The following is a 144,179-nucleotide window of genomic DNA, read 5'->3' as shown; positions in this document are numbered from 1 at the left end:
TCCAAAGGTATTTCTTCTGCCTTCCAATTGCTACAGGCAATAGTTTTATCAAGCATTTTCTTTTAGCACCAGGGATTTCTGGTCTCAGGCAGCTCTATTTTCTCACCACCTGACAACCAAATACTAAGCCATTACCATATATTTTAGACTTTGATTATGACATTACACCACTTCAGTTAGTGGTAAGATAATAAGCTACATGGCTGTGACAAATACTTCTAAAAATAAGTGATTCAAACACTATAGAGTTTTATTTCTCATTTATATACCAGTCTGGGGTCAATGTCCCTATTTTATGGTTGGGTCTCTGCCACAGTGATCATTTGAGGACCCAGGTTCTTCATATTATTTTAATCTCACAGATCCACTATACCTTAAAGCTTTGCTATCATCTTCATTCACTCAATAGACTGGAAAAAAAGAGAGCATGACAGCAAAGGAAACCATAAACAAGACAAAAAGACAACCCTCAGAATGGGAGAAAATATTTGCAAATGCAGCAACTGACAAAGTATTAATCTCCAAAATATACAAGCAGCCCATGCAACTCAATATCTAAAAAACAAACAACCCAATCCAAAAATGGGCAGATGACTTAAATAGACATTTCTCCAAAGAAGATATAGACTACCAACAAACACATGAAAGGATGCTCAACATCACTAATCATTAGAGAAATGCAAATCAAAACTACAATGAGGTATCACCTCACACTGGTCAGAATGGCCATCATCAAAAATTCTACAAACAATAAATACTGGAGAGGGTGTGGAGAAAAGGGAACCCTCTTGCACTGTTGGTGGGAATGTAAATTGATACAGCCACTATGGAGAACAGTATGGAAGTTCCTTAAAAAACTACAAATAGAACTACCATACGACCCAGCAATCCCACTACTGGGCATATACCCTGAGAAAACCATAATTCAAAAAGCGACATGTACCACAGTGCTCATTGCAGCACTATTATAATAGCCAGGACACAGAAGGAACCTAAGTGTCCATCAACAGATGAATGGATAAAGAAGATGTGGCACATATATACAATGGAATATTACTCAGCCGTAAAAAGAAATGAAACTGAGTTATTTGTAGTAAGGTGGATGGACCTAGAGTCTCTCATACAGAGTGAAGTAAGTCGGAAAGAGAAAAACAAATACCATATGCTAACACATATATATGGAATCTAAAAAAACTTGGTTCTGATGAACCTAGGGGCAGGACAGGAATAAAGATGCAGATGTAGAGAATGGACTTGAGGACACAGGGAGGGGGAGGGGTAAGCTGGGGCGAAGTGAGAGAGTGGCATGGACATATATACACTACCAAATGTAAAATAGATAGCTAGTGGGAAGCAGGTGCATAGCACAGGGAGATCAGCTCACTGCTTTGTGCCCACCTAGAGGGGTGGGATAGGGAGGGTGGGAGGGAGATGCAAGAGGGAAGACATATGGGGTTATATGTATATGTATAGCTGATTCACTTTGTTATACAGCAGAAACTAACATAACATTGTAAAGCAATTATACTCCAATAAAGATGTTTAAAAAAAACCCACAACTATATTATTTTATAGTTCTGGAGATCAGAGGCCCTAAAGTCATGGTTGATTGGCAGGGCTGAGCTCCTTCTGGAGGATATAGTGGAGAATCCATCTCCTCGCCTTGTCCAGCTTCTAGAGGCCACCTGGATTCCTTGCTCATGGCCCCATACTGTATTCAAAGACAACACCATAGCATCTTCCAATCTTTCTCTCTGCTTCCCTTTTCACTTTGCTTTTTTCTCTCCAATTCTCCTATTTCCTCTTTGTGATTACATTGGCTCCACCCCAATAAACAACCTACCTCCAGGTCCTTAACTTAATCTGTTTTGGAAAGTCCCTTTTTCCATGCAAGGCAACATATTCACAGGTTATAAAGATTAGGATGTGGACATCTTGGGGGTGGAAGGTGGTTGGCATTATTCAGCCTGCCACACATGTATTATCTCAATCTCACAACAACACTATGGAGTTGAAGTTAATTGTTTTTCCTTTTATAATCAAGGAAACAGACTAAAAATGATTGAATAAACTAATGAAGTTTTAGTACATGGCAAATAAGCCATCACACTCAGATCTATTTAAAAAAAAGAGAGAGAGCATGGAAGGACCTACCCACTTAAAGCTTTGCCTCAAAAATGGCATATGTCACTTCCACTCACATTCTATTGACTAGAATTTAGTCACTAGGACTCACTTAACAGCAAGAGACTGGGAAATGTAGCCTAGCTGTTAGGCCAAGAAGAAAAGGAAACAAATTTTTGGTAAACAGCTAGGAGACTCTGTTGTACTAAGTAAAGAAAAAGTGTGTCTAAAGGGAGAAAGTGTTTTTAACTGCCGGCTGAAGCTTCGGGACCAAAGAAGTTGAGAGGTGATATATTACTAAATGACTTGGATTGTTGATTTTAATGAGAGTTTCTACAGAACTAACCAGATACAAGGTGGATTGCCAGAGGTTGAGAAATGAGTGGGAGGTGAAGCAATGGAGGCAGCACATGTAGTTGATCCTTTCTAAACCCTTGGGTGTGAAGGCATTTCCTATAACAAAGGGTTAAATCAAAAGAGCAGAGACTATGTAGACCAGGAAATAGAGTATATCTAGTATAGGGGCATGTTATGAATTAAACTGTGCCCCCACAGAAAAGATATGTTGGAGTCCTAACTCCCAGTACCTCAGAATGTGACCATTGGAGATAGGGTTGTAAGAGAGGTAATCAAGATAAAATGAAGTCATTAGAGTGCGCCCTAATCCAATATGGTGTTCTTATATTGCCTTGCTATATGCAAGGTGCAGAGCTAATCATTATCTCATGGACCCTTCCAATAACTCCACAAGGAGGATATTATTAACTCTCATTTTTACAGATTAGGGAACTTAGGCTTAAATGAGTTAGATATAGGATCTAGTCTTCAATCAGTACAGGAAACAGAATCCTCTCTATGTATTCAAGCAGAAAGAGATTTCATACAAGGATCTGGTTACTTAGTAAACCATTGTGAGAGTTGGAGAACAGAACCTTTTAGGCTGGGCCTCTATGAGTGACTCCCAGAAAACTGGTGCCAAAGAAGTGGCTACCTTTGCCACATCTTCTGGAATTGTGGATTCGGTGAGGTTGTGATGAAGCAAGAGGCTACCCCTGCCACCACCACCTAACATCCAGCAGTTAAAATGGATATTGGGATGTTGCATCAGGGAAAAAAATGGTCCCTAGGACTTTGCTTGCCAACAACAAAAGCTAGAATAGAACACTAGTCTTGCCTCGCTTTCACTTTCCAAATCTCACATTAGTGCATCTAACTGATGAAATTTACTTTGTATCCAAAAAAAGAGCTTCAAGGGAATCTGATAAATATAGTGTTTAGCTTTCTAACCTCTATAGTATCAGGTAGTGTGTAGCATGGATTTGAAATGGTTGCTGCGGACCAATTCACCACAAACACCAGAGATGGTTATTAATAACCTAGGATTAAAACAAAATGCTTCTACTACTTTCATGCTGTCCCTAGATAAGTCCATGGGAGAATTTCCCAATCTGAAGTTGTACAACATTGTTTTGCAGGATGTTAGTAGTTATCTTATAAAAACGCACTTGGGAAGCCCTAGTTTATACCAAGTAAAACATGTTTCTTTACTGCAGGACTTCTTGGAACCTTTCATATGTATGCAGGTTATCTATTACCACAATAATGCAAAGTAACTCATCTCATAACTTGATAGCTTAAAAGCCAGTTATTATTGCTCATAAGTCTATCAGTTGGCTGGATGGCACTACAGATCTTGACTGGGCCTGCTCACGTGTCTGGGAAATGGCTGGCTGTTGACTGCTCTATCATGGCCTCCACCATGACGACAACATCAACTTGGTTCTTCTCTGCCTGTTGCATCTTCTATGAGACTAGCTGGAAGAGAAAGGCAAGGAGTAAGAGAGGGAGCAGAAAAGCACAGTACATCAAGGTCTGCTAATATCCTATTATCCAAAGTGAGTCACATAGCCAAATAAAGGATGGATCAAGGCGCTAAGGAATATACTAGACCTTTTGATGGAAGGACTTGCAAAGTTCCATTGTAAAAGACATGGATGTAGGGAGAGCTGAATAATTTGGGACATTAATGCTATCACTCTACCACAATACGCTAAAATGCAGGATAATTCTTCAAGAGAAGGATAACATATAAAACATTTTCCCAACTTATTTGACTAGGGAATATTCTTTTATTGAGAAGGTTCTGGGGACACCAATTTTAGAAAAACAAAGTTATTGCAAAGTTAACTTGTACACATTTATTTATATGTCATACCCTTTCCCTAAAGACACATCTTCATTTTAAGAGAAACAAGAAAAACTGTTCCCCTTAAACAATTTACATCATATTCTTTGGGCTTGGAAGGTGTAGTGCTGGGAAGTCACCCTATCTGCTATCAACAGGTAACAGACTTTCTAGGTGAAAGGCATTTCCTATAACAAAGGGTTAAATCAAAAGAGCAGAGACTATGTAGACTAGGAAATAAAGTATGTCTAGTATAGGGGCATGTTATGAATTAAACTGTGCCCCCACAGAAAAGATATGTTGGAGTCCTCACTCCCAGTACCTCAGAATGTGACCATTGGAGATAGGGTTGTAAGAGAGGTAATCAAGATAAAATGAAGTCATTAGAGTGTGCCCTAATCCAATATGGTGTTCTTATAAGAAGAGGAAATCTAGACACAGATACATAAGGAGAATGCCAGGTGAACATGAAGACAGCCATCTACAAACCAAGGAGAGAGACCTGGAACAGCTTCTCCTCTCACAGCTCTCAGAAGGAACCAACCCTGCTGACATCTTGATTTCAGGCTTCTAGTCTCCAGAACTGAGACAATACACTTCCGACATTTAAGCCACCCAGTTTGTGGTACTTTGTTATGACAGCCCTAGCAAGTGAATACAAGACCTCTGTTGTTTTTTGCCGGCCTATCATCCATTCTTCCTATGGTTCTTTTGGGGACCTTCTCCTCCCCTCCTCTTAGTTCCTGTGGTTCTTCTGGATCTGATTCAATCTGTAGCTCCAGGAGCTAGCAATGACCCAGGCTTAATCAATCAGTGTATCCCATCCCCTGACCACAGTGATTGGTCAGTGAAAACAGGCCAGGTTTTTTGATGAAATTTTTTTCAGGAGTTGCCATGCTGATAGAATGTAGGCCTGGAGCTAGTGGTGGCCACCTTGCTAGCATGAGGGAATTACCTTCCTGAGAGTGGACCCAATGCAGAGAAAATCCAATCTGAGAGATGGGGAGTACAAGAGTTCTGTAATATGTAATTTGAGCTCTTGGATACAACTGTTCCTGAAACTGCATACTCCTCTACTTTTCCACATAAATCCAATAACTTTTCTTTTATTTGGATTTGATTTGAGTTTCTTTCCCAGCAACTGAAAGAATTCTGGTTAAATGATACTGCTAGTTATTCCTATCTGCTTCCAACTGCCTCTTGACTTTCTCCAGTCACATTTTCCTAACCCCATCCTGGATTCTCCATCCAAGAGGCCCTCCCACTGGGCTTCCCTGGTGGCGCAGTGGTTGAGAGTCCGCCTGCCGATGCAGGGAACGCGGGTTTGTGCCCCGGTCCGGGAAGATCCCACATGTCGCGGAGCGGCTGGGCCCGTGAGCCATGGCCGCTGAGCCTGCGCGTCCGGAGCCTGTGCTCCGCTATGGGAGAGGCCACAGCAGTGAGAGGCCCGCGTACCGCAAAAAAAAAAAAAAGAGTCCCTCCCCTTTATACTCATGGAGAAACTCCAGTACGGAAGTGAGTTTAAGTAGCATTTATACACCTTTCATCTTCCTTGCTCTACATGAAACTTGAAAGAAAAGGTAATCCTAATCTAATCTTTTGCAGACTCCCTTCCTCCCTATGTCTCCTTTTTAAGCACACATTCAACCTCAGTTAGAGAACATTTTGCTTTAAAGTATCAAGGACATTTTGAAGGAAGAATGTGAGAAAAATATAGGTTTTGGTAAATTGTATCACTCATTGCTAAGTAACATCAAGTGAGTAATTAAAATTGAGAATGGAATACCCAAAATGATTAAAAGTGGGCAAAATTAACTAAATACCTAGGATTCCCAAACAAGTCTTCTTCTTTTAGAGTAAAAATATAAATTTGAAAATAAATATTGTATAAGTAGAATGCATGTGTAATTTTACTTTTGACCATGAAATGAAATATTTGGACAGGAGGTGAAAATAAACTGAGCTGTCTGTGGTCCTGAAAATACAATTATTAAGAACATGGATACTTTTTATTATTTACTTTTATTACAAGAAATGATGAAACGTTTTCCCATAAAGACAGAATGACTCTTAAAGAAGTCTGAATACAGATAATTTAATCTCATTTTCTTTGACTTTAAGTACTCCTAAGCAGATAAATTAATGAAGCAGATTACTTTTCTCATTCTGACAGAGAGCTTTAAGTTACAGTAATGTACAGCTACAGAGTAATAGTAAATACAAACAGGAAAAAATACTAAACAGGAACTAGAATGTCTAACCTTCTTGGTCTCAATTATAATTTTCTTACGAGAAAAAACATCCAACTCTCTTATCAAAACTTAAATATTGTCACATAATTTTCTTTGTTAGATTTCTCTTTCTAATATTTATAAACAAGAGCCTTTTCACAATTATGTTATTTCTTTTATTATGGTATTTATTTTATTTATTTATTTATTTTTGTGGTACGTGGGCCTCTCACTGCTGTGGCCTCTCCCGTTGCGGAGCACAGGCTCCGGACGCGCAGGCTCAGCGGCCATGGCTCACGGGCCCAGCCGCTCCGCGGCATGTGGGATCCTCCCAGACCGGGGCACGAACCCGTGTCCCCTGCATCAGCAGGCAGACTCTCAACCACTGCGCCACCAGGGAAGCCCTATTATGATATTTAAATAAATGTAGTTCTATATTGCTGATGCTTTTTTGATGCTTTTTCTATTTTCAGCAGGTTTTAGAGCTTGGTTTGTTGTGTTTTGGGTTTTTTTTTTTCTGTTAAAGTTAGAGAGAAAAGAAACATTTCCGCAATATGGGTGTCCACCTTGGTCACTGAGCTTTCTGTAATATAGCTTTCCACAGGGTGGAAGACAGAAGTATGCCCGTGGATAAGGTATTACACATTCATATTATCAATGAGGAAAACTGAGTTTCACAGCACTTAACATTGTTCAATAAACAAGTTACAGGATTCAAACTTGACTGTCTAACTTTATGTCTAGTATTAGCCTCTCTCAAGAGGATGTTTAATCTCCATAGCCAGGTAGTAAGCTCCTAAAGACTTCAATTCATGTTATATCTTTTTTGATAAAGAAAAGCCACTTGACCTACGGTCAGAGCATTGAGCTTTGTAGTCGGACAGGCCTGGTTTCAAAGTTTGGACTCCTAGCCTGCTCTGAGCCTCCATTTCCTCATTTGTAAAACAAAGTTGACAATATCTACTTTGTATATATGTGTGTAAAGAGTTCAGCAAAGTATCAGATACAATACATCATAATGTTCAATAAATGTTAGCTTTTATATATGCTACATATGTGTGAGATATACAGATAGATGGCTGCAGTGATCGATACGTAGCACACAGCAGCTTGAATTCTGAGTAAGCAAAAAGAAAGTGATTTGGTGGGCTTTGTGGAAGGTACATTATGTGATAGCTCAGGTTCTCAAGTAACATCGAATGCCAATAAAAGAAAGTATACTGTGAGTCCCCCTAGCTCTCGGGAGGGACTCAATATGTTTCTGTCAAACTTGACTTATAGGTTGGTTTGCCTCCACACGCTTCTCTTTGCCTCATTCTGTACCGTCGTCTCTCTTGGCAACTTCTCTTATACCTGTGCTTCCCTAATTATCTCTAGACTCATTTATAAATCCAGCCAGGTGATTTTTTTTAGCGCTCTGGGTCTGCATCTCTTACTGCCTAATAGACTTTTCTGTGCCCTGGAGGTCCGTATGTCCTAAAATGAGCTCACGTTTATGCTCCGCGGCCCCTAGCACTTCATCCTCATTCCTTATCTCAGCAAATGAGACTCCAGTTGACTAACCGGAAACCCAGATTCTTCCTTACCCTCACATCCAATCAGCCCCCAACTATTAATTCTATCTTCAGAATATCTCTCCCTCCACATCCCTTCTCTTTCTCCACTCAGATCCTCCACTACCACTGCTTTCCTAGTTAAGATCTCCACCACCTCCTGTCTTTCTACGTGGATTAACAAATGGCAATATCATGTAGACTACACGCATCCTGTCTCCACTGTGTACAAACAACTCTTATGCCATGTATGAAGAGCCCAGTTCAAGATTGTCGGGCCTTTCATCTTAGCTATCTTTTCTCTAATACAGAATCATATTACAAATTTAAAATTAAGCATCATAGTTTATAATTTTAAATATTTTCATTAGAGTAAAACATGAAACAATATATTGATGTCTTTTGAAATTAAATTGCCCCAAAATATGAAAACATCAGCCTAGAAAATATAATCATTAAATTAAAAATTTTTAGTTCAGTTTCAAAAAAAAATCTTCATCATCTCTTTCCTACTAAATCTCCTTACCCTCTCCAATCCATCCTCTGTCCAACTGCCAAAGTGACACTTTTAACATAAAAACCTTATCATGCCATTTGTTCCCATGCTCACTCTCCTCCAATGGCCCCCTTCCTAACCACCTTAGTTTGCCTTGACATTTCAAGGATTTAAATAATAGTACTCACTTGAGAGGAGCCAGAGACAAACAGAACTCAAAAGGTCAGCTTTATTAATGAAAATACAGTCAAAACCAGGCTTAGTTTAGGGAAACAATAGCTTCCTAATCTTACACCCCAGAATTAGATTGCCTAACAGCTGGACACCCACAGACAGGTCTCTCCCTATAAGGACAGACTTCTTTTACAAGTGTCCAAGAATACATCAGAAAGGCTGCTCTATACGGGATAGACGAGAAATGGAGCCGAACTCCCTGCTCGCGGACAGGAGTGAGTGAAAAGGCAGAAAAGCTGGGAGAGTAATGCTAACAGAGGACCCCTTGCAGGGAAACATGGAGCCAGCAGAAATGAGACTGATCATCCCAACCTCGAGAGTAGACACATGAGCAAAGCCCTTTATGTTGTCACCAATTAACTCTCCAGCACCTCCCCTGCCAGCCCTGTTGACTGCCTCCCTTCTCTGACTTCCATAGCCTGAAGCCATTAGAAGCTGCAGGACTTGCAGTGTCCTGAACACACCAGCTCTTCTCTTGTTTCTATGCCCACGTATGTGCTCTTCCCTCAGCTGGGAATGCTCCCCGCTAGCTTTCTGCCCCGTAAAATTCTCTTTGTTACTCATCCTTCAAGTCCCCTCCGTCTCACTCTGGCGGGGTCCTTCTCTGGTTCCCCCAAGGTATATGGCACGTTCAGCTGCCCGGTTATCTTTCCCTTGCAAGGTCGGAAGCTTTGATCTTGGAATTCCCAGGACCTAGAACAGTGCTTGGCACACAGAATAACCTCTATATGCGATAGTTGAATGAATGCGTCCTGGACCTCCATTATTTTGTCACTTCAGCACTCCATGCTCCCTTCTTATAGAAACAACGGCTTGATTTTCCCTGGAGAGCCAACACCCTCCTCCCCTGCCCCATACAGGAGCCAACAAGACGCAATCTGAACCTTGAGCAGAGGGTCACAAAACTCAAGAAGGGCAGTATTTATTAATTTTGATAAGGGTGCCTCAGTGTACCTAGCTGATAATGAATGATGAATGTTTATTGAAATAAAGAAGAGAGAGAAAGGGAGGGAAGGAGGGAGGGAGGGAGGGAGAGAGGGAAGAAGCAGCTTAGGATAGCACTCTGGTCAGAACCCCAGGGGATCTGGAGGAAGAATCAGCCTGGCTGAGCTGCAGACTGGGAGCTGTAAACCCTGGGGTGTGGATGCCTCATACCTTCCCGACTAAACAGCCCTGTATTTAAACGGCTGCTTTCTCGCCCGGACTATTTTGGTACATCTATTATTGGCTCCCATTTAGTGTCTGTTTATTTAAATCTGCTTTCAACTGGAACATAATTCTCTTGATTACCGGTTGATGCTGCGACACAGTAGGAATACAGATAATTGTCACTGTGCACATTCCGCTGGAAATATAAAATTATTATCTTTAGAGAGGCTGAGTAGGGCGTTTGAGCACGGATGTTATGCAGCGCGGGCACGTGGGATTTGTAGAGCGCTAATTTGTTGGCTGCTTTGCCTTTCTCCGCGGGCTGTCATAGGAGCCTCCCGCAGGAGCTCAGGCAGACACCCAGCTCTCCAGCATCCTGCCATTACTCAGCTGCGAAGAGAACGCAGTCGCCACTCTCTCAGAGGCTTGAGGATTCCTTCATGGTCATCACAGACCAAGGGGCTGGAGGCCGGTCACCGTCTCAGGCTCCACTGCCTTTTGGGGGCTGTCTGAACCAGGGGACCGAATCTGAGCCCCACTGCCCCAGTAGAGAGCAGCTTGAAGGCGTGGGATTAGAGCAGGGACTGGCTGGGGCGGAGGGACGTGCACTCTCCCCCCCTCCACTCCTCACTGGCCTCCCCTTACCCTCACCCACCCCTGGCCTCACCCCTTCCCCTCACCTGCTCCCATCACCCCCCACCTCTCACCCGCCGTGCGCACCTACCTCCGGGCCCTCAGCTCCCCACCCCAAGCGAGCTGCCTCTTCATCTACCAGAAGCGTCACTAATTGCTTTTTAGGGTCCCTTTTCTGCTCTCTGTTCAAAATTCACGGGGCGTTCCCTAGCCCCTTTATGCTACTTTTCTGAACCTTTTCAGCCTCTTTTACAAACTTAGCACTTTCTGTGCCTCTTTTAGTCTTTGCGAGAAGAAAGAGACTTGAGAGGGTTTTTTTTTTTTTTTTTTTTTTTGGCAGTAAAGCTCCTTCTCCTGGACCCCCTCCCCCCTCCTTCCCCCCAAGTCTCACCACCACCCCCTCCAAAAGCACACGCATTGACCCTCCTCCCGCTGAATGGGGCTTTGTGCAGGGAATTTCCGGAACATAGCCCAGTGCCCAGGCCTCTGTGTGAGGAGAGGAGGGGCCCAGCCAGGCAAGGAGACCCTTAAGCCCGCCCCATTACCACGGTCACTGTTTGCCCTGGATTCTCTAAAAGGCCTATTGTTGCCGGTTGCCAGGTATTCCATAGCAACACTTAAGCCAAGCTGCCTACCCTATTTAGGCCCAAAACTTTTCAATGGCCTCCAAAACCCGTGCTTGTCAGCGCTGCAGAGGCTCCTCAAACAGCCTCAGAGGGGAGGGAGCCCAGCCGTCTCTGCTTTTCAAATATCCGTGTTTGAGGCTGCTTGAGGGCTCCTTGTCATTTCCCTAGGATCAGCAGGCCAAACAATCGCAATTAAAATTTCTCTCTCCCCGACCCTGGCATCTCCCCCTCTCTCCGCCCCCCGGCCCGCTTGCAGACCTCTCTCTAACTTAATATTCAGCTGGGACTGGGTTTCATCATTTTCTGCAAAGGCCTCCCGACTTTCCTTCTCAACCATTTCAAAGGAAATTGCCTTATTATTTTAGGAGGGTTTGGGTGCACTTGCATGCACGGTTTATGTGAGTCCCCGCCTCTGGTGGAAAGGAAAATAATAGAATCAGAGAGTCTGTTCTAGAAGGAATCCTAATCATGGTCCCCAGATGAGGGTCTGGAGGCCCAGATCCGGGAATGGACTTGCTCATGTCACAGAGTTATCTAAGAACAGATGGGGCTCCGGAGCTCAAGGCCCCTGACCCACAGTCCTGTGCTTTTCCTCACTCTGCAGCTCCAAAGTAACACGAGAAGCAGATTGGCAGAGTGAGAGAAACACAGTGTGTGCACCTCAAAAATTGAAAATGGAAGGAGGGCAGGTTCTGCTTTCAGAGGAATGCGGCATCCCAGCCCTAAGTTTCTTCCCACTCCCTCCTTTCTAGGTGAAACGTGAGTTTGCCCCAGCCCAGCCAGGAGCATCCTTGGAGGTGTCTAAGTTTTATTTGCTGCCTTACTTTCCTCCCTGTAGAGATTTGGGGGCATCTCTCCCAGGTCCTAGGTTAGATGAGGCTCAACTTAGCATTCTAGAACACACAGCCATTCAGCTGCCCCACCCCGACACCCCACACTCACCATTTGACAGAAATCGAACGACTTGCCCAAAGTCACAGAGCACTTAGAATAAGATCAAGCTCTTTCCCACAGCCTGTGTGGCCCTGCATGATCCGGCCTGGCCCATCTCCTGCCTCACCTTCTACCCCTGTCCTCCCAACTCAGCTCATTCCAGCTACATCTTTCCATTCTCTGTACAGGGCAAGCTCACCCCTGCCTCGGGACTTTCATCTTTGCTCTTCTCTCTGCCTGGAAACTCTGCCCCAGATCCTCATGGGGCTGGACCCTCTCACCACTCAAGACTCAGCTCATACGTCGCTGTCTCAGGAAGACCATCCCTGTTCACATTCTACCAGCTTAACTTTCTGTTGTTCTTTTAAAAATTCTTTATAGAGGGCTTCCCTGGTGGCGCAGTGGTTGAGAGTCCGCCTGCCGATGCGGGGGACACGGGTTCGTTCCCCGGTCGGGGAAGATCCCACATGCCGCGGAGCGGCTGGGCCCGTGAGCCATGGCCGCTGAGCCTGCGCGTCCGGAGCCTGTGCTCCGCAAAGGGAGAGGCCACAACAGTGAGAGGCCTGCATACCGCAAAAAAAAAAAAAAAAATTCTTTATAGCATGTATTATAATTCTTTATAATTAATTATAATTTACCACAGACATCTATTACGTTTATCATCATCATCATTATTTATAGATATTTGGATCTTATTTATTACCTGCTCCTTTCCCAAGCATAAACTCTACATCTTGTTTATCATTGTACCTCCAGAGTCTAGTGCAGTGTTTGGGACATAGAAGGTACTCAATGAATTTCTGATGAATAAATAAATGAAGGCGTTTGCTCATTGGTGGTAGATATGAAAGTTAGAACTCGTCTCCTAACTCCCGATGCGATATCCTTTTCTTGAGGGCATTGTGGGATGAGAAAAGGAACCGCGTTCATGTGTTTTTAAATACTTCCTTATAACCCAGTGTTTCCCAACCCTTAAAAAAGTATTATTATTGCTCCACTAAAGGAGCCTTTTAAGATTGTTTTTGCCTCATTGGCCCCAATGAAATTATCAAAGATATGCTGTATATCTATTGATGTACTGTGGTCCTTTGAAGGGCTGCAAATCATTGTAACGTCTAAGATTTCCCCACCCTAGGGAAATTTTTCCCCAATTTTTGCCTCTTTAAGAGTGATGCCGCCTCCCTTGAGAATGCATGTTATAACTAACACAGTCACTCAGAGTAAAAGCTTACAGATTCCTGATGGCGCCGTAAAACCAGGGAATTAATTCTGCCCCAGAAGAAAATGGAGGAGGATTGTCTCAGAGCTTAGGTGTAGAAGAATTCTAACCATTGAGAGTGACAAGAATGGGCAGAAAGGGTGGTGGATGTGTTAACTTTGGGCTTCAAGCCCAGCCCTCATATTACATACTTCACAAAGGTTTTTTAAAAAGATCTTTAGAAAAACCCTTTCAGCTTAGGTAAATGTGGTGTTAAACCACTGATCGTTAACCCCTTGCCTCTCCTTATTCAGCTCTTAATCAGATTATACAAAAGCTTTCAGATGTTCTTGGTTACCAACGCCAGTGTGTGAGGATAGAGTTTCTAAAATGCTGGCTCAGAAGTCAGAAATTTTGATATTTACTGCTAGACATAGGTCCACAAAATAAATTCTTCATTTAAAAAACAAATCAGCACTGCCTCCTGAAAGCACCTATAGATTAAGGGCCGACATATCTGTCTGCAGTATGTTCATTTATGCATTCACTCATTCAACAAGTGTTCACTGAGTCCCTCCTATGTGCCAAGCACTGTGCTAGGGGCTACAAAGATATATTATTTTCATAACATTTATACATCAGTACCAGGTACTAGGGAATGAAGTGTACTCTTTGTAGGTTGCGTGATTAAAGGCATAATCGTTACTTGACCTCTCTGATATACAGTATCTATGTGTAGAGGTCTTGACGATGCTACATGAATTCCGTTGTCTCCTTCGTAGAAAAGTTAGTAGCCTATCCCCAGTATAGTGGACATCTGCTTTGTTGCCTGCCCAGCATCCTTCCTTTCCTTCTTGTAGTTATAGTAACCCCCTCTTGTTAGAGGAACTAGCTCCCTATTCCATGTGGTCCTGCAATTATTGCAATTCAGAGTATCCTACTTTTCACCTAGATGGAGGACAGATAACCTAGGCACAGACAAACGCTGGCCAATTCATTGCACCAAAGATGAAGCACATGGCCCCAAAGTAACAGAGAAGAGCCTTCTTCTGGGTGCTTCTACATTTTAAAGATCAAGTGACACCTCTGGAACCCATGCCTCCACTTCTACTCAAGGGGCCTGAGGGAAGGAAGAATTAATTTTAGAAGTTGAACTTCCCTAGGGATCTGGAAGACTGCTGTTACTCTCTGCTACCACATTGAAAAAGAATGAAACCAGAGGGCAAGTCAACCTGAATTCTGAAAGGAAGGTCAAGGGCCACATTCCTGAATATCATGTCTGGATTTAGATCTGAGAGCCAAGTCAGGAGGTTAGAGCTGATTAGGGAAGGCCTGGAGAGCTAATATATCAGGAACTGATAAATAGGTCCTGCATGATTGAATCATCTGCCATTTGGTGTTTTTGTTCCTCTTATAGGTCAGCAACAAGGCAAACCTAGTGATTGGCAGGCTTACGGGGTCTGAGGCAGGGAAGACTGTTAGAGTGTTTTAATTCCTCCTTTTAGAAATTTCTTGATCCATTGACTTTTGAGAAACACTTATTGTCCAGGTATTTCCTATCTCTTTCTGCCATTCACGTGCCCCAGATTTTTGCATTCAGCCCTTCTATTTCCTCATTCTACCACTTTTTTCTCATCTGCCCCTGTGGTAGGCTGAACAATCTCCCCCTCAAAGATGTTCACATCCTAATCCCTGGAACCCTGTGAATATGTTTCCTTCTGTGACAAAAGGGATTTTTCAGATATGCTTAAATTAATATCTTGAGATGAGAGATTTATTGGATAATCTAGATCAGAAGGGGGGTCAGAATCAGAGAAGATGATACGACAACAGAAGCAGAAGTTAGGTGATGCGCTTTGAAGATGAAATAAGAGACCATGGGACTTCCCTGGTGGTGCAATGGTTAAGAATCTGCCTGCCAATGCAGGGGACACCGGTTCGATCCCTGGTCCAGGAAGATCCCACATGTTGCGGAGCAGCTAAGCCCGTGCGCCACCACTACTGAGCCTGCGCTCTAGAGCCCGCGAGCCACATGTACCGAGCCCACTTGCTGCAACTACTGAAGCCTGTGCACCTAGAGCCCATGCTCCACAACAAGAGCAACAAGAGAAACACTGCGATGAGAAGCCCGCGCACCACAACGAAGAGTAACCCCAGCTCGCTGCAACTAGAGAAAGCCCGCGCGCAGCAACGAAGACCCAACACAGCCAAAAAATAAATAAATAAATCTTTAAAAAAAAAAAAAAAAAGAGGCCATGAGCCAAGGAATGAAGGCAAATTCTAGAAGCTGGAAAGGGTAAGGAAACAAAATCTCTCCCTAACGCCTCCAGAAAGAATGCAGCTCTGCTGACATCTCGATTTTAGCCTTGAAAGACTCATATCAGGCTTCTGAAAGATAATAAATTTGTGTTAAGCCCCTAAGTTTTTAGTAATTTATTACAGTATCAGTTGGAAGTTAATACAACCCCTATTTTCCCCCAATCCATTAACCTTCCATTCTGACCTCTGTCCTGAGCTCCAACAGTCATTTGTAACTGATGACTTGGATATCTCCACCTTGGTGCTTTCCAGGTTCTTTAAATTCAACACGTGACTGTCATCCCCGACTCTTGCTCCTCTGCCTGTGTACGCTCTCATGTTAACAGCCTCACCACCTACCTGGAAGAGGCTCATTTAAGAAACTTAAGTAGATTATCCTGACAGCCTCCTAATAGCCTCCCTGCCTCCAGTCTCTCCCAACAAGTCTAGTCAACAATCCCAACAACATTATCTCTGATACCTGAGCATATCAGTCTCTTACTTGAAAACATAAATTAGCTATATCACCTAGGACCAATACAGCTACAGAATAAAGTCCAAACCCGTAACATATTCAAATACCCTTGGCATTTCACTCTACCATTTTTGGTCTCATGCCTTATCACTGCTTCCCATCATATGCACACACGCATGCACACACACACACACACATGCACTATTATCAGAGTAGACTTCACACAATTCCCCCACTCAAAGGATTCTATCTCTTTGTAAATGCTTTCTGTACCTTGCATGCCCTTTACCATCACACTTCTTTACCAGCGAACCTCTTCTAATCTTTCACTGTCAATGCCAGTGTGAAGACTTCCCAAGCCCTTCTACATTTCCAGTTGGAACGATCCACTCTGTGATTCCACACCATTTAGTTTATGCTGTTATGATATTTATCACATCATATCATGGTCTTTCATTTGCATACCTGTGTTTTCCCCACAGGGACTGTGTCTCATTTCATCTCTTTATTCTTAACACCTGAAACCCAATTTGAAGCATTACCTGTGAGAGGCCTAAGGAGCAAAGTAGACCAGCAATGTGCTTGTTCCTTATCTTGGAAGGCGTGAGCAGGTGTATTTAGGAATAACGGGGTAAAACAAAGGAACTCAACTCCTCTGCATAACAATAAGGTTTACTGACTCCATGACAAGATGTTCCTAGCAAGTTGTAAGACCACTGGGTAAACATTTTATTCCTCCTTAGGGGCTTGGGGTTTACTGGCACTGAGAATTAATGTTTGTCCTTCAGAGATATGTTTATGTGCTTAATGAAATAGGTTAATGTTTGCATGCAAAATATTAAAGAGAATAAATAGGTATGACTGTAATTTTCACTGATGGGAATATCTCAAAGGAGACTATACCTGGAAGGTTTCTGCAATTCTCTATAAACTCGGAGCCCCAAATCTACCTTAGTCCAGTGTCTTTGGTGGAATCCCAGATGCGAGGGGTCATCAATATACATTCTGAAAAGCACCCATCACCCTCATACTTCATCTAGTATGAGACTGAGACAGTTTGATACCAAATTAGAGAAAAGGACTGCAGAAGGTGGGGCTATCAGGGAATAGAATTCCACCTGGACAGCAGAGAGGAGAAGTTCACCTTAGGGAGGTTAGAAAAAATAGCTTCTTTGGGAGAGAATAAAAACCGAGAATAGGATAGCCAAATTAAAACCTTGGAATGTGTCCCCTTATTAAATGGATCTAACACCATGCCTAGCGCAGAGCAAATGTCAAATAGCTCTTGAATTTAAAAAGTGAAGGATTTAGTGTTTTATATGCTTTCTCTTGGACTCGGGAGAAGTCACAATGATCATACAGCTTTTAGATTTTTTCCCTTCCAACGTTATAATTTTTCCTAATTACTCTTTAACTCTTTGTTAAGGGAAGCCATAATCACTCCTGCAGCTCTGTGTGGAGTGATGCTGGGAGGTTAAAGGGGAAGGACAGTTAGAGAAGAGAGTGGTCTGCCCTCACCCATTTCTCTGGTGTTCTGCAGAAAATCGAGCTGTGACACAGGGTAGAAGTGGGAGTGATAGAAAAATACAGGACACTGAACAGTAGATTCCAAAGCTCAGTTCCAGAGAAACCTCCGAGGAAAACTCCCACTTTTCCAAATATATATTCAAGGAAGAAAGCCCTAGAAAGGTGGGCTGGGGAAGTGGGAGATAAAGTACAATAGGGTATGGAAGTTGGCTTGTACTGCCTTACAAGAGCCAATTGCTAAATTTTCCTGAATTTGGTGAGCCAGTTTTTAAATATAGCCACTATTAAAAGTTAAATTAACTTACACCAAAATTATATCAAAATAAGTTATATCCAAAATTCATTACTTCCTATTTTACTACATATTATTATCTATGCTATTGAGGTTATTTTCATCTATTGTATCTGTAGCTCTATGATGGAAATATTACATAATGCTGTGTTACTATTCAACTTTTTCCAACTCTGTGTTCAGTGATGTCATGTTGATTGCTTGAAATCAGCTGCAACAAGAGGATTTCCAGATAATGGAAAATACTACAAATCAGACTGTTGTTTCCCCCCCTGCTAAAGAACCAATTGTTCAATATTTTCCAGAACATCCTTAGTGAATCCTGACTCCAGGACTATAGAAAATTTTACTGGACTACTTACAATGCATGAGACAAAAGGGACTCATATTTGTTAAGACCATAGTATGTGAAGGCACTAGGACATACTTTAGATAAACTACAGCATTTAATAATCATCATAATAACCTGATAATATTATCTCCATTTTTATAAACAAAGACATTGAGACTCAAAAAAGTACTTTTTTAAATGTTTCCAAAGTCATTCAGCCATATATTGCTTTTAGTTGCAAGGAGAAACACAAAGAAATTATATTTGGTCCTTGATCTGTAGGAATTTAGACTGTAAGTGAGGAGTCAAGCATAGGAATAGAAAAGGTTTAGTCTAAATTTACTTTTAACCTAAATTGAACTTCGAGACATGAAAATTATAATGCCTCAGGTGAAAAAAAAAGCACTGATTGGATTAGTGGCAGATTAGACAGTGAAGGTTACTGAATGTGAAGACATAACAATAGAAGCTACTAAAATGAAATGAGAGGGAAAAAAAGACTAGAAAAATAAATAGAACATCAATAGTCATGAGAAAAGACATGTGGCCATATACACACATAAATCGAGTCCCAAAATTTCAGGAGTTGGGTGAGGAGAGGATCTAGAAAAAATATTTAAAGAAATAATGGCCAATATTTTTCCAAATTTAAAGAAAGCTATAAACTCAAAGTTTCAAGACTCTAAACAAGTCCTAAGTAAAGAAACATGAAAAAACTATACCAAGGCACATCATTATCAAATTGTTTAAAACCAGTTATGAGAAGAAAATCTTAAAATCAAACAGAGGGGGAAAAGGCACATTACATACAGAGAAACAAACATAAGGATTACATCAGAAAACTCATCAGAAAAGAATATAAATGAGAAGATAATGGACTAACATCCTTATAGTACTAAAAGGGAAAGAAAAAGAAAAAAAATAACCCTGCTAACCCAGAATTCTGAACTTGGTGGAAATCTCTTTCAAAAGCAAATTTATCAATAGATCATGACCAAGTGGAATTTATTCCAGAAATGCAAAGTTAGCTTAATATTTTAAAATCCATCAATGTAATTCACCATATTAATAGACTAATACAGAAAAAACTTATGATAATGTCAACAGATAACGAAAGAAAGTGTTTTGCAAAATTTAACATTCATTCCTGATTTAAAAAAGAAAAACCCTTGGAAAATTAGGACTAGAAGGAAGTTCCTAAACTTGGTAAATGGCATCTATGAAACACTTACAGGTAATGTCATACTTAATGGGAAAAACTAGATGCTTTTCTGCTAAGATCAGAAAAAAAGGGCATTCTATTCAACACTGTACTGGAGGTTCTAGCAAGTGCAATAAGGCAAGAAAAAAAAAGCATCTAAATTGGAAAGGATAATGTAAATCTGCATTTGTAGATGACATAATTGTCAATGTGGAAAATCAGACAGTATCTACAACAAAGCTACAATAAACTAGATCTAATAGATTGTAGAACATAAAATCAAAATACAAAAGTCAGTTGTATTTTGATATATTAGCAATGAACAAACAGAAATTGAAATTTTACAAAACCAGTGCTGTTTATGATCACATCAAAAATTATATCAACAAAATAAAAATAGACTGAAAAAAACCTGAGCAGAGCCTCAGGGACCTGTGAAGCAATAACAAAAGATCCAATATTCATATCAGAAAGACAGGAGAAAAAGAGGGGTTTTAAAGGGGACTTGAAGAAATAATCTCTGAAAATGTCCCAAATTTAGCAAAGGACACAAATCTATGGATCTAAGAAGCTGAGTGAAACCCAAAGAGAACAATCCCAAAGAAATCCATGCCAAGACACAATATAACCTTTTGAAAACTAAACACAAATATAAAATCTTGAACATACACGGTACCTATAGGGAAATACCAATTTGACTGACAATGGACTTATCATCTGTAACAGTGGAGCTCAGAAGGAAGGGACACAACATTTTTGAAGCGCTGAAAGGAGAAACGATCAACCATGACTCTGAATTCTAGGATAGCTAAAATGATCTTGACAAAGAAGAATAAAGTGGGAAGAACCACTCTACCCAATATTAAGTTTTACTATATACATATAATAGTAATCAAGATAGTGCAGTACTGATGGAGAGATCAATACATAGAGTAATGGAACAGAAGAATCTCAAAATAGTCCCACGTAAATATGCCCAACTAATTTTTGACAAAGGTGTAAAAACAACACAATGGAGGAAAGACTGCCTTTTCAACAAACAGTGCTAGAGCAACTGGACATCCATAGTCGTAAAAATGAACCTTAACCTAAACCTCACACTTTGTATAAAAATTAACTCAAAATAGATCATAAATGTAAGCATAAAATGTAAAACTATGAAACTTTCAGAAATAAAAATAAGAGAAAATCTTTGCAACCTAGGACTAGGCAAAGAATTCTTAGACTTGACACCAAAAGTGTGATCCATAGAAGGAAAAGTTAATAAATCAAATGGCAACAAAATTAGAAACTTAGAAATTTCTACTCTATGAAAGCCCATGTGAAAAGGGGAGAAAATATTTGCAAACAATATACCCAACAAAAGACAGCAAGGTATAATATGTAAGAAACTTTCCAAATTTACCAGTAATCAATCAGTCATTAGCCATCAGAAAAATGCACATTAAAACCATAAGGAGATATCACTACAGGTGTATAAGAATGACTAAAATTAAAAATTGTTACAACAAAAAATGACGGTAGGGATGTGAAGACACTAGATAACTCATACGTTGCTAGTGGGAATATAAGATGGTAAAACCCCTGAGGAAAAGAACTGACCAATAAACAAAAGAGAAAATACCATTTCAGAATGGGTAAGATTTGCAAAACTGGAGACGATCAAGGAGTACCACTTCTGTGAAACAGGCTCAGGTAATCTCAGGTGACGGGAGGTTGCAAATGAAAAGATGAAAACTCAGCAATCAGTGTCAGCAGCCACAGAGCCAGCCCTCAGAGGACAAAATGACTATTCCATTGGCCCTGCCATCATCCAGTACCCTGTATTTTAGTTAAAGAAGCCTAATTTCTGTCAAATAAGATTTCCTACAATTCTCCAACCATAGGCAGGTCCAGATGAGGCATTCAGACTATCTCAGTGATTTTTTTTAACTCTTAGGCAGAGTGAAGTTGGAGTTGAACTTGACTTATTGCAGCGTTGAAACTCAGGAGGGTCTTGATTCCTGGCTTTCAGGAGACCTTCTGCCTTGTGCTCTTCACTAAGCCTATGTCTTTAGCGACTCTAGTTCTAAAAGCCTTCCCACATCTTCCCAACACACTTCCGGTTTCTTCAAGTTACCAGAGTTCGTTTGTGTTGCGTGCCACCTAAGAACAAAATAACAGACTCTAGATTACTCTAGATTACTCTTCGGGATGCTTTGAAAAGTTTCTGGCGACCCAAAAGCCACGTGACTTACAGTCTCCTTATATGGTCCTACTCACACCTCCTCTGTATTCAAGGCTCACTCCCCTTCTGCCTACTTCTACTCCACTTCTCTCAGGACAGGACTTCCCTCTGTCTCTTAGCTTCTGCTTCCTAGTGGCTTCTGTTTACTGCTTTCCCTTGGCTGGTGCCACTTCATTGTCCATATTTCTTTTTGGGTGTCTCCAATCTAACCTCCTCAGGAGGTAAGAGTTCTCTGGGTGCTGGGTTCACCATAAGGTATTGAGCTCCCTTGCTGGTCAGAAATCTTAAGCCATGCTACTTCTTAGACTGCCTACAGATAGCTTCCCTTGGGGGCAGCACTTATCCCTGATCTAAATAGCTGTGGTCAAATTTACATGACTAGAAAGCATCAAGATTTCTGTGTAAAGTGACTTCCCTCAGAGAGGACTGTTGGTACAGCAGCATCCCTGAACACTGCACATGGACCAGCCCTTGTCGGAGTGAGAAAGAAGTGAGGATGAGATGGAGAAGGGCTGGAGATGGAAGCTAAAAGGCCAAGTTCACAAATGAGGGATCCCCAGGGGTATCGGCAGAGGGAGCCAGGCAAATGTTTGCAAGGCTGATTAGAGAGCACCCTGGAGAACACGTTGATAGATAATTTGTCTTGCCTTAGCTGCTCATGCTGAAAGAGGTCTAGAGAAGCCAGCCACGTGGTAACTTGGAATAACCCCAGACTGATGGAGGCCGTGCAGGTCACAAAGTGTGCAGACAAGGAGGAACTAATGAGGGACTTGTTAGAGACCCTGAGACCTTGCAGAGCCTATGATGAGCCGACGGCCCTCCCCCTCCCCAGGAGTTGAACATTCAGGACTTTGTGGCAAGAGCTTTCGTCCTCCTATGAGGCCAATCTCCAACCAAGAGAGTAGCTCTGCCTTTAAGGTTGACTCAGAATCGATGGTCAAACCTGGGTGATGTTCAGTTAGGAAAAAACCCAGAGAAATTGCTGTGGCCTCAGAGAGCACATGATCCCATCAAACCCAAAATACAATGCTATTTTAAAAATTGGCATTAATTAGAACTTTGCACTTTAGAAAATGCTTTTAAATACCTAACTATAGGTCATCATTGAGGGCTTACTATGGCCAGATACTGAGCTAAGCATAATATATATATATTATATAATATATATATATGTATATATTTATATATACTGCCTGAAAATAAAACCAGCACAGTGTTTAGTGGGTTAAAACAACAGCTATTTATTTAGCTAATGATTATGTGGTCAGCAATCTGGGCTGGGCTCAGCCGAGCAGTTCTTCTAGTCCTGGCGGACTCATTCATGCGTGTGCAGTCAGCTGCTGAGTCAGCTAGGAAGTAGCTGACTCCCTGCATCACTGGGTCTCTTATCCTCCAGAAGCCTTGCCTGGTTTACTTATCCTCCAGAAGCCTTGGGTCTCTTATCCTCCAGAAGCCTTCCTGGTTTACTTCTGATGCATTATTGGGTCTCTTACCTCCAGAAGCCTTGCCGGGTTTACTTCGGATGCAAACGGACAGAGTTCCAGAGGCACACAGGGCAGAAACACACAAAGCCTTTTAAGATCTAGAGTTGGAATTGGCGAGGCATTTTTGCCATATTCTATTAGCCAAAAAAGTCACAAGACCAGTCCAGATTCAAACCGGGGAAATAAAATCCATCTTTTGATGGGAAGATGGCAAAGTCATGTGGTAAAGGGGCTTGGACACAGGGTGGGGAACAATGGTGGCCCCTTTACCGAGAATCCACCTCAAGAGGTACAGAAAGCCACTGTTACTGCCCAGAAGGGATCTCCAGTAGATTCTGCTCAGCCCCTCTACCTGCCACAAATTTCAGAACAAAATCGGTGCATCTCTTCAAAATGCCATCCATGTCTGAGGTCCTGTCTGTCTGCTGAGAGCCTCAAATCGTGATCCCTGAATCTTCCACCTCTCGTCCTTACAAAGTTATTTCCAACTAGCTTTCATTTCCGCATCCTAAAAAGAAAGCTCTCCACTACTTTCAGAAATATTATCTTTTCCGGCATTAGCAAGTATTTGGCTAATAGGTGTGTGTTTCATTAAGGACCAAATGAGGCTTTTGAGTTAGGTGTAGCAGTGGATAATGGCCGCTCATACTGTGATTTTCTGAACCATCCATTCTGTGGGTTCTCGACTTCTCCCCTCTTTGATTTTCTAATTCACTGGATTATGTGAGAGTAAAATGAGACCACATATATGAAAATGCATTGTAAAAATGTACCTGCAATGGCTCTTTTGATATATGCAGCAAGACTGCTATTGTCCACCAATTCTTGTCTTTCACAATAGTAGAACCACTGATTTTTCCAGCCAAGTGCATGGTTATCAAAAAAAGTTTCCCAGATCCCTTTGCAGATAGACATGGCCATGCGACTAAACTCTGTGCATCAGCAGATCGAATGTGACTTCTGGGTGCACCCTCTTCTTCACCTTGGTTGGAATGTGGTTGTGGCCATGCACTGTCTTGGGCCAGATGAATCAGGACAACACCTTAAGAGAAGTGACTCTTCAGTACCATCCCCGAACTTATTATACTTCGACAGTTATGTGAGAGAATTCATTTTCTAAGCTTATTTTAGCCACTATTATTTTGGGTCTCTGTTCTATATCCTAACATCTTATATCTTAATTAGTGCAACACGGATGTGCCGAGAAGGTGTCATGGTTACTGTGATTTTCAGTCCCTAACTCTTAAGATGCTGGACCACTGCTTAGCTCAGTTGGCCAAAGCACAGTGTTCAGATCAGGAGTACCATCCCTGCCTGGGCTAGATAATTCCACCCTGTTTCCAGCCACCTCTAGCAAACTCCTCTGTGCTGCAAATGAGAACATGGATAGATCTGGATGAATAAATCCCAACTATAGTAGGTGAGAAGATTTCAACGAGTGTGTCACCTATAAACAGTGGCACTGCATGAAAGACACAACTGAGAAATTGTACATGACCCTAACAGCCTGGTGTGAGTTGGTTAGGTTATTTTGGAGGTCAGTTTGGCAGTATATATTAAAGTTAAAAATGCTAATGCCCTATAACACAGCAATTTTACTTTTCAACATCTATCCTAGAGACAAACTCATCAATGTATGACAAGGTTATGTGCTAAGGGGAGTATTTGCATGGATACTCGGGCAACATTGACAGACATCTGTCTTTAGGATGTAGATGCGTACTTTGAAACTTTGTGCAGCTATTTGGTTTTAGTGAAACGATTCATTTACGCCGACCTATAATATATATATATAATTAGCACATCAAACAAAGGATCTTACGGATGTTATCAATTAGGACTATGATAAAGTAAAAATTTAAATTAAAGGCATGAGTCAATTTTACATGGATACGGCAAATGTAATGAAGTCATAATTGAATGAGTTATGTTTGAAAAAAACTGACCTTCAGCATTATACAACAGGCTCTTATTATTCTGTACCAAACTCAACGTCTGAAGAATCGTTTTTACATCTGTCTTCTCCATACTCTGTGAACTCCCCAAAGGCATGGACGATCCCACTCTCCTTTGGATGTCTCCTGTGCATAGAAGATTTTTAATGAGATGTTGCCTGTGCACTGAGTGACAATTGTTCTGACACTGCGAATTGTAAGATGGCTTTCCTCAGTGACAGCCCTGGAAAGGTTATGGTGGAGGTGACCTGCTTGCTCTAGATCCGTGGTTCTTGACCTTGACACCTGGGGAGCTTCATAAACACTTGATGTCCAGGATACACCCCAGACTAATTAACTCAGAATGTCTGGAAGTGGGGCCCAGGCCTCGATATTTTTCTAGTTCCCAAGGTACTCTCAACATGCGGCCAAAGCTGAAAAACACGGAGCTTGGCGATAAAACTGTCACCAGCTAGCTAAGTAACTGAAGGCCAGTCAATCTCAAAGAAAATGACCCAGCATCAGTAGACTCTTAGACTGTTAAGGACTTTGTTCTAGAATGTTCTTTCTGCCAGAATGCTTCGCCCCTTGGATATATGCTTGACTGACTCTCTCGTCTCCTAAAGATCACGGCCAAATTCCACTTCCTTGCCAAGGCCTACCCTGACCACCATGTTTCATAAGCAGTCTACCTCCAATGCCCACCCCATGATGCTCCTGTTCACCCTTTTTCTGTCCTAATTTTTCCTTTTCCATAGTATTCATTATCTTCTACACATACAATTTACTTATTAATTATCTTTATTGTTAATGATTGTCTCACCCCTTTAGAATGTAAGCTTCTTGGGTATAGGGATCTTTGTCTTCTTTCTTTCCTAAACAACTCAAGAGCCTGGAAGAGTGCCAAGTACATGGTGGGCACTCAGTAAATATCTGCTACATGAATAAAAATTAGAGCCAGAAAAAGCCTACTGGCTTGTTTGCTAAACCCAACCTTCTCATTGAACTCATGAGAAAATTGCAGCCCAGAGAGGAGAAGAAATGTATCCAGGGTCACAGTGCAAGGCAGTGGCTGAACGCACGACCAGCCTTATACGTGTTCACTCCCACACACAGGTTTACCGTTTCGACATGTGCAAACACTTCAAAACAGCACGCCCGGAAGAGGAGCCTTTGTTTCCACCTCGAGGTTTCAAAAATCCACTTTTTGCTTTGGGAGGGCATCATCAGCATTAGGCTTTGATGAATCCGATTCAAGATTTGGGAACACTGCTGTCTGCTGTCCATGTAATCACTCAGAACCTAGAGATCAGTTTTTACCAGGCTTTTTTTTTTTTTTTTTTTGGAGCAATTTTTGGTTTTTTGTTTTCCTTAATCTGGGCTGAAAAAAAAAAGGCCCTGAGATCTGCGCTTTGGATTTTGTAAATGAGCCCGCTGCTCATCGCACTTTTCAGTAAGATAAGGCCCAAATGGCATTTGCAGAAATGCTCCACTATCTCTCAAGCAATCCAGCTCCTACGCGGGCCCCTTGGTAACAGCTTGGCAAATCCGCAAAAGGAATGCGACTATATAGTTTGTGTGTGGACCGCGGAGTTATTATGGCTTCCAAATTGCCTAGCAGGTCATTAATCATAGGCCAAGATAGGCCATCGCAGCCACAAGCGCAGTGAAAGCGCCCAGCATAATGCCAGCGAAATCACGTTTAACATGCAGCTCTTGCCGGCATAGATATGGAAGGGGGAAAGGGAAGGAAAAAAATCATTCCCCTTTTAGGAAAGAAAACTTCTACTTATCTTTGATTTGCATTCAGCCCTCTCTCAATAGTCCTTAAGCCTGTTATTTAATTCATTTTGGTGCCAGGGTTCATCACAAAGCAAAAACCCTAAGCGAGACCTATGCAGTCTGTGACCTCCAAACCCCCTGTCTTTTCTTGTCAGTTCTATGTCATTTGTGCAGTTGAACTCCACCAATTTGAAATGCTGACCTCTTCCACAGACAACCTTATTCTCCTCCAGTGAAAGAAAGGCCCGGAGCCGCCAAACCACTCAAGCGGGAGATGGCAAGAAAAAAGTGGTTGACTCGTAAATCAATTTCCACAGCCCACCCAAAACCCACACACACTGAATTTGTATAAATTTAAAAAAATTTTTTTTGCTGAATGGATTTATAAAGAAGAGGGCTCCAAGAACAAAATGAAAAATTATGAATTAGGGATGGAAAGAATGGAAGCCGAAACCCTGCCCCAATGGGCCAGAGCAAAGCAGAGGACTTCTCCACTTCTTTCACACCTGGACTGTTTGAAAAGTTGAAAATAAAATGTGGGAATATATTTCCATGTCACTGACAAAGGCAGCAAAAGAGAAGGGGAGTGTTGAGACTTCCAGATAAACAGGTCTTAAGTTACATATATATGTACATATGTTTATGGCCCATCTGCCTTGTGCTATCTGTGTGTACGTACACTGCTGGGCCCAGGTCCTGCCTGCCCCAAATATAGAACTAGGAAATCCCCTGTGACCTGTGGCTTTACATAGCGAATATTTTTTCATGCCATTTCTATCATTCTTAGAGTTTAGATCTTTTTCCATCAAGACCAGTCACCAGCATTACAATGTTATTTAATTAAAATCTGCATTTACTGAGCACCTACTATGTGTCTGCACTAAGCATTGAGTAGATAAAGCACAGTCTCTTTCCCAAATACCTAACAGTCTAGTGTGAAAACAAAATATAAAAGCCCCTTTTTATAGAAAAAAATATATATATACACATACATACGAGAATAGAAATATGAGTTTCTCCTTTACATGGATCAGTTTTCCTTAAATTTTCCCTCCACATGCTTATTTTCCTGCTAGGATTTTCTTAAGCTGAGAAATAAAAGTCCCAAGTCAGTTTGCATTTTGCTATAGGCTATTCTTTCTGTTCCCTAGACCTTCTGACACCTAAAGAGAAAAAATGAATAGTTCTCTTTTTGTGTTCTGAAAATTGAGGGTTTCTCCCTATTATGAAGCACACGCTAATAATCCCTTTTATTTCAGTTACTTTTAAGACTCATGAAACATTGTTAGACAATTAATGAGAATTCACAAGTTGTTATAGTTGAGTGAGATGAGACATCATGGAATTTCCTGGCTCCTTTTCTTAAAAGCTATTGTTCTCAGAGTTGCAAAATGCTCAGTGAAACTCCTGGTGGTCAATATAAAAATTGTCAACATTTCTCTTCTTGCTACAGCAGAGTCTACTTTAAAAAAAAAAAAAAGTGATTCTGGCAATTTTTCTGGATTTTAAATGCAATAACAATCCTTTTATTTTTCTCATTTCTCCACTCTTAGAAAAAAGGAAGGACTGTAATCAAATAAGTTAGGGAAAATTGTGATAAGGGCAACTAAATAACAACAGAATACGTAAAAGTTCCAGAGAAAAAGTGATTAATCTGTGTAAGGTTAGGTCAAGGAAGGCTTCCTGGGGGAAGTGATGTTTGAGCTGGAACTTAAAGGGCAAATGAATACACCAGACCAACAGAAGAGGATGTGTGCAAAGGTGGTGAGAAGGAAAAGCAGGGCGTTTGCAGGACTACAGGCTGTTTGGTATTGCTAGGATATAAAGGTCAACAGGGATGACGGAGATTTGGGTGGGGCTGCTGCAGAGGTTAGGTCGTCAACCATTCGTTAGAATAGAAGTTCCATGAGAGTATCCACCATGTTTGCTTTATTCAGTATTGTATGGACACTGCCTAGCTTGATACTGGCATGTAGTTGGAAGCTCCATGAATATTTGTAGAGTCAGTAAATTAGCTACTTTCATGAGCAGTGGTGAAACCATAGAAACATTTTAAACAAGAGATATATATGATCACGTGTCGGAAAGATCACTTTTGTGTCTACATATCGTTTCTAAAGGAATCAGTGGCCACAATGTGGAGGATGGGTTGGAGTGACAAGAACAAGGAGATCCTTTAAGAGTCAGAGGTCCAGGGAGAAATGGTAAGGTGCTGATCAGAGGCAGAAACAATGGGGCTGAGAAAGCAGGAGCTGAATCTAACATATAAATAGAGGGTATATTAAAAGTCTGGAAACAGAGAAAAATGTATTTAATCATCAATACATTTGTTACGTTTTCAAATAACATGCTTCGTATGTTTCCTTCAACCTCCAGATACCTTTACAGGCAAAATATCTCTAAATTTAAAGCCTCATGGGTGTAATCATTAATCTGGGGGGAAAGTCCAATAAAAAATTGGAATATTTTCCCTGTTTTTATAGATTTTCAGACATTATAATATAGAATCTTTTGGATTTAGGGTTGCTCAGCAGGTGCCAGTCGGAGAGGATGAGAGGATTAGAAATGATTCTTGAGTTTCTGGTTGAAGATATTGAGTGAGTGGCAATATCAGAAACCAAGATTTAGAAAGCAAACTGGCATGTTCTTCCAAACAACATATTCAGAGCCTACTAAACGCCTAATGAGGGGTGGATTGAGACCCTTAGAAGTGATAGGAATGGGAAAAAATAGGAAAGACTGAGAATATAGTTCAAACATCAATGCCAGTACTACGGGCTTAAATGCAGATTCTAGTAACGAAAGGAACTAGTTAGAAAAGATTCTCCCAGTCTTTTTTTTTTTAATTTATTTTCGGCTGCTTTGGGTCTTTGTTGCTGCACAAGGGCTCTTCTCTAGTTGCGGCGAGCGGGGGCTACTCTTTGTTGCGGTGCAGTGGCTTCTCTTGTTGCGGAGCATGGGCTCTACGCACGGGGGCTTCAGTAGTTGTGGCTCACAGGCTTAGTTGCTCTGTGGCATGTGGAATCTTCCCAGACCAGAGCTTGAACCCGTGTCCCCTGCATTGGCAGGCGGATTCTTAACCACTGCGCCACCAGGGAAGTCCAGATTCTCACAGTCTTGATGGTTTGAAATCCTTGCAATGTGACCGAGAACATCATTTCAAAAGGATATACCTGGCATTCTCTCCATGCATTCTAATCTTGGATGTACCCCTTACTAGCTGTGTGATATTGGGCAAGTCATTTGATAACTCCAGGATGCCGTTTCGTCATCTGTAGCTCAAGAGATTGAGGAGACCTCTTACGTACTTCCACCTTTAAACATGCAATGGCTCCTTAAGTGAAACTGATGACACTGTGTTGAGAAATCTGACCTATTTTCCAACTTCAAAGTACAAACAAATAAAGAAGACTGAAAGGATTTGGAGCGGATGCCAGCTTGTTGGTTGGGTCCACGAACTGGTGCAAAGCAACTCCTGGGGTAAAATCTACTGTAAAGGGACCTTGAATCTCCTTGAGACCCAGTATCCATCCTCCTCTTCTACTTTATGAACAGAATCCCACTTGTGTTTGAAGCAGCAATATCCCTGGCTTTAAAAGCCTATTCCTGGCTTCTTTGGCCCCTTCCATTAGCCCTTGGTTATAGTTCTGACCTAAGAGGTATAATTGGGACTTACTGAGGGGACTTACAGGAAAGCCTTTTAGAGGAGAGCAGCTTTAGCCAGCACAACCTTCTGCTCTTTATTTCTCCCCTTCTTGCCTAGAAAGCAGACACGATCTGGAGCCAGAACAATCGTCCTGGGACCACAAGACACAAAGCCAACGCTCAGTGAGGATGGAAAGCTAGTCAGCACCTGTGGCCTGAGAGCATTGTGGGCCATCATACTAACCTCGATTACTATATCCAGCTTCTTCCTCGGGAGGGAGGAAGGAAGATCCCTCATAGTTCATTTTACCATCACAGGTTGGATTTCCTGCACACACCATCAGACCTATTTCTGGTAAAAGTGATGACTGACCTCCCTCATAGAGTGATGCTTAAGCCCATTTCCCTGCAAAATGTGCTGGGGAGAAACTGATACAAGAAATGAGTGCCCCCAGAAAAAAAAAAAAAGACAAAACAAATTGAATGTCCTCTAGGACAGAGACCATGTTTTCTTCATCTTTATAGCCCCACTGCTCAGTGTAGACATGGCATACTTCAGGGTCACAATTTCTATGACTTAAATTAATGATGAAAAGAGGAAACCATCTTTTCCCACCAAGGAGTTATTTTACCTCTATGATAGCAAACATTCACACCTGATGATTTGCCATTAAGTCCATTGGACTGACTCTCCTCCCTCCCCAGGTCACATAAAACCAATCTATGGGGACATCACATAGAACACATAAGAAGCTACTGATTATTTCACCAGTGTGGCTGACATGTCCTTAAGGAAAAACCAATAGCCAGGCTCCTGGAGTAAACTAAATGCCCTTCTGATACCATCCATACCCAGCAATGATGACACTTGCCCTAAAAGGTGTGACGGTGCAGCAGAGCTTAGGAGAGGAGTACCTGGGAGACCCAGGGGCGCCCTGGGGTGATCGTGCAGGAGGACAGAAGATGAAGGAGGCTCTTTTCCTTCTCCTCTGCCACACTCCTCACCTGGAGGGGGCTCAACTGAACTTCAGATCTGAACTACAATTCTATTTACAAGATATTAACCCCCTACCTAGGAAAGAGTTTTCATTGTGGAACCAGCAGTTACCAGGAGCAAAATAATCAGATGAGAGATGTCTTGCCACAGTGCCATTTAAAGAATTGCGGCTATCACCACCTGAACCCATCTCCAGCCATAACTCAAAGGCAAGTTTCTCAAGTTGCCCTAAGTTGTCACCACTATCAACACCCTAGAGCAAGGATATGAAATCTATGATCTGAAAGCCAAAGCCTGTTTCTGTATAAAAAGAAAAATTATTGGAACACAACCATACTTTTTAATTTACATATTGTTCCTGTTGCTCTTGTACTAAAATAGCAGAAAATATTTACTTGCTACCCTTTATGGAGATAGTTGACCGACCCCTGCTCTAAAAGCTGCTTGTCTGTTTCCTGTTGTTGTTTGTTATTTGGTTTGGTTTGGTTTGCGGCTGCCCAGCATCTGAGCACCTTTCCACTGGAGGTTCTTAAGCATTTTGGTAGAAAGCAGAGTCCGTCTCCTACTATAAAAGTGGGCAAGGTCAGACACCACCTTCCTGGCCTCCCTTGCATCTATAATGTCTCAAGTAATCAGAAGCTCCCTCCCCAGATGTAGACTTGACAGCTAGTGTCATAAAGAAGCAAGGACAGGGGCCTCCCTGGTGGCGCAGTGGTTGAGAGTCCGCCTGCCGATGCAGGGGACGCGGGATCGTGCCCCAGTCTGGGAGGATCCCGCGTGCCGCAGAGCGGCTGGACCCGTGAGCCATGGCCGCTGAGCCTGCGCATCCGGAGTCTGTGCTCCACAACTGGAGAGGCCACAACAGTGAGAGGCCCGCATACTGAAGAAAGAAAAAAAAAAAGAAGCAAGGACAGCAGAGAATCCATCTTTGTCACAATGGCAGCTGGGGGGCTACGGCTACAGCCAGCCAGTTTCTAGGCAGCAGTGGCCCCATCAGTCCCAGCAGGACATCCAGTGTCGAGTCCTGGAGATGGTGTCAGTATAGACAGTGGCGTCCGGAGGCTGGAGGCAGAGTGGCGGCAGCCTCATCCCGCGATTGTGGGGAATGGCTTTATCCATGATTTTGGCTTCCGCTCAGCCTCACCTTTTCTAGCCCACTTTCTGACCCTCGAATAAGCCTTTTCAGTAATTCCAGGAATGACTCAAATGCTCTTGATAAATTTCTTTTCAGTTTCAATCAGCCAGAGTTTATTTCTGTTGCTTGCAACCGTGAGCTCTGATTGATAAAAACATCTACTCTTTTTAATGTTCGTAGAGCAACTAGCAGATTAAAAATCAGCATCACATAACCTGTTTTGTTCTTGTGACAACCCTGTGAAGTGTGGTTTTATGCCCACTTAACAGATGAAGAAGCTGAGGCTAAGTGAGGTTAAGCGATCTCTTTGAGTCAACACTGGAATCCCTTTCTACTGGGCCAAACAGGCAGAACTCCTTTTATATAACATAAGGCACATGCTCATCGGTTTCACTTATCAATTAAACAAATCCCTTCTCTTCTTCAAAGCCCACAGAGGGCTGAAAGCTCTGTTTCTGCTTACCAGCATCTTGTCATTTTTCACCTCCTTTATTCTAAGTCCAGGTGGCTTTATTTTTTCATTTGAAAATGTCATCACCACGTCATTAGCAATGCACTGTTACCTGACAGTAGGAAGAAGCGTCCCCAGGCCATATGGCTGAGTTTAATCTACATGGTCACGGTGTAATCCCGTTGAAATGGCTTCCCTTTGCAATCAAAACCGAATTTCACACTTTACCAAGATGGGGACAGCTCTCTTCTTCCCCAGAGTAATATAGATCTCCCCAGGCAGCCAAGGCCAATGGAAATGGCTTTCTTCTCTAGGCCAGCAGCAGGTGGGGGGCAGGGCTGGGAGGTCAGCATGGATAGGCAGAGAATGGTAGGGAGTCAGAGTCTAGAGTAATCCTCTGTATTCCCCATGCACGGATTACCACTGGGGACATTCGACCCCCGGCACCTGGGAAAAGTAAATTTGGAATAGAAGTCACCTTTATCCAACTGGCGGTTTTATCATTGTTGCTGCTTCTAAAGTTAGTTATCTGACATATCTTCAGAAGGGCTACAATTAAAACCACTGTCCAGAGCATGTAGTTAATCAGGATCTCCAGGAACACGTATTTCAAGCAGACATCCTCCTGCGTTCATTATAAAGCCGTCGTCTCAGACCAGTGTGTGAGAATCACTGATGTAAATAGATATAAAAAAGTATTTGAACGTCACTGGGATGGAGAACAAGCAGCATGAAAGAATGTGACATCACTTACAATTGGTAAAGTTGTTTGTTTGTTTAAAATACAATAATATCTAGTGGGTACTCATCACTGCTGGTGAAATTGTAACTGATTCCACCTGTCTGAAAGCAATTGTAGGCGATATGAATCCAAAAGCCTTCAGAAAGCACGTTTCCTTTAACAAAACAGTTCTCCTTCAGATGTGTCTTGGGGACATAATCTTGTGTAATTGTCTGGTTATAAGGTTTTTCATTTCAGAATTTATTCACAAATAGCAAAAAACATAAAATAAAGAGAACAAAACCTCTCTGTGTAAAACTACAGATTGTTTAAGATGTTATTCTATCAACATTTAAAATTATGTTGTAGAAGACTATCTGAGGATTCAGAAATATGTAACTACCAGATTTTGGAGTGTCTTTCTTACCTCATAAACTGTAAGGGCTGGGATTGTGTTGGTCTTTTCCAGTACTGTATCCTGAGGGCCTAGAATAGGGCCTGGGAAAATATTTGCTGAATTAATGACTAAACTGATTAATGTTCATATTTTTAAAAAATATGTTCATAGTTTAAAAAGTGAATTGTATGATGCCACTTTGTCAAAAAATATATAGATAATTAGACTGAGTGGTTTCCTTTGGTTGGTAGAGTTATAGGTGATGGCTATTCTCTTCTTTTCACTTATAACAAGATACTTATTCTATCGCAGATATATTTCCATGTTATTAAACATAAATCTATGTCACCATTTAAAATTCTGTACCCTATAGCTTCCTATGAGCCTGCCAATATATATTTGAACAAATACTTCCACACTGAAGTTTCAGGTTGTGTTATGTTCTTCAACACTATAAAAAATACCACTACTACAACAACAAACACTCTTTGCTGTGTGTCTTTTGAGCATGTCTGATGGTTTTCCTTAGAAAAAGTACCTAGAATTAGAATTAGCATGTCTGTTTTCATCTGTAGAGGCTCTCTAGCAACAAATCAGCTGTTCTCTGAAATATATACCCTCTTCAGACGCCACAGAATAAATCCCCTTCATTTGTGTGTCCCAGAGAAGCAGGGTAATATTCTTGAGAATGGGGAGATGGGTGTAGATGGGTGTAGGCCTCTTCTTGGTTGGTCCAACAGGAAAAGACTGGGGAAGGAGACTGCCTAGTACAGGTGCGGCTTCTCTCCCAAGTTTAGCTTCCGTGCCCTTGGGAAGTGGAGATATTATGAACTATCTGAATGCTGATGCTGGACCGGTCCAGCCTGGCCCCCTCCTAGGGCTGTGGTGTTTGCTCATTCTGTCTTTTCATGGGAAAGATCCCATCGTTAGTTTATACAAACCACCTTTGGCTCCGTTGCCGTGGTTATACGAACTGTACAGTTTTCACTTCAGCAGTCTTACATTAGATGCTTGGGGAATGGCGTGTTCATAGAGTTGGTCTGCATTTCAAACATGACTGCATTCTAAACATCTTTAGCCAATGGAATATTTTCATAAAATACCTCAAAAGTAGACCTTGTGTTTACACTCCTCCATTATGCATGGCCAGCAGTCTGTGAGGTAATGATGGTATATCAAGGACAGAATCTGTCTTCGGGAAGATGAAGAAGGTTACTCAGAGAAGGAGGAAAACAGGAAAATGTGGGAGACACAAACAAGGCCATGAAGCTCATCCCTACTCTCTGGAAACCAAAGCATTCACACCAGGAATCAGTGGAGAAACAATCACTGGGAAGCTGACCACCTGTTGCAGAATTGGGACACATTCCCTGGATTATAAACTTTTCTTGCTTGCTTTCTTTTTTTTTTTAATTGGTGTCTTGGAACTTGGAAGAGCTGACTGCTGGGTGGCAACAGCAAGCCTGGAGGTTTGGAAGTTGATGCACATCTAAATAATCTAAATAATAGTGACAGATGCAATGGAAGTGGTGGCCATTCCTTGAATTTCTATGAATGGTTTTCTGAAGATTTTCCTTCTAAGACCTGGGAAGAGGCCAGAGCTCTGAAGCACTTCAGAATGCTGAGAGAACAAGGCTCCTGGAGGGGAGCCCAGTGGCCAGTTCTAGCCTCTAGTGCTCACTTTCTTCCAGCAAAGCCATCACCCCTTGGAGGTTCATTTTTGTCTTCCACGAACTGGGCTGAGATTTCCTCCCTGCCTCACCAGGGGTGGTAAGCAACAGCAAAACCAGAGAATGACCGCTCACCTCTCAGAGGCACTGAAACACTTCCACGCCACCAGGCAGTCTCCCTAACACCCACGAACATGGACTCTGCTTTAGCTCACACCATCCTTGTGGCCTGACCACCACAGAACAACAGAAGACAAAATTCCCTGATGTTTTCGCTGTATATGTTTCACGAATGTAATTGCATACGTGACATATAACTTCCTGATACACAAAAATAAAAGACCAAATCCTATTTCATTTTCAACAGAATTTTCTTGAGCACCTACTATGTGCTAGATACTATGCTAGGCACTTCTGCATAGTCTATTTCATTCTATCTTTATAATTAGCCTCACACAGAGGTGTTATTATCTCCACTTATGCAGATGAGGAAACAAAGATTTGTGATGATGCATGGAGAATCCCAGCAAAGTCTCTTGATCCCCAAATCAAGTATCTTCCAGAACAAAATTACGTTCAAAGAAAATCAAAAGGAATCTAAGGAATCCCTCCCTTCCTCCCTCCTTTCATTTCTCCCTTTCTTCCCTCTTCCCTTGCTTTCACATGCTTTCGAGTGTCAGGCATGTGCCAGAACATTCTGAAAGCAGGGAATATTTTTGGCAATCCAGGGATGATGGCAGAGAACATGCTCTCATACTGGTGGGGTTTTCAGAAGCAGACAAGCATCGAGCTGGTCTTCGGATCTCATTGAAGAAACTATGGGCTGGATTATGATGGACAGAACATGGAATTCGGAGTCAGACAAACGTGAGTTCAAATTCTGACCCTGCCACTACCTGGCTTTGTGATCATGGACAAGTCACGTAGCGTCCCCCAGCCCCTCAGTGTTTTTATCCGTAAGGCAAATATATATAATAATCCACCACCTTATAGGATTGCCCTGATTATGAGCAAAATAAGATGCCCGGCGCTTGGAAAATGCTCAGTAACAGGAGATGAGGGTGTAGCCACTTTAACTATATCCTTTGTAAGAAAAGCCCTCGCTCTCCTGCCCTGGGCCGGGAGGTCTGTTCATCTGTCCATCCTCACACCCATCTCCTATGACCTCTCCCAGGCGTCTTGTGCTGATTCTTCCAAAGAAGAAGCTGGGAGTATCCCCTCGCATCTGACACTGCTGAAACCGCACTCAGGTGGCCTCCGGCTTCTTTGGCTTTGAAACCCCTGCTCCTTTGGCTGTCGGGCGCTTCAAGTGGTGGAGGGCCAATTCGCCATGGCGGTTTGTATCTGCAGCCGGGCTGACAGGCTGGGAGAGGAAGGCGTTAATGTTTTCTGACAGGCGACCCCTAATTGTGGGAGCTTTTCTTCTTGGGCTTTCTGTGAAATTCTGACTTAGGCGAGCGGCATAACAAAATGGGAGGGCATTGAGCCCGGCTTGCACTACACTGAGCTGGGGGGAGGAGGGGGGTCCGGGGGCCGATGCTGGCCCAGCATTATTCATGAAGATTTTCAGCTGTTTTTGTCTTTTAACTAAACTTTGAGTTTGATCAGAGGGCTGGCCGGCCTCCCTTTCGCCAAAGGCCCCGCTGGCACCTGGACAATGGACGCAGACTGTTTTTCCTGGTACAAGAGCAGAGCTGGGGGAGGCCGAGGGCTGTGTGTCCTGGGGGTGGGAAGGGAGGGCTGGGCGGCGGGCGGGGGCAGGTTTACTTCTGTCCTGGTCTTGGGCAGAGGGGTGGTTACTGATAGAATTTCCAGCTCCCCCCAACACAGGCAGTCACCCTCTGACTGCTGAACTTCTAGGCTCTACAACTTCATCCGTGAAAGTGCACACAGCTGCTGGTTCTCCCGTTTGCTGTTCAAATGCCACACTCCCTTCCCCTCCAAATAGCTTTCTTCTGCTCTGTCTCCCCACCGCACTCCCTCCTTCCAAAGGGCCCGCTGGCTGGAGAAGGTTCCAGTCTACGAGTGTCCACTGCACTCCCTCCTTCCAGAGGGCCCACTGGCTGGAAAAGGTTCCAGTCTACAAGTGTTTGGGTGGTGCTGCCTTTATTGTTATTATTATTATTGTAAATAACGACGGCAAAGAGCAAATAAGTGAAGAAAGGAGAGGGAGAAGGTGACTCGGATGATAGTTAGAGACCCAAAGAAAGGCAGGCGGAAGTGCTGCGCCCAGGAAAGGATTTAGGAGCCCAGAGGCGGTGGTGCTGGGCAGACCCCAGCGGCGGTGCAGCTTCCCTGCCTGCAGGGGAGCAGGGAGTGGGTTGGGCGCGAGGTGCTCTCCAAGTGCTCTCGCTTTTGGCAGGTGCCAAGCTTTTTGTCCCCTGCATCCACTTCCTGCCCGGACAGCCCGGACCCAGGGCCCAGTCCTCTCCAACGTACTGTGCAGAAAGTGACTCCCTTCAAGGAGTGCGGGTTGGCGCCTTTCCCCCCATCTCGTCCCCAAAATAGCCCTGGTCGCCAGCGCATCAAAGGCGGCTTTGTGAGCGGCCGCCTGCAGGCTGCCTGGAGGGGGGCGCACGTGGGACGTTCTGGGAGCGCGTCCCACTCCCCTCTCCAACCTCTCTCTCTTCTTTCATTCATTCTTCTCTCCTCTCCTGCTTTGTCTCTATCTCCCTCTTGTTTTTCTCCTCGTCTTTATCTCTCCATCCCTCCCTCTCTCCTCCCCTCCCCCACCTTTCCTCGTTTTTTCCCTCCTCCTCCTCTCTCTTCTCCCCCCTCCCTTCTCTCCCTCTCCCTCTCTTCCAATCTCTCTCTCTCGCTCTCCTTTTTCTCTCCATCTCTTCTCCCTCTCTCCCTTCCTCCACCTTTGTCTCTCTTTCTCTCTCTCTCTCTCTTTCTCTCTCACCTCCGTCCTCTTCCTTTTCCCCACCTCTCCCCTCCAAGCGGGGGACCAAGCTTTCTCTCCCCTCCCCCCCCACCTCCCCGATCCCTGCCGTCAGGTAGCCGGGCGAGGCCCAGGCGCGCGCTGCTGACAGCGGACGCATGCCTGCAGCCAATCAATGCCCGGATGCGCTGCTGCTTGAATAAATCATTAAGCCTGACACGCGCTCGGGCCCGCGCTCTGCGCTGCAACTTGCTTCCTGCCATTAACCTACACACCCTCTTTTGTAACAACCTAATCTTGCATACAAAGGAAGTAGGAATATAACTTCAACCTGCGCTGTAGCCCAGCCCTTGGCATTCGCAGTGGGAAAAAGAACGTTAGTGTCCGCGAATCCACTTCCCTCCTTACCTTTGAGTCCGGATAACCGGGAGTTTCTGAGGAAATCCGAAAACAAATCATTTCTTGGTCCAGGAGCGGAGAGAGGGAGAAAAAAGTTCAGAGACTTCTCAGCAATAAGAAAAGGGAAACAGCGTTGAGGGCATTTAGTACATCAGAGAAGCGTCCATAGTGTTTTAAAAAGAGGTCGTCGTGAAACAAGCTCGGAGAGCTCGCTCTGGAAGATACAAAATAAGACAAGTCCTAGAAATGTTGACAGAACTTAACCATGTGTCCCTCGCTTTTTAAATGAGTGCGTAAATGGATGAGGGAATGAATGGGTGAACGAAAGCATGAACGGCTGCCCAACAGCAGCATGGTCTTTGTTTATCTTGGGGGAAAGTTCCCAGCACCACCCCTCTACCTGGTTCAGGAAGCGCGTGAGAAGCGGTATCCCTTGTGCTGATAGAGTCAGAGACAGCTCTGAAGCCCTTTCATTTTCTATTCATCTGGTGATCTATGCAAGGGAAGGCATTTTCCAGAAGAGAAAACTGAAATTGACTTCTTTTACAAACTTTCAAGTAAGTCATTCCCAGCGCCAAAAGGTAAAGTGATCTTCCAGAGTTTGGTTTTGAATAGAGCTAGGTTCACCTCTGCCCTACGAAGTTTCTATGAGTCCCTGAAAATCTTACACAAAACGAGTATATCCCTGAGGTCCTGTGGGAGAATAACCTGGGTATCAGCCAGGGTCAGCAGGAGCCGGTAGCACACTTGAAAGGGCAAATGAAAAGAGTTTAATGGAGAGACGGAGGTGGGTGGAACTAAAGGAATCAAAAGGTTGCAGCACCCAGAGACTAGGAACGAGGGGGAGCCTTACCATCTCTGGCTTGCAGGGGACAGAAGAGGAAGCTATTACCACATCTCAGCAAGAGCTGTTGCTATGGGAGAGAAGCCTCCTGACAAGAGCTGTCCTGAGACCAAGAACCACTGCCAAAGCAACTGAGGAGCTTTGCAGGGAGGAGCGGGGATAAAAGTGTCCTGACCTGCCCCCACTCCTACCTCACAAATTCCTAGTGGTGCCTCCTAGTGGCCAAACCCAGCAGGAAGCCAGAGGACAAGAGAGACCTAGTGAAGAGGTCCACAAAATCAGCTTCCTGAGATGCAGAGCAGGGCTGGAGCTGGAGAGATTCCAGTGAACAAGACAAGTAAGGTCCCTGTCCTCATGAAGTGTACCTTCTGGTAGGGGGCAATTGATAGCAATTGTATAAACAAACAGGTGTTTTTTGTTTGTTTGTTGGGTTTTTTGTTTTGTTTTGTTTGGGTAGTACTAGATGCCAGGAAGGAGAAACAGCATAATGGATAAAGAGTGACTGTAGCTGGGGGAAAGCTGCTTTAGATAGGATGATCAAGGAAGGCTTCTCAGAGGAGGTGATGTTTGAGGTAAGGTGACCTGGACTTCCCCGGGAAGCCTACCTTGACTCCACATCTACTCCCAGACTTCTTTTTATGTGGTTTGTGGGTAAGCCTCAAATCTAGGCTGATTTAGATGCATCCATTAACCAGTCTCCATGAAAATGAGAGACTAGAATAACACCACCAAACGCTCATATTTACAAATAGCTTGTAATCTCCCCTACAAGGCCCTGTGCTAAGTGCTTTACATAGTCTCCTGTTGCCGCTGTGGGTACCATCAGCCCCATGTTATAAACAAGAATACTGAAGCTTAGAAGGAAGGGGAAGTCGATTCCCTGCTCTAACAGCCCAAGCCCTGCAAGAACAGCGAAGTGGAAATGCATGCCCTACTCTCTCTTTCTTACTAGTCTCAGTCCTAGCCCTTTGACGCTCTAGGCAGAGGGCGGGCCGGTGTCTTCCTTCTTCGGTGGGCCCGTCTGATATGAACTTGACATAGATATTTCTCCATGCACACCCCCCTACTCCCAATTTAACAATGTGAAAGGCAGAGTCAGGGAGGCGAGACGTGTGTCCCAGTAGCTCCAGCACAGCCTCTGATAATACTCGCATTCAACAGTTTTGCAGCCAGCGGCGGGTCTATTTTTTTCTCTCTGGCACTCCCCGCTCCTCCTGGTCCATTTCAGGCGGCTCCAGTCTGAATTCGGTGGTCTCCAGGCCATTTTTTTTTGAATAGGTAAGATTTCTCAGTCAATAACGTCAAGGCAGTTTTCTTCCCCAGCACCCTCCTCCCCCCAGAAAAGAAAGCGGGAGTTGGGGCTAAGACGGGGGAGAGGCCGCGACTGCTAGCCGCTGGGGTCTACGTTTTGTACTTCGCTGACAGCCCAGGGCCGCTCCAAAGCCCGCCGCGCAGCCAATGGGCTGCGGTGATTTATGGAGCTGACTAATGCTGGCTGAATGCGGCCTGTCAGAGCGCCCTGAATGGCTTCCCTTCGCCGCACAAGCCCCGGCTTTGTGTTGCTAAGCGATTAGAGCAGATGTAATGAGATTTTGCCCTTTCCTAGCTTCGGCAAAATTGTGTGTGTGTTTGTGAATTTTTAGAGTTTGCCTCCGCATTGTGGCAAACAACGGCTAACTTTGCCCCGAGTTTAACGAGACTGGATATCTCCCATTCAGAAGTGAGTAAAAGAACACCTGTCTTCCCAAGGAGAAGGGGGGAAACATCCCCTTTGTGGGGACTGAAACATTATCCTAATGCTATATTCATAGCCATAAATGACTTGCTACACTTTCTTTGCGTACCTTATCTGGAAACTTGCAAAGGAGCTAAATTAAAAGAATAAGAAACGCATGGCGGGGGTGGGTGGGGGGAGAGGGGGACCCAGCTCTGGTCCTCCAAATGAGAAGATAAAAAATAAAGCAGGCATCACAAAAGCATTACTTCCCTCAAGTAAGCTCTAAATTGGCCGACTGCTGGCAGAAAGTCCGATTATTTATGGCGATGAGGAATTTACTGATTTTTTTTTCGCCTTAATTACGCTCATCTCTTTGAAAGGGACTGAAGCCTCAATGTGCATTCTATAGAGGGTCATTTAGCAAAATGACATCAGACGCTGTGGCGTGCTCCGCGCATCGCGGCTTTAAAAAATGATTATTCTGTGCCACTAAATGGTATAGATGTACCAACACAGACTAGATTTTTAACTCTGGAAGACGTGCTGGCTCCCTGCTCTTTGTTGGGTTTTGTAAGATGCATTTTGCGCTCGGCTTTCCGCTTGGCTGGAGACACGCTAACTGAATCTGCAAGTAATGCAAGCGGCGAGCGCGGAGCCGGCGAGAGGCGGAGTAGGATTCTGATCACGTCCTTGCTAACTGACAAGAAGCAAGCCAGCCAAAAACCCACCAATTTCTTTTTGAATCTTGGTAATTGGGTACTTTTACACGCAGCTCACGCCATTCGGATAGAGTCACAAGCTTAGATAGGCCAGTGTCTCAAAGCGACCACACATTTCTAAGGCTTTTATTTAAATCTAACTCCGGTAAGAAATTTACATCATACGTGCCCTTTACTTAAAACCAATATGGAAAGTGTGTGCTGTGGGGAAGAGGAGTGGAAAATGCATGCCTGGCAGTGAAGGAAGAACACACCTACCACTGGGAGTGTGGACAGGGCTACCTCCCCCAAGCCCAGCCTCAGACACCACCATCCTTTCTCTCACCCCTAGTGTTCGTTATCTCATCCAGCCCTTCCACAGTTTCACGATGAGAAACTCGGAATGGGGGTAAGGGTTAGAAACTGGGCTGAGGACCCTCTCTTTCCAGTTCACTTTTGGAGGTATTTTTTCAGTGTAAAGTCATGTTATCAAAAGGTGATGTAGCCATTAATCACCACCCACTCTCTAGGTGTCTGTGTACATTTGCAACATGAACGTGGAGAAAAACCATATACGTGTGTGTGTGTATATATATATATATATATGTACATTCATCATAGAATCATCTTGGATAGGACTGGTCACAGCACTTATCTTTGTCATTTCTGCCACTTAGCTTGTTTCTTCCCACCTTCTTCTCCCCCGCTCTTTCCCTTTGGCATTTTCATAATAACTTGGGCAGGGGCAGTAGCGTCAAAGAAGACTCAGAGGCAGCTGATTATTTTCATTTGTAAAAAAAGAAAAAGTTTTATTATGAAACTAGTTTGTATAAAACAGGGTTATACATGGTTTTTTTTTTTTGTAAGTTTGTAATAAAACAGTAAGAAACAAAAAAAAGGCAGTGATAGAAATTTCCCAAAAGGCAACCCATCAAAACCAACTGGCTGCCACTTTGCGTTTGGACAGTAGCTGCATAAACTTTGTTCTTCTTGAACGGTATTTAATAACATCATTAATACATTAACAAAGTTTCTATAAAGTAAGACACATTGGTGCTGAAGTACATCTGGTGGCCTTTTGATCTCACCTATGAGGACAGTTCTTTACAAAACCACATAGGGAAAATGGCAGTTGTAAGGTTAACTACACATCTAAAATATGCAGAGGTAATAGCATTACATGTTAAAGTATCAAGATATACACATTTTAAACCATTTGTACAAAACTCTATAAATTTTTTCTCTCTCTCTTATGTACAAAAATATCTTAATATATCCCCAAACTGGTTAGGATAGATACAAATAGATTTTTCTTATAATAAAAAAAATTCACAAAAGATTGGAAGCATTCTATGATGAAAAAAATAGAAAAATGGTGTGAGGGAGTGGAGCTTGGGGAGGGACCCCCCCCCCACTCCTGCAGAGGATTGGGGTTTCAAAGAGCATACTTTCACTGCAGACAAATGTCCACAGCTTATCGGGATGGAGGATACAGAGACGAAAGACACCAACCCATTTCTAGAGGGCTAAGAACTGCGCTTTCGGAGGGGGCGGGGAGGTCAGCTCTGCCTGTTAGTGGTGGGTGGGAGTTTCTACAGGGCGTGTGCTGCTCCCTTCCGCCAGGAGCCCGCTGTTTTTGCACACAAGCTGCATTTTGTGCATTGACTCGGGTCCTAGTCACTCTTTCTATCTCCGTGAATGACTGGAGTGCACAGATACTGTTCTGAGCGCGTTCCTGTTTTGCGAGAGCCTTGCTTCTCAGGCACGCGGCGCTTAGTTGGCGTAGGGGTTGGTTGCCTGGATTTGTTTGTTTTCTTCTTCTTCTCTTCTTCTTTCTTCCTTTTTCTCCCTTTCAACATCGCTGACGAGAAAGCACGAAAGATGCAGGTTGCGCGGTGGCCCTGTAACATAAAAACGGGAGAGGTTAGTGTGCACTTGGAGGCCAGTAGTGGGAGCAAAAGGAGGTTTGGAGAGAGATCTGTCAGGTAGAGCGCCTCTTTTGACAGGTCTTAGTACTCTGTTCCCCGCCTCAGCTCTACTCTCCAGTTTTGGAGACCTGGACAAAGCCACTCTCAGAAGCCAAGGCCGAAACTAACATACCAGGATTTGAAATCGACGGACTTTAACAAATCCTTTAAATCAACCCTCCTCCCTCATCTCCGTGGAGACAGTCCCCCTCCTACAGAAGAAAAAGGATGAATGCAAGAAAATCTCCCCCGTTCCCTCCATAGTGCAACCTACCTGCTTCCGAAGTCCATTCGCACCAGGGCCTGAGCAGGCCGAGCCCCTCAGAACCAGTTGGTGAAGTCGAGCAGTTCTTGCTCCTCGGGGCTGAGAGGGTCGTAGGAGCCCTCGTCCGACGAGTAGGATGAGACCGGCGACCCGGCCATGGAGTTCATGTCGTTGGAGTAGTTGGGGGAGATGGTGGGCGACAGGACGCCCGCCTGGAAGGCGGCGCTCACCGCATCGTGCTCGTCCAGCAGCTGCTGCAGCGCGCGGATGTACTCGACGGCGGAGCGCAGCGTCTCCACCTTGCTCATCTTCTTGTTGGCCGCGCCGTTGGGGACGTGCTCCCGAAGGGTGGCGAAGCCCAGGTTGACCAGCTTGACGCGGTTGCGCTCGCGCTCGTTGCGGCGCGCCACGGCGGCCGGCTGCTGCTGCGGCAGGCTGTAGCCGAAGCCGCTGAAGTTGAGCCGGCGTTTGCAGCGCATCAGTTCGGGCGAGGACGAGCGCTGTCGCTTGACTTGCTTGGGCGCTGACTTGTGACCGCCCCCTGAGGGCTGGCCGTCGGCCGCGGGGCTCAGCTGAGGCGCCTGCGGCTGCGGCGGCGGCTGCTGCTGCGCGCTCTGCGCCGCCGCTGCCGCCGCAGCCGCCGCCGCGGCCGTGGCAAAGAAGCAGGCTGCGGGCGGCAGGAAGGGCTGCGGGCCTGCGCCGCCGCTCTCCATCTTGGCAGAGCTCTCCATGCGCAGCGGCCGGCGAGGAGTCGCGCGATCGGAGCGATCCGGGGACGCGAGGTGCGGGGCGCGCGCTGGGGGGACACAGACAGGACCGGGGGGCCACGAACAGAGAGGGAGAGAAGGGGAGAGATGAAGAGGGAGCCCGGGGAGAAGTTACAAAAATACAAAATCCCCGGGAGACTTCTTAGGGTGGGAGCAAGGAAGGTGCAACTGCTTCTCCTCCTCCCCCCTCCCCTCCTCCCTTCGCAGGTTGGCTTCGGGAGCCTCGCGTGGCGCTCGCGTGTGAGGCTGCCGCTAGCGCCTTCTTGTTTAAAAAAAAAAAAAAAAAACAGCAGAAGAAGCAAAAGTCGGTGGTGAGCGCGCTCTGCTGAGTCTTCTGTTCCTCTCCCCTTAGGGCTGCGCTCTCTTGCGCCGGGTCTCGGTCTCTCCAGCCGCGGCTCGGGCTGTTTGTATTATTTTGTTAACCCCCTTTCTTTCTTATTTCCTTCTTTCACTCGCCCTCCTTGGCCGGCTCCCCGTCGCTGCGCCTTCCACGTTCCCTGGCCAGAAGTGAGAGAGTGCTGGGCGGCTGGAGTGCGGCCGCCTTTTCAATGGGACACCCAGCCCCACGCGCAGCCCTGGCCCCGCCTCGCCCCCCACTCCCCGCTGCTGCAGCGAGCGGCTGCAGCCCCCCCGCCCCCCTCCTCTTACCTCCTCTTCCCACCCCCTCCCTAAACTCCCCCTCCTCCCCTCCCCTCCCCCCGCCCGTCCCCCGAGCCCGTTCCTTGCAAACTCTCCATTCAGCCGGGTTTGTTGTTGCAGTGCGTGCGCCTGGCGCGTGCCGGACTCCCGGCTGAATAAACAGGCGGCGCGCTCAGGGCGGGCGGCAGCCGGGGGTGGTTCTAGAAGGGGGGGTGGGGAGGGGGAGGGCAGCGTCGCCGACGGGCCAATAGCTCTGGAAATTGGGGGTGTATGGGTGGAAAGGTTTGGGGTGAAGTGTCCCGGGATTCTCCTGAGAACTTGGGGAAAATCACAGGGAAGGGTTTGGGCAGAAAATGTGACACGGGGCGGTGTGGAAGTTGGGGGCAGTGAGGCTCCATTTTTTCCTGTTTTCTTCTCCTACCCCACTGTCACTCTCTTGGGGGTTTTCGATGCTCTTGGGAGCGGAAGGAAATTTGCTACTGAAGTTCAGAGAGATGGGGAGGACTCCGTGGGACTGTTAAAGTACTGTTAAGACTTAGGTTCTGGTCCCAGGGCATCCTCTCACTAGCTCCGTGACCCTTAGTAAGTGACATCCACTCTGAGCCTCAGTTTGCTCGTCTGTAACAACAGAAGGTTGGATTAGATGGTCTCTAACGTCCCATCCAGTTGTGAAATCTAGGATATGCCCCCTACAACTGAACAAGTGTGGAGGAGGCCAAGAAGAAGGGAGGTGATCGCTTTGAGGGGCGGTGGTAACCAGAGCTGTAGGGAGACAGGTGTGTATGGCCGGGATACTCTTCCAGGATGACCTAGCTGCCTGTAGCATCACCGCCGCGCCCCATCCCCCCACAAAAAAAAGATTATTTCCGGACCGGCTAAGGGGGTGTATAAAGAGAGGAGCTCTTTGGGGTATTCCCAGGGTGGATCTGAGAAAGGAGATGGGGGGAGGTGATGGAGCTTGGGGGTGGGGGCGGAGCAGCTTCGCTGGTTGTTCGGCGCCGCTGCAGGCATCTCGGCGGCCTTGGCTCAGCCTCCATCCCGCCCCAGGCGTGTGCCCGGCGGGCCGGTGGCAGGCGACTGGGAGCCGAGCCCGGCCGGGCCGCGTGCTGGCGCCGCGAGGGAGGAGGAGGCGCTTGCAGCCGTCGCTCGGCCGCTTGGACGGCGCCCACCCAGGCGCCCTTCCTGGGCCCTCGGCCCTGGCCCTGTCTGGCCAGAGCCTGGTCCAGCTTCGGGGCTCCTTGGGACGCGGCGCTGCGGAGAAAGCGGACGGAGCAAACGGAGCAAACTACCGCTCTGGTGGACGGAGAAGAAGGAGACGGGGGCGCGTCTCAGGTGGCGTCTACACAGCCGGGAAAAGGCAGAGTGTCACCATCCGGTTGATTTGTCCACTAGGAATAGGCAGTTTGGGTTAGAGACCTGGGTACAGGGATGCTCGTTTTGACTTATCCCAATAATTGCTTCCCATTGAACTTCCCTTTGTGGAGATGGGTCTCTCTCTCAAAGATCGTGTGGGTGACCGGGGAACCGCCTCTGGTATGGGCGAGTGCTGTCGGAACAATAGTGGTGGTGAGGGCAGTGGTGTCGGGGTCCCGAGGTGAATCACATCTCAGCCTCAGTTTCTTCTTTTAAAACAGATGTGTTTAGGAAGCATAGGACTGAATGGGGCCAACAGAGATCAGTTCTGTAAACTTCCCACCCACACGGCCCCCTCCCCTACAGTAGCCTATGGCCTGCTGACCCCAAAGGACCGGGGTGAATTCCGTGGGATTTATACCTCTGGCCTCTCCCCCCGCCCCTCCCCCCACCCCAGGAAAGGAGATGAGAGGGCTCCAGGTTACATGTGTCTCCTCTTCCAGGAAGTATAGGAGGCCATGAAGCCTAAACAGAGTCGCATTACCCGCTTTTCAACAGGAGGAAGCCTCAGACCACCTGGCAGGATACCGCTATCAGGCACATTCCGCAACCCGTTTGCCCCAGCTGTGCGCCCCGGGTGCGGGCCGCTAGGAGGCATCCACCCTCCTGAGCAGAATAGGGGCTGGGGTGGGGGGAGCGGGGCGTGCGTGGCGTACGGGGCGGGCCGTCAATATCAACGCATCTAAAGGGCACTATCCTTCACATTAAGCTGTATCCCTTCCAATTCAGACTCTATCCTTCCACACTTTACAAAGGCCCATAATCCTGGCTCTACCACCGTTTCGCGTTGTAACCTTAAACAACCGCTAAGGCCCTCGGTTTCCCCATCTGTGCCAGAGCGGCGTCCGCCAGCTCATTTCGAACCGTATCTGCGAGCGGGGGAAATTTGCTGATGGCCAGAACGTGTTCTCAGTATCCTTCTAGGATGCGGGCTCCACGGGTGCACAGAGATGCTCCTTATCAGGGACTTCAAGGCCAGAGCCTACTCCCAACCACACACACACAGACACACACACACACACACACACACACACACACAGACGCGCGCCATGTAATGGGCGTTCAAAGAGAAGGGCCAACTAGTGAAGCCGCGCATTGTAGCGGCCCTACGCTTTGGCCTCCGCCCAGGAGAAAAGACAGCGGGCGCTGGGATCCTTCCGGCCAAAGCCACGGAACATTTGTCCTTATTCTTCCCGCCCCAGCCCCGAGCCAAAATCCCGTCCTCACCCTCCCCACTCCCACATCCTCAGCCTATTTCCTTACATGCTTTGCAGAACCTCCAGGAACCCAGGCTTTCTCTTCCTCCCACTCAACACAAAGAGTGCTCCCAGCCAGACGCTGTCCTCTCCACCTTCTCCAACCCTAAGGTAGAGCAGTCTAGAATCTTTCCTTAGGGGCTTAGCCTCGGCCCTTGGGGACTGTGCACTATCAAGGGTAGGGTTTTTGGGGGGGGGGTTTTGTTGTTGTTTGTTTGTTTGTTTGTTTTGTGGTACGCGGGCCTCTCACTGTTGTGGCCTCTCCCGTTGCGGAGCACAGGCTCCGGACGCGCAGGCTCAGCGGCCATGGCTCACGGGCCCAGCCGCTCCGCGGCATGTGGGATCCTCCCGGACCGGGGCACGAACCCGCGTCCCCTGCATCGGCAGGTGGACTCTCAACCACTGCGCCACCAGGGAAGCCCTCAGGGGTAGTTTAACATGTTCTTCCACTGAAATTGGCGTTCTGGTTGTTACACCAATTTGGAGCAAAGGACTGAGGCTCAAGGGCCAATTAGAATCCTGCCTCTGATTCTGTGACCTACATTTGACCTCCCCAACACACACTCACACACCTAAGAGAGCTGCCACATACTCTCCCAGGCCCAGGGAACTCCGGACCTTATACTAAGGGATAAAGCAGAGGCTAATTCGCTATCCAGGCTCTGTTACTTCAGAGCTGGGAGTTTGAGCGAAGAGCCGACACTCTGAGTTTCGGCTTCCTCATCCTTACATGCCCATGGTTATAGCACCTACCTCCAATGGTTGTGAGATTTCAAAGAGATGTACGTGGAGCTCTCAGAACTAGGTCAAATGGAAAGGGATTAACAGGAATGGCCTTTTCCAAAACGAGGAGGAAGGCCCTGCTCACACAACCCACCCAGGAAGGGTTTTGTGGGAAGAGGACGCCTGGCTGTCAGCTTCCTGGAACCTCACTGTGCTAATTGCTCCAGCCATTGGAGATCAAATGCCACCCTGTCCCACCGTCCTTTTTGGAATTACTGGGTAATTCCTGTCCTTTTTGAGGAATGGTGGTGATGCTTGCTGGCAAACCGGGGTGATAGAGATAGAAACCAAGTGTTTGTTTGTTTGTTTTAAACACAAACAGTAACAAGTCAGATGGAATACAGACAAGCTTCATGGCTGGCAGAGGGAAAGGGCTTCAGCAGAGCCAGTGGCCCTGCCCTCCAGCTGTCTGTGGCTCCTTTGACACCCAGTGGGCCTGACTCTGAGCAAATTTCCAGGCTTTTCTTGACCAGGACACTCAAGGTCCCATTTATCTAGAAGTGGAGGCAGAAGAAAACAACTCACAAAAGGAGGGTTCCATGCTTTCATTCATACATGGAGTAGTGGCACTCCCTTCGCTTATCTGTCAAGGCCTGCAGGAGAATTAAATCTTTTGTTTTTTGTGAATTCATTTTGCAAATTCTTCCACACGTATCAGGGGTTACCATTCTTGTGATGGGGAGGCAGGACACTCACCCTCTTTGGTGTGTATTACCCATACTATAGATATCCCAGAAAAATGGGGAGGTTCCTCTTTCTCCTCCAGTACAATAAAGGCCTCAGTTTCTGCACCTTCAGACCCCTCTTCTATGTTAGGGGATCCTGACGCTGGACCATACCTTAGATTAAAACTACATTCAACACCAGGATCTGCGTGGGGAGATGACTTTCCTAGTGATGCTTAGCAGTCGGCTGCCCGGGAGACCTGCGGTGCTGAGGCCCCGAATCTCCCGCCACTTTCTTTCCACCCGCAGCTGAAGGCCAGGCCACCTTTGCTCACAGGCTACCCTCAGTCTCCGTAACTGTGCACCTTCTCTCTGCGGAAAGGAGCTAGGCCTCCTTTCTAAAAGTGCCTTTGGTGCTCTTTCTCTGGAGGGAGGGGAGTTCATACTGAAAGTGAAACTAGGTTTCCCATTGAATGAATCATTTAATACAATTATATTTACAGTGGATCCTGAATAAAAGGCAAAGGGAGGACGAAGATGAACGCAGGCCTCAGAGCCTTGATTTGAACAGGAGATTTTTGCTGCAGCCTTCAATGTTGGTGAGTGTTAAGCCCCATAAACCCGGGGTTCTTTGAGAAAAGTGCGCGTGCAAGGAATTCAGAGCAGACACCCACCTCCAGTAGCTGTAACACAGGGCCTCTGTCCTGGGATGTATGCGGCTCTGAGCCTGTGCTTGACACTGTCTTACCCAGGGGAGATGAGAAGTTCATTACTGTGAGGTCTGCTGTCTCCAATACACCCTTCCCAAGGTAAGTTCGGAAGCGGCGCTGCCCAGCCTGGGTTGAGTCTGACCAGCCTGGGATGGGCTGTTGCAGTGGGGGGCAGAAGTACACAGACCAGAGACCTGGCTGAGCTGCTTGGTCACAGCAGCCAGGCCTGCACCTGCATTAAGGAATCCATGCTCCAAACCAATCTATTTGCTTTTTCCATACGCCTTACAAAGGGGGGAAAAAAACTGGAAAAAAAAAAAAACAAAAAAAGCACAAACTATTATTTTCTCGTGGCTTTTTGGTGAAGGAGGGGAGGTCGGGAGGGGGAGGGGGTAATTTGCAGCCAACCTCACAAATCCTTTTGAAGTTCTTCAAATAAGGAGAAATAACGCTGCTAAGTCTTTATTTTTTCTAAAGCCCCATTTACATTATGATTAAATACCTTCCTCGGATAAGCATAAAGAAAGTCGTTAATCTATATAGCTCTCCAAAGAATCAATACATTCGAAACTTTTGTAGGATTTGTTACACCCTATTTTGTTACAGTAGACCAGCTCCTCTCTGTCTAGGCACATGGCTCTCCTTCCCTCCCCCCTGCTTCCCCACCTCCTCCAAGAAAGGAAATAAAGTAAAGGTCTTTCACGGTAAACAAAACCAGCTGATTCTTCACAGAGAACCCATGAATAGCTGGAGAAGAAAAAAAAAAACTTACAATAAATGGTGCATTTTTTCTCTGCTGGGTATAGTATTCAAGGATCAGGGCAGTATTCAAACAGAGGTCCATTTTTTGCTCAGCAAGAGAGTTTAGAAAAGGAGCGTGGGGTCCATTCAGCGCTTTCCCCCCTTCACAATCGCCGGGTTCTATGAAACCTATCTTCCATGCCTTGTCGGAGTGTTTCTGGGGACCAATTAGTGCTTTGTTGCACGGCTTCTTTGCTGAATCTTTGAGCAGCAAGAAAAAGCGCTCTCGACTCTCCCCTTATTTTGACCATTTCAGTCATTACTCAGTGTAATAATTAATATGACAACTGGACGCTCCAGTTTGTATAGAAACACCTCAGCTACAGGAGCGAGTGTGCAGTGGGTGGTAACGAGCCCTCACATCAGCCGGGGAAGCCACACACACAAAAAAAGGAATGAATGGCCAGAGAGAAAGAGAAGGAATAAAGATAAAATAGTTGGCAGAACGCAGAGGAACATAAAACAGATGAGAACGGAGAGACGGAGGGGGAAGGGGGGACAATTAGAAAGGGAGGGGGGAAAAAAACACCCGATGGAGGTTAACTTATTTTGAAACTGTTTTCTGAATAGGACCCTGGACGTGAGTGGGCCGGCTGTCAGCCCAGCGCATTCCCCACCCCCCACCCCCGCCCACCCGCGACTTTCTGAACTCTCTTGGAACTCGGTGGGGAGGAGGGTTGGAAGGAGGACTCCTGCAGCCTTTGGGCTCTCCCCGAGGTCCTTCTAAAGAGTGCACCCAACACACCACCCAGCTCCTAGTTTGCCTTCCAGTTTTGCAAAAATCCTGTTCCCCGTCGCTCCAGCTTCGGGTGGCAATAGAGAAGATTGGGCGCGAGTGTAGACGGGAGTTGAGTGCTGCATCAGCTCCCCGCGGGTGAGTTTTGGGGAGAGGGCACTTCTGATACACCCCAACAACTCTGCAAAGCTGTCTCGTGGAGCAGCGCCCCGCGGGGCCCTGGCGGGGAGGGTCTTTCCCGGTAGCGCACAGCCAGACTGCGCGCTGCGCCCCGGGTCCCCGCAAGTGCGCCCCGGGGTGGCGATGCGCCCCGGGCTGGCGACCCGCTCCGTGACGGCATGATAAATAATTAGAGGGTTTAAGCGCGTTAGCCACAGCTCATGCTAATGAGCCAGATAAAGGCTCAGTCTAACCCGAAGTGACAGTTTGCATATAGCAGGGAAGAAAAAAATCCGTTTATTTTTTCCGTATCTTGATTGCTTCTTCTCAAATGCAGGCGTCCCCAACCCCCTATTCATTCCCCTGATTCCCTCTCCTCACAGCCCCCCACCTCCTGCCACACACACAACACGCACAGTCCACCCCCCTTTTGACCCTTCCTCTGTCACCCAGGCCCTGCCCGGCCGCCTGGTGACATCGCAAAATACCCGGGTGTCCCTATCTGACCAGCCGGGAAAGTTCACTCCCAGCGCGCCCTGGCCAGTCTCAGCCCCCAAGCGGAGATGGTTCGTGTGCCTTTCTTTACAAAATATGGAAGCCACCAAGGCTCGCATGCTGAGGGAAGGACTTTGGGGCTGAGGGTCAGAGGCCTCTGAGAGCTCCGGGGGCCCAGCAGGCCCTTGGGCGCCCTCTGCGCTCACCGGGGCGGGCGAGGGGCGCTGCCTGCTGGGGAGAGGAACGCAGGCGCCGCCCGGGGCCCTAGAGCTGGAGCTCCTGAAACGCTCCTGCCGCCTCCTGAAAACAGGGGCAGTTTGCCGAAGTGACTGAGGTCAGTCGTGTGTCCCCATTGTGTGGCCACGTGTCCTGTGTCCATCATCACCTCCCCAAAGTCCGAGCTCAGCCCGACTCCTTGCGGCGCGGCCGGGGAATGCTCTGGCCTATAAATCAGCCAGCGGCTGCGAGCTGTCTGCACCTCGGTGCAGACCTTGACGCTGGCCCCAGCCGGCCAAGGGGAAAGTTTGCTCGCACCAGGTTAGCAAGAAACAGGCCGCTGCCAGGGCCCAGGGTCTACTTGGGCAACTGTGGGCCCCCAAAGTGGGACAGTTGAACTCTTTCCTCCCCGCTCCCCCTTCCCTAGACCTAGCATTTGCAGAGTCTTTGGGGGTAGGAGGTGGAGGGAGAGGAAGAGGGTAATTTCTGATACATGGTTATTCGTTGTCGTGGAACCTTAAATAAACAGCAACAAAAACAAAATTAAATGAGTTAATATTTGTAAAACGCTGAGAACCGTGCTGGGCACCGAGTGAACACTGTATATGCATTTCTCAGGTAAATATAAGCATACTGAAATACATCACAGGAGGTATGTGCTATTCATCTCAGATGTTAGAAAATATTGCTTTGATCCCAAAATGATCAAGGTTGACATGCTCACTGATTCGTCAAATAACTATTGAATGTAATCAGAGATAAATAAGACAATCTGCCTTCAGTCAGCTTCTAGCTTAGTAGACAGAAAAGGAGGAGTATAAGACGAGAAGGTCCATTAAAACACAGTTTAAAAACAATGGAGAGCCCTCTGCCCTCTCCCCTCATGCTCTGTTAGTGTGTGCTCTCACCCTCCCTCATCCTCCAGGTTACCCCCAAGTAAATACACGATCTAGGTAAAAAGTGGACTTGTTGATGCAAACACGTCCAACCCCTCTTCCCCAACCAGATGGTCACCCCCAGCTTCTCCTGTATGACAATAATTCATGAGCAGACACTAATGAAGTAAACACACCCACGCACACACCCGTTAACACCTGTAGTATCAAGTGCAGTGAAAAGGCAAGCCACTTGAAGTCAGACAGACTCCAGGTTCTGGAACTTTCTATCTCTGTGCCCTTGGGCAAATGGCTTACTCTCTCCTAGACAATTCTCCATCTAAAAAATAAGGGGACTGAGTAAAATGCTTCCCCTTCAGCTCTGACTACACAGACAATACAGGCACGACCACATGACCCTCTATTGGCAACAGCTTCCCTCTTTGAGCAGACAAACATCTTTCGCTGATCTTTACTGCAAGGACCTTCAGAAGGCACATGACCTCATACCGCTTCATGATGGAGACCAATCCTTGCTAGTGCCAGGATCATGGCTCCTAGGGGCCAGAGGCTGCATTATGGGGTCAGCATAACTTCAGCCCTGGGGGCCAGAGTAAGAGATGGGCCATTGGCTCATCAGAATTCACATGCAAAGAGAAGAAACTCACCACTCTGGCTAAAGGCGGCTTTGCTTGGGTCACAGGATTCCCTTTGACTTCCTGAGCAGTTTTTGGTTTGGGATTTGGCGGCCAAGGAAGCTCGAAGTCCTCCTAGGTGGGTTGTATGAGTCTCTCGCCACCTGCCGGTTATTTCTTGAACTGCAGTGAGGACTGCGTGAAAATCTTGTAATTCCATTCATTGCAAGTTGATTTTACTAGTTCTATCCCATACAATTCAGTTCAAGCACAGAGCACCGTGCTGTCTGTATCACGTCCACACAATACCTACATTAGAAATACATGACGTGCTGTTAATGTTCAGATTATGAAGCTTCATCCCAGACCCACCAAGTCATAATCTGGCCAGTTGGCCTTTATAACAAGCTATGGAGTAGTCCTTTTGTACACTGAAGATGGAGAACTAGTACTCTAGAGGCATTTCAGGTGATAAGACACAGTCTCCATTATTCAGAGCTATGAAGAATTAATCTCTTCTGATAAAGAAGTTACACTAGTCTCATGAATATACTTTCTTTGGGTTAAGGGGTGTCCTGCTGACTTCTGAAGGGGGTGGAGAGGATTGGTAAGTTATTAAGGGATGGTCTTTGATGCTGGCCCTGAAGAATTGGCAAAAATTCGCAGTGGGAAGAAAAGGGCCGTTGGAACAACTTACCGAGCACAGAGCCTCTCGTTTCCTCGACTTTTGAGACTCCAACAAACTTAACCTCCACTCCTCTTTGGCTATGCTCCCTCGAGGCTATATCTTGGGTGTTGTCTGCACTCAGAGAAGCTCCACCTTGGAAATCTTAACTTTCCATCGATTCCTTCTCATCCTCATGCTTTATTATCAAGTATATTCCTAACAAGGAAAGAAATTCGGGTCTTTTTTTAAATTGGGGGGTTAGGGGGAGTTGCCCAAGCATATGATATTTCCCCCAGCTTTATTGAGGTATAACTAATTGACAAATTAAAATTGCATACATTTAAGGTGTACAACTTGATGTTTTGCTGTTCATGTCGCCACAATCAAGTTAATTAACATACTTATCACCTCACATAATTACCATTTTCTTTTTCTTCTTTCCTCTGTGTGTGTGTGTGTGTGTGTGCGTGCGCACGCGCATGTGGTGAGCACACATAAGGTCCACCTGCTTAGTAAATTCCACGCATACGATACAGTATCGTTAACTATAGTCACTTTGTTGTGCATTAGATCCCCGGAAAGGAAACTGTTTTGACCAGGGGCTGAAGAAAACTGGACACTTAGACCACACTCTCAAGGCTTCTGACCTCGAACCTTAAGACTCAGTGACCCAGGGCAGTGAACAGTAGGAGTGTCCCTGAAACACTTCTTACAGGCAGACAAGCAGCGAGAGCTATCCATGAAAATGACTGCAGATGACATAAATGCATCCACTAAATGCAAATTATTCAATAAATGTAACTTCTCCTTAGCTTGATCTCAATGATGTCTGGGCCACTCTGCATGAAACGTATGATGAAGAGGACTTCAGAGTGGAAAGAGACGGCAGTCTTACCTGATTGTGGTTTAACTCTCTTTGGAACATTTTAGAGAAATATATGTCTATATATGAACCATTGCTAGAGTCCCTCCAGGAGCCATGAAGGAGTCTATGTACGTGCAGGACCCTAATGCTTTAGCTTCATAAGCTCCATAATAAATCTGCCTCCAGTGCCTGTGCGTAAATGGGAGACATATATTGAATGAATGAATGAATGATTGAATGGCTGAAGTTAAGGAACAAGAGCATGGAATTTGGACTCAAGATAGCCTGTGTGACTGGACAAATCACTTAATTTTTTCCTCATTTTCAAAATGGAAAGAATAATTTGTATCTTACAGATAATGTATGTGAAAATACTCTCTAAATCAAAAAGTAAAATACAAAATAGAAAAATTGCTTTTAGAAACACCACACATAAAGGAAGGTCTAGGTTCTCCACCTTTAACTTAATATCCCAATGAGTTTCAGTTCCACAGGCATCTTTTCAATGGTTAGCCTGGAGAGCCCAACTCAATGGATCTCTTTGGTCTGTCAAGAGCAAACATGGAGCCGTCTCTGAGAATGGCACTCTCTCCATCGACTCAGCAGCCTAGGAATCATCTTTGACTTGTTTTTCACCCTCACCCACCATATCTAAATGGATACCTTCTAAGTCTTTATCAAATGCATCCTACTTTCTTCGTCTCTACCATCAGTACCATTCTAGTCCAAGGAACCATGACCATTTCTCACCAGGACAAATGTAATCACGTCTTAACTGCTCTTGCCCGGTCCCCGACCCCACCTCCACTCTCCACACTTCAGCCAGAGTGATCTCATGAGAATGCAAATCTCAGAGAAACACCGTCTCATTACATACTTCAATGGCTTTGCAACTCTTTCAGCCTAAAGATTTTTAAAAAAAAATCTTAAAATGGTCTACAAGACTCTGCATGGTCTGGCTTTCTCTAGCTCTCCAGCTGCATCTTCAACCACGGTCTCCACTGTTTCCACCACATACTTTTGCATACGCTGCTCCTTCTGCCTGGAACTTTCCAGACAGTTCCAGGTTCCTCCCTTCCTCTTTCATCTAGGTATGTTCTACTTCATATTCTGAGATCAAGAAAACCTCCTGGGGAAAGGCTCTTTCAGTATCATGTACATCTCCTTCATGTCCTCTGTGACAGCTGTAAATTTGAATTTATTCCTGTAATTTTATTAAGGTCCACATCCTAAAAAGAACATAAACTCAGGGACGCAGTTACATCCTTGAATCTAAAACAGTGCCTGTATTGCAGCAAAAGCTTAACATGTATTTTTAGTTTGTATGGATGAATCTCACTCACTTCTAGTCCCCCAAGTGTCTCCTCAACCTTAGAGTTCAGCCAGCTTCCCCCTGGTGAGACAGATGCAGAAGAATTAGAATCTATGTCTAAGATCATGCATGTGTTTTACCAAGAAACTGAGCATCCCATCGGTCTGGTAGGCTGTGGGCCTCAGTAGATGTGTTTCCCAAATTTATCACTCAATGAGTAATGACTGCAGCCACCAAGACCCTAGCTTTCAAATGGTCAAACCTACCAAGGCTCTACAGGGAAGAGGGGTCTCTGAGTGGACAGGGGTGTTTGTACCACCCTCACCTTCCACAGAGAGCTCTTCTGTCACTCAAGAGTAAACAGGAAATGATGACGAGTATTTTTCTCAAGACTAACATCACCACCCCAGGTCTTTTGCCTCCTCTCCTACAAGACCACAATATCTCAGATTCCTCATCCACACAACGGGAATATTCAAAATCTCTCTCACTGGCTTATACAATAGAATGAATTAAGTAAGACAACCTTTGCAATATGCCTGATACTGAATAAATATTTAAAGGCAGAATAAATATTTGTCCCTTTCTCTTTCCAGAGAGGATGAGATGGAAAGAATAAAGCTGAAGGCTAGCTCATTTACGTCTAATTAGAAATCCAGCATGGCTTTGGGCAAGTTTTCTAGGCAAGCTACCTTCTTTCTTTGCAAATTTCCTTCCTCATAGACATTTAAATGGAAGAGATAACAACAAAGACAACAAAAAAACCTCTCTCCCAATCCCACAGTCTAAAGAAAACGCCTCTTTCTCATTCTTTTTTTTTTGTTTTTGTATTCTTCCTGACATATTTACACAATGGGGAATACAAAACTTTATATTTAACTTTTATTTGTCATGGGTTGGATTGTGTGCATTTTAAGTATGATAAATGTTTATGATTTAAAAAATAATTTGTATGGCTACTATGTGAATGAAATGTAATTTAATTATTTCCCCTGTTGATGAAGTTTTCACTCCCCCCCCAAAGTTTTCTGACCTGAACATTTTTGTACATATTTTTCTACATTTCTGATTAAACTCATGTGAATTGTGTACTTAGTATTATGCACCAGACACCGTGCTTAGTCCTGAAATTTAGAAAGACTAAGATTTGGTCTCTAGTCTGAGAGTTCTTAATCTAGAAGGAGGAGACAGATAGTGAAAACAAGACAACGAGAGAATTTATGTGTTTAGTTACAGAAGAAAAGTCAAGATGCTATCTGAGTCAAGAAGGGGTGATGGCTCCCACCTGGAGGAAGTGCTTTTTGGAAGAGGCAGTACTTGCGTTGACCAGCTGAGCACCAGCCCTTACGGAGCCCCACTATTGCGGCAGCTTCCCCTGGCTTTGACCTTGGATTTTTCTTAAACCGAATCTTACCCTTATCTGCTTGGATTTGATGCCATAGCTCTACTGACCAGTAGCTGAGCCCGCTCTGCCCCAACGTGTCTTCAATCCCTGACTGATACTGTTGTCCTGCCTCTGAGGCATCTGACTTCGATCCAGTCCTACTTGTGGCTTTGCTGCTGTCACTATTGTTGGTGGGATGGTGGTAAATGTTTAACAACCCACTGACTTCACCCCTGACTTGTAGTGTTTGCTGATTTCCACGGAGTAAACATTCCCACTTTGGCAGATTTCAAGCTATCAATGTACGTATGATGTTGAGAAGAGAGGTGTGGTAGCATATTATTATGTAGTATTTCTACCGCCCAGATAAAATGGGCGTAAATAACCTTAAGAGCATGGATGATAAAATTGAGTAAAGTAATTATGAAATAATTAAATCTTGAGGATTTATAACCTTTGTCTTAAATGTAATTTATTTAATTTTAAGTTTATATAATTTAGTTTATAATCAGGGACGTGTTTAGCAACAGGCTCACAGAACTGAAGAATCAGCTCTCTCACAGCTACACGAACTGGCTTTAGTACCCCACTGGCTATAAATACATGAACTGGTCCTGCCCGCCTCTCCAGACTCAGCTCTTCCCTCTCTCCCCTTCCCTCTCTACTTCAGCCACAACTGGCCTCTGTCTGTTCCTCAAAATATTCCCCTGTTCATTGTATTAGAGATTTTGTGCAGATGTTTCCTCCAGTGGGACCCTTCTCCCCTCATATCTTTGCATCTGGAGTGGCGCTGTCTCATAATTCAGTTCTCATTTCAAATATTACCTTGTTGAATAGGTCTTCCTTGTGCATCCGACTTAAATCAGCCTCTTCAAAACAGTTTATCTCTTTTATAATACCTCTTTTTAAGACTTGATCTCTTCTTGGCCATATCAGTAGTGAGTGTATCTTGTTTTTTTGGTTGTTGTTGTTCTTTTCCTGTTTACTGGTCATGTCCCCTAATAGAATGTGAAATCAATGAGAACATGGAATGTCCTGCTCATCACTGTCTAGAACAGTGACCAACACATAGAATATACTCAACAAATATTTATTTAATGAATGAGTGTATGAATGACAACACAGTGACTTCAATCTGATCGCCAAGAAGGATGCTAAACTAATGGCTTCAGAGTCTTAAGATTTTATATATGTACATTTAATAAATTTGATCAAGTGCATTTGGTTTACCGACTGATTCTATTATACCCCAAGGAAATGTCTAAGTTCTGCTAAGAATTCCTAGAATAGCCTGCCTTAATTTTTATTTTGATGAAAACCTCTTCATACATTAATTGTTAGTTTGTGTGGGCATTGATTGATAGCAATCTTCAGATTTCTGGGTTGTCTGTGTGAGGTTCTGAAGAAGCTCAGAGCCAGCTGCCTGTGCAGGATGCAGGGTGGAAGGGTGGGAATCCTAAATTTTTCCAGTGAGACATTGCATTGTTCTTTAAATTCTGATAAGGAAAGAGTAGTGCTTGGACAGATAAATCCATCTTAAAGAACATCCCCACGTCTCTTCTATTGCTGGAAGTAGATTCAGTTGTGAGTGGCAGAAATTTCAAAATTATACATGGGTATAAACAAAATAGAAATAGAAGTTAATTTTTCTCTTATGTCAATGTCTAAGTCAGCAGTCCAAGGCTGCTGGAGTGATGGTCCATGGTGTCAAGAACCAGGCTCCTTCTATCTTGATCCTTCTCTGTTTTTGCTCTGAAAAGCATGGCCCCCATTCCCACTTTTACCTCATAATCCAATATGGCTCCTCGAACTCCAGTCAGCATTTCTACATTCTGACCCGCAAAAAGGAGAAAAGAGAAGGAGAAGGGCAGCTTCCTTTAGGAACAATTCTTAGATGTTGCACAGACCACTTCTCTTTGCATTTCCTTGGTCAAATGTTAGATCTGTAATTACATCTAGCTGCAAGAAAGCCTGGGAAATGCTTTTATTTTGAGAGGCCTTGGGGCTGGCTAGCTAACATACAGAGCTTCTATTTCCTGAGAGAGAAGGAAAGAAAATGGGGCAGCTCGCCACATATGCCCCATCTTTGTTTCTTCTGCATCAAGTGGGTTGAGCAGTTCCCAAATATCAGTGTAACTACTAGGCCATGCCAAACTTCCAGAAATTGGCCAGTAAGGAAACAACAAGCCCAAATGAATTTAGGCAGTAAATTGCTCGGAGCAAAATAGGCAACATGTTTCAGGTTTACACTGGCTCCCCTTGTCCCTCAAGTCCATGGGTGTCAAAGCAGAGTGAATCTGGGTGGGTGCTGATCACACGCTGGGTCTGTGTCACAGCTGAGGAATACTGAGCTTAGGAAACTCTGGTCTTATTTAAGGGTTGATGGCAACTTTCCCATCCTCCTCTCCAAAGAGAGGCATTCTCTTTACCCTGGAACAACAAAAATCTTCTCTGGGGAGAAGAGAAAGATTTTATTATGATAGAATTTCTTCAGGGATGGAGAGGTTCTCTATCTATTATGCTGATCAGGAAACAAATCTGCCCTTTGACCCAGAGGGAGATGCTGTCTTCCACTTCCAAGGCTGTTTGCTGTGCAAATACCCTTGGAAAGGTAGTCCAAGACATGCAGAAATGCTGGGGAAATTACCTCCCAACATTCTCCTTTTCTAAATTCTACATAAATGCATGGCCCTAGTTACACACTTAAAGGAACATCTGAATTTGTTTGAGACCCATAGGCTCTGCTACTACTCTAATGGTATGTTAAATGTCATTGTTTTGTGGTTGTTGTTTTGGAGTCTGAGACTCTTACAGGACACTCTAAGAGATGGTGAGGCCCATTTTGCAACCTTCAACTCATCACTCACTTTAAGGATTTATAAGAGGGGTCTAAGAGACCAACACAAACGATGGGAATAGAGAATTTTATTAGAGAGAGATTCGTTAGTGTGCTGTGAAATTTTTTCTTTCCATTGATAAGTGTGCTGTCACATTTCTCCTTTCTTTCCAGACATCTTTCCTCTTCACCTTATACCAAGTTAGGGTGGTTAAAAAGAACGTAACAGAGAGCTTGGGCTTTGTTCTCTGGAATTTGGGGGATGTAGGGACTATGCCTAACTCATGTATAAAGGCAAGAAACTCTCTAGCTTATTTGAATATTGAACATGGATGGATGGCCACAGTGAGAGCAAGCTAGACTCCACCATTGGCAGGACAAAGGTATGTTTTACTTGAACTAGGCTGCATGGTGAGATGACACCAAAGAGACAATTTATTGTGGGCTGAACCTCTCTAAGTCAGAAGCTATCACCCAGACCACAGAACCATGTTTAAAATCCCCCAATGGGAAATCTTCATGCTAAATACAAAACTCCCCATTAAAGAAATAATCATAATTTGGACATCTTTTGTGTGTGTGTGCCAGAGAACAACAATACCAGATTATAACTATAGATGCTTCCATGGAGAACAGGTATCATCCGCAGTGCAGTGTAACTGGGGCTGGGGGCAGGGTTTTGGGATAAAGCCCAAGCCTCTGTGCTGCCTGATGATTTAAAATGTAAAGGGCAGGGGTATAACTCAAGGTATAAATAGTTCACAGAAAAGTAAATAGAAACCATGCTCAAAATAAAAGATATTTTAATTAAAACCATAATGAGTTTCTTTTTCCTCCAGATTGTCAAGGATTTTAAAATTTGTTAAGTGCAGAAGAGGCCTCATGGCTGGCCTAAAGGCCACATGTCTGGGTATCTAACATTTGTTCTGCTCCCTCAGCAATAAATTCATAAACGTTCTTGGCTTACGCAGTTTATGTTAGCGTGAAGAGATTGATAAGTGGGAAGTTGGTTCTAGGTTTTGTGCTGTAGCGTCTTCATAAGCTTATGCAATGTATGGATGAGGTTAATGAGTTCTGTTTTTTTTTTCTCTTTTTAAAAGTTTTTATTACGGAAATTGACAAAAAATACGATAAGAGTGAGATAATAAAATAATTACCTATCACCTAGCTTCAGTAATTATCAATATTTTGTCATTCAATGAGTTCTGTTTGATCCAGGCAAGGCTCTGTCCAGACGTGTTTTAGTCTCATGGTCATCAGGTTGGTGTGAAGGCGAGTGCCAAGCTTCCATGAGGTCTGATATGTCTCTCATTCACTCAGATATTACCATCCACGTGTGTGTACTCACTTGTGAGGGCTATAGCCCTGCTTCTCCCTAGATAATGTTGATAACCTTTTTGCTGTGAATCCTGACTCAACTGATTTGTTTGATTTACTCAAGTGATGTCTGGTCTTTCTGTGTATCTGAACCTACTTGTCAAGATTTGTCAATACTGAGGTAAGCAACCTCATATTAGGTTGGAAAATTATAGGAAATAGACACTCTCACATTTTTCTGGTAGTATATAAACTGGTAGAACCCATATGGATTGGGAAACTACACATAATGATTTGCCTGGGATAGTTCCAATTTATATCTGTTGTGTCAGTGTAATTATCACTAGCACTCCTTTCACTATCAAAAAATTCCAGTTTGGATGATAAATTATATGGTTACCCTCTGGAGGATAATTAATAATTTTTAATATCTATTGAAATGATAAATGTCCCACTCCTTTGACCCAGGAATTCTACTTAGAGTCTTTTTTTCATACAGACATATTCTAACTTATGTGTAAAATGATACATATACAAATTTATTCATCACAGCATTATTTGTAATGGCAAAAGATTGGAAACTACAATAATGTTAATTAACAGAGTACCAATTAAATTATGATAATTCATAGAAAGAAGTACAATGGAGCTATTAATAAAGAATGAGGAAGGTATACGTAGTAAACAGGGTGATTTCAAGACATATTATTAAGTTAAAAGTTCAAAATGACAAGATATCATGTATATTGTGCTACTATTTGAAAGGAGGAGAAAGAATACATGTATACACACAAATACAAACACATATCTGCTTAAAAGTCTCTGGAAGAAAATAATAACATTGGCTGTCTTTGGGGAAGAGAATCAGGTGCCTGAAGGATATGGGAGTGTGACAGAATTTTCACTATTTATGCTTTTACTTTTGGATTTTTGATCCACATGAGTGTTTAACTCTTCAAACACAAATAATGAAATTAAAAATCATATCTCAATGGAAAAAATAAATAACAGAGATAACCAGTGTCTTAGTCAGTTTTGGTCTGCTATAATAAATATACCATACATAGACTGTGTGGATAAAACAGCAAATTTTTTTTTCCTTACTGTTTTGGAGTCTGGGAAGTCCAAGATCAAGCTGCCGGCAGATCTACTGTTTGGTGAGAGCCCTCTTCCTTGTTTCCAGATAGCCATCTTCTCATTATATTACACATAGTGAAGAACAGAGAGAGAAGAAACAAACTCTCTCATGTCTTTTCTTATAAGGTGCTAATCCCACTCATGAGGGCTCTACCTTTATGACCTAATTATCTCCCAAAGTCTTCAGTTCCAAATACCATCACATTGAGGATTAAGCTTCAACATATAAATTTTGGGGGGACACAAATATTTCAGGTCATAACAATCAGCAAAGAAAAACAAATAGAAAGGATAACTTCTTAATCATAAGAAGAAAACTTGATCTATTCTTCTATAGAAAGGTTCAAAAGGAGGAAATGAAATAAAGAGTGCAGGAAATAGAAAATATGAAATAAAATAGCAGAAGTAGGTCCTACCATAAAAGTTGTTATAATAAATGTAAATGGGTTAAACTTTCTAATAAAAAGATGGAATTATCAGATTAGATTAAAACACAAGATATGTATGTATACATACATACTTATAATCTATGTGTAAACGTTTGAATGTATGGTTTGTGTTCTACATCATTTTTGTCTGATTTATTAACTTCTGAAATGAGTATGTTAAAATATCTATATCTATCTATCTACCTATATCCGAGAAATAAAGAATACCTATTCTTTGCTAGCATGCCCGAACATTTACAAAAATTGACCACATGTGCTTGGCCACCAAGAAAGCTTCAATAAACTCCAAAAAATCACAATCATAAAGACTGGGCTCTTTAACCATGATGTAATTCAGTTAAAAATTAAGAAATGAAATTTAAAAATATCTCAAGTACCTTGAATTAAATAGTAGATTACTAATAACCCTTGGATTATTGAGAAAATTATATTCAAAATTTAGAACCAAACAATAGTAAAAAACACTGACTGTATCAAATTAATGAGACACAGCCAAAGCAGTACTTAGAAACATTTCATTTTAAATGCATTTATCAGGAAAAAAAGAAGAAAAAAACAAATAAGTGTTCAACTCAAGAAGCTGGGAAAAGAACAACAAAACAAGCTCAAACAAAGGCATAATAAAGAAAAGTGGGGAGAAACAATGAAATAAATGACAACACAAAAAATAAAGAGAAGCAGTCTTATGTAATGCTGACTCACATTGGACAAATATCTGGCAGGATAAGAGAAGATTCAAATAAACAAAATACAAAATGAAACAGGAAAAATAAATGTAGACACAATAGAACTTCACAAAATAAGAAAAGAATGTTTTGAACAATAATATGCTAGTTTTGTTGAGACCTTGACAGACTGAATTAATTTCTGAAAAAAATATAAAATGAGAAGAAACAGAAAACATAAATATGCCAATAATAGTTAAATAAGTTGAACTATAATCCATTACTTTTCCTGCCTCCCAAACTTTCAGGTCCAGTATATTTACAAGAGGTCCTACCCTACCAAATCTTCATGAAACAAATAATTTCTATCTTATAGGTTGTTCCAGAAATTATAAAAACAGGGAAAGTTGTACAACTCCTCGTGTAGGACTACAGTAATCTTGATGTCAAAATAGGGTGATGATGGTACAAGTAAAAAATTGCAGTTTCACTTCACTAATAAACAGAGATGGGAAAATCTTACATAAAACATAAGATAACCACATCTAATAGTGTAATAAAAATTAATATATCATAATTAAGGAAGGTTTATCCTAGTTTGTAAGAAGAGTTTAACATCTAAAAAAATCTACCAATGTGATTCATCACATTAATAGACTAAAAGGAATACGTCACATAATTTTCTCAGTAGATGTAGAAAAAGCATTTGCTAAATTCATTGCTTTATGATAAAAATAAGCCTCAGCACACAGGGGGCAGAGAGGGGTTCATAAACCTGATGATAGTTATAACATCAAAAACATACATTTAGCATAATATTGATGGAGAAACTTTGGCTGCATTCATAACAAATTGGGACCTAGCATGTATGTCTACTCTTGACTACTCCTGTTTAGCACAAGTGTCCCTAGATTAGCCAATACATTCAGAGTTAAAGCAATTAATGTCTCAGCTGAAATATGGAAGAATAAGTGTGCATTAATAGACAAATAAACTTTGGGGAAAAATACAGTCAAGAAGGGAGACTTGACAACCAGATATTAAGATATACTACCAAACCATATTGTAATAATAAATGCAGTATGATATGGGCGCAAGAGGAGACATAATGCAATAAACCAATGGAATAAAATTAAGCTTTAGAGAAAGACTCAGGTATAAATGGCAATTTCATCTCAACTCAGAAAATTCTGACCTAAAAATTGGGGAAAAGTCTTTGCCCATGTTATTGAAAAACTGACTCATGATATGGAGGGAGAAGAAAAAACAACTGGGTGATTACCATATCCCATATACAAGAGATACAGAAAGATTAAAGATCTGACTGTGAAAGAGAAAACTCTAAGGATGACAGAAGAAAGAAGAGAATATCTTAGCAACTTAGGGATGAGGAAGGACTTCTTAAAAAGACCCCAATAGCACAAACCACAACATTATTTTAAGATGGATTTTTATTACATCTGAATTATATTTTTTCTCAAGGAAAGACATTAGCTGACAGTTAACTGAGAGTGATAGATTGGGAGATGGTATCTTTGTGACTTGAGAAAGACACGAGGGTAATATCTAGACCATACAAATTATTCCTGCAAATCAAGACAAAAACCAGGAAACCCAACAGAAAAATAGGCAAAGTATTTGATAATGAACTATTGAAAGTATGGGAAATCTTATGTGGCATGGTGTAGAAAGAGGTACTCAAACTCATTTGTTAGAGGAGGGATGCAAATTAAAAACAGCAAGAACATACGTTTTCTCACTGAGTAGACTGGCAAAGAATCAGACACTTGGAAAAAGCCAAATACTGAGGATACCCAGCAACAGGAACTCTTTTGCCCTACTTGTGGGAGTGTGGACTAGTACAAGCTGTTCAAAGGGGCAGTCTGGCAGTACTTTGTGAAATTAAGAACGCACGTTCCCCCTGATTCAGGACCCTACCCTTCTATCCCAGAAAAATTCTCACACAGGTATATAAGCGGACAAGGATGAGGTTGCTTACTGCAGTATTGTTTGGGGTGGTGGAAAATTAGAGATAGCCTAGGTGTCCATCACTGGGGAATGGAGAAATCAAGTGTGGTGGATACACACGGTGGAATACTCTACTCCAGTTAAAAGTACAAAGAACCAGTACATTCAGCAGCATGGCTACATCCTAAGAACAGAGCTGAAAGAAAAAAGTTAGAAACCATGCAATCTATAGGACATGTATATACCATAGTAAATCTATACTACGACATCACTCATATCCATGAAAAATACATACACACTCCAATATTTCCCTGCATTTAACAAATCCATGGCTAAATATTAAAACATGTTAAGGATGTGGCCTCTGGGGTAAGGGAATGGGAGTGGGGAATGAAGATAAAAGAGAATGAATAAATAAAACAAGAGAGGGGCCTTGGAAGCTTTGATTTTTGACCATGAACTCAGAGGTTATGATTAACTTACTTCTCTACCTGTGAGGTTAAATGAAAAGCGATTGATAACATGCAGTGATTGGGAAATCTTCAACTTCCAAATCAATGAAGGTCAGCCCTAAGTTTACCAGGTACACAACTGCACATCTTGCGACATGGTGCCCACCCCTTTCTGGCCATTCACAATATCTCAGTGGTCTATAGGCTGAATTCTTGAATGTTCCTTCTACATCAATTTTCTTAGGACTCAGCACTGCCCTTGTTCATACAGCAACACATTATATTCCATCCCAATTAAAATGATAGTTTGAAAATCATCTACAAAATTCATGTCACCATCAATCTCATCTTAAGTGAGTTTTTATCTTATTTCATGGATACGTTTTCCCTTTTTGCCAGAATAATTTTTAAAAGAAGCTATTAAGTGATTTTCTCTGAAGTAGCAGACAACTAGTTGCGCTCTCCTCCCAACACAGATCCGGGGCATTTTTATGTGAAAGGAAATTAAGAATTCCATTTTTAGTAGGTGTGAAAAGAAAAGAGAAGCGTGCTATTATTTTGTTGTCCTAAAAGTCAGTGTTGGTCTTATTTTAAAAAGGGAAGGAAGAGTATTTATGAGCCAGTGTCTTGGAATTGGGTGAAATGTAGTTTGACTTTGAACTACTTATCTAAACTTTCTGTGTCTCAGTTTCCTTAGTTATAAAGTGGGGGTGCACGGTTCAAGTTTATGAGGGAAGAAATGAAATCATGCATGGGGAGAGCTTGGCAGTGTCTAACATACAATGTGCATGTAAGTAAGTAGCTGTTACTGCTGTTTTCATTCATTGCATGCCTGTTATACGGCAATGCAACAGGCGCTGTCACATTCATTGCTCTCCTTAGTATGCCAGCAACGTCAAGGGATGACGTGATGTTTGCAAGGCAATCCTAGGGTGCAGTAAAACGCTTCATGTCTACCACATTTCATGTCTACCAAACTAGAAAACCACTGGAGTCAGATAAAGGATACCGATTCTCCTGAGGGTGGAAGTCAAGGTCTTGCCCTTCCATGTTCAAAAACACTGATCTTCCAACTTACCATAGAGAATATTAATCACACACCCAAGGACTTCTTTTGGACAGAAATTACACTTAACGTATATCTGTCTTCTTAGCAGTCAGTAGAAAGCCTGGCACATCATACAGGCTCAAAGAATCCTAAACAGCAACCCTTAAAGCCCCATTTTAAAGACAAAGAAACTGAGGCATGGACTTGACCAAAGTTAATCAGTGGTGGAATCAGGAGTTCATCTGTTTGTTTTGAATCCTGAATCTGAGATTTTTTTTCTCTTTTGGAAGGTGCTTGGTCATTCCGTCAAAGGATTATGGGAGGGGAGGGGGCGGATTTCTAGCAACCTCTATTATTGGCTTGTTTTCTCTTAGCCCATTGCCCTCTCCTGGCTAAATATTAGGCAGGCACTCAAGGTCTTGATGCCCTTGATTTTTTCACATCCTTTTTGAACTTCTGACTCTGCGGTGCTCTTTTATATTTTGTTTTGCCTGGTGGCAATGAATGCCTCGTCTCAGTTCCTGGGTCTGAAAAAACAGAGGTGAATGACATTTTCCTGCCTACTAGCCCATCTCCCTATTTTATTTTCTTCAGAAGGCTTAGCTCTGCCTAAACTTATTTATTTGTTTGTTTTCTGTCTCCCTCCCAGAATGGCAGCACGGGTGTGGCAGGAGGCAGGGTCCTCCACTTAATTCACTGCTGTATCCCCAGTACCACCTGGCATGCAACAGAGGGGTCCGCAGTAAGCATTTGTTGTTGCATACTTTTAAGCAATAACTTCTGGTTATGGAGTGTTTAACTATACGGCATGAACTGTAATAGTGTTAAATGCATCACCTCATTCTTTCTCTTATCCACATTCTTAAAACATCCTGGCAAGACTGAGCTTGCGTCCTCTTCTGGGTGCTCCCAGCAGTGATGTAAACAGCTCTGGGACACATGGCTGCATTTCAACCCAGGTCGTTTATCTTATTATTCTCTTTGCTCCTTAGCCACTGTGCCCAGCGTTCACAACATCACCTATATGTGATGTTCTGAAGTCAGAGCACAAAAAAGGCAGTTTCCTTAGTGGTAACATAGAAAGGAATCCCCCCTCCCCCATCTCAGTTAAGATCTTGGCTCTCTTTCTTATAAAGGTTATCATCCGGCTGTCACAGGTTTACACCAATCGCAGAGAACCCGTGCCCAGGCTTCTGAGAGTCCCAGAAGTGCCAAACCTGTCTAATCGCCAGGGCACATTTGGCCCTGCGTTCTCTTGTTGGCCTTCCTCCATCCAAGGCAGGCAAGCCAAGTCCGTACTCCCGTCACCAGCCACACCGCTCCCCCTGCCCCTCCCCTCCGAGCGGTCCAGGCGGGGGTGACCCGGAGCTCGCCGCGTCAGGACAACGCCCACCGCGGGCGTGACTGTGGCGGGTAAGCGCGGCAGGAGACACCTTGGAATCTCTCCTCCCTAACGCCAGGTTAAAAACCTCAGCACCACGTGCTGTTTGCACTGTTTGCAAACCCGCCTGCGACTGAAGCCCCAGAGCTCCGGAGACCGCACGCGCTGGGAGCTAGCATGTCAGCCGTGGTCCTGCAGAACGGAGGCTCGGTCAGGAAACTCAGCGACTTTGGACAAGTGAGCCAGGGCGGGCCTTAGCTGCGCAGGGAGGGGAGTTTGGCCCCCGGTGGAAAGAGGTCTGAGGAGTGTTGGGTTTTCCTACTCCCATGAGCTCACCAGGAATGCTGAATTCATTTGAAGATGATGAAAATGTCTAGGAAGTTGACAGATAACACGTGCTCAACAAATGTTTCCCAGTGAGAGGACATCTGTCCTGTGTGGCTTTCAGGGAAAGAGCACGGCTTGAGGAGCCAGGGAGCTGGCTTCCAGAGCTGCCACCAACTAGTTGCCTGTCTTTGGACAAATCACTGCCTGTATCTTCTGTAAAGTGGTCCTTGACGATCTGGAGTGGCAGTTGGGGTCCATGCAGATCTGCTCTTCTTTGATGTTTATAACTGTTCTCAGCCAGGTATCAAAATGGCAAAATTATGAGAAATTGTAGCTTTTTTTCACCTTTGGGAGAAAATGGCGTTTGAAGACGTCTCACACTTACTCAGACCTGAGGAAGAAGAAAATTAAAAAGAGGGGAAAATGCACAAGAGTTAGCCTTGGACTTGGAATGTAAGAGAGCCCTAAATGTGGCAGGGATAATGTCCAGGGTGTATTCCGTTCGCTAGAACTTTTGCCTTTCCCTTGAGGTGAACAACTGCAGAATACACTCTTTAATCAACTGATCACACTCCCAGATTCTGGGGTTCAGACTTAAAGCCCAGCCCTGGGAGATAACATGGGTCTAAGGCATCTGTCAACTGTAGGATTAGTGAGAACAATCTAGAGAACAGGGAGCCTGGAGAGCAGAGGATGATTGATGTTTTAGTATAACTAGAGACTGCAGAACTTTGGACTAACTTTTTTTGAGTCCTGAAAGAAAGACTTCCTTTGAAAATGGTACGTAGGGCTTGGGAGACAGAACTTCGTGTTGAAGAGGGATGGCATGGGCGCCAGATCCCAGAACAGATGCCAGCTTTGCCATCGTTTAGCTTCTGTGCTGCTGGCCGTGGGGCCCCCGTGACTATGGCGGGAGGTTAGGGGCAGCGATCTGGTTAGGGAGCTCTGGGGACTAAAGTTTTATTTGTAGAGCACTTAGAAGATGGAGAACCACAAATTGTCACTGTCGATGACTGGGGGTAAAGAGGAGGGTTTAGAGAGTGCTCTGTAACACCCGTGTGTTGAAAGCAAGGGATTTAACTTTGCAGATCCTCAGATCTATTCATATGAAACATTGGAATAAAAATATGCACATTATAGAGTTAGTATGAGAATCAAGTGAAATAATGTCTATAAAGGTCTTAGCACACTTCCTGGAGCATAGGAAAATGCCAGGGGTGTCTAACCAGAAATGATTTGTTTGTTCAACAAAATGCATCAGAACGTTGGCAGGAGGAACACACACTGAGTCAAGCACAGTGGCTGGTGGAGCTTTGCAGTGGTAAGATGCCAGACCTGGAGTTAGGAGTTGTGGGCTCTCATGTTTGGTTTACTGAAGCTATGTACTGGGAAGTCACCTAATCGGGCTGGAGAGGCTCAGTCTGGTATCTGTAAAATTGGGGGGGGGGCGGATTTTGAACTAGAATAGTCTTCAGGACTCCTTCCAGCTCTGACAACCTGCAAAAAAGACACATTTATGAACAGAACACACTAGATGTAATCCTGACATAAGGCTGGTCTCCACCTGCGAGCACAACAATCCTGTGAAAGATGTTCAGCTCATTCATCCACTCAACAAAGACTTACTGAGCACCTACTCTGAGCCAGGCACAGTAGAACCTCTGCCCTGATGAAAATTACATTCTTGTGGAGGAGACAGACAGTAAAAAAAATTCACCAAATGAACATATACTTTCATGTAGAGATAAGTGCTGTAAAGAACATAGAACAGGGTGATGGATTAAAAGATTAAGGGAACTTAGAAATCACAGCTCTGAACGGCACAAAGCCAGGTTCAAACCCAGATGTGACTCCAACACCCTGTGTACTCCTCCACCACACTGCTTCCTCCTGCAGATAAATTCTGGAATACAGAGGCAGAGTATGTCCAAGGCAGGATGTCTGCATCTTGTTTTGGGGTGTCTTATACTGTAGATGTGTGTATGTATAATCACACATGTGAATACACACCTCCTCCCATGACCCCAAAAAGCACTATGATTGAAAGTCAGTGCCGCTGGAATATCCTTGCTGCAGATTAATTGCTGGTAATTGTGAAAACTGCTCTTTTCCAAAGATAACAGAATGTATTTATTAGACACAACCAAAGAGACCGTATTTCTATTGTTAAGGGTATTGCTCGGTGATCAAAATCCTTTCCTTCTTGGTTGCTAGTAAAGATTTTTCTCCCTGCTCTCCCTTCTTTTCTACTTTCCGAGCTACTTTTCTCTACCTTTATGCGTCCTGAGTGTACATGTCTTTCTAAGTCAACTCATATGTCTATTGGAAACAAATAAAGTATAGATTATGAGCCATTATAAACACGTTCTGGAAGAGGTTTGTCCAAGATCTCACGCTGATCCGCATAACAATGCTGGAATCAGAATCCACTCAAGGCCACACCATTTCACAAAATTCCACGGGCTTCCTTTTGTTTCAAGTCCCTCAAGCTTTGAAAAGGGGAGCTATTGTCCCAGTTGGGTCACTGGGGGGTGGATTAAAGATTTTGGAGTTGTTCGACCTGGGTTCACATGCAGACTCTGCCACTCGTTAGCTGAGTGTCCTTGGACAAGCCACTTAATCTCGCTGAGTGTATTCCTTCATTTTCAAAATAACAGCACCCATCTCAAGGGGCGATTGTGAGGACTGAATAAGCTATTATATGTAAACTGTTTTTTTCTGCCAGTGCTAGTTTCTACCAATGGTGATGTTTATTAACTGTAAAAAGTACCAGATATGGCTCTGGGCACATGGTGGGTATTCAGTCATGGCCGGCTCTACTTTCAATATTAATAACAATAAAGAGTAGAGGCTTATGGTAAATGTGAATTTGCAGACACAGATGAGAAAAGTCATAATTAAAAAAATAAGCTATATATTTATTAGTGGTTTCAAAATCTTGCATGGTTAAGAGTCCTCTGCGATGCTTTTGAAAATGCAGATTCTAAGATCCTACGCCAAATATTCTGATTTGGTAGGTTTGGGTGGGGCCCAGGAATCTGCATTCAAACAAGGAATCACGAGGTAATTTTGGAGTGGAGACCCAAGGAACACCCACTTAGAAACCCTGATCTAGAAAGTATATGGGGAGAATGACGAAAGTGAAAGGGGACAGACGTGGGTAAGGTATAGGCTGTTAGGAGTGGTATTGAGTAACCTTCTGGTGATTGGACCAGAGTACAGCCCTTACTATGCAAGAAACAGAGCCTTTAATGTGGACATTGTGTCTATAGCAGAGGGAATTGTATAGAATGAATGACATTTAGGAGCCTGAGTTCTTTTTTTGTTAATTAATTAATTCTATTGAAGTATAGTTGATTCACAACGCTGTGCTAGTTCCTGCCGCACAGCAGTGATTCAGCCATACATATACATATATATTCTTTTCCATTATGGTTGATTGCAGGATACTGAATATAGTTCCCTGTGCTACACAGTAAGACATGGTTTATCCATTCCATATAGAATAGTTTGCATCTTCCAATCCCAAACTCTCAGTCCATCCCTCCCCCACCCCCCTCTCCCCCTTGGCAACCACAAGTCTGTTCTCTATGTCTGTGAGTCTATTTCTATTTCTTGGAAGTTCATTTATGTCATATTTTAGATTCCACATATAAGTGATATCGTATGGTATTTGTCTTTTTCTGTCTGACTTACTTCACTTAGTATGATAATCTTTAGATCCATCCATGTTGCTGCAAATGGCATTATTTCATTCTTTTCATGGCTGAGTAGTATTCCATTGTATATATATATACCACATCTTCTTTTTTTTTCCTCCGTCATAACACTTCTTTTTTATTTCACTTTTTATTTTACATGGGAGTATAGTTGATTAACAATGTTGTGTTAGTTTCAGGTGTACAACAAAGTGATTCAGTTATACATATACAAGTATCTATTCTTTTTCAAATTCTTTTCCTAATTAGATTGTTACAGAGTATTGAGCAGAGTTCCCTGTGCTATACTGTAGGTCCTTGCTGGTTATCCATTTTAAATACAGCAGTGTGTACACGTCAATCCCAAACTCCCTAGCTATCCCTTCCCCTCACCCTTCCCCCACTGGCAACCATAAGTTCATTCTCTAAGTCTGTGAGTCTGAAATAAGTTCATTTTTTTTTTAGATTCCACATATAAGCGGTATCATACGATATCTCTCTTTCTCTGTCTGAATTTATTCACTTAATATGACACTCTCTAGCTCCCATCCATGTTGCTGCAAATGGCATTATTTCATTCTTTTTTATGGCTGAGTAATATTCCATTGTGTATATGTACCACATCTTCTTTATCCATTCATCTGTTGATGCACATTTAGGTTGCTTCCATGTCTTGACTATTGTGAATAGTGCTGCTGTGAACATTGGCGTGCATGTATCTTTTCGAATTAGAGTTTTGTCTGGATACATGCCCAGGAGTGCGACTGCTGGATCATATGGCAATTCTATTTTTAGTTCTTTGAGGAAACTCCATACTGTTTTCCATAGCAGGAGCCTGAGTTCTTAATCTGCCACCCACTGCCTGTGTGATGATCTCAGGTGGCCCATAGTCTCCCCATCTGAAAAATGAGAGTGTGGAACTAGACGAACTCTTAAGACAAGTCCACCTCTTTGAGTCAATTATCAAGTCCCATGTGGGTACCAGAGGCCAAATGGAACAAACAGATCAAGGAGGGATTGTTCACTTTGGCTAAGGAGTACATAGGTTTTCTGAGAGAAGTGAGACCCAAGAGGGCTTTTGAGGATGAGGGAGAGGGAGGAATGCAGTGCATTTACTCTAATGAGGAGTTGAAAGGGCAAGGAGGAACCAGTTTTCTGGAGGGGAGGTTCCTGTGGGTGAAGCTCAGGAGGTGGGGTACTAAGGGGACTTTTGAATATCACAAAGAGGTCTTGTATCCTGTTGGCCACGGGGAGCCCCTAAAGAATACTGAGTAGAATAAGGACGCGAGCAAAATTCTGCTAGCAGGGCTCAATCACTGCAGATCACTAAGAGCTGGGTTATTGTGGTGGCAGTGGGAGCCAAAGAAGGACCTGACCCCGAGAATCATTTCTGGAGAAGGTCAGACTGGACTTGGTGATTGGCTGGACACACACAGGAGTGGGAAAGTGGTGGATGACAGAGTTTCAAGCATGGTGCGTTCACGTCTGAATGGCCCCAGTCATAGGTGACACCATTGAGGTGTGTCAGAAATAGGCTCCCTTTCTTGGAGGCCAACAGGAGAGGAGAATGTTGCCAAGTGAATTAGAAATGGAAATCTTTGTCATTTCAAGGAAAGTAGAAAGAACTGAGGGCTCAGTGTCATCTCCTAGGAAGAAGACTGACATCAGAGACTGCTCTGCGTGTCTCTGGCAGGGTTTACTAGAGACGGAAGGTAGAGCAGAGCCTGCAGGAAGCTGTGATTCATGGAGAGCATGCTGGGATCCAGTGGCATGGGTTCCACTGCTAACCATGCAACTCTGGACAAGTTACTTAACTTCTCTAAACCTTCATTTTGTCATCAATAAAAGGGGCACTTGGAAAGTAGTAAAACCTACTTTCTAGATTGTTATCAAAATTAAATGAGATAGGGCTTCCCTGGTGGCGCAGTGGTTGAGAGTCCACCTGCCAATGCAGGGGACGCGGGTTCGTGCCCCGGTCCTGGAAGATCCCACGTGCCGCGGAGTGGCTGGGCCCGTGAGCCATGGCCGCTGAGCCTGCGCGTCCGGAGCCTGTGCTCCACAACGGGAGAGGCCACAACAGTGAGAGGCCCGCGTACCGCAAAAAAAAAAAAATTAAATGAGATAATCCAAATCAAGTGCTTTTTATAATATCTGGGACATTATAGGGGCTTTTAATGTACGGTAGATTAAAATAATTTTTAGAAAGATAATAGCATGGTCCATATAAGGATATATAGCAGTTCAGTTTTGCAATTCATTTAAGGCTTCCTCTAATCACACTTGCTGATAATTCTGGTTCTTCCCCTGCACCTCTGTTTCAGGTAAGGTTCTGGGAAAATCTGAATTAAAAGAATTTCATCCTGAGGGTCATCCATGTCCATACAGGGCTTATGATGCCAAGTCACTGAGACCCTGCCCAGCACAGCCTTCTCATGGAGATGATGTAACAACCATTCCACTAATTTCATTAACTTGCTTACAAGAGAGTAATTGTTCTGCATGGGTTGTTTTTTTTTCCCCCAGTTTTAGGTATATGCTGTTTATTTGAAGGCACACATGGAACTCTATGTATTATTGTAAAACTTAATTTAACACTTAACTTTAAAATTTTAAAAGATTTTGGCAAACCCTTTCTGGAATGGCAACCCTAGTCCCACCTTAATTTGCTGTCACAGGCATGTAGAAAGTTGCTAGATCCTTGACATTCTTTGCTGTTTGAAGGCATCCATCTTCCAATAAGTTATATATGTGCTCTTATGTACTTAGTGACTCTTTTTCAACAATTGGTGTCTCAGACCCCAGCATCTGGGAACAAGTTTAATGTTCCCATGACATCTTTGCCAAAGGCCAAGAAATCATTCGTGGGTATTCTTAATATTTCCATCATTTTTACATATTTCTCTTAATATTATATTTAAACTATTTTATCTTTTTCATCATCTGAATACTGTTTTGACAGGGCTTGTCATGATTACAGATTAGCCTGCTTTCACACGTGAGGAAGTTAAGGGGCCTAAGCTATCCCAAAGTGTTCTGGTTGGTAAATGGAAGAGAGAGGATTCCAACCCATGTCTTTGGACTCAAAAGCCTGTGTGTGTTCTATTTTTAGTATTTTCCACCCTGTATTTCTCAATGTTTTCCTGGGACAATTATTGTACCATATTATACCACCTCTAAGATCTTTTTTAATTTATCTCGTATGTGTATGTGTATTTGAACTTCTGATGAATGGGGCATCCTCTCATTCATCTTTGTTTCTCTCAGAGCCCTAATTGTACCTAGCACTTGGTAGGTGCTCATTAAAAAGGCAGTGAATCTATAGTGTAACTGGTGACATTTGTGAATAATTAGAGCTTTCTAAAGTTGAAGTCTGATCTAAGAGCACCACTGAACATTTTACTTCCCTTGATTTACTTCTTTTCCGCCACACATATACTTCTGTAGAGAATATATGTAACCCATTGCATTCCAAGACTTAACCAGAAAAGGAAGTTCATGCTCGCCTCTTCCTTGGAGGCTTCACAGGAATGAATTGCTGAGCTGTGAAAAACATTTTACCCAAATGCATTTAATCCTGTAGGAAACAAGCTACATTGAAGACAACTCCAATCAAAACAGTGCCATATCACTGATCTTCTCACTCAAAGAAGAAGTTGGTGCGCTGGCCAAAGTCTTACGTTTATTTGAGGTAAGTGCTTTATTCATTTCCACCTTGAATAATGGCATAGCAGACTTCTGTGTTATCTTCTAGTTTGATGTAGCGAAAAGGACATAGGATCTGGAATTGGAAGACTTGATTCTCAGCTTAGGCTCATACGTGACCCAACTGTGTGAACTTAGTTAAGTCTTTCATCCTCTCTGAGCTAAGGCTTCTCCATTTCATAATTAGGATCATTCACAATCACTGGCTGCACACCAGGAAGCCAGTGTTGGACTCACTCTTCTTTCATCAAACTTTCCTTGAATTAATTACAGTCAAGCCTTCATGTTTGCGAGTCCTACATCCCTCGGATTCAACCAAAATTTCGATCTGGGTTTGGCTGAATCCGCAGGTATGCAGCCCATTGGTAGGGAGGGCAGACTGTATTCATTGTACCACGATTACCATCTTCTACAAGGGTCTTGAGCATCCGAGGATTTTGGTACCCATGGGGTCCTGGAACCGTTTCTGCATGGATACAGAAGGACACCTGTGCTATCCTCTCAGTGTTTCCGAAGCACTCTTTAACTTTTAACTGCAGCACTTATTTGCCTTGTGAAATGTATACATTTCTGTTTGACCCCAGGATAGTTTCTTCAGGCAAGGAGCCTTGTGTGAGTCATCTTTGTGTCAGACTCAGTTTTTTTTGTTTGTTTGTTTTTCTTTTAACATCTTTATTAGAGTATAATTGCTTTACAGTGTTGTGTTAGTTTCTGCTGTATAACAAAGTGAATCAGATATATGCATACGTATATCCCCATATCCCCTCCCTCTTGAGCCTCCCTCCCACCCTCCTTATCCCCCCCACCAGGTGGTCGCAAAGCACTGAGCTGATCTCTCTGTGCCATGTGGCTGCTTCCCACTAGCTATCTATTTTACATTTGGTAGTGTATATATGTCCATGCCACTCTCTCACTTCATCCCAGCTTACGCTTCTCCCTCCCCGTGTCCTCAAGTCCATTCTCTACATCTGCATCTTTATTCCTGTCCTGCCCCTAGGTTCATCAGAACCTTTTCTTTTTTTTTTAGATTCCATATATATGTGTTAGCATACGGTATTTGTTTTTCTCTTTCTGACTTACTTCACTCTGTATGACAGACTCTAGGTCCATCCACCTCACTACAAATAACTCAGTTTCATTTCTTTTTACGGCTGAGTAACATTCCGTTGTGTATATGTGCCACATCTTCTTTATCCATTCATCTGTTGATGGACACTTAGGTTGCTTCCACGTCCTGACTATTGTAAATAGTGCTGAAATGAACATTGTGGTACATGACTCTTTTTGAATTATGGTTTTCTCAGGGTATATGCCCAGTAGTGGGATTGCTGGCAGACTCAGTTTCAATATACATATTAAATGTTCAATTAAGAGTGAAATTTAATTTAAATATGAGCAAAGGAAATTAGACTTTTCAAAAACACTTTTGGGGGCTTCCATGGTGGCGCAGTGGTTAAGAATCCGCCTGCCAATGCAGGGGACATGGGTTCGAGCCCTGGTCTGGGAAGATCCCACATGCAGCAGAGCAGCTAAACCCATGTGCCACAACTGCTGAGCCTGCGCTCTAGAGCCCACGAGCCACAAGTACTGAAGCCCGCACACTTAGAGTCCGTGCTCCGCAGCAAGAGAAGCCACCACAATGAGAAGTCCGTGCACCGCAACGAAGAGTAGCCCCTGCTCGCCACAACTAGAGAAAGCCTGTGTGCAGCAATAAAGATCCAATGCAGCCAAAATTAATTTTAACAAGAAGGTCTTTAAAAACAAACAAACAAAAAACGACACTTTTGCCCTGGATTTTAAGAAGGAATATTTTTGAAGCAAGTAATTTTTCACCCCTAGTACTTTAATTAAATTCTACCTGGTGACTGCATACATAAATAGATGGAGAAGAGACCAATCTCCCAGGCAGAGGAATGCCAAATAATTTAAGTAGATCCTCTGGAGTCACAGAAGGAGAGCATATCTCCCCACTCCTTAGGTCTGGGCCATGGAGAGTGACTTGATGAAATGGCCTTTTACCTCTGTGGCCTTCCTCCCCCAAACCCATAACCCCAGTCTAACCATGAGGAAAACATCAGGCAAACTCCAATTAAGGGACAGAATACAAAATACTTGACCAGTACTCTTCAAAACTGTCGAGGTCATCAAAAACAAGTAGTGTCTGAGAAGTTGTCACAGTGAAAAGGAACCTAAAGGGATATGACAGCTAAACATAATATAGTGTCCTGAGTAGGATTGTAGAGCAGAAAAAGGACATGAGATATAAACTGAAGAAATTCCAATAAAGTATGGTCTTTAGTTTGTGATAAGGTATCAACATTGGTTCATTAACTGTAACACTTGTTCCGTACTAATACAAGACATTAATATTCGGGGAAACCGGATATAGAGTATATGGGAATTCTCTGTACTATCCTCTCAATTTTTTCTGTAAATATAAAATTGATCTAAAAAATAGTCTATTTTAAAGAAATTAAACTTGGATATCCAAAAGGAGGAAGAAAATGTCTGCCTGAATGAGAGCAAGACATGAGTGTACAAAAGAGAGAGAGTGCTGTCTGAACGACAAGCTGGTTGTAAGATAGAATATATCCGTAAAATGTAAGAATGTCACATTCTAGTCTTTGTGTTATACGGTTCATCAGCATTTTCCTCTTAAGAGGTCAGGCCGTAGTCAGGGTTAATAAATTAAGTAATAGTAAATTAACAGGATGTTTTCAACCTAATAAATAAGCCACAAGTAACTAAATGATGAGGATGAATGCACCCAAGGAGCATGGACTGTATGTGGGATGGTTGAATCCCAGAGTTCATTGACCTTGACCGGTTGTTTAACATGTGCGCCTTTGTTTACTCATCTATAAAGTAGGGCTAATGAACCATACCTCCCTGGGGCCATGAGGTTTTATGCGCTATGTGAGATGCATGGTATGACTGAGCCCACAGATGATGCTCATACGATATCTATTCCTTTACTCTTTTCACGTGTGTTCTGTGAAACCTATCAGAAATCTTTGAGAACATGTGAAGAGGAGAAAGATGACTAGAGACAGTCAAAAGCCTTGATTTAAAAATTTTGTTCCCAAAAAAGTAAAAAAAAAACCACCCCCAAACTTAGAATGAATTACTTAGTATATTTTGTGAACATTTATAGCAAATGGCAATGACCAAGAGTCAGGGCAGCGCCATTAAAGAAAAGCAGAGTAACTTAGTAGAACCAAAAGATTATGGTGGCCACAGTGTGTTTGTGTACTTCATGTCTTTCATGGTATCTGAACGAGATGGAGAAGTAAGTGTTAGATAAAATTACAGACAAACCCTTTAAACTGTGTGGTTGACACTAAACTTCTAGACCATATAAAATGAAATCAAAGGTAATAAATGGCAAAAAAAGAAAGAAACAGGAAAAATCTAAACTACACTTTTGGACAGTGTTTTCTAAGCAATATTCTGTTGAATGCCACAAGTTAGTAGATGTTTTACTAGAGAGTTACAAGGGTAAATATGGCTGGAAAATTCTGCGTCTAGATTTTGGAGAGCCATCATGTCTGTGAAAATATTAAAGACCATGGAAAGCCCTGCAGAGTGGAAACCTTTTCAATGCTATCTTACTCAGAATTTCCCAGACATTTTTGGTCATGGAACCTTGTTCAAGAAAGACCTATTACCATTTTGCAGGCACTAGTGTTCCACTGAACTTATGCTATTTTAGAGTTAGGTGCTCCAGACTATCAGTTATAGCCTAGGTTTGGGACCCTGAGGAGTAAAACAGCATTGGCATTAAGACTATGTTGTCTGGAACAAAACTGTTTCGGTTGAAAAACCAGTTGTGCCACCTGTGAGCTGGGTCACCTTAGGAAAGTTATTTATCCTCTTGGTGGCCTAGTTTCCTCATTTTTCAAATGAAGGTAATAATAAGCTTGCTTTGTAGGGCTGTTGTGAAAATTAAATGAATTAATATATGCAAAGTACTTATTAAAGTATCTGGCACATAGTAAGAGCTCAATAAATGTTTGCTCTCATTATTTCTATGCACCCTAATTTTGGAGAGTCATGGAGCATCAGAGACTCTTAAATTCTTAGCTCTATGAGAAATAGTTAAAGGATTAACGGGTGCTTCCCTGGTGGCGCAGTGGTTGAGAGTCCGCCTGCCGATGCAGGGGACAGGGGTTCATGTCCCGGTCCGGGAAGATCCCACGTGCTGCGGAGCGGCTGGGCCCGTGAGCCATGGCCACTGAGCCTGCGCGTCCAGAGCCTGTGCTCCGCAACGGGAGAGGCCACAACAGTGAGAGGCCCGCATACCACAAAAAAAAAAAAAAAAAAAAGGATTAACGGGACTTCCCTGGTTGTCCAGTGGGTAAGACGCTGCACTCCCAATGCAGGGGGCCCAAGTTTGATCCCTGGTCAGGGAACGAGATCCTGCGTGCATGCTGCAACTAAGAAGCCCGCATGCCTCAAGTAAGACCTGGCGCAGCCAAAATAAATAAATAATAAATAAATTATTTAATTAATAATTTTTTTTTTAAAAAAAGGATTAAGTTTAATTGGCTTGAAGAGGGAAGATGGGGTGAGGAAACAATAGGTTCATTCAAATATTTGAAGGGCCATTGTGGAAGAAGAATATTAGTTATTTTTTATTACTTCAGTGGCAAAAGGGCAAAGCATAGAAATTATAGGAAGCATATTTCAAATCACCTGAAGGAAACATCTCTACTGTAGAAGGGTGCTGGAAGCCCTTGATTTCAAGCATTATTACTATCAAAACAGCTAATAAAAGGCAGGGCAGAATCAAAGCAAAAATTATGGTATAAGTAAACTTACCTTTCCTTAATAAAGACAGAAGATAAAAATCTATTCCAAGGATTCCCTGGTTGTCTAGTGGTTAGGATTTTGGGCTTTCACTGCCTTGGCCCAGGTTCAATCCCTGGTGGGGGAACTGAGATCCCGCAAGCTACACAGCATGGCCAAGATAAAAAAAAAAATACATTCCAGCTCCTCCAAGATTGGCAATGGAGGAGAGACATTCCATATGGGAGAATCACCTGCTCCCTGTGAGTCCCTTGCTAAGTACTCCTGCAGTCACCTCCATGCTTAATGAGCACTGCCGTCTTTTCCTTAGATGATTAACACCAAAGTCATCATCCCATTAAGGGATGATGTTGCCTGCCACTGGGCTTGTGGTCTACTAGACTTCAGCTAGTAGCAACATCAGGATGCAACACAACAGGCTTGATTATTATAATGAAGATACAGATGTATAGTGTTTACATGTATTGGGTGGGTGGTAGGGACAGTGAAGCAGATGGTTTAGTGAATTGGGGCCAAACGATGAGAAACATACCCAACCCTCTATCTGCCAACCCACAAACATCCCACTGTCCTCAGCAGATTCATCTCTCAATTCTCTGCATTTTCCATACCTCTCTATATTTTTAGCCTCAACACGCTCACATCCCGTGCCTTCTTAGAACAGTAGTCTCCTGAGAGCCTTTACTGCGAGTGGCTTAGTAATGGGCTATAAAATTAGAAGCAGGCTCCTGGGGGAAGTTGCAAAGAAGAGGTCTCCCTTCCTCTGCCAGCACTCCGCTAATCGTTTTACCGTGAATTCGCCAGGGGAGGGAACAAGCAAACAGGCAGATATACAGAGATCTAAAGTATCAATACATGGGTGTGTTCAGTTGTCATCATTTAATTGATGGAGACACACAGGTTCAGACTAAGCAAGCTGCCCAAGACTAGACACTTAGAGGTAAAAACTGCTTCCAAGTTCACCTTCCATTTTCATGGTAGATCGGTCTTTTGAAAACAAATCTCTATATTTGTGTATAGTCTAAATGTGACATATACAGTCTATGTTTGTCGCATTCACTTTCTATGTGTGACCTCTGCCCAGATGACCCACGCCTTCCCCTCATCAGATAGTCAATGAGCTCTTATTTTCTCATTTATGCATTCAATTAACGTACTTTGAATATCGGCTGGGTTTTGTTTGTTTGTTTATTTGTTTGTTTTTATTGGAGTATAGCTGCTTTACAATGTTGTGTTTCCACTGTACAGCAAAGGGAATCAGCTATACATATACATATGTCCCCTCTTTTTTGGATTTCCTTCCCACTTAGGTCAGCACAGAGCATCGAGTAGAGTTCCCTGTGCTATACAGTAGGTTCTCATTAGTTATCTCTTTTATACATAGTATCAATAGTATATATATGTCAGTCCCAATCTCCCAATTCATCCTACCCCCGTTTCCCCCCTGGGTGGCCATACATTTGTTCTCAACATCCGTGTCTCTATCTCTGCTTTGCAAATAAGATCATCTATACCATTTTTCTAGGTTCCACACATATGCGTAAATATACAGTATTTGTCTTCCTCTTTCTGACTTACTTCACTCTGTATGACAGTCTCTAGGTATCGGCTGTTGTCAGACCGTATATAGGTGCTGAGGAGACTGCGAAGAGCCAGGCAGTCAGTCTCTGCCCCTTTAGAACGTGGAGGAACTCAAGTTTCCATGAGCTTTCTTAACCCAGGCTTAGGGCAAAATTGGCCAGGGGAGGTTTCTTGCAGATACAATGTTTAAGCTGAAACCTAGAGGGTTGGCTACGGGAGAGGAAGGGGGGACGTACATTCCAGAATGAAGAAACAGATGAGAGAATAAACAAGTGGCCAGGTCACAGAATCCTCAAATCCCCTTACCGTCTATCAACCTCAGTGTTCCTGGAGATAGAGGTGGGATCGCAGAGGGGACATTAGGTCAGATACAAGATGTTTATTACTTTAAAGTTTGGACTTTAAGGTCCTGCCTGTGACCCCTGGGTCTGGTGAGCAGGACAGAATCAAGAGTGAATCACAAGGGTTGCTTTTGCCCCTTTGGCCTCAGGTCCAGAGCAGTTATGGCAGTAAAATGTTTACAGGGAACATTCCATCTTTAATCAAAATAAGAAGAGCCTTGAGTTCCACTGGGGGGAAGAAAGTTCTTATAACCCAGATGACTTTCTCATCTTATTTAAACCCCCAAATATAGATAATGATATAAGGAACGCCCATGTAACCCACTCCCTGCTTAATAAATACATCATTACAGAAATGACTACAGTCCCTGGGTATCTCTTCCCCATGCATGTCCCTCCTCAGAGGTAGCTATTAATCTGAATTTGACACATACTATTCCCATGCATCTTTTTTTTTTTGCGGTACGCGGGCCTCTCACTGTTGTGGCCTCTCCCGTTGCGGAGCACAAGCTCCGGACGCGCAGGCTCAGCGGCCATGGCTCACGGGCCCAGCCGCTCCGCGGCACATGGGATCTTCCCGGACCGGGGCACGAACCCGTGTCCCCTGCATCGGCAGGCGGACTCTCAACCACTGCACCACCAGGGAAGCCCCCCATGCATCTTTTTAGACTTTGTGATACAGAGATATCCATTAAGATATACGGCATTGTTTGGCAAGTTTTGTTTTATTTTTTTGAGGTATAGTTGATTTACAATGTGTTAATTTCTGGTGTACAGCAAAGTGATTCATTTATATATATAAAAGAATATACAAATGAATAAAAATATATATATATTTCTTATTCTTTTCCATTATGGTTTATCACAGGATATTGTATATAGTTCCCTGTGCTATACAGTAGGACCTTGTTGTTTATCCTGCAAGCTTTTAATCTTCATAAAATTGGAATCATATTGTAACCATCCCTCTGCAGTTTTCTTTTTGGGGAGAAGGTGGGGAACATTGTTTTGATATTTGCACATATATTCTTGCTCATTTTCCCATATCTTCCATCGTGTGACCGTATTTCCTGTTGGTGGACATATAGCCTCCTCCCATTATTTGTCCATGCAAATGATGCTACCCTAAACATTTTGTGTAGGTTTGATGATCTAGCTATTGAATAGAAGAACCTCAAATGGAAAACTGGCACTGTTTTCAGCTGCTGACCTGTTCAAAGCTGGGCATATTTGAGAAACAGCAACACGGAGCTGACTTTCTAAACTTTCATCATGAGGTTAGATCCCACGCCGTGGAAATGTAGACAGAGTGCTGTGGTCCATTGATGGTACATGACTTGTGATTGCGCATCAGTAGCCTGGACTGAAACAGGCCACGGGGCCATTTTGATTTTCTCTCTCCAGTGGCAAGAAAAGGGAGAAAGGGGAACTTGGGACAAAAAAGCTCATGTCTCTAAAGCCTTGAAAAGAGCCCGGATTAAGCTGCTAGCCCGGCTCTTCCCCAGGAAGGGGTTCCCTCCGAGTTGGACACAATCCCGACCACATGGAAGGGAGGGTGGGGGAAGAAATAACCTAACAAAGAGGGACAAGACTGAGGGAAGAAAAGACCAAGAGATTACAACAGAGACCCTTCCAGGAGAAGCAAGAGTGGGATCCCAAAAGATGGTCTCCAGGGCGTGAATCCTTCTGGAAGTTCAGCTGGAACCTGCCCAAGAACTCTCCTCCACGGTAGAGTGGGAGATGATCTTGAGCTCCCTCTAGAATTTAATTGTGCTTCTTCTGCTTTCCTGTTCAGCCCAGTGGGTTTAATTTTCAGACTCCTGGTCAGCTAGCGCTGTTGCTGGCCCTCTCGCAAGCAGAGATCAGTAAAAATATACAGGAAGCCCTGCCTGTACTTCCGTGAGACTTATCTTTGTAGTTACCATTTCTCACCCCAAATGTTGACGTAGTCCCCACACTGTTTCTGCCTTTGTCCCACAACAGTCCGTTCTTCTTCTTCTTCTTCTTCTTCTTTTTTTTTTGACTGTGCCATGCGGCTTCTGGGATCTTAGTTCTCTGACCAGGGATCGAACCCATGACCCCTGCAGTGGAAGCGCAGAGTCCTAACCACTGGACCGCCAGGGAAGTCCCCAGTCTATTCTTAAAATAGCTGCCAGACTGCTCCTTTGAAAACATGAGTCAAAGGATGTCTCTCTCTCTCTGCCCTATTACCTCTCATAGTTTCTTAATATTACTCCAAGTGAAAATTAAAGTTAAGATAACGGCGGATAGGTCATTCTTGGTTACTCCTCTGCCTCATGTCCTATTGCCTCCTGCCCCGTGCTCACTCTGCCCCTGTCACGCTGGCCTCGTTGATAGTCCTCAGTCATATTGCACAATGTCTGACCCCAGGACCGTTGCACCTGCTGTTCCCTCATGTCCTACTCCCTCATTGACCTCAGGTCTATGCTTACATGTCACCTGTTTATTGTTTGAGGACTTCCTGACCCCATTGTTTAAATGGCACTTGCATTGAACCCCTGGAATATTCTGTCCCTCTTTCCTGCTTATTTCTGTCTGTTCCGTCTGAAGGCAGTATATTTTATTTATTTATCATAGTCATTGTTTGTCTCTTCCTTCAAGAATGTAAGCTCCAGGAGGGCGGGGATTTTTCCTGCTTTTTTGTTTTTGTTTTGTTTGTTTTTCTTTTTCTTTGTTTTTACCACGCCATGCGTCATGTGGGATCTTAGTTCCCCGACCAGGGATCGAACTCTCACCCCCTGCATTGGGAGCATGGAGTCTTAACCACTGGGCCACCAGGGAAGTCCCCGGGTTTTTCTGGGTTTGTTCGCTGTTGTAGCCCAGCACCTAGGACAGTGTTTGGCACAAGGAAGGTGTTGGATCGGCTGAGTTATGAAAACCTCCTGTCCGTTTGCTTGAGACCAATGACGTGGGACATCGTTTGTGACTGTCTTTGATGTTGCCCCCAGAAAGCTCTGAAACAGGCCAGGACATAACTTCATTTGCACTTATGCCAAGGCAACAGCATGTAGGGGGTCCAAGAAGCTCCCCCTTTCCTGTCTAGTCTCATCTAACAATATGCTCAGCACTTCCTTCTCCTTTCTAAAACATGCTCTCAGGGAAAAAGCTGAGAAAAGTTTAAGGTAAAGCAAATATGAAAGGGTAAAATGACTCATCAGCTTAATGTGTTTCAATTCCCAGGGAAATGTGTCTCTATACCAGGTTGAGAAAGGTAGTGTATAATGAGTTCTTACTGAGTATCTGTGAGCGAAGCCACAATTGTGCTAGGTACTTTCCCTCTTTTTAATTCCTATTAAGCTGCCACGTAATATTATGATTTTTATTTTAAACACAGGCAAACAAAAGTTGAGAATGGCCAACTAATGTATCCAAAGGTAGTGAGTAGCAGAACAGAATTTGAACTCAGATTAGTTCCAAAGCTCACATGCTTTTCGCTGTACCATTCTTCTTTCCTCGAGGAATGAAACGGAGGAGGAGAGGAAGGGGCCCTAAGCTGGAGGTCAAGAAAAGGTCCAGAAGCATGAATCTGTTTTCCACAATTCGTCATATTCATTCTGTGTATCTATAGCTTTATCCACTTGTGACGAATCCCCTTTTAGAAAGATTTCCTCATGGATGGGAGCAGAAGCGGGTTTCTGGTCAATCCTTGTTCAAATAGACTGTTCATTCCACTTTGCTTTTCTCTGGTCCCCACACTGTCTGTTCAAGAGTCCTGAGTAATCAAGTTGTTACTCAGCCATCTTGTACACAGAAATTAAGTACTGGACAAATTGTGAAATTGCCTTTGGAATGTCTAACTCTAAACCTTTCTTGCCTCTGCTAAGATGTCCACGTGTATTAACACAAAGAATTCTTTCTTTATCCCTCCCCCAAGATGTGGTGAGTGTGTAGGGGTCAATTTTTAACCTGCATAGAGCCCTTGTTTAAAAATAAAAATTCATTTACTAAAAGGTAACTAAGATCATAATCAGGTTTGGAGGTTGATTTCTAAAGCCTCCTTAGCAACCAGAGTTATTGGTATCTATCTAAGGATCCACGCTATTAAACTGGAAAAACTCCACTAAGGAAATTGCATGCCAAGCTAGAGAGTTAATTGTTAACAAGTTGATTCAAATGGGAACGAAGTCGTTTAAAAAATTTGGCTGGATATTCTTAGCCAGAAATTTCACTCACATTTAAAAGATAGAATTTAATTTTCATTATATGCGTAATATTATAAGACATTTGGCAAATAACTAAAAGATACACATAATCTCGTCATAACTCATCATGATGCATTTCATTCTAGCCTTTTTTTCCTTGACCTGGGCATAATTTTTTAAAACATATTTTAATGATCACATATCTATATCCATTGTATTTTCCCAAGTGGCTGTCATTATAACCATTTAAGAGACAAAGTTAAATTTTCATTATAAAAGTAATAAATGTTGTTTTTAGAAAAGTTGAACTGTGATAAAAAAGAAAATAGAAAGGAGACAAAAATCACCCCTAGGCCCATCATCTAGAGACTTGGAGTGCTTACTGGTGCTGTATTTTATGCATGTTGTTGTTGGTTCCTTTCTAATAGTTGCATAATCTCCACTGAATGATTACACTGCAGTCCACCTAACCATTCCCCTATTATGGGAATTTAGTCAGCTTACAAATTTAGGTAAAAGTTTTTTCCCATAAGTTAGGTCTCCAGAATTATAAAGACCGAGTCACGGGGCACACATTGTCTTATGGCTGTTCCCAAAGTGCGCGTCTTCTCTCCGGAAGTGCTGTCACACCGGGAGCGGTGCGGTATGGGTGGGGAACATTATCAGCTGTAGTCTGCCTGCCAGCCTGTTTTTCACTCTGCATCCTTTCTCACCTCCTACGCCACCCGCCCTCCCACCCTGTCTCGCAGATAACCATGCCGAAGGTGTGTGCACTCCTGGCTCTTGGCTTTGCTGTTTCCCTGCTCTACACAAGGCAGAAATTGGTTATCTCTTCGTTTGAAGTTTCAACTTAGGTAAACAGCGGGCGGAGCGTAACCATTCTCTATCATCGTGAGCCAAGAAGGATGACACTGCTCTTGGCTGCGTTTAGGAGGTCACCTCTGTTTGCATAAAAAGCTTTGGAGCAACCGCTATCTCTCTGGCCTTCTCTCCTCCACATACTCTCTCTCTAGTCGGGACGCCCACATTGGGTTACCTGGTCAGGGGGTGTGTTCTCTGCAGCTGGTGCCCATAAATAATAGCTCCATCATGTACCCCTGGAAATCATGAGGAAGAAAGAGCAGGAAGGGTGCCTGCGTAGGAATGCTTTTTACTGTGTTTAGTATACCCAGAGGTTTCATTTGGGGGGGGGGGGTTGGCATAATAGCAATAGCAATGATAAAAGCTGCTATTTGAGGGATGCTCACCGTTACCTCTGGCAGGAAAGGCTGTGTGGTTAGAAGACCAATGTCTGAGATTAGAGGAAAAGGGCCTCCCTCTCCGGCCACGTTTAACAAAGCACCTTTATCTCTGATTTCATTTTTTACATGTTCCTTAACCTCTTCAGAGGTTTGTTGGGAAGGTCACAGAAAATAATTCTAAACTGTAAAGTGATATTCAGATGCAAAAAGGTATTGTTATTGTAATTACCCCTGTGCTCTTCAACCATATGCCACTAACCGTCAAGAAAAAAGATACACTTCTTGAACTACAAGGTCGATGAATTTCATTTCTTTGAAATTATAGAGTTATTCAAGTTAAACATTTTTTTCTGGGTACATTTTATCCATTTCAATGTTTGGGGCAACCCCCCCTTTTTTTTATTTTAATAAAGTAAAGAGGCTTGGTTTTCTTCACAAAGAACCATACTGTCAATGAAATCAGACTTTTGAATAAGTAGCAGATGAGTACCACACATTCAAATTTGAGGACCAATTTAAGTAAATAGTTCTTCTTAAATGACAAACCCCATAATAACTAAAGTACCACCAGCTAAAGACATTGAAGTTGAGACATTTTATTAAGTGAGTATTATTTTTGTGGCGTTTAATGAATGCCTGTACATGAGCCTTCCCTTCTCAATGAGGCCTCATGTGTCCGCTCTGTTAAATACTGTAATCTCCCTCATTCCATCCCAGGACGGCCCGTTCCCTTCATCCTGCTCTGCTTGGTATTTTTTCCTTAGCCTTTATCATTATAATCATTATAAAATAATACACAAATTGGTTATCTTTTATGTTTGTTGTTTGTCTCTTCACAACTTGAATGGAAGCTTTATAAAGGAAAATATCTTTGTCTGTTTTGTCCACTGATATATCCCAACCACCTTGCAGAGTGATCAGGACCTAGTAGGTACTACATACACATTTGTGGCATAACTTGAATGAAAAGTAATTATATAAAAATATGAATGATATTATACTGGATAATTTTAACTGAGCATTTACTAAGTACCTGGCAATGTGTTTGTATCATCTCATCCAATGTTTCCAACAAATTTATGAAGCGGGTACCATAGTACCACCAAATTACAGGTGGAGAAACTGACGGTTAGAAATGTGAAAGTACATTTTATAAGGTCTCGTAGCCACTATAATTAAGAACTTTGATTTAAACCCAAGAAGCCTGACTCCTGTGGACTCTATTCAAGCAGAACAATGTTGCTTGTATTTATTGATTTATTTATTGAGGTACTATTACTGAGATTCTGTGAGATGTCATTCAGGAAAGGAGGTTTTCCTGTGTAAATATTTTTGGCAACCACTGACCCAATGATATCTTATGTTTGCAACTCTAAGCCCTGAGCAGATTTCCACGTGATTAAATTCTGTGGCATTTGAACTGTCTCCCCCACCTCTTGTGATTAGTTATTTGGTTTTGCAGAAGAAAAGGTAAACAACTTTTGCAGTGTTGAAGACTTTCTTCTATTCTTATATTTAAAAAACAAAAGACAAAAAAAAAGAAAAAGAACTACTCTTCCTCATCTCTTCTCCTTTCGTTGTGTTTTGCTCTGGTTTTGAGTGTTTGGTCTGTGTCAATTCCAGTGACTGCCCCCTTCACATACTCCCTTACACCTGTTTTCTAGGAGAATGATATAAACCTGACCCACATTGAATCAAGACCTTCACGTTTAAAGAAAGATGAGTATGAATTTTTCACCTATCTGGATAAACGCAGCATGCCCGCTCTGGCAAACATCATCAGAATCTTGAGGCATGAAATTGGGGCCACTGTGCACGAGCTTTCCCGGGATAAGAAGAAAGACACAGGTAAGAGACAGCAATGTTGCAACACAGATGACCCTACATTCTCATCATAAAATAATGGCAAAAATAATCTCTACCGGGCTTGCCTGGTGGCGCAGTGGTTGAGAGTCCGCCTGCCGATGCAGGGGACACGGGTTCGTGCCCCGGTCCGGGAAGATCCCACATGCCGCGGAGCGGCTGGGCCCGTGAGCCATGGCCGCTGAGCCTGCGCGTCTGGAGCTTGTGCTCCGCAACGGGAGAGGCCACAACAGTGAGAGGCCCGCGTACCGCAATAATAATATAATAATAATCTCTACCCTGGAAGACCAGGATTAAGTGAGAGGATATAGGTTAGGGACTCAGACGAGTACCTGGCATATTTAGACATTTAATAAATGTTCTTTTCCCCCTTCCTCAAGATAGCTGTTTCTTATATTAGTTGTCTTCTGCTGCAATTTTCATATATTTTTCATTCGTGGATTATTTTGCTGTCAATTTCGTAATTTCTAGAGGTAGGATGATTAGGGTATCCAGGGTGCTTTCTATATAAAGATAATTTTGAGACAAATTCTTTAGTTACCTCCATTTCATCTCATAGCCTCTCCCCAAGTCCTTCTCATGACTGTCAATTCTGGAGCTGGAGCTCCTTGGCTCTGTTCTTAGGTCTTTCACTGTCTCTCTGTCTCTTCCACTGGATTACAAGCTCCTTGTGGGCAGGGAGAGTCTCTTACCTATGTTAATATCCTCAGAGTTTAGTACAGTGCTTAATACACAGCTCTCAGCAAATGCTTGTGAGTGATGGCTAAACAGAGCAGTTGTCATGACTTGTTCTGCCCCCTTATTTACTTACTGAAATTGCTACTGAGTCCAGACTTGTTCTGCTCGGGTCATGTCAGGCCAATAAATCAGGAGACCAGTTGTTAGGGCAAGGAGTAACGACTTTATTCAGAAAGCCCTCAGACTGAGATGATAGCAGACTAGTGTCTCAAAGAACCATCTTACCTTATCAAATAATTCAGACCTTCTTTGAAACTAAAAAGGCGAAAGAGTTTGTTTGTTGCAAACTTCTTGGTGCCGGAATCCTTTGTTCTTGCAGGTGTCCACACAGGTCAGGTCATGATATTCCTATAAACCTCCAACAAAACAAATACTATTCTCTGTTCTGCAACTAGTTATCCCTGTATGTATGAACTCTTAAAGGTCAGAGCCCTGAGGATAGGCTATCCTGTATATTTCAGGCTATAGGCAACATTCTTTTACAAAACATGCAAAGCCATGGTGACTAAGCACAAGCAACAGAGTACAAAGGTTAAAGTAAAAGAAACAGCTCTAATATGGAGTCAGATTTATTCTTCCCTATTACAAAATGTAATTGATATGCCCTGGAGGGGAGTAGGGCGGTAGAGCCAAGGGATTAGGAGTATGGGCTTGGGGTTGGACAGGCTTCAGTTCAAGTCCTACTTTTTCCACTTATTGGCTTTGAGACCCTTGACAAGTCTCTTTAACTGCTCTGACCTCAGTTTTTCATAGGGCTTTTGTGAGGACTAAATGAGATCTTCCATAGTCGGTGCGTAGAACAGTGCCCAGCTGGATAAATGAGCGTATGTGATGGTTGTTAAATTGGTGAGCCATGCTAATACATTATTATTAACTAAAGGCTGTACATTAGGGATCATGCTTTGTATTGTGTAGTTCTGTTGGTTTTGGTAAATGCATAATGTCATGTATCCACCATTACACCTCATGCAGAATGGCTGCAATGCCCGAAAAGTGCCCTGTTCTCCCCCTGTTCATCCCTCCCTCCTTATCCCCTCCCCCTGGCAACCCCTCATCTTTTTGTCTCCATGATTTTGACTTTTCCAGAATGTCATGCATTATGAATATGGAATCATAGAGAATACATCCTTTTTAGGCTGTTTTATTTTTACATTCAGCAAGGTTCCTCCATGCCTTTTTGTGACTCGATAGCTCATTCTTTGTAATTACTGAATAATGTTCCATTGTATAGATGTACCACATCTTGTTTATCCATGGGTAAGGCTGTTAAACATTCATGTGCAGGTTTTTCTGTGGACGTAAGTTTTCAACTCATTTAAGTAAGTACTTAGAAGTGTGATTGCTGAGATGAACTATTTTTTTCCCATATAATCAAAAACTTTTTTCTACTGTAAAATCAAAAGTTTTTTTTCTTGCCCAAACATTGACGACTAGCTCAAGAGGATTTCAGGCTCTGTACCTGAAAATAGTATGTTAATAGGCAGAAATGCTTTAAAATGAGACAAGACCCACCTCTTTGCATAGGCCATTGAAACATTTTCCAAAACACACCTCCGAGGCCATCCTAGGAGACCTCCTCTCTTCCTGCTCGTGTCCTCCTGTGGCTGTAACCAAGACAAGGAAGTCCATCCTGGGCTTCTGCCTTGGCCAAGGGTGCGCAGCGATGCACAGGGTCTCTGGTCACTGGGGGCGCGTACTTGGAATTCCTCCTCAGAATAACCCTATCTGCCTTCCTTCCTCTTCCACCTCCCAAGTGAGCTGCTGCCCTGATGACAACGGACTTCTCTTGCTTTTCCGGCCACCTGCTCCCAACAGGGGCCACAGGCCCTCAGGGCAAAGGGCCTGCTGAATCATGGGTCAGGCTCTGCCTCTGCTCAGAGCAGGTAGAGGCCAGGCCAGCTGGGGCCCTGGGGTAGGAAATCAAATCATCTGACAGGCAGGCAGGCAGCCCCCTGGGGAGGCAGGGAGGATGCACAGAGATCAGCTGAAGGGCTGGCAGCCTGAACGGGAGGCTCCGAAATAGGATGTGGAAGAACAGTTAGGAGCCCAGACTCCGGAACCAGGATACACACTTGGTGTGACTTTGGGCAAATTACTGATCACCACAGTCTATCACTGTATCAGATGGGAGTACGAGTCTCTGCCTCACAGGATTAATGAAATAACACCAGTGGAGCATTGAGAACAGCACTGAGCATGTTTAAGGGCTTAACAGAAGTTCTCTATTCTTAGCATTGTCATCCTTGTTATTATAAATTATGACCTGAGCACGGGAGCCATGAAAAGCCAGCCTGTACACAGCTACGTTTTCGGAGATTCTGGGAACTAGAAAATAACCTCACAGGTCAGGCGGCCCAACAGACTCCTTAATTTTTCATCATAAAAAATGGAGGCCGTGACTTGCCTTAAGGCACAGAGTGAATTCTGTGCAGCTGTGGGCAAGCGGATGTCTAACACTGCTCTGTACCTGGCACCGTGCTTGGAGCTGGAAGGAGAGAGAGTCAGCACGGCCCGTCCCTCGTGAGCTCACAGGCTGGCAAGGATGACAGGACAGCCAGGTGAATACAGAAGAGGGGCGGGCGCTGTGATGGAGACACTGCTGGTGGAATTGGGCCTCTTCTCCACTTTTGACTCTGAGGACCCAGCAAGTGTGAAAGTGAAGAAGCCAACGTTCTGACACAGAGGCACCACGTCATCATCGTTGGGCTCATCAGAGGTGGAACGTGGCACAGGTTTGATTCCCTGGTGGGGCTCAAAATGGCAGGGCGTTGATGTTTAACGTTGGATTGGTACTTTACCTAGTGAGGAAAAAACTGCTCAGACTAACCCTTTAAAACAACATGTGTTTCTCGACCCTTACTGCTTTGGATGGTTGTGCACTCTGTCCCATATTGGCTGCCACTCCCTGACACGGTTTCCTGACCTTCATGTCCACGTAACGGACCGGCTGATCTCCACGCAGTGATGCTGAAACAGCCCAGTTTTGCACCTGCTGAGAGACACGGGCCCTTTGGGTGTCCGGGGTTGTTTTTGTGAACTGGAATCTGGGCCCAGAAACAGACCTTTTTAGGGGAAGCAACCATCCCTTTGCAGAGTTGTTCTTTCCGTCCAACTCCGCGGGAGGATGATTAGAAGAAGAAAGGCATCATCATAGATCCGAACCTTTGATTCTTTCACTTGACAAAATGCCCTTTCTATTGAGGGGCTCAGATCTCAGGGGCGAGTCTGACAGCAGGTTGAAGGGGAGAGATCTGAACCCCTCAAATCAATTAGGCTAAACCACTTTCCATTCTAGTTTTCAAACCGTTCAAAAGGCCGTGTGGGCGCTAGAAAATGAAAGTTTTCAGTTTCTTAATTGCTAAAGTTCCCCACCCAAAACAGCTTAAGGGAAGGCTAATTACGGTGACATGTTAAAGAAACCCCAACCTTCTAAAATGCCTCCTAGAGAAGCTGATGGGAGTTTAATAGGATTTTAATCCAGAGAGTCTTTTGAATACTTGAGGTCTATTCTCCGGCTACCCTCTCTCCTGATGACCTCAAATCCTTCTTCAACCCAACATGAAAGAGCATTAATATCTTCCATCGATCAATCTACTAATCCTTTTACATTTCCCTTTGAGTCTTCTGCATGACATTACATTGAGCGGGGGGAATGGAAAATTCCTACATGGAGGCAGATTGCAGCCAGGAGCAGCAGATGGACAAAATGACTTGGCTAGACAGAGGTGTAGGATCATCACCTTTTGAGAAATTTATCCGTTTGGCGTTATTTTCCAAGAGCAGTTGGCCATTGAGTAGATTTCGTTCATGCTGTGGTGGTGATTGTAAGGGTCTTGCTGTGGCAACAAAGGGAGTCCAGACTGCCAGGACAACTGCGATTTTCTGTGGGGAGTAGAAAGGCTATTTATGTATTTATTCATCTCTCTATCTACTACCTATATCTAGCCTAGGGGCTTTTATGATTTTTATTTGTCTTCTTATTTGGATTAATTCCTGAAGCAATGATTTAAGTGGAGAAGACGAAGATTTAATTGTGAGACGACAAAGTAACATCATTATATTTATTCCTTCCCTCATATATGCCCCTCTCCCCTCCCAGCCCTCTTGAGTTTTTCCCTCTTCTGCTTCAACATTGCTGCCGTGAAAGGCAGTGCCACGATAAGGCTGCAGTTTCAGATCCATCGTGGGAGGAGGAAGGATAGGGTTCCTCGGAGGAGTCTGAAAAGCCCCTGGGATTTTGGGCAAAATGGCACATGTGCACCTGCATGCATATGTTTTAGGAGAGAAGATTCTCAATAGGGTCATTGTTCCCAAAGAGTTGAGACCCTGTAGAGAGAAGCTGCTTAGGGCAGGAGGGGGTCCAGATGGTCGGGGGTTTTCCGCATTTCCGTCACCTGTGCCTGCTTTTCCTCTCTCTCTCCCTCTGCTCCTCTGTTCTGTTTCCATCATCTTTCCTTTGTCCCGCTCCTCACTTCCAAACCTCCTCCCATGCATTTCACTCAGCCCCAAGTGTGCCTCAGGGCTGTAGATGCTCGTGGCCCCGGGCCTGCAGGAGACGGAGGGTCGGCATGTTTGCAAAGACACACAGGAATGATTGACAGCCTTTTCCAGTCTACCGGGCTGCTTCCTGCCTGTGTTGATGCTGCCGGAAGTCCTCTGGCAGCTGAGGATGGGACTTTCGTTTCCACTCTGCCTCATTGGGACAAGCAGACTCGCAGCTGAGAGGATAAGCCCATTGAGGGGAAGGTGGCATCAGCCCTGCAACTGGAAGCCGGTCCAGGGCTTGCGGCTTCGCAATCTGTCAGAGGCAGCTCTGTTCGCTGGCAAGGGAAGATCCCGAGTAAATGCTGTGTTTGTAGCCAGTCTGTTTGCCAGGTCGCAGGGCTTCAAGCTGAGGAAGATCATAAGGTTGTAAGCAGGCTTTCATTCTAACAGGAATTCCTTATTTGCATGCCAAATCCAAACGATTTTCCCCTTCGGTTGTCTCATGGAAGCTTTGCCACAGTCAACTCAGATAGCTAGGGCAACAGATAACATGATTCTCATTCTCAACATTAGGAAGCGAGACAGCGGTACACTTGAACCGTGGTGTGGAGTTTGGAGTCTTCGCTTTTCCAGCTCAGTTCCAGGGCTGTAGCTGTTTTGGCCAAGTTACTCGCCCTCTGTAGGCCTAGCTTTTCTCGTCTGTAAAATGAAGATATCTGTGAGCCAGTGCGGTTGTGGGGATTCTGTGATACACTTTGCACAATGTGCCTGGCATGAAGGATCCATGCAAAATGGCCAGTAAACTTGTCCCTGAGTCTTTTCTAAGGATACCCGGGAATCTTACGGTTGAGGCAAAGCCAGAATCCCCAAACTCCCGATCTTTGGTAAAGAAAGGCCACCATGATGTGCTTTTTGGATTGTGAAAATTACAAAGAATTAGACTGAGAACCCCTTTTCTGTCTGTGACAGGTGTGTTCCCTCGACTGAAGGGGTAATAAAGGAATATGAAATGATTTTAACTGAATGTCAAGTTGCCATTCATGCTGGATTGAGGGAGTATCATAGCAAGTCAAAAAGAGCAATTAGTTTAGAGTCGAGAGGCAGGATTTGAATTCCTGTTCTGTAAACTGCCAGCTAGGTTTGAATCCCATCTGACTCCCTAGCAGCTGGGAGACCTCTTTACCTCTCCTTCCTCATCTGTGAAATAGACCTAAGACCCACCTGGCCACTTTCTGGGGCTCATGGGGTCTTCGTGCAAGACACTCTGCATGTTAGGGTGTTTGATGGATTGAGTTGAACTTGCTTGAGTTGAACAGGCCCTTGATATTGTTCCTCCTTAAGCCTCAATAAGGGGCGAGCTTTATGATCTATAACCTCAGCTTAATGTCAGACTATTTGCCACCACCGGCTCCATCGGGTGGACACACTGACCAGGCTAATAACACAGAGGGAGTTGGTGGCCGTCACCCCCTCACTGGGGCCAGCCTCACCTCGCAGCCGGGGAGATAACTTCCTCTTTGGGATGATGTGAGGGGCCCTGGGAATGGCTGACTTCCTGTGAGCATGGTTTGGACGCTTGACATTATCCACTTGGCCGTGTGTTATATCGGAAACAGCCCTGGTCTAGGAAGCAGCTTCACATTCAGATTTCCTGCTTTTTCCCTCCCTCCTTCCCTTTGCCCCCCTCCCTTTTTTCCTTCTCTTCTTCCTTACCACCCTGACAACATCCGTTACCAAAAGCAGTAACCTCTTTCTTGTTTTCATCCTCTTTGAAATATTTGTAGCCTTTGACGCTGTTTTCCCCCTAGAATTCTCTTTTTCCTTAGTATTTTATGAATGACTTGGCTCTTACTTATTAAAATCCTGACGATTGGGGTTTTCTTCCTTTTTCTCCTACTATTCCTTCTCAAAAACCAGAGTCTGCTTTACCACCTTCTTCTCTTTCATTCCCATTTATGCCCTAATTCGGTTGATCATTCATTCATGCAACGCATATTTATCGAGCGTCCATTCAGTGGCAGCCACACGGAGGGATGCAGTATGGAAAACAGCACACGTGGTGCCTTGACTCACATGTCTTATGGTGTAGGAGGTAGTTGCTGTTTGGCCATGTCTATGCAGGGACAGGGAAGTGGGCGTGTGTCAGGAGCATCTAGGAGATACACTGAAGTCATTCTTGGGCATGGTGGGGAGAGGGGGAGCAGGGTCAAGGAGGGGCTCCTGGAGGGGGACAGACATATGGAAAAGGCTTTAGATGCATTCTGTTTGATCCAATGGAGGTTGTCTGTAACTCCAGCTGTAAGTAGCCAGTAGTCAGATCTCAGGGCAACGTGAGCGCTCAGAAAACAGAATTCAGTATTTGGGAATATGGTGGACAACCTGCCAACAGGCACGTTTATAAGATAAGTGACATCTTAAAAAGGCTATGAGGAGGATAGCTCCAGGTTAGCTTGGTGATTGGAATAAATGCCCTTTTCTTTATTCATTATTTCCCTTGTATCTTTCACTCATTCCATCCATTTATTCATTTCCACTCCATTTCACTCTTTACTTCCTGCTAGGTTCCTTTTATTCATCTGGTTCTCATTCTCATTTTGACATGTGGACGGAGAGATCAAAGGCTTTGCCTGGGCTGTCAGTGATAAAAGTGGGCCCTGCCCTACCACGCCTCGGCTCCATCCAGGAGGCAGGGACCAGCTTGGCTCCGTCGGCCAGCGTTTGGGTCACCTGTTCTCGCCAAGACCTTCCTGAAGGGCGTTCCTTCTTCAAAAAAGAAAATAGAAGCTCCTTAAAAGAGAAAACTAACCCCCTCAGACGTCTTAATCTGTTGTGATCAGCACAGCAAAGGCTTCTCTGCCCAGCTGGAGGCCATCGGAGGCTTCAGAGGGGACATCCAGGAGCCTGGGAAGAAGGGGTGCAAAACACCCTTCTATTTTGGGCCTAGGAAGCCGAGGATTTATGGCTCTCCCTGAGACAGCCTGGAGACAGAAGTCTGGGGCAAGCCTGGGTGCCTTGTTGGCGACACCCTGGGGCTGGTGGAGGGAGGGGGTTAGATAGGACCCAGGCTGCACCTTGAACTGCTATAAATTTAATGGGCCAGTTCTGACCCGCTGGCCGGGAAGCAGGCTCCAGCCAGGCCTGGGGGCTGCGGAAGGCTTTTGCTCTGGAGCACCCCTGAGCCAGCCGCCCCTCGGCGCCCAGGCTGAGCGGTTGACCCCGACTTAATGAGACCGCGACGTGGGTGTCCAGGGCCAGCTCTCCCTCTGGCTGCTTCCCTTGGAGTCAAATCAATATTTATTAATGATCCGCACCCCGCCCCCACCCCGGATGTTTCTTTCCTCACAGAGGGCCTCTGTTGCACCAGCCTGCCCAAGCCATTCATTAACTGCGGAGCCCCGCAGCCCGCCAGCCCGTGGAGGGGCTCACAGGGGCCAGCCCACCGCGGATGTATTTGCAAAGGTCATTAATGAGCTAATCTGATTTAACTTTTCAAAACAGAGGCCTGGGTCGCTGGGGTCAGTCTGGATTCCCGGCTTTGTGAGTGAGACTGGGTGGGAGGGGAAGGGCCTGTGAGTGTCACTGAAGAAGAGAAAGGAAATGTGAAGGTGTCTTTGAGGAACCGAGGACTTAGGTATTAAATAGTTACCTCCCCTAAAGCCAGGGGGGCTCGGGATGGAAGGTGGTGAGGACCCGAGGCTGTCCTAGGGATTTTCTTCAAGCCCCTCTAAGTTCCTGTGTTAGTTTGTCATCTCCTTCCCCTCTCCAGGCAGGAGAACAGAAATCTAAAGTCAAGGGCCGCTCACCTGCACCTTATTCTAAACCAGCCTAGCACAGCTCAGCGCACAAGTTCAGCGCACAAGCTACAGAGTTCGGATTCCCGCCCAGCCGGTGCTGTGATCTTGAACAAGTCGTTTCATCTCTCTGAGCCTCAGTTTGCTCATCAGTAAAGCGGAAATAATCGTGTCTACCCCCCTAGGGTTACTCTGAGAATTGAAACAGACAATGGAAGTAAAGGGCTTAGCGCAGCATCTGATGTATGGGAAGCTCACAAAAAATGTAACTTCAAAGGAAAAATAGGTAACTGTAACTTTGGGGCTGGGGAAATGAGAAGAGCCCAGGTGTCGAGGATGGAGACACAGGTATGAGCTCTGCCCCTGCCACCAGTGGCCTGCGGAACCTTACTTAACCAGACAAGTGTCCCTGGGACTTTTTTTTGAGAGGTTCAAGTGTAATGATGCCACAGGTCTACCTACTGGGTGTCAGTGGCTTCTCATCCTAACCGAAGAGTAGGTGAGCGCGTGGCTGCCGCACCTGTTTCACGGATGAGAAGCCAGAAACTCAGAAATCAAGGAACTTTCTCTGTGGGAGGGATGGGTAGGAAAGCTGAAACTTGAACGCAGACCTACCGGCTTCCAGTCGGTTCTCTGCAGTCTCCTGCCTTTAGCACTTGCCGTCCGCACCCTGTTTTGCTTCCCAGCCGTGCTCAGCTGGGCCTCTTCCCCAGGCAGTGAGCCATGGCAGGACCTTGGTCCCCCCTGACCCCCCAACACCCAGAACTTGCCTCTCCTGGGTCTCATTTCCTTAAGCCCTGCTCGTCCCTGCTCCCCAGGCTGACAGCTGGTGAACTACTTCTCTTAAGCGTCAAGCCCAGCCTGGGTCCTCTTTTCTACTGCAGAGGCTGTACCCAACGGCGGCCTCCGGGAGACAACACCTTAACCTCACATGAGGTCTGGGGAGGGGATGGGGGAACCGATTCAAAGGTAGGACTGGGCTGCTGCCTGGAGAAAGTGTGTAGCAGGCCCATCCCTCCTTATTACCTGGCTTTCTCTAATGATAATAATGATCACGATAGTGATAATAATACCAAATACTCGTAATGTGAGTATCTGTGCCAAGCACTGTCCTAGTCATAGCTCATTTAATCCTCACACACTCGGAAGTACATCCTCTTATTGTAGCCGTTTTACAGATAGGAACCTGGGGAACAAAGGGGTTAAGTAATTTGCACAAAGTCTCAACGTCTCAAAGTAGCCCAGGTGAGATTTGGACCCAGGCAGTCTGGCTCCAGAGTCTGTGTGACTATAGCCACAAAGCTTTGCCACTTCTCTAGCCTGCTCTGTTCTGGGCCTTTTCTGGATGATCATGGGGCCCAGAAGCCACTGAAGGCCCCTGGACTTGGGTGAGCACCCCATGGCCTCGCAGTGCCCCCTCCCCTGGGGGTCCCTGACAGTCTCCCTGACTAGGTCCTGGGACTTGCTAAGCTGCTTCGACCTTTGCCTTCTCTTTGTCAAGACTTGAGTCCTTTGAGTCTTTGCAGCCCTCTCAAGTTCTCTGATATTTTTTTCCACCAAGAGGTCTGAACCAAGCCATGTGGCCCAACTACAAAGTGTTTTCCCTTTGGAGGAGAGAAGAAAAAAAAAAAAAAAAAAGGTCAGCCAAAGCTGAAAATATGCTGCTCTGCTGCCCTCTGGCGTTCAGTTGGGAGCCGGCCAGCTTGGTTCACCCAGCTGTGAACCAAGGCGGGGTCAACAAAGCTTCTCTCCGGAGTAGAGCCCTGTTTCTTGGGTGAGAGAAAGGGAAATGGTGGGGGCCATGCATTCTGGATGCTGAAGAAATGCAGTGGCTCTGCTTCCAGAAACAAGCGAGGCCGACACATTAATTGACTGGAAGTATCAATATATTTTCATGTGTCCCCTGGCCAGGCTCAGCCCTCCATAGTTGGAATATGAAACCCAAAAGGGACTGCAGCGGCTAGTGAATCCCCCAGCTCGAATTTTATACAGGGGGAAACTGAGGCCCAAGATCAGGAATCCTGGTAACATCAGAGCCAGATTGAAAAGGAGCTTGTAACTCCAGTCTCCCTTCTTTCCTCCTCTTCCCCTCCTCCTTTTTCTTCTTCATCATCATCATTAAACTTTTTCCCATCCTAATTGTAAACACCGATTGAGCACTTACTGTGTGGGCCGGTCACTCTGCTAAGATGTGTCCCATTTCCTATAGCATTTAATGCATGCAATGATGGCAATAATAGGGAATGACATTTTTAATCCATTTTGTGGCTAAAGAAACTAAGGCTCTGAGCGATAAAATGCTCGCTCAGTTACACAACAGAGTAAGTGGTTGACTTCCTGGCCTTGCGGAAAGACTTTCTACTCTGCTCCCTGCACTATATTAACGGCAGAGTAAAAAGAAAAAAAAAAAAATCCCTGGAGCTTGCAGCTGAATAATACTAGTACAGACGTACCTCTTCTGTTGTGCTTTGCTTTACTGTGCTTCACAGATTCTGTGTTTCTTACAAATGGAAGGTTTGTGGCCGCCCTGTGTCAAGCAAGTCTATTGGTGCTATTTTCCCAACAGCATTGGCTCACTTCCTGCCTCTGCGTCCCGATTTGGTAACTCGCACAATAGTTCACACTTTTTCATGATTATATTTGTTAGGGTGTTCGGAGATCAGTGATCTTTGCTATCACTACTATGACTCACTGAAGGCTCAGATGATGCTTAGCATTTTTTAGCAAGAATGTATTTTTTATTTAATGTATATACATTGTCTTTTCATACATAATACTGTTGTACACTTAATAGACTACAGTATAATGTAAACATAACTCTTATATGTACTGGGAAACCGCAAAATTCGCGTGACTCACTTTATGGTGCTATTCTCTTTACTGCGGTGGTCTGGAACCGAACCCACAGTATTTCCAACATGAGTCTGTATTTACTATGTACCAGACGCTGTTCTCAACAAATCACACATATTAACTCTTTTAAACTTATGTTGTTTCTATAAGTATACTTTATTATCCCCACTTTACTTATGGGAAGACTGAGGCACAAAGAGGAATAATTTGTCCTGGATGCCACAGAGGGTAAATATAGAGACAGCATTCAAGCCTAGGCTGTGTGGCTCTGTTATCCAGGCCCTTAACCATGACCAGTCTGTGTCTCCCTGAGGCAAATAGGGAACCAGATCTGGGGCAGATCTAGGAACAGACTCTGGCTATTACAGTCCCCTTGAGCCATGGCAAGGTCGTGTCATGTCTCTAGGACCCTCACCCTGGGGTCTGGAACCACAGGATGTTATATAAAATAGTATCCCCATCTCCTTGCACTGCTTTGTTCTTCTTCAGGAACTTCCCGGCATTGTTATATATTTAAATTTATTTATTGTTTATTCCTTGTCACCCTCACTAGAATATAAGCACCACAGGCATGAAGACTCCACTGTATTCACCTCTCAACGTCCAGTGCCTGGTAGTAGGGGATGCTCAGTACATAATCATGGAAACGCCTTTGGCAGGGCTAACGGCCACCCCGCCCCCCCAAGTCAGAAAGGGGTGCAGCAGGAAAGGGCTGGGGGCAGCTGTTACTGCCAGAATTATGGATAATTTTTAGGCAAAAGAGAGACTATGAACGAGTGGGGATGGGCTGCCTTGGAAGTGAGGTAACAGGGCGACAACATGCTAGAGAACCAGGAAGGGTCTTGGAGGAAATCCCGAGTCCTGGCTGACTGCGATAGGATGTCCTTCCTCAAGCCCTTCCAAACTCGGGTAAGGAATAGACCCCATTTTCAGTGCTGACAACAGAGGTCCATTGTGCAAGGGAAGGCACTGGATTCAAGGAGAAAGAGAAGCTTGAGGAGAATTCAGGTGACAAAGTGGGAAGTCAGGTCCCATGCTAAGTGAGCAGAACATGGTGCGGAGTCATCCCAGACTCCAAAGTCTAGCCTTTGGGACCGCAGAGGTCCATGAAGAGACTTCCCTCCCTGTTCCTCAGTTTCCTCTTCTGTAAAATGGGGATAATAATAACTCCTACCTCATGGGCCTGTTAGGAGAATTGGGTGAGGTACGGTATGCAAAGTGTTTAGGACGGTGCCTAGCACGCAGCAAGAGCTATATAAACATTAGCTGGAATTACTACGTCTGTTCCCATTATTACTATCATAGGGAGCTCACCTTGAGAAGTGGGCTGGTTTTAGGGGCATGGAAGCCTTCAGGTGGGAAACTGTAAACACAATCGGGCCGTCAGGCTCCAACCCTCACAACCACTGTGCGCCCCACCCCCATACCTGGCAGGACAGATTTTGCGATCCAGAACTGAGACCACAGAGTCATCCAAGCCCGAGTTCCAATCCTGAATCCACTGTTTCCTAGCAGTGTGTGTATTTGGGTTTGTCACTTAGCCTCTCTGTATCTCAGTTTTCTCATTTATAATATGAGCAGACCAGCAGTACCCACCAATAGTACAAATACTAAGTAAAGTATTTAGAATGATACTCAGTGTTAGTTTTTATTACTAACATAGGAATTAGAAAGCTTAGCATCTCAGATCTATGGAAACGAGGCTCTAAATGGACCGTCATTACTGCTATTCAGATAAGCATCTTCTTTTGGTGGAATGCAGCTGATTCCCGTCTGATGCCGTTGTTATTATAGACCATGGAAGACAGTTCCCCACTCTGGCCACTAGATGGCACGCATGTTCTTTCCTGCCCCACCCGAGCAGGGCCAGAATCAGAAATAACGTGCAAGAGATGGAAAGCTACCTTTTTGTGGGCCACTCGGCTGCACCCTTTGCCTGCATTCTCATTTACACCCCGCAACAATCCCCAGATTAAAGGAGATATTTCACCAAAAATGCTAAGCATAGAGGCTGGCACGTGGTAAGGTCTCAAAAAATGTTTGGGATGCTTTCTATTGCTGTTGCTGCTATTCTCCGTTTCACGGAGTTGGGACTGAGACACAGAGAAGATGAATAGGCAGCTGGGGCCGAGATTCTAAGCCAGACCTAACTGGCTGTAGGTTCAGCATCTTTTCCCCTAAGCTTTCCTCCCTCCTTTCCCTCCATGCACCTAGAACTACAGTGCACTCCTGCCTGGTTCCTGACTGCTTGGAACTTACAGTTCAAAATGTCCTCGTCTGTTCATTCTTAGGATGACTCCACTCCCAGTGTGTCTTCTTTCTTGAAGGCCACATACATTTAGGAGCTACCACCTGCGCTTCGCCCTGGGGTCCCTCTGCAGGACCCAGTCACTGTGGGTCACACAACGCAGACCCCATCTTCTCTCCCACTATGCTGCTGCTTCAGAACAAGCCCACAGATTTTTAGGTGCTGCAAGCCATCGTCAAACTGCCGGACTGCATTCATTCTATGTCACCGGTGGCTTTCAAATTGGCTTTGGCATCAAACGGTTTTGCTGGGGTCCCTGGGGGCCCTTTTGGGAGGGAGACTCATGATAGGAAGATGGGGTCAAGAGAAGAGAGCTCACGGGCTCATCTGTGCTTACAGTAGAACAGCTCTGTTTTACCTAATTTATATTCCGGAATATGCCTGAAACACATATTACATGAAATATTCTGCTGCTACAGTAAACCTTCAAAAACCACTCCACTATGCCACGATAGGTGGAAAGGAGACGAATTTTGAGATAATTCAGAGAAAATTTCCAGGAAAGAGCGTATGTTTAGGAATGTGTTTTCAAATTAGTTTCCAAGGTGCTAAGTGAAATAAGTCAGACAGAAAAAAAAAAGTTAAATACCGCATGGTATCACATCTAGGTGGAATCTTCAAAAAGAAAAAAGGTAAACTCATAGAAACAGTGAGTAGATAACCGGTTGCCAGGGGCTTCAGGGTCGGGAAATAGGGAGAGGTTGGTAAAAGGGTACAGACTTTCAGCTATAAGATGACTAAGGTCTGAGGATCTAACGTAAAACATAATGACTCTAGTCGATAACACTGTATTGCAGCAATGAAATTTGCAAAGAGAGTAGAATCCTCCCCCCACAAAAGATAAATATATGAGGTGATGCATGTGAATGGGGAGAATCCTTTCACCACGTATATGTCTATCAAATCCCCATGGTATATGCTTAAAATACCTTAAATTTTTGTTGATTATACTTCAGTAAAGTTGAATAAGCAAATAAGTAAATAAAATTAGTTTCCAAGGAAAATAAGATTTGACTTTCATGGGTTAGCTGGGACCCCACTTGCCACCACCGTGGACTTTAATTGGAGCTGGTCCCAAGCTTCTGATCTCGGTGAGGGCTTTGGCCGCGTCCTGCCAATCTGCTGCTCAGGACTTTGCCCTTTCTGTGTTGCAGTGCCCTGGTTCCCAAGAACCATTCAAGAGCTCGACAGATTTGCCAATCAGATTCTCAGCTATGGAGCGGAACTGGATGCAGACCACCCCGTGAGTCCATGGCCCCTCTGATGAGATTCTGTTAGTACCTCCCCTGCCGCACCGGACTCCCCGCCCTTCCTTTGGAGCCATGTGTCTTTGTTTGCTTGTACCACAAACATTTATTGAGTGCCTACTTAGACATCTTCAGCAACATCGTTGTCATGGTTACTATTGTTGAAGCAAATACAGATCATTATCTACATCCAGAAACTATTGTTTATGTATCATATATGTAAGTGATGTGTACACACACACACACACACACAAGCACACACACATATGTAAACTATCTTTATTTCTGACTTGGTCCCACTCCAGAGGTTTAAATCAAGCGTCCGGGAAACACTAAACTACTAACAACTCTGCCAGGTACAGTGGAGCTGTAGGGAGTGGTGACACTGGATTTCAAAGCCTGAGAACAAGATGCTAGTCCAATAAGGAACTGGGAGGCTTTAGGAGCTGAGGGTACAGCATATGCAAAGGCTCAGCGTTCTGAAAGTATCCGGAATATTTGGGGAATGGCTGGCTGGCGTGTTAGGTGTGAGCGTTTGAGAGTGTCAGATTATGAGCCTGGGCGGTGGGTTGTGGTCAGAACTTAAAAGATCTGATGTATCTGACAGAGAACTCGGACTGTGTTCCGTGTCCTTTAATATTTCTAAGTGAAGGACCAGGGTCAGGGATCTTAATCATTCCCCTTTTCTAGGGCGGAGGGTTCCAGGGAGGAGCAGCCCGTGGGTGAGAAATGCCACCATCATGTTGATGGTCTTTTATTCTCTGCCCAGGCAAATGGTCCCTCAATCTTTAAATGACGTGGAAGCTGTTTTCCTTCACAAAAGCGATGGTTACTGTAACTTCCTGGGAGCCTCTGCATTTCATCAGGACTCTGTTTTCTTCTTCCATTTATGTGGTCTTTACAGTTGAGCAGGTCGTGAACTTGCTCTTCACAAGGGTTCTTTTCAGTAAGCAAAACAGACGTTCCCATTTTACAGACAGATTCATTAAGGCCCAACATGAGTAAATAACTTTTCTAAGGTCCCATGCTGAACTTTGGATCCTTTGACTCTTACCTCAGTGCCCACGGTGCCTGAGGACAAACGTCTAGCCAGTGACAGAACTTCAGGCCTCTTCACAGAGACAAAGAGCAAGCTATTTCGGGGGTAGGCTGGCCTTTTAAAACATGAACAGTTGTTGTTCCAATTCAAATCGTAAACCCCTTAGCGTGGACTCGAAAATACAGAAAAGCATGAGGAAGGGAATGAAGATCATCCGTAATCTCTTTTTTAATCTTATTTATTTTTTATTTCTCTTTTTTCTCTTGGTACTATTCTGCATTTTTTTACACTGACAAAGTGTTTTATAAACAGAAGCAAAGGTGAATTCCCCCCCTGCTCCTAGGCTTCAGAACAGAAAAAACAAAAATCACCTATTACACTGTCCAAAAATAATCGATATTTTATTTATTTAGACAGACATGAACATATATGTGTTAAATGCAGTGCCACAACTTACTAACCAGCCCCCAACAGCGAGCTCGTAGGAGGTTTGCAATCTTTCACTGTTACGATAATTTGGCAGTGAATCTTCCTGCCTGTGTGTGTGAACTCCCAGAGCTTCTTTGATTCTTACTTGTGAAGTTCCTTAATCTAAGGATAGAAATTGGACTTCAGGCTCCCCACCTTTATTTAATTAATTAATTTATTTATTTATTTATTATTGGAGTATAATTGCTTTACAATGGTGTCTTAGTTTCTGCTTTATAACAAAGTGAATCAGTTATACATATACATATGTTCCCATATCTCTTCCCTCTTGTGTCTCCCTCCCTCCCACCCTCCCTATCCCACCCCTCTAGGTGGTCACAAAGCACAGAGCTGATCTCCCTGTGCTATGCGGCGGCTTCCCACTAGCTATCTGTTTTACGTTTGGTAGCGTATATATGTCCATGCCACTCTCTCGCTTTGTCACAGCTCACCCTTCCGCCTCCTCGTGTCCTCAAGTCCATTCTCTAGTAGGTCTGTGTCTTTATTCCCGTCTTACCCCTAGGTTCTTCATGACATTTTTTTTTCTTAAATTCCATATATATGTGTTAGCATACGGTATTTGTCTTTCTCTTTCTGACTTACTTACAGACTCTAGGTCCATCCACCTTATTACAAATAGCTCAATTTCGTTTCTTTTTATGGCTGAGTAATATTCCATTGTATATATGTGCCACATCTTCTTTATCCATTCATCCGATGATGGACACTTAGGCTGTTTCCATCTCCGGGCTATTGTAAATAGAGCTGCAATGAACATTTTGGTACATGACTCTTTTTGAATTATGGTTTTCTCAGGGTATATGCCCAGTAGTGGGATTGCTGGGTCATATGGTAGTTCTATTTGTAGTTTTTTAAGGAACCTCCATACTGTTCTCCATAGTGGCTGTACCAATTCACATTCCCACCAGCAGTGCAAGAGGGTTCCCTTTTCTCCACACCCTCTCCAGCATTTATTGTTTGTAGATTTTTTGATTATGGCCATTCTGACTGGTGTGAGATGATATCTCATTGTAGTTTTGATTTGCATTTCTCTAATAATTAATGATGTTGAGCATTCTTCCATGTGTTTGTTGGCAGTCTGCCTGTCTTCGTTGGAGAAATGTCTATTTAGGTCTTCTGCCCATTTTGGATTGGGTTGTTTGTTTTTTTGATATTGAGCTGCATGAGCTGCTTGTAAATTTTGGAGATAAACCCTTTGTCAGTTGCTTCATTTGCAAATATTTTCTCCCATTCTGAGGGCTGTCTTTTGGTCTTGTTTATGGTTTCCTTTGCTGTGCAAAAGCTTTGAAGTGTCATTAGGTCCCATTTGTTTATTTTTGTTTTTATTTCCATTTCTCTAGGAGGTGGGTCAAAAAGGATCTTGCTGTGATTTATGTCATAGAGTGTTCTGCCTATGTTTTCCTCTAAGAGTTTGATAGTTTCCTCTCCCTGCAAAAACTAGAGGTGAAGTCAGAGCATTTGGATGCCGGTCCCATCTTCCTGGGTAGGATGCAACCCAGTCCCATGGGGCCCTGGGGATGGCCAGTGTCATACAAGGAGAAGCTTTACATCCCCTTTGACGAGTCAGTGTCGGGCCGTTCTGCCCTGGGAGCAAAACATCTCCAAAAATACTGTTTCTAAGAAAAGCTGGCCACCCTTGACCCCGTACCTGGTATGGGCCCTGTCGGGCGTTTTCTCCTCTTCCCCAGCTGCCTCCTCCTTCCCTGTCTCATGTCCCATCTGTTGGCCACGTGCCTGGCTCACAGGGAACAGTGGGGGAAGAGGCCAGTCCTCAGATATGGCCTGTTCCCTCTCTTTATCCTCTTGTCTCCTCAGAGGCAGTCAGGGCTGGACTTAAAACTCCTCTGGAATTCATTGTCTTTACAGATCCAGCCCATGTCTTTGGGTCCCTGGGCTCTCCATGTCATGCATTTTATCATAAAACTATAATTTATCAGGTACACAGTCCCCCTAACGAGGAGGCCAGGCTCTCTCTGTTCCTTCCTGTGGCTTCTCATCAGATCCCGGGAACTCACAGGCCAATGTCAAGAGTAAACCCTCCAGGGTGCTTCCCTGCAGCCTCTGGGCCTCACAGGGCCTGGCCCTACCATGAGGAGTGGCTGGGGTGTCCTCCCCGAAAGAACCCTCCGTTCCTTGTGGTCCCCCGGTGTTCAGGATGACCTCCCCCTGACCCCCTGCCCTGGCCGCGTGCGCTGACATTGGACCCAGCAACTCACTTCAGGGCCTCCAAAACAGCCACTTGGAGAAACGAGACCAAGGAAGATTGTTCCTGAAAGGCAGGGTAAAGGGCATTTGCCTTTCAGCTCGCCAGTGAAGCGGGACCGTGAAATGGGGTAGCTGACCTTCTTCCTTCTGCCAGCAGTCTCCCGCCTTCTCTCCTTCCCTTCTTCCTTCCACAAACATTTATTAAGCGAATGACATTCACAGCTAGCATTTCTTACACGTGGACTGTATGTCAGGCACTGTGCTAAATGTTTTACCCACATTTTCAAAATTTAAATGTTAGAACCATCCTGGGAGGATTGTATTTTCTCATTTTCAGAGGAGAAATCTCAGATGAAGAGGGCTGTGTGGCCTCACGTGTATGTGAACTGTGTCCCAAGCCGCGTAGAGGAAAGGGGGTGGAAATGATTCATAAGACATGGTTCCTGCCCTCCAGGGGCCTTCAGTCTCGGGGTAGAGCAGGGAGGGGTGCCCACTCTTCCCAAGGGATGCCGGAGGGGACTGGGATACAGCTTGGCAGGCGGAATTCAAGTGGGTCTGTGGGATTCCCATTTCTAAAACGGACTCTCCTTTCTCTGACCACCTCCCAGCCTCTGTGCTCCTGTTCATGTCATTTCCTTTCTCTGGGACACTATTCCCTATCCTCTCACTTCTTTCCCTGCTGGCAAACCTCTCTTCATCTTTTAAGGCCCAACTCATATATCTAGGTTTCCGTAAAGCCTTCCCCCTACTTCTTTCCCCAGGCCAAGCTTTTCACACTGATGCTGCAGAACTGTGTGCACTGTGTTTTATACTTTGAACACAGAGCATCAGATCAAAATAAACTCACTACCTCATAGGACTTCTACAAGGGTCATGAGCATGATTCTCAAATTGCAGTCTTTGAAAAGAAATTCATGATCAAAGGGAGAAAGGCTGTATCCTAGAACCTCATTTTAAGCATTTACAAGTCCCATTAGAGGCTTTGGAAAATCCTGTAAAAATGACACCCATTCAACCAATGCCCCTTAAGTTTATTTACCCATGGAACCCCTTTTTCATGGAATACTATGCAATATTATCTTAAATGGTAAGTGTTCCATGGAACACAGCTTGGGTGATATTTGGTTAAATCATAACACACAAAGTACATGATTAAACACCAGGTTTAATGAGTCAGACAGCATACGGTATCAGTTCTAAGTTCACTATCAGTTCTAACGTTCAGTCCAGTTGGGGGACTGGAATGGTTAGGGAGGACTTTGGGAAAGAGGGAGATCTGAGGTGAGCCCTCTAGTAACAAGGTCAATAGGGCCAACTGTTTATCAAACAACCCCCAAATCTCTATGGATTTACCCAATAAAAGTTCATTTCCAGTGTTGGTCAATAGGGAAACTGCTTCATGCAGTCTTGACAGAGACCAAGTCTCCTTCCATCTAATGGAAGAACCCTCATCTGGGTCCTGGAAGCTGTCTCCATTCTCCCAGGCATGGGAGAAGAAAGTAAAAATTATGCCTGGGAGGTTTTTATGATCCAGGATTCAAGGTGACTCACTTAGCTTCACTCGAATTCCACCGACTGCAGCTCAGTCACAGGGCTGCTACTTCCTGCAAAGGAGGCTGGGAACAGTGGTTTAGCAATGTTCTCTGAAAGTAAGGGGGCTCAGATATTGGGGAGCACAAGGAACCTCTGCCACACAGACCCAAACCCCAGAGCTCCCTCCTCCAGTTTCCCTGGCACCTGCTGAAGATCTGCACAAGGGGAGGCTTTCTGGTGGAGAAAATATTAGCTAATACAACTGCTTTTCTGTGTCTCTTTCTACTTCTTGATCTAAATCTCTCAAACTGCTTTTCAATCTTTCAAGGCGTGGATATTGACTTTCCCTACTCTCCAGAAAGAGCCTCGCTCATCCCCAAGAGCAGGTCTTTCCAGTACGTCTCTCCTTCCCTCTTCCTTTGCCCATCCATCCTTCTCCACCCGAGAGCCCTGTCAAAGTCTGTTCTAAGGATTAGTCAGCTAGCTGAGTCATCAAAGACTTCCTTTAAAAAAAAATTATTTATTTATTTGGCTGCGCTGAGTCTTAGCTGTGGCACAAGGGCTCTTAGTTGAGGCATGCATGCGGGATCTAGTTCCCTGACCAGGTATTGAACCCAGGCCCCCTGCATGGGGAGCATGGAGTCTTAACCGCTGGACCAGTGGGGAAGTCCCTCATCAAAGACTTCTTGCACTTCTACTAAGCTGCTCTGTCAAAAGCATAATTTTTAAAGAGATACAGGTAGATAGTGAACATCTGTCTAAAATCCATTGACCTGGTTAGTAAGGGAAACAAGATGACAAGGATGGTGCAAAGGAAGATACAAGAGACCAAAGCATATATATGGTCATTGAAAAGTAGGATGCCAGATGAGACTGAAAAGGTGAATACACATGACTAACGTCCTATAAAACAATAAGCCATCACAATGAGTGTTTTCTACTGGAAAGAAGTCATTTGCAACTTGATCATAAAATAAATGTTTTGCAACTTACCAATCTTCTAAAAGTCAACATCTAACTTTGAAGAGTTTGGGCCTTACTAAGTAGTCAGTTGCACATCAAACAAATATACCTGCCCCTAGAGCATACAGTGAGCTTGTTAGCCAGTGATCTAATAGGACTTTGAAAAGGCACACAGTAATTTTTTTTGCCTAAGTTTTGCGTAATTTTTCTTAACAGCTCCTACTCAGGAGTATGCTAAGTACGCTTTGCCCTGAAAATCCAGTGATAAGTAAGATAAACAGATTCCTGAGTTTAGTAATTATTAACAAATATAATGATCGAAAGGAGAAGCACTCAATTTGCCGAGGGAACTTATTGTAGAGGGAAACTAATAAACTTCAGGACAATCAAGGTAGGTTCCTAAAAGCTGAAACCAAGTTGGAAAGACCAAGTAGTAGCTTGTTAGTCTGAGAGAGTGTGAAAGAGTGTTCCAATCACAGGGAACAGCATGTGTGAAGGCCTTAACATGGGAAAAAGCATAGTGTGTTCAAAGAATTCAAATAAGACTGATTTGGATAAATTTGGAGACGTAGTATACAGGCAATTGTAGTTGGAAACATAGGCAGGGCCAAATCACGTACAACCTTGTGCACAATGTTAAGGATTTTGGACTTTATCCTAAAAGTGGTAAGAAGCCATTGAAAGTTTGTAGAGCAGAGAGAGACCCTACCAGGTTGGTATGTTGTAAGTCTCCTTGGGCTGAAGTGAGGGAGGGGGTTATGAGGAACAGACAAAGAAAGGCCACTTGGAAAGTATTTGTAGTAGTCCAGGAGAGAAATGATGGGGGCCTGAATCAAAGTGTAGCAGTGAGGGCTTCCCTGGTGGCGCAGTGGTTGAGAGTCCACCTGCCGATGCAAGGGACACGGGTTCATGCCCCGGTCCGGGAAGATCCCACATGCCGCGGAGCGGCTGGGCCTGTGAGCCATGGCCACTGAGCCTGCGCGTCCGGAGCCTGTGCTCTGCAACGGGAGAGGCTGCGACGGTGAGAGGCCTGCGTGCCGCAAAAAAAATAAAAATTAAAAAAATAAGTGTAGCAGTGAGATTAAAGTAAAAAGGATAAACTCAAGATATTTGAAAGGAAAAATGGACAAAAATTATCAAATGTGAAGAGGAGAGAGGTAAAACAATTCCCAGATTACTGACTTGGGAAGTCAGGTATCAGAATCTTTTCCAGGACAGTCTTCTTGGCCTTATTGGTGGTGACCGTGGCCAGCCATGCAGAGTGGGCAAGAGGAGGGGTTGTGGTCAGCGCCGTCCTTGTCTATTGACTTGCAAGTCTTTGGTGAGTGTCTATGGCGTGGCGATGGCAGGTACTTAAAAAATACGACTTAGAACTTCTTGTCTCCTGTGTACCATCCTTCCTCCAGTCGGTGTGGGACTGATAGAATGCAGAAAGACTCTCACTATTGCCCTAGATGCAAAATAAATCGCAAGGTAAGAATTCGGCAGGTGCTCTTTTAAAAGCCCAGGGATGGGTGACGGGACTGAGTGAGCCATTCCAGAGTACATCCTTTTCATATTCTGAGCCAGACTTCTCAGCTTGTGGATTTCCCACCATTGTGCACAAATGCATCATTTTTTCACTGTCTCCTTTGTACTCGGAATTTTACATGATACCCTGCTTACATTACCTAATCTAATCCACCCGACACTGCGAGGTAACTACCGTTACTAGTTTCACTTTACTGATGAAGAAACTAGGGCTCTGAGAGGTGAACTAACCATCAGGCCATGCTCCTAGGGATTGAATGAGTGAGTAATCCAACCTAGCGTGTTCAACTTCAGTAGTCTAAAGATGGCATTTCTGAGGTTTAATCTCCACCATGATATCAAGAAATGATAAAGATCTCAGTCTAGAAGAATACTCACTCGGAAGACTTTTCCATATGGTTACTGTCTCCCCAAAATCCCCGCTGAAGCAAAAGCACAGACTTCGACACCACAAGTAACACAAATGCTGAGATTAAGGAAAGTGATTGCATGTGGACCGCAGGTGATGTTACCACTTCGCACCCTGTAGAATTCTCTCCCCTTTCTCCCACCCATTTCTCCTCTCTTCCCCCTCTCCCTCCCCACTCCTTCACCAACAATATATTTTCCTGTCAAACATACTTGGTTACATGCAGTGCGACCAGAATTGCTGCTATTAGCTTATTTGAGACAGGATGATTAGTCATCACCAACTGTAGCTTAATTCAGAGTGTATTCCACATGTCTGCGGAGGCCCGTGGTCACCTGGCAGCCCAGAGGATGCAAGACCCAGTCCCTGAGAGATGGACCCCAGACTTTCGCTGCTAACTGAGAGAGCAAAAGTCTGTGCCGCCTAGTTGGCAGGGTCCCTTCGCAGGCTGATAATGAACTTCTTAGAAACTTGAGCTGGCAAAGGACCACAGTTAGAAACCTCCCCATATGGAAAATCTTTGTATTATATTATATTTGGATGTGTTGATATAGCTCAATGTATGAATCTGCTGTCACCTCCCATAATAATCTGAGATGGATTTTTAATATTATTTTACTTTTCTTCTAATTATAAAAGGAGTAGGGATAAATTAGGAGGTTGGGATTAACATCTACACACTACTATATATTGAATAGATAACCAACAAGGACCTACTGGATAGCACAGGGAACTATAATCAATACTTTGTCATAACCTATAAGGGAAAAGACTGAAAAAGATATATATGTATATGTATGTATAACAACCACTGTGCTATATACCTGAAACTAACATGATGTTATAAATCAATTATACTTCAAATAAATAAAGTGAAACAATAAAATAAACTCAAACTGTAAAAAGGAAAAAGAAATCCACACTCACAGTAGAAAAATTCAAAAGCCTAAACAGTACAGAAGAATAAAACAGTTCCCATTTTCATACCTTTTGTTGGATTTGATTGTATTTATTCCATCATTTCATTTTTATGCTATTTATATAATCCCTCTGACACAGTTGATACCTACTGGATATATAATTTTATATTAAGCTTTTTTTTTTCACTGATGGAAAAGTCTTTAAACTGCCTAGACAAAGTACATTGAAGATTAAAGATAAATGGGAAGAGAAATTGCAATGGGCATCCCATTCTGGAGACAGTATAATGAAGTGGAAATCCACTGGGTAAGGGAATTCTTCGCTTGTCTCCCTGGTTACCCGTCTCAGCCCTCAAACCTCAACTTACCACCTGGCTAGGACCAGAAAACCCAAGTGGAGGTACAGGTTCTGCAGTTTAGGGACCCTGGGCAATTGGCTCTACGGGCTTCACTTTCTTCATGTCTAGATCAAAATACAAATATAGATATTCTCCAAGGCACCTCACAAGCGCAAAAGTCTATGCTTTGTACTTAGGGGCTAGAGAAGGCCATGACTGTTAAATAAGACTTGTAGGTGAGGATGACTGTAAAGGTCAAGCATTATGATTGACAAACATTAACGTTATATTCTGAGTCCTAAGTATAGAGATGTGTTCTTCATTTAGCCCAGTAGACAGGTTCCTAAAAGGGTGTGTTAGAGCTGCTTGGAAATCAAAGGATAGTGCCCAATCTTCTTACTATATCATCCCACAGCAACTTACCTTCACCCAGTAGAACTGGGCCCAGCACAGTTTTAAGTTTTCAGATTCCTAAGCTTTTCTGTTTATTCAAAACCATTCAGTGCTTAAGAGAAAACACTCTAGTTATACTTTGTAATGACCATGTCCTGGAATCTTTTCTAAATTGAATAATCACTTAATTTATCTGGGATTTGGTTTTAGAACAAAAAAACGAAACAGTATGGTAATTTTACTTTACTTTTCCAGTGTGAAACGTTTACATTTCTCTGTTTCTCAAAATATATCCTGGGAAACAAAATAGGGAACTCCTTTCTTCCCTCCCTCCCTCCCTTTGTTTATTCCTCCCTCCCCCTTATTCTTTTCTTCCTTTCCTCTTTCAGCAAGTGTTTGTAGTTCTTTCTGTGTGCCAGACTCTATGCCATGGATTGTCAGGTGAAATTACATTATATACATGAACCCCTGGGTTTTTGGAATTATTGGTCGAGCTGGATTTTAAAAAAACAAAAAAATAACCAACCAACCAATCAAACAAACAAAAAAAAACAATATCTGAAAGTCAGGGAGTATTTATGCTTTAAAAAAAGTCTTTACATATTACTCTCCGCGACATTAGCCTTTGTTTTTGATTCACTAATGTCTTGGTTTGGAGGGATGGTGGGACAGAGAAATTTCAAGCTAAAGTGATGGACGGCATGGTTTATTGGTAAATGCTTGGAGGGAACAAAGCAAAGTTCTACAGTGGTGACACCAGTGTCTTGTCTTACTAAAACTCAGATCACAATCAATTTTGGGGGGAAAATGACCTTTTTTCTAGCTTTATTGAAATATAATTGACACAACATCGTGTAAGCTTGATGCTGATTTAATACATGTATATATTGTGAAATGATTACCATAATGAGGTCAGTTAGCAACTCTATCACTTCTCATAATTACTGTTCTTTTCCTGTGGTGAAAACATTTAAGATTTACTCTCTTAGCAATTTTCAAGTATATAAGACACTATTGTTAACTATAATTGTCGTGCTGTACATTAGATCCAGAACTTATTCATCTTGTAACTGGAGGTTTGACCCCTTAACCAACATCTCTCCCTGTTTATCCCACTCTCCATCCTCTGGCAACCACCAATCTACTCTCTGTCTATGAATTTGGCTTTTTTGGATTCCACGTATAAGTGAGATCATACAGTATTTGTCTTTCTCTGTCTGACTTATTTCACTTAGTAAAATGTCCTCAAGTTCCATCCGTGTTGTCAGAAGGTTTCCCTTCTTTCTTATGGATGAATAATATCCCATTATTTGTATATACCACGTTTTCTTTATCCATTTATCTGTCAGTGAACACTTAGGTTGTTTATTATGTCTTGACTATTTGAATGAGGCTTCAATAACATAGAGGTGCAGATATCTCTCCAAGGAAGTGATTTTATTTCCTTTGGATATATACCTAGAAGTGATATTGCCAGATCATATGGTAGTTCTATTTTCAATTTTTTGAGGAACCTCCATATTGTTTCCCAAAGTAGCTGTACCAGTTTACATACCCACCAATAGTGCACAAAGGTTTCCTTTTCTCCACATTCTTGCCAACACTTATCTCTCGTCTTTTCGATAATAGGTATTCTAACAAGTATGAGATGATAGCTCATTGTGATTTTGATTTGCATTTTACTGATGATTAGTGATGTTGAGCATCTTTTCATGTACCTGTTGGCCATTTGTATGTCTCCTCTGCCTATTTCTAAATCAGATTATTTGATTTTTTTTCTATTGAGTTGTATGAGTTCCTTATATACTTTGGATATTAACTCCTTATCTGGTATGGTTTGCAAATATTTTCTCCCATTTTATAGGTTGCTTTTCATTTTGTTAGTTGTTTCTTTTGTTGTGCAGAAACTTTTTTGTTTGATGTAGTCCCACTTATTTACTTTTGTTTTTGTTGCTTGTGCTTTTGGTGTCATATCCAAAAATTCATTCCCTAGACCAATGTCAAGTAGCAATCGAGAGAAAGAAGAACAAAGCTGGAGGAATCACATGTCCTGATTTCAAACTATATTACAAAGCTATAGTAATCAAAACAGCATGGTACTGGCATAAAAGCAAACAGACTAATAGAACAGGATCAAGAGCCTAGATATGAACTCATGCACATACAGTCAACTAATATTTGACAAGGGAGCCAAGAATACTCAATGGAGAAAAGAATAGTCTCTTCAGTAAATGATGTTGGGAAAACTGGATATTAACATGCAAAAGAATGAAATTAGACCCCTATCTTACACCACTCACAAAAAATGAATTTGAAATGCATTAAAGACTTAAATGTAAGACCTGAAACAATAAAACTCTAAGAAGAAAATATAAGGAAAATGTCCTTTTAACCAATTGGGATCATGTCCATCTCAGGGATGTGACCTCCCCCCACACCCCCAACACTGAAAGACACACTTGGCCTCTTTTCACTCAGAAGTGTGGTGCTTGCCAATTGCTGAGGAAAGGCTGCCTGCAGGTCAGCCTCAGAGGAGAAATTATTATCATCCTTTCTATGTACTGAGGCAGAATCTCAGTGAGTTGAGCCCCTGCCAAGTTGTAAAGGTTGACATTTACTGAAGTGAAGTGAAAAGAGCAAGAACTGGGTGATTCAAATCCTGGCTTCAACTTCACCGGACTGCACTTCTCTGAGCCAGTGTGTATTCTGGAAAGAAAGGGATAATCATACTGGTCTACCTTACACATTTGTTGTGAGAGTTATAAATAAAATAAGTTCGTAGCACGCGTAGACTAGTACATAATAGACACTCGATAAATGGCATTTTTTTCTAAATTGCAATAGCAGTAAGCATGTACTTGTTTGTCTCTCAAGAAGTCAGGAGGCAGTGCTAGACACATGCCATTGGTCAGGAATTTAGCAGCTATTGTATATCTTCTTCATAGACACTCATCCTAATAACTCTGCCGAGTTTAGCAAGTTTACAAGTTAGAATGCTGTAGATCAGATATCTTTAAAACCTGGACACTGTTTGCACTTTGGAATCCCAAGGCAGAGGCTCACACTGAGTTGAAAGCATTGCTAGTAATGCGTCACTCACGATATTTAGTGGGAGAGCTTACCCTCAGTTTAACTGAGACTTTATTTTCAGAGTATAATCAGGGGAAGGAGAGATGCACTCTCAGAGCTCAAGGACCCCCACTCAAAACATGCATAGATATGCCAGGTGTCTCCCACGAAAGCCTGGAGAAATCAAGTATCTCCTTTCTTCCTAGGGCTTTAAAGATCCTGTGTACCGAGCAAGACGGAAGGAATTTGCTGACATTGCCTACAACTATCGACAGTAAGTCTGCTCTTCAGGGTGGGAGGTGGAGCAGGGGGTGGGGGGCGTGCCGGCCTCTCCCTCGCCCAAAGGGAAACTACCGGTGTAGAGAATCTCCCCTGTGTGTGTATGTATGTGTGTGTGTGTGTGTGTGTGTGTTTAAACCCTCCCTTGAATAACACACATTTTAAAAAATGGACCGCAACACAAAACAAAATTACCCTCTGTGCCAGGGCCCAGCTCTCTCCCAGGCTTTGTTGTGTAATTACGCAGGGATGTCTGAAGTAATTATAAAAGGCCTCAGTCCTGAGTAAAATAGCCTCTGGTATTCTCCACATTGAACGGGAAGCTGGCAAAAGAGAATCTTTTACATTCAAGAGGGAGTTGGCTGCTTTACTGAAATGGTGAAGCATTGGAGGTTTCAGGAGAGCCAAGCCTCAGGGTTCGACTTTCATCTGATCTGACCCAGATGTGAAGGGCAATTTTAGGATGAGTTTATTTTTTTCTATCTGGGGTTCTGTGCTCCTCCTCTACCAGATTTCAGTCAAAGGAAAATGCAAATGTCAAATATGTTATTTGGGAAGAGAACCACATTGCTATTTTGAGTCCTCAGAAACTACAGAAACGCTCCCATGAGAAACTCAGTGTTTTGGGACCTGAGCTCCCTTCCTGAGTTAAGAGTGTGAGAAAAGACATGCCCAAGAAGAAAGGAACAGGTTGTTCAGAACACTGAGGTGATGGTATTTTAGCAGCTTTGCTAGAATATGAGGGAGATAAAGGAGATGCTAGGGCTCTGTATACTGAATAAAAGCCTACCTTCCAAAGGGAAAGACTTCCAGAGAAAATGAGAAAATTCCTTTCTCTGAATGAGTCCTGGTAGTAGAAAGATCCAGAACAGTGCAGGCCTTGTTCATATCTAGACCCAGCTGGGCCTTGGCTTGCGGCAAGCAGGAATCACAGAACATGGTACCTCTCTCCCCTGTCCCCACCATGGCCCCAGCATGGACAGGTAGACACCATCAAATCAGGTACAGACAAGAGTCCTTCTTGAGATAGTCAGTAATAATAGGTCATATTTACCATCTCCTTGCTATGTCTGGGGCTTTGCTAAATGCTTAGTTTACATTATTTCATTTAGTTTTAATAATAACTCCCCCTTTTTCAGGTGGGAAAACTAAAGCTTAAAAAAGATTAAGTAACTTGCCAAAGTTATAGAACTAGTAGGTGGCATAGTCTGGTTTTGAACGCAGGCTTGTTTAACTGCAAGTTGTTCTCAACCACTTCCCTGAGTGTCTGGGGATCTCTGAGTCAGGAGACCACACTTCTTCACATAATCCAGGAGCTGCTTATGAGACACATTCACTCCTTCTTGGCTGTTGGGATTTGAAGGGAAAAACTCAAATCCACCTCCTTTCCATAAAAATGTTACACCTGACGAAGAAGTATGGAATTGGTTGAATGCCTCATGATTCTGGATGGTCATCGGATAAGTTAAACTGGTTTTTGAAAACTATTCATAGATGGCTGGTACTCAGAGGAATACCAGAGATCTTCCTGTCAATTTTCTACCTTGTATAGATGAATCCCAAATGGTTAAGTGATGTACTCAAGGTCATATATCTCATTAGGGACTGAACTTGTCCTCCAATTCAAAGCCTATTTCCAGCCTCATCTCAGCTCATCTCTTTTGAACTTTTGATGCTATTGACTACCCCTTCCTTCTTTGCAATTGTCTTTTATCTCGGTATCTGGTACAATTGATTCTCATTCTTTCAAGATTCCTCGCTTAAATTTATTTGAGACCCCCACACTCGGGGCACTTTCACACTCATTCCCAGACATGCACAGAGCAGGGAAAAATGTGAGTCCCCTGCCACATTTGTTGAATTTTTGTTCTTTTTGTCGGTAATTTTGCTGTTTAAAATGGCGCTGCAGCGTAGTGCTGAAGTGCTGGCTGGTGTTCCTAAGTACAGGACGGCTCTGACGTGCTTAATGGGGAGAATGTGTTAGATATGCTTCCTTCAGGCCTGAGTTGTTGTAGTGCTGTTGGCTGTGAGTTCAGTGTGAATCTATCAACAAATACGTTAACCAAGGTGTCTTTAACCAGAAGCACACACAAGACAAGGGATTATCAGTTGTGTCCTGCATTTCCCGCTGGAGCTATGGTTCAGTACTCACTCAGAGTTCATGGTGACTTTATGGAACAGAACTGCCGCCAATAAGGAGAATCAGCTCTACTGTGCTCCTGCTGGTTTCCCTCCTTCCTCTTTGAGGCTTCTTCTCTGTCTCCTCTGGCCTCCTCCTCCCACCCCAGAAATTGTCATGCCTTTCAGGACTCAGCTTTGACCCTCTTCCTTGGGCTCTACCACCCTCCATGCCAACAGCCCCGCATTCTGGTCTCTAGCGCCTTCCCAGTCATCCTACCACATGGGGCTCAAACTCCTGCCCCTTGAGTCCTAGAATCACAGGATCAGTTGATACAATGTGTTTACTGTGTTCCAGGACCCATGCCAAGAGCAAGACAAACAGACTCTGTGTCTTCTGGGGGATCATTGAGAAAGACAGACAATAACAAAAAGAACAATAAATGCAATAGGTATGACTAAAGTCAAAACGCAAGTGTCATGAGGCCACATAATTAGGAACTTTAATGAAGACCAGGGGAATTGGTTAGAGGAAGTGATATTTAGACTGAGAATTGAAGATTGAGTAGGAGTTTATCAGCTGAAGAGAATGAGGATAGTGGATGAGAGGGCAGGTCTGGTTAGAAACAGGGCTTTTGTTTTATTAGTAGAGGTATCAGTATATATTTAGGGCCAGAGCTGAATTACTGGAGACAGTAAGGAAGCAGCTAAACCCTGCTGCTGTTTGCCACCCTCTTCTAGGCCCATCTACCATGTGATGCTTTGACTCTCCTCCAGAAGAATATTTAACAAAAGTCTTAAAACATCACTTTGAAGAGGCACTGATTACTGTTGTGTTTTGTGGGCACCAAATTATTTGTCCTGGTAATAATTCCATGTGTGGGTACTTGGTGTAAAATAAGACTGAGTGAGGAAGGCTATGCCAGGAGCTGGAGTACCTTGAATGCCATCTTTGGTTGGTGGAATAATTCAAAAGCAGTGTCTTCTCCTTAAAACATGTTTGTTTGTTTTTTTTTTTGGAAGAGGGATGCTAATTGGCTTAACTAGAAATCCTTGTATTTCAAGCCAAATTGATACTCTTCCCAAAATATCTTAGTTTATTTTAGTTAATGAGATCATAGTTTTATAAAAATAATTGATGATATATTAAAAGACTGAGGATCTTGTAGAATCTCAGGCCTCTTGGTAGAAGGAGAAGATGGAAAAAATGTGCTGAATTCAATTCCTAAGTAGACCATGGAAGCTGGTGTGTGTCTGTGTCTGTGTGTGTGTGTGTGTGTGTGTGTATAAAACTAAATTCTGAAGTATTTACTATATCCAGGCAGCATTTCACACATTGCTTACTTGATTATCACTACAATGTTACTAGGTAGTTTTGATTATCCTTATTTTGAAAAAAAATATAGATACAGATACAGGTACAGATATAGATATAGGTATCAGCTAGTGGCAATAACTTGCCCAAGGTCTGACACAGCTGGGAAGCTGCAGAGTTACAGCTCAGATTCTCCTGCCTCTTCCCAGGAAAGCAGGGGCCCCTGGGCCACTCACGTCTAGGTTGGGATGAGCTGCCCCAGGAGGCAGGTAAAGAGCACAGAGCTGTCACTGCCCCAGTGACCCCAGGGTGGGTACTGTCAGGCTGAATATGCAGGAAGTCTGAGTCAGAACCTCAAACAGGCAAGTGCAGGTGAAAGGAGGGCTCCAGAGTGAACCCTCACCTCCTTGGGTCTTTATTCAAATGGCACCTTCTCAGCCAGGTCTTCTCCAATGTCCCAAGTAAGACTGAAACCCCTCCCTAGCACTCCCCATAGGGACCTTTGCTCTTCTTTTTCTCCCTTACACTTTTCACCATCTAACAGAATCGTGTGGATTTTCTGTCTCCCCCCCCACTAGAAATGTGGGCTCCACATGGCAGGGATGTTTCTTTTTTGTTGTGGTAAAAATATTTAACATGAGATCTAGTTTCTTAACAAAAATTTAAGCATACGACACAATAATATTAACTATAGACAATATTGTACAGCAAATCTCTAGAAATTAATCATCTTGCATAACTGAAATTTAATACCTGTTGAACCACAGCCTTCTGTTTTTCCCTCCCCACAGCCTCTGGCAACCTCCATTCAACTCTCTGCTTCTGTGTGTTTGACTCTTTTATGTACCTCATGTAAGTGGAATCATGCAGTATTTGTCCTTTAGTGACTGGCTAGATTCATTTAGCATAATATCCTCAAAGTTCATCCATGTGTTTGCATGCGGCAGGATTTCCTTCTTTTTAGTGCTGAGTAACATTCCATTGTAAGTGGTAGGGATTTTTGACTGTTTTGTTCACTGCTATATTCCCAGAGCATCATGAGTTTCAATAAATATTTGTTGAATGAATAAATGAATGCTTGAACCTAAGAGGCCATACGATAGTAAAGATTCAAAGTGGTAAGTCAGAGATGGAGCTGGGAATTGTGCCAAGAACCATCTAGAAGGCAGCTGCAGCAGGTTTGGATTATGTTACTGGGGTGGGGGTTAGGCTTTAAAATTTTATGTAAGAATATGCTAAATGGACTATAGGGATTTATATCTTTCAGCTGCAAGTCAACTCAAACAAAAAGGAGGCTTTTCTTGGCTCCTATAAGTGAAAAGTTTAAGGGAAGTAGTTGAGGCACAGGTGGGTCTGGGACTCAGCGTCTCATTCTCTCTCCCTTCCCCTGACTCTGGTGTCCTCTGTAGTGGCCTTGCTCAGAGGCACTGGCCTCATGTCTCTTGGAGGTGGACCCCAGCACTGCCAGGCTGACACCACAGCCCAACCAAAGATTCTGTCTCTTTTCAACACAATCAACAAAAGTTCTCTCATTGAGTCTCATTGGCTCTCATCAGGACATGGGCCCATCTCTCAGCCAGTCACTGTGGCCAGGGAAATGAGACACTCTAATTGACTGGGCCCGGTCACATGCCCACCTCTGAAGGTAGGAGTGGTGGAGTCTCCTCTTACCTGAACCTGCAGACTGAGATGGGAGAAGGGTGCTTTACTGGAAGAATGGGAATGGATACTGAACGCCTGGCACAGTAAATGTCAACCAGAGGGACAGCTCGTTGCCTAGGATGTTACTAACTCTTGAAAATTTGTTGCAGAAATAGCAGATACCTTTCTTTCTAAATGAGAATCCATTATCATGATAATTACCAACTATCCAATGGTATTATTGTCAGCACCAGTGTTATGTACTTTATACATAGCATTTCTTTTTAATTTAAATTTTTTTTTTTTATTTTTTAACATCTTTATTGTATACATAGCATTTCAGTTAACTCTCTTCCATACCCTCCAAAGAGTTAGTTGGCATTAGCCCACCTAACGGCTATGCAGACTAGGCTCAAAGAGGTTTACTAAACTGCTTGAGGCCATTCAGCTAGGCAATGGCGGAGCGAAGCAGTGAACCCATCTCTGTCAGTTTCCGAAGCCTTTTCTTTCCCTGCATCGGCACTTAGCCCTGAAACAATGGGGCATCCATAGGCAGGGGCTTTCCTGATGTTCTTTTCAGTCCCTACGCCATTATAGAACCCTATAATGTTTCAGTCCCTACGCCATTATAGAACCCTATAATGGGCTTGTCTTGCTTTCGATTCTGAAGCAACAGTCTGTCTTTTTCCCCTAATCCCTGCCCATCTTTCCATGGAACATAATGAGGACTTTGCTTTAATGTCCATGGAAGAGCGACAGCTCTGAAAGGGCAGGAGGGACCTAGTTTGGAGCCTGAAGATGATCCATAATTCTAAGGTAAACAGTCTCGCCTTGTCCCAGACACCGTGTACCCTGTTAGGAAACAGGCCTGTAGCCCAGAGAACAGTCACGGGTCTTTGAAGTCAGGCTTTGTTTGGTTTTCATTTGTTTTCGCTGTTCAGAACACAGCTCACTCTTAGATGGTTTTCGAAAGGACCTATCGAACTAATGACTCTCCAAATATAGTGTGTCACCTGGGAGCTTATTGGAATCCAGATGCCCGGGCCCTCCCCTTCCCCACAGGTTCCGGATCTGAGGGGCAGGTCCAACATACATACTTTAATAAGCTCCCCGTATTTTTGTTATGTCATAGCGGAAGATGCTAGGTAAGCAGATTTGCACCTAACATGCATTCAAGTACCTTTATAACTTCCTAGGGGCAGAAATATCAAATCCAGCAAGTACATGCCCATTAAACAAGGGATCTCAAACTCATGGTACACATATTAAATCCACTTTAGCCAACAGGTAGAATTGCTTGAACTTGGATGCCTTTGTTTAGAAAGAGGATGTATTCTTCACTTGACTCAGCCTCCGCCCTCCTATTATCTATACCTGCTACTTCACACATTTATATTACAGGCTCCCGAAGGTAAGTGAATTTCCATACTGGGTAAAGAATATGAGATAGGAGAGCAGAAAAGCCAAGTGGTTTCCCAAAGTGAGAGGAAATCCTTGGTGCAGTGGATGAGGTGAGAGCTTGTATCCTTGCTTAACCAAGTCACATGAATGTTTGCTATATCAAGAAATGGAATTTTCCTCTTTCAAATCACTTATGAAATATGAAATCCGCTGTGGTCGGGGGCGGCAGCTCACAGACTCTGAACCCGTCTCCCTCTGCTACGGCTCCTTCATCCTCTACTCTTGCACCTGCCCTGCAGCAGACAAATATTTCATGTCTGTATCCTAGTGGGCAGCCCATCCCTCGAGTGGAATACACGGAGGAAGAAAAGAAAACATGGGGGATAGTGTTCAGGACCCTGAAGTCCTTGTACAAAACCCATGCTTGCTACGAGCACAACCACATTTTCCCACTTCTGGAAAAGTACTGTGGCTTCCGCGAAGATAACATCCCCCAGCTCGAAGAGGTTTCTCAGTTTCTGCAGAGTAAGTCCACATCAGGGTCAAAAGGTCGGTGTGGGGCGGATGGGGAGGGGAAGAAAAGTAAATGGGGGTGAGTGTGTTCATGCTGATGCAGGCAGGTAACTTGTCCCAGGAAAACTGGGATTGCACAGGCTCCGGATGCGCAGGCTCAGCGGCCATGGCTCACGGGCCCAGCCGCTCTGCAGCACGTGGGATCTTCCCGGACCGGGGCACGAACCCGTGTCCCCTGCATCGGCAGGCGGACTCTCAACCACTGCGCCACCAGGGAAGCCCTCTGAAAGGATTTTTTAACACTCAAAGCCCAAGGTGCCTCGTCCGGGTTCTTCCTGCAGCTCCTGCTACTTTATGAGCTGGCTGCAGTGTGCGTTTGTGTAAGAAAATGAGATTTGTGCTGAGATACCTGAGCTCTAAGTCTATGCATCTGGTATCTGGAATCTTGCTTTGATCCTCTCTAGTTGGGAGAAACTACCTCAGTTTAGTCATCTGTCAAATGGAGACTGTCAGCCTTTTAGCCTTTCTCCTAGGGAAATTGTGAGAATGAAATAAGATATTGAATGTGAAAGCATAGTGTTACCTAGTGTTACGGCAGGTGCTCATTGAATTTGGGCTTCGTTGGAATCTGAGTAACTCAGTGGGTAAATTCGTGATCGGGTTGACCTGCCCATCATTTCCAGGGGAGATAAGTGTTCTCCTTTCTGCCAGGTGGTGTTGACTCAGCAAAATGAAAATAAACAGACAAAACATATTAAATGCCTATTACGTGCCAGGTAAAATGAGGGAAAGAGGGGATACAGATCACAGGGTTATAGAAAGAGTTTTCTGTGCCTCTGAACTATGCAGAGATGCTATGGCCAGCTCTGGGGCAAAAAGCCAGGGAAGCTACGTGGCAGGGAGGGAAGTGGTAACTAGGATAGATTGGGAGAGGGGGCGGCTAGAGGACCTTTTGAATCCCTTCCATTTAGAGTCTTTACTTCTCAGATAAAGAGAGGAGCGGGGGCCCAAGCAGAATGAATTCAGCCTGAGGGTCTAAGGCATGTAATCGGAGGGACAAAGGGGTCTTAAAGACGTTCTTTGACTAATTACACACGTTGCTATGGCCAATAACAAGAATACAGCAGTAATACTAGCAGCTGGGGAGGTATAGAGTAGCAATTAAGGAAACAGACTCTGAAGCCGGACTGCCGGTAGCTGTGACCTTGGGCAGGAGCCTTAACCTCTGTATGCCTCAGCTTCCCCATCTAGAAAGTGGAGATAATAAAAGCATCTACCTCCTAGAGTTAGGATGAGGATTAATTCGTATATCTAAAGTGCTTAGAACTGTGTCTGACATGTGGTAGGTATTATATAGTGTTAGCTATTATTACCATGATCACTGTCATTACTATTCTCCTTCCAGGTTTGGAACAAATTGAGAGACAGATATAGGAACCAGAGAGATGGGTGATCAAAATGTCAGCTGTATTACTGATAGAAGCTACTTAGAGAATGTGGTATAGAGGTGCAGGCAAAATGGATTTCCTAATATTTCACCCCTGGATTAGGTAAACTTACTCGCCAATTCATTGGTGCAGTGTGTAGTCCATTGCCTGGCCAAGAGCAGACCAGAATGAGCTCCTGTGTGGATCGTGAAGAGAGAAAGGGCAGAGAGGGTTACATTGAGAATATTCATTTCCTCCTCTCAAATCCTTCAATCAGAGAAGTCACTGTTCCTCATGGGGTGTCCTGTGTGAAGCACATATAGAAAAGCTAGAAGTGTTCCTTTCATATTCTTCCGTCTTGGGAAGTAGAGTGGGAATTCCCCACTCCGGAAACATGAGAAGTAGGGAATAAGCATTCCACCCTAACAAACAATAATGAAAGCTAAATTTATTGGATGTTTCCAATGTGCTAGGCTCTAAGTATTTTATATTTATTAGCTCTTCTGATTCTCAGACTAACCCTAAGAAGTATCTACCCCCATTTTGCAGATGAGAAAACTGAGGCTCAGAGAAGTGAAACTCCTTGACTCAAATCACCCGGCTAGAAAGTACTGGGGCATAGATTTGAAGCCAAGTCTGCTTGGCATCGACACCCATGCTCCTGGACGGTTGAGTGTACTGGTTCCCTCCCTAAAGGTCTTCAGGCCCTTTTGGGTCCCTGTGATGGGCTTTCAGTTTTCTTTCTCCTTTGCTTCCCAGCTTGTACTGGCTTCCGCCTCCGACCTGTGGCTGGCCTGCTTTCCTCTCGGGATTTCTTGGGTGGCCTGGCCTTTCGAGTCTTCCACTGCACTCAGTACATCAGACATGGGTCCAAGCCCATGTATACGCCTGAACCGTGAGTATCGTCCTTCTGCTATCGGTGGCCAGCCACAGTGAGTGCCATCTCTCCCCGCTCCAGGTACACTGTGGGCTAGTCCATGGGACCAGTTGCCTGGATGACGACAGTACGACAAGGGAAACTCATCTCTTCTGGGGATTTTCTCTGTCCGAATAGATTGTACTGATTGGAGATTTAGGTATCTTGTGACTCAAAGGTTCAGATCTCCTCCGAATGAGAGAATGAGAGCTCACATTCAAATTCCAAAGACACGGTAGAAGTCAGAGCTGTGGAGTGCCCAAGGGGAACAGGAACAAGTGACGGCCAGGCTGTCTCAACACCTCCTCATTCCTGAATCACACCTAGATGATTCTAGTCTCTCTTTGCCTAGATTGTGTCTTGGCTGGAGGTAGTGAATGACTGGCCACCATGCTTTGAGCCATCTTCTTAGTCAAATAGAAGTTAAGCAATTGATATGAAAAGTCAGCAGGATGCCCCAAATGATCTTTCCCAGCCTGCAAAGTTCGTTACTATAAACCAGAAAAGACCTGTTCCTAATAAACCTGGTGCCGAAAGTGTTAAATAAATGTTAAGTTTTCTTCTCTGACCAACGGCTGCCCTCTCCAGAATAAGAGAGGACTCTATTATTTTTATTACTATTATTATTTAGTTCCCATGAGGAATAACTAACTGAGCATATTGTATCTGCCCAGGGATGTCAATACCGACGAGAAGACTTGGGATGGGAAGTGTTTGTCCACAGCTCGCGCAGGCGTATGGGAGGATGCTCACAGGAATATTGCCTCTTTTGTTCTGCATCCCACTGGGCGTACACTGAAGACCCCCTGGCTGCCGTGCCCTGCCCTGTCCCTTACTTTTCTTTCCCCTTCTCCCTTTTCTCTTATAACTTGTCTCAACTGATAGCAAGCTTTACACACCACTTATTCTTAGGAATGAGTTTGTAAGACTGAATGAGTTGCTTCCTTTCTTCCACCCATTCCTCACATAGAAAGACTGAGTCTGTTATGGCTTATAATCCTCCTCCCCTCCAAGCTCTGTGCTTTCTGTTTTTCAGTGACATCTGCCATGAGCTGTTGGGACATGTACCCTTGTTTTCAGATCGCAGCTTTGCCCAGTTTTCGCAGGTGAGGAACTGATCTCTCTAGCCTTCTACTCACAGGGGTGAGACCTGGACTGCTCAAGATAAATTGAATCCATGCAGGGGCCTTCATGTCCTCTGCAAGGGTAGAAACCAAGTACAGTTCTGTGATCCCATCACAGATGGGTATGTGGTCCCATGGAGCTGGCCAATTGCCAATCCCAGGGACCACAGCATGGAATTGGCGACTCGGTCATCCTCTGAATTGTGTGTTATTAACTTAGCTAATCTCACTTGTCCTACCAGGTGTAGTTTAAGAGCCTTTTCATCCGTGACAACCTCCCTGATCCCTATGCAGAAGTAACCTTACCATCTTCCAAGTTCTCCGGGCATTTTTTTCCCGTCCTCTTTAGGGCCTTTGCCACTTTCTACCCTGTCAGGCAGTCAGTTTTGTATATGCTTTCATTAAGTAAGATGGCATTTGACAAGAATCCAATGCCAGTAGCCTGACTCATAGCTGACAAAAAATAAAGAGCCAGTGGCCTCGTCTCCATCATCAAAGCAGCAGGCTAGGCTTTGATTCATCTAGCGCAGTGGTGAGTAGGCTCGAAAGTGCGTTTTGGATGAGTGAAAGGATCCTAGTAAGTCTCTCCTGGCACCGAGAGGCGGCCCCAAACCATGGCTGGGTAACTGCGATCACGGGAGAGTTGAACGGTGCTGCTGGGGGGCACGTTGCCAGCCCACCCTGTGCCTGGGTCACAGAGACGTGGACCAGTAAAAGCCCTCCCTGACAGTTTTCTTCCTCACAAGGAAGAATAAGGATCAAATGGAAGGACCCATGAGCAAGGGCTGGGCCACGTGTGTGTGAATTTCACAAGCATTTCCCCTCAGCAGAAAGAAAGAACTATTTGCACTCTTTTTTTTTTTTTTTTTTTTTTTTTTTTTTTTGCGGTAAACGGGCCTCTCACTGCTGTGGCCTCTCCTGTTGCGGAGCACAGGCTCCGGACGCGCACACTCAGCGGCCATGGCTCATGGGCGCAGCCGCTCCGCGGCATGTGGGATTCTCCCAGACCGGGGCAAGAACCCGTGTCCCCTGCATCGGCAGGCGGACTATCAACCACTGCGCCACCAGGGAAGCCCTATTTGCACTCTTGAATGAAGAGGCTGCCACTGAGTAGCTGAAACAAACTAACGAACAGCAGAATTAACTGCTTGCTAACCAAGGGAAAACTGCGCTTGTTAGACACAGCCTCTGGAAACAAAGACAATGATTGCTTTTATGTGGGTTTGGGGAGATTGTGAAGTTCAGAGATCGTTGGACTTTTAGAAGTGGGAGTGTTTAGAAATTAGGTGAACTTTAACCATGGAAGCGTCACCACGGGACTGAGGCTATTCGCCGACCAGCTGACTTTCAGAAGTGCGGTTCCTGCTGCTAAGATGTCATTGATTGCTTGGGATAGCTTTCAAACCAGGATTTGTTAACATGGCCAAAGGAAGATCAGTTTTTTCCTCGGGGAATAGGAACTTTTAATTCTCATCACCAGAGGTTATTCTGCCCAATCAGAGGCCAAGTGGCCATTCTCCCCAAGCCGGTTCCATTTTGGGGACTCCCCACAGATGACAGGACAATTACCTGAGTCAGCAGACAGAAGCTACTGGGTCGTCAGTGTTCACGGTTCCAACTTTGACCTGGACTGTTCCAAGGCAGGGAGTCCTTTTGAGTTCCCTGAGCATATTCCTTTTTGATCTAAAAGCAGGACACTGGAGTGCAGGATGGAGTGGGGATGAAGCACTTTGGGCCCCTTGTATTAGACAAGATCTGGGCTCACGAAGAATGGTGACTATGAGAACAGGGCACTCTCTCAACCTTGCATTTGTCTATGACTTCTGTTCGATTCAGGACCGTGGCATGTCTGAGCTGGGTGGATGGAACACAGATGGGGAAGGGGCAGGAGAATGGAGCCAGGCTAAGTCAGTGTCTGAATTTGATTCACTCTAAATCAGACAGCATTTTCTTTGCATGTAATGGGCTTGACCAGGGAGGGATACAGAGATGAAGACCACGTACCCTCTTGCATCCAAGGGGGCCCGGTCCTTGGTCCTTCTCTCTGTCTGCTTTAAGTACCATCCAATCTCATGGCTTTAAGTACCATCTCCACTCTGATGATGAACACATTTATATATCTAGCCCAGACTTCAGTCCCCAAACTGAGACTTACACATCCAGCCATCTACTCAATATCTCTGCTTGGATGTCCGATGGACATCTCTATTCATCCTGTCCAAAATGCAATTCCTGATCTTACCACTCAAACCTTCTCCACCCACAGCTCTTCCTGTATTAGTTCATGGCAACTCCATCCTTCCAGTCGCTCAAACCTAAAGCATTATTGACTCCTCTTGGACATACCCCACAATCAATCTTGCATAAAATTCTGTGTTTGACCTCCAAAATATGTAGAATCTGACCATTGCTCATCACGTCCACTGCTACCAATTTCATCTCAGCCCTATCGCTTCTCATGCTGGTGACTGCAGTAGCCTCCTAACTGGTCTTTATGCCTCTACACTTGACCCCCTACAGTCAACTCTCACACAGCAGTCAGAGTGAAACTTTGACGGCACAAATCAGATCTTGCCACCCTTCTGTTCAAAACCCTGCCTTGGCTCCCCATGTTGTAGAGAGGAGAATCCTAAGCCCTAAAACGGCCAAGGAATTCCTACACGATTGAGCTGCAGATCCCTCTTTGCTGTCACCTGCCACCCCTACCCCTTACTCTGCTCTAGCCACAGTGGTCCTTCCCCATTGTTTGAACCAACCGACATCGCGCCTCCTTCACGAGCTTTTCCACGGGCTGTACACTTGGCCTGCACAATTCTCTTCCCTCAAATATCAGCAATGCCAACAACCTCTCTTCCATCAAGTCTTTGCTCAGGTATCGCCTTCCCAATGATGCTTACCCTGGAAGCTTATTTAAAATCCCAGCCTCCCCACCCCACCCCCGCTTTCCTGGTACTCCGGGTCCCCCCTTGTCCCTTCCTCCTTTTGTTTCTTCTTTCCAAAGAACTTACCACCTTGTAACATACCTATGTATATGCTTATTATTTCTGTCTTTCGCTATCCACTTAGACACTATTTACAAGGTCAAGGATCTTTACCGTTTGGTACACTGCCTGCCACATAGGAGGCATTTGATAAATATTTTTGGAATGAATAAATGCATATAGTAGGAAAGAAACATATATATTTGTATATATACAGTATGCCTGATACAAGGTAGGCCGGAGCAAATGCTGTGAAAGAGACAGAGACCACTAGGGGATCCTGGATTTGGAGCTGTGATGAGAGGTGGTCCATGACATCTCAGACTCTCCAGCTATGTATATACCTGGACAGATGTCAAGCACTTCTCTGCAAGTCTCCTGTGGTGTCTTCAGGGTACATGATTAAGTCTCATCTAGTGCTCCAGGAATGTTCCGCTTGAACTATGGAAGAATAATCAGGACATGAAACTTCAGATGCCACCTATCGCCTGACCTTGAGCAGGTCGTCTCCCTTCTCTGTGCCTCTGTTTTCTCTTTTGCAAGGTGAATACAAAGGGCCAAGTGATGGATAAAGGCTTCCCCCATTCTAGAGATCTGTGATTTTATGAAATGTGGTCAAGGAAGATTTGACAGAACAATGAGAGTCTATCTGGGCCCTTCTGAAGGCATCTAGCCACCCATCCCTTTCCTGTGGTCAAGTACGAGGTCGGACCCGAGGGTAGAGGTTGAAGATAGGCAGACCCCAGCCATGCCAGTGACTTTGTTTCTCCACAATTACAGGAAATCGGCCTCGCCTCTCTGGGTGCCCCCGACGAGTACATTGAGAAACTCGCAACAGTAAGTTCTCTCTCTTCCTGGTGGATGGTGTCAGAGCCCCAGGTCTTTGAAGCTTTGCTCCTTCCCTGAAAGCCAGGTCATTTGCGGAAAAAAATCAGAATGCCCTGGGTTACGTTTGCACGAGTGACATTTCACATTTTGACTTCTTAATGGTTCGATTGTGAAATCAACTGTATGCAGACATTTAATTTTAAACAGTGTCTTGAAAACACCAACAGGCTATAATGATAGTCCTTGAGAACCCCCTTAAGTGGGTGGGAAGCTGGATTCACAGCTTTGAAGAGGGAATATTTACTCTCTGCCTTTACACTGGAGCCAGCGTTAAGATCTTTCCTTTCTCAGACACCAGGTAGAAAAGGGGGTGGGCTTTCCCCTTCTAACTGAACACTTCCTTCCCCAGTGGATCTGACGGCTCATCCACTGAAGCCATGGAGGCAGTGACTCTGCACAGCAGGCCTTTCCTTCCTACAGACCCCTTTCCAACTTGCGGGCATCCCTCCCCAGCCTCTAAGCCACATTTCTTATGATGTGCTCCACTGGGAAGATGAGAAATAAAACTTTATAATGGAATTAGGGACCGCAGATGAATGCAAATATATCATGAAGATGTATCAGTTTAGAAGTTTACGAATTCAGTTTATCAGAAGGCCCAAAACTCTGATCCTTTCTCACTGACCAGCTGCTCTGAGACCCTGGGCAAGTGGCTTTTGCTTCCTCATCTCTAAAAATAGACACAATCGTTTATATTCTGCCCATCTCAAAAGTATATCATGATCATCTTGAGGGTCTGAAGAGTTAAACTTGTGTGAATGTGAGTTTTTAAATGCCAGATGCTGTAGTGATACAAAAAGCAACTTTCAAAGAAAACTGCAGAGCTTGATAGAATCTCTCACTTGTAAGAAAAAAAGAAACTCAAATGCAGAGCATCATGTTACTTGCTGTAACAATGATAAAAGTACTCATTACCAACATAGCTTCTCAAAAAAAAAATCTTATTATTGATATACTGAGCTGGAAACAGTCTTGGGCTCCTTGCTCTGCCCTTGAGATGCTGTGCCACTGTATGCATGTAGCTTGACCTCTCTGGGCTAAAGACTTCTCATCTGTATGTGCGGAGGTCAGACTAAGTTCTGACAGCCTTCACAGGTTTAGCATTCTCTAGTGCAATCAACGGACTTAACTAGAAACCCACAGCTAATTCTCCAAGACTGTGACAATCTCTAGCACTAACTGGGCCTTGGCTTTCTCTTGGCCCTATTCAGTAGGGTGATGGCAGACTTCCAGGACCTTATTGCCCAGGCCATTTATCTAGGGCACGTTGCACTGGGAGCTATTGAAAGAAAAGGATTTGGTTTTTGGGGAGGATAAGTGCAGTGACTGACAGGGTTTTAACACAGATTGTTGGATGGTGGGGATATTAAATAATAACGTCCGAACTGAGAAAGAACTTTGAGGCCAAAAAAGGAAGGAGGAAACTCCATAAAATGCAATGATGAAGTTTATTGTGGGTAACTTACACACAGGCAGGGCCAGGAGGACAACAGCCCAAAGGCATTTGCAGCCTCACTCTGTGCCACGAGAAGGGTACAGGGGGATTTAAAGGGACCAAAACTAAAGATAGAATCTGACTACTAAGGGAGAAGCATGTCCGCTCCGTCAGGAGCCAGGGTTTCTTCACCCCCTCAGGAGGTCTCATGACCATTATTCCTTGTGAGCCATTAACCGTCTGCATCAGCAAAATTTTTCATATCAGGTGAAGTTTTTATATCAGGCAAGGGTAAAAGTAGATGAGAACTTGTCTGGTGCATTCCTTGTGAATAGGCTAAAGCTCAGTGTTGCAGAAAGGGGAGGGGTTAGGACCGCAGGCTTAGATGGGGCTGACAGAATGGAGTCAGTGTGGTTCAGCCGCACAGTTGATAAGATGCCCCCTCACTGATTCTATCACGACCCAATCCCCTACCTCCCCCGTGGAGCCTGACGGGATTGTCTGGTAACTCCAACCAACTTAGGGGAGCATCTCACTCTAGTTGATGCCATGGAGAAGGCAAAAGGGGCGGAGGAGTTCCTGTCACAGAGAGAGTTGCTTGCTGGGAGTATCTTCTGGGGGCTTCCTCAGTACTCCTCCACTGCATCCCATCCCATCTTGCATTCAGCCAACTCTTGATTCAACAGGTGACTGGATAGGGTAAGACATAGGACAGACACAAAACCATGAGCCCAGGTCATGCTGATTCAGAGAACAGACCTGCGCAAACTCCCACCTGGGCAGTCCTGTCCTTGGCCCTGGGTCATCTGCTGCCTTTCCCTTCCTCGAGGTATGCTCTCAACTTGACGTTCCATTTCAGATTTACTGGTTTACTGTGGAGTTTGGGCTCTGCAAGGAAGGAGACTCCATAAAGGCATATGGTGCTGGGCTCCTGTCGTCCTTTGGTGAATTACAGGTATGACCCTAACAGAAACCAAGGATGGATCTGAAAGTGGTGGGTGCAGCAGACCACCCTTTTTCTCTTTGCGCTGTTGAAACCCATTTGTATTCACTTTGAAATTCAACCTGGGGGCTTCTCCTCAAGTGATTGATCTCTTAGCGGCTATGATTTGGTCACGACTGTGGGTGTTAGAGGTAGTACACAGGTCTCCAGTGCAGAGGGGCCTCCTGAGCCCAAGGTTGACCTGTACATTGGGATATATGCAAACACATGCCGGAAAATGTGGTTGGCCCCCACGTTGTCTATTGATCACCTTACTTGAAAATGGTTGGGGTAAAATACTCCTTTCTATCTTGACTGCTGGCTTTAGATGAGCTATAAAGGTTATCTAGTATATGCCTAATAATTCAGTTGACTGCATGTGGGCTGGGGTGTGGAAGGAATCAGGATGAGATGGGAGGGGGTGCACCAATGGCCTCTGGGATGCGGCAGGGACCACCAGCCCTGATTTAACCATGAGAACTTTCCATCTGGGACCTGCAGTATTGCTTGTCAGGCAAGCCGAAGCTCCTTCCTCTGGAACTGGAGAAGACCGCTCTCCAGCAGTACACAATCACAGAGTTCCAGCCCCTGTATTACGTGGCTGAGAGCTTTAATGATGCCAAGGAGAAAGTGAGGTGAGGTGACGACCAAGGTGGGTCAACGGCTCTTGGGACCCTCCTGATTTGTCCTGTTGCCCCTGATCTGTGGGTGGCTTGGAGAGTGGACTCCAATGACTACAGCAAGGGTATGCATCAGACCACGTTATCCCCCAGCCTCCCCACCTTTGTGTCTTTCCACTCTCTGTTGAGAGAAGCTCTTTCCTTCACGGGACCCTATTTCATAGCCTATTGGCTGAACTGTGCCGAGCCCTGCAGACAAGCCTGCCAGCCGATCCTTGCTCATTGCCGACCCCCAGTCCACACCTGAACTCTCCTATGTACAGGGAGGCCACAGAGGTACCCACACCGAGCAGCGCTAGAAGGCTTCTAACCTGGGGAAGTCCCTGTTGCTTCATTCTCCTAGATACTTGCATAACTCGCCCCCTCCCCTCCTTCCAATCTTCACCGGCATTTAACCTTCTCTGTGTGTCTTTCTCTAACCAGCTTATTTACAGTCACGACCAGCCCTTTCCCGCCAGCACTCCTTATCCCCTTCTGTGATTTATTTTTCTCCTTAGCACTTTTTTTTTTTTTTTTTTTTTTTTTTTTTTGGCGGTACGCGGGCCTCTCACCGCTGTGGCCTCTCCCGTTGCGGAGCACAGGTTCCGGACACGCAGGCTCAGCGGCCATGGCTCACGGGCGCAGCCGCTCCGCGGCATGTGGGATCTTCCTGGACTGGGGCACGAACCTGTGTCCCCTGCATCGGCAGGCGGACTCTCAACCACTGCGCCACCTGGGAAGCCCCCTCCTTAGCACTTATTAATGTCTAAACTCTTGTATGATTTAAGGTCCACGAGGGTAGGGATTTTGGTCCTTTCTGTTTCCTGCTGTTTCCCTGACCCTAGCACAGCGCCTGACACATAGTAGGCCCTCAGTAAGGAATTAGCGAATGTGCCAGTCTCAGAGCCAGCTCAGCAAGAGGCTGATGGAGTGGTACCAGGACTCTAAGACTCTCAGGCCTCCGCGATGATGGCCCTGCCATCAACCTGCTTGAGCCACTCTGCTCCCAGCAGGAGGCAGGCCAGGCAGAGGGTCTACCAGCACAGGGCAACCATGATGCCATTTTTTACCACTTGTTTTATACCTTATCAGTGATGGGTAATAAGTGTGAGTCGTATAGGCCTCTGGGATCCTGTGAAGCTGGGCATGTCAGCTTTCAACGCACTGGGCTTAGGTGAGCAAAGGCAAAATGCTAGCCCACAAATGCGCTGGCTTCCCAAGAGGACCTCACTAAAGTTCCATTTCACTTCTCAGCCTGGTTCTAAAGCCCCTGTTCTAGTGAGGTTTCAGTGCTACCAAGAGCCAAGTGAAATGCAATGGAAAAACCTTTTAAAATTATTTTTCCCCAGATGGTACCCTTCACTTAGATCTATGGGTTTGGTTTCAGGAACTTTGCTGCTATAATCCCACGGCCCTTCTCAGTTCGTTATGACCCATACGCCCAGAGGATTGAGGTCTTGGACAATACCCAGCAACTTACGATTTTGGCTGACTCCATCAATAGTAAGTAATTTACACCCTTTGAGGCCATTCTCCCATAACTAGAGGATTGTGTCTTCTTACCTTCACCATAGGAACGATAAGAGATGTATTAAATCTTTAATTAAGAAGAAAAGCATCTCCAGGGAAGCCACTGATTTACTGCAAGAGAAAAACTTGGCAAAAAGGCCAGCATTGCCTTGCGTGTCCTTTCTCCTTTGACCTTCCTAGATTCCACCCCACCTCCTACCATCACACCACTTTTCCACTCTGGCTTGTCGCTGCCACGTCCTTCTTTCTCCTTTGTATCTTTACCCCTTTCTCTCTAAGTGTCCACTGGATCTTGCTCTGCCTGGAATACCAACCCCTAAGGAATAGGTTCTATCTACTTTATCAACCATAGAGTAGCTCATCTATTGACTTTTATTCTTCCTGGATAATGAGGATGTTATCATAGTTGCTCTTAAAAAAATCACAGTGTTATTTGTTCATTGCCCGATTTTTTTCTAGCCTTCAGACTCCCCTCCAGCAACACCCACCATGCTTTCCCCTGGGCCCTGGCCTTCGCCCATACAGTTCTTGTTTAAAATAGTCTCCCTACCACTCTCATTTAGCGGTCCCAACCCCAGTTCATCTTTTAATCGTTCATAGATATCTCTTCTGATAAAAGACTGGTTTGGGTGTCCCTCCTACATCTTGGCATTCCCACAGATCCCTCTCTCAGAGCATTTATCATTATATTTTTTTTATAATTTGGTAATTGTTTACTTGTCTCCCCAACTAGACCTGAGCAGAGAACTGTGTCAGGTTTGCTGTCAAACCCCTAGCAGTTAGCCCTATTCCTAAAAATCATATTAGGTACTCAAGAGCTATTGAATAAATGGCTAAAACCACCAAAGGATCAAGCCTAAAGGGAGGAGCTCTAGGCCAAGTGGAGGTTTCTATCTCAAACAATGCTAACGAAGGCCAAAAGGGCAGGTGGGCTTGAAGTATCCCTCTCATACCCCTCTTATGTTGCCTGAGGCCACTTCTAAGACGTAGAGCTAGCCCATTATAGTCATTCCTCCTTAGGTATGGCCCCTGCAATCAGCCATCTTGAAAAAGCCCAAGGCTGATTCTCCCCCATAGACACCGTTTGGACACTCGGCTGGAACAGATCTGCTCACCAAAGAGGCCAGCCAAGGGCTCTGGAGGCTGGGGTGTGAGATAGAAGGGTCAGGCCGTAGCTGTTTTCTCTCTCTCTCTCATTTCCCCCGAGGAAGCAAAAATAACTCCATAGACTATTGTTTATAAGGAAATTTTTAAAATCACAGAACAACAAATTTAGGAACTGAAGGGTCCTTAGAGCTACGTGACCTAATATAAGGCCCCATCACCGCTCTGCACTTTCCTCAGGATCTAGGAAGGAGGGAAGCTGTTTTGTCTCCAAGGCCCCTTCCACTTCTGTGAAGAGTCTATGTCCCTGTGGCCCCTTGGCATGTGAGAACGTGTCATGAATGGAAGCAACTCCATCGTACCCTCCTTAGTCCAGTGGTCTGGCAATCTAGGCTGACTTACCTGCTTGGACCATGCCTTCTCAAACCTCGTGTCCCTTAGAATCACTTGGAGAGCTAGAAATCATTTGGAGAGCTAGTTAGAAATTAATAGTCCTGAGTCATATCCCCAGACTAAATTCACTGAATGCGTGATATGACTCAGGAGTTTGTATTTGTAATAAGACCGCAGGTGATTCCGACACAGCGGGTTTGTGTGGCTTGGGTTCTGTGGCTTAGCTCCTTGCAAGCATCTGTGGTTGGTCATGTAAAAGAGAAACAGAACAGCTAGTGATTTCCTGGGGAGAAAACGAGTAACTCCTTCCCTGAGAAACAGCCTATGGAAAAGGGAAACTAATTACATTAATAGCTTTAGTGCCTCCTACAACTTGGAATCGCCTGTAACAGCCCAAATCCTAGGACGCCAGCTCCTTGAAGGTTGCGGTGTTACCTAGTATAGCCACACACCCCACTGATCCCCTAGCGTTTTACACACTGTGGACACTTGAAGGGTGTTTGTTCATGGTATGAGTGGCTCCTTTGTTTTTCTTTGTAGGTGAAGTTGGAATCCTTTGCAGTGCCCTCCAGAAATTAAAGTGAAGCCATGCACTGAACCTGATCTGTCAACTTGAGAATCTGTTGATGGAAATCCAACTACTTCTTTCATTTCATCTGAAAAAGTCTGAAAAGTAAACCTTAATTCAAGATAACAGCCTTGAATCCTTTCTAGAACAAGATGGAGGGTCAACAAATAAATCAAAATAATCTGAAATGACAGCATGTTAATACATACCCCAAAGCATAATGGTAGATCTTTTGGGGTCATCTTTGATTTCGAGATGATAATCCCATACTCTCAGTTGAGTTAAAAATCAATAACCTGTCACATTTCATCAGAGTTAATGAAAATTCAGGACCTGCTTCATTCAACCTTCCTAAATACTTTTGTTATTTGCTCTAGAGAATTCCTAAAGGAGTATATATCACTCGTTGTGAAACACAAGTCTGTCAGAATTGAATTAACACCTTTATTGGAGTATAATTGCTTTACAATGTTGTGCTAGTTGCTGCTGTATAACAAAGTGAATCAGCTATACGTATACTTATATCCCCATATCCCCTCCCTCTGGTGCCTCCCTCCCACCCTCCCTATCCCACCCCTCTAGGTGGTCACAAAGCACCGAGCTGATCTCCCTGTGCTATGCGGCTGCTTCCCACTAGCTCTCTATTTTACATTTGGTAGTGTATATGTGTCCATGCCACTCTCTCACTTCGTCCCAGCTTCCCCTTCCCCTTCCCCATATCCTCAAGTCCATTCTCTATGTTTGTGTCTTTATTCCTGTTGTAAAGGTCATTTTCTATTTCAGGGAACTATGATTCTAATTACTGCTTTGTTATTTTGCCTGTGGAGATTTTCTTTAATTCAGGAGCCTATTAAAATAGTTATAAATATTAAAGTTCAAAGTGTAAAATCAAAATATTTCTGTATGCTTTATTGTAATCATCAATGCTGCCGTGGAGAGTAGAACTCCCCATCTAACTCCTGCAACGTGCAGTGTCGTTCTCCAGTTGATTGTCAAGTCTGCTTTTGGAGACATTTTGAAGACCCTTAAGATGCGATAGATGTTAATTAAAAGCCTGGCTGGTAGATATTCAGTAAATATTCATTGAATGAATAGAGGAATGCATCATTAAACATCAAATCTTCAACAGATGTGAGAATTTTAATTATGTTTAAAAAAACTTTAAGGGTTACACAATTTTGTAGTTTCAAATATTTCTTGGAATGAAATAGTCCTCTCACTGCCCTTAGAAATATATTATCTGGATAAACTTGTGCTGAAAGAATGATCAGATTCCCAGATTTCCAACCCATCGCAGGGGCTCATTGTGATAATCCAAGTCAGGTCAACAGATGTTTACTTTCATTGGTTGTGCATTTTACACGAACACACGAATATGAGAAACAGTGGGGAGAGTAACAATGGCTTAAAAGCTTTGCTTTAAATTTTCACACCACTCTACCGTATTATTTTGGAAATTGTTAAAGGATTTTTGTAGTACTTCTTCAAGTGTGATTCTCAGACCAGTTGTATCATCATCAACAGTAAATCCTAGGTGCCGTCCCAGCTTACCCAAATAGAATATCTGGGGATGGGACACAGAGACCTGTGTTTTTAAGTACCCCAAGCGATTCTTTTATGCTCAGTCAAATCTACTGGGTACATCAAGTTTGAGAAAACCTGACTTCTGGTGGTCAGTTCTGCCACTTGCCAATTAGGTCACCTTGCATTAGTCACTTCCCCTCTTTGGACCTCAGTTTAACTCTAACAATGAGGCGTTAAACTGGATGACTCAAGATCCCTTCCAGCCTTGAAATACATTTCACATGCTAACATGTGTCTTTAAACAACTGTCCCTAATGTATTAATAGGGTGTAATAATACCTGCCTATGTATGCCAGCAGGGTGGAAAGAGCAATTTGGTCTGAATGTGTCTGAGGTTTCATTGCTTTGAAGCTGGGATTTTCTTGTCTGTATGTATTTCCTCATGCCTTTGAAGAACCCATTGACAAGCACTGATTCTAGAAGTGGAAGCGGGCTTTTTCTCTAGTGTTCCTTTAGTGCCCAAATACTCTGCAAAGGGACTATTTTGATAAATGTTTCTTTACATTAAATGCAAATTAGAAAATTTCTTGACTCTGGAACTGAAATATTGTATAGTATTTTAGACTGGAAATTTTATTTTATAGTGATTTTTAGTCCTACTGAAGATAATTTAGTGTGTTCTAAGTCAAAGCTTAGGTTTAGGTTGTAATTTTGGCAGGAAGAAATTACACACTGAATGGAAGACATAGTCTCTGAAATTTTCATGTGTTACTCAGTACTTTTTATCTGGATATAAAAGCTATAGCAATGGAATTCAATATATTTACATGTGTTAGTATTACTGTCTATTTAATATATAATAAGCGAGCAGTTTTAAAAGAAACAATATTAATGTTTTACTGACAGCTAATCTTGGTGTGTCCAAACAAAAGAAATATATGGAAGAATATTAAAACTGTGTAGCATTAGTGTTCAATGAGTTTTTGAAAGGAGGAAACTAGATTTTAATTCT

At 44.1% G+C, this 144,179-nt stretch overlaps 2 protein-coding genes and 2 long non-coding RNA genes across 4 annotated transcripts; 2 read left to right on the top strand and 2 right to left on the bottom strand.

Moving 5' to 3' along the window:
* Positions 1 to 43,318: 43,318 nt before the first annotated feature.
* Positions 43,319 to 45,603, bottom strand: ASCL1 (achaete-scute family bHLH transcription factor 1). The gene is made up of 2 exons (XM_060023896.1): positions 44,713 to 45,603; positions 43,319 to 44,372 (listed from the first exon to the last, which is right to left on the bottom strand). The coding sequence occupies exon 1, from the start codon at positions 45,432 to 45,434 to the stop codon at positions 44,760 to 44,762; it is 675 nt and encodes a 224-aa protein (XP_059879879.1). The 5' UTR covers positions 45,435 to 45,603; the 3' UTR covers positions 43,319 to 44,372; positions 44,713 to 44,759.
* On the top strand, positions 45,352 to 50,826 carry LOC132433298 (uncharacterized). The gene is made up of 2 exons (XR_009521112.1): positions 45,352 to 45,485; positions 50,730 to 50,826. It is a non-coding gene; the product is annotated as an uncharacterized lncRNA (long non-coding RNA).
* Positions 50,827 to 50,960: 134 nt separating this feature from the next.
* LOC132433299 (uncharacterized) lies at positions 50,961 to 59,133 on the bottom strand. Its single transcript, XR_009521113.1, has 4 exons — positions 59,112 to 59,133; positions 55,551 to 55,736; positions 54,887 to 55,162; positions 50,961 to 51,241 (listed from the first exon to the last, which is right to left on the bottom strand). It is a non-coding gene; the product is annotated as an uncharacterized lncRNA (long non-coding RNA).
* Positions 59,134 to 70,408: 11,275 nt separating this feature from the next.
* On the top strand, positions 70,409 to 142,539 carry PAH (phenylalanine hydroxylase). Its single transcript, XM_060025487.1, has 13 exons — positions 70,409 to 70,571; positions 77,940 to 78,047; positions 91,861 to 92,044; positions 107,389 to 107,477; positions 120,576 to 120,643; positions 127,452 to 127,648; positions 129,823 to 129,958; positions 131,016 to 131,085; positions 134,865 to 134,921; positions 137,267 to 137,362; positions 137,891 to 138,024; positions 139,436 to 139,551; positions 141,616 to 142,539. The coding sequence occupies exons 1-13, from the start codon at positions 70,512 to 70,514 to the stop codon at positions 141,657 to 141,659; spliced, it is 1,359 nt and encodes a 452-aa protein (XP_059881470.1). The 5' UTR covers positions 70,409 to 70,511; the 3' UTR covers positions 141,660 to 142,539.
* Positions 142,540 to 144,179: the final 1,640 nt, after the last annotated feature.

The sequence above is a fragment of the Delphinus delphis genome, chromosome 11, assembly GCF_949987515.2.
Source record: "Delphinus delphis chromosome 11, mDelDel1.2, whole genome shotgun sequence".
NCBI lineage: Eukaryota > Metazoa > Chordata > Mammalia > Artiodactyla > Delphinidae > Delphinus > Delphinus delphis.
The sequence above is the reverse complement of the archived record's forward strand: the minus strand, read 5'-3'. Positions and strand labels throughout refer to the sequence as shown.

Bases quoted from the DNA above. Each gene is read 5' to 3' on its own strand.
- PAH (XM_060025487.1), top strand. From the start codon at position 70,512: ATGTCAGCCGTGGTCCTGCAGAACGGAGGCTCGGTCAGGAAACTCAGC. The intron at 78,048-91,860 runs GTAAGTGCTTTA...CCTGTTTTCTAG, and splicing joins AAGTCTTACGTTTATTTGAG to GAGAATGATATAAACCTGAC. The intron at 131,086-134,864 runs GTGAGGAACTGA...CCACAATTACAG, and splicing joins GCTTTGCCCAGTTTTCGCAG to GAAATCGGCCTCGCCTCTCT.
- ASCL1 (XM_060023896.1), bottom strand. From the start codon at position 45,434: ATGGAGAGCTCTGCCAAGATGGAGAGCGGCGGCGCAGGCCCGCAGCCC.